The 144179-nt window shown below is 40.1% G+C and overlaps 9 protein-coding genes and 1 long non-coding RNA gene across 17 annotated transcripts in view; 4 read left to right on the top strand and 6 right to left on the bottom strand.

The window, feature by feature from the left end:
* Positions 1 to 5197: 5197 nt before the first annotated feature.
* Positions 5198 to 7266, top strand: LOC134215232 (ficolin-1-like). The gene is made up of 3 exons (XM_062694453.1): positions 5198 to 5213; positions 6267 to 6984; positions 7045 to 7266. The coding sequence occupies exons 2-3, from the start codon at positions 6308 to 6310 to the stop codon at positions 7178 to 7180; spliced, it is 813 nt and encodes a 270-aa protein (XP_062550437.1). The 5' UTR covers positions 5198 to 5213; positions 6267 to 6307; the 3' UTR covers positions 7181 to 7266.
* Positions 7267 to 30751: 23485 nt separating this feature from the next.
* On the bottom strand, positions 30752 to 32056 carry LOC134215229 (ficolin-1-like). Its single transcript, XM_062694451.1, has 2 exons — positions 31270 to 32056; positions 30752 to 31216 (listed from the first exon to the last, which is right to left on the bottom strand). Exons 1-2 carry the CDS (start codon positions 31977 to 31979, stop codon positions 31087 to 31089), a joined length of 840 nt encoding a protein of 279 aa, XP_062550435.1. The 5' UTR covers positions 31980 to 32056; the 3' UTR covers positions 30752 to 31086.
* A 2398-nt stretch (positions 32057 to 34454) lies between these two features.
* Positions 34455 to 64897, bottom strand: LOC134210947 (uncharacterized). Of its 2 annotated transcripts, XM_062687403.1 has the most exons (3): positions 64788 to 64897; positions 63894 to 63908; positions 34455 to 37286 (listed from the first exon to the last, which is right to left on the bottom strand). In XM_062687403.1, the coding sequence occupies exon 3, from the start codon at positions 37256 to 37258 to the stop codon at positions 35051 to 35053; it is 2208 nt and encodes a 735-aa protein (XP_062543387.1). In that variant the 5' UTR covers positions 37259 to 37286; positions 63894 to 63908; positions 64788 to 64897; the 3' UTR covers positions 34455 to 35050. The 2 variants fall into 2 exon arrangements, with proteins under 2 accessions (XP_062543387.1, XP_062543386.1); XM_062687402.1 differs by lacking the exons at positions 63894 to 63908; positions 64788 to 64897 and adding an exon at positions 38881 to 39002.
* Positions 39691 to 113421, top strand: LOC134210946 (uncharacterized). Of its 4 annotated transcripts, none has more exons than XM_062687400.1 (3): positions 39691 to 39781; positions 101538 to 101631; positions 101707 to 113421. In XM_062687400.1, exon 3 carries the CDS (start codon positions 101922 to 101924, stop codon positions 113190 to 113192), a length of 11271 nt encoding a protein of 3756 aa, XP_062543384.1. In that variant the 5' UTR covers positions 39691 to 39781; positions 101538 to 101631; positions 101707 to 101921; the 3' UTR covers positions 113193 to 113421. The 4 variants fall into 4 exon arrangements, with proteins under 4 accessions (XP_062543384.1, XP_062543385.1, XP_062543381.1 ...); XM_062687401.1 differs by lacking the exon at positions 39691 to 39781 and adding an exon at positions 65398 to 65418; XM_062687397.1 differs by lacking the exon at positions 39691 to 39781 and adding an exon at positions 94780 to 94870.
* Positions 61294 to 64994, bottom strand: LOC134210949 (uncharacterized). The gene is made up of 2 exons (XM_062687404.1): positions 64914 to 64994; positions 61294 to 63523 (listed from the first exon to the last, which is right to left on the bottom strand). Exon 2 carries the CDS (start codon positions 63505 to 63507, stop codon positions 61393 to 61395), a length of 2115 nt encoding a protein of 704 aa, XP_062543388.1. The 5' UTR covers positions 63508 to 63523; positions 64914 to 64994; the 3' UTR covers positions 61294 to 61392.
* LOC134210950 (uncharacterized) lies at positions 78663 to 81361 on the bottom strand. The gene is made up of 2 exons (XM_062687405.1): positions 81247 to 81361; positions 78663 to 80978 (listed from the first exon to the last, which is right to left on the bottom strand). Exon 2 carries the CDS (start codon positions 80948 to 80950, stop codon positions 78917 to 78919), a length of 2034 nt encoding a protein of 677 aa, XP_062543389.1. The 5' UTR covers positions 80951 to 80978; positions 81247 to 81361; the 3' UTR covers positions 78663 to 78916.
* On the bottom strand, positions 91162 to 94037 carry LOC134215228 (uncharacterized). Of its 3 annotated transcripts, none has more exons than XR_009980082.1 (3): positions 93930 to 94037; positions 92715 to 92909; positions 91162 to 92656 (listed from the first exon to the last, which is right to left on the bottom strand). It is a non-coding gene; the product is annotated as an uncharacterized LOC134215228 (long non-coding RNA). The 3 variants fall into 3 exon arrangements; XR_009980081.1 differs by lacking the exon at positions 93930 to 94037 and adding an exon at positions 93175 to 93261 and having other exon boundaries at positions 92715 to 92979; XR_009980083.1 differs by lacking the exon at positions 93930 to 94037 and adding an exon at positions 93175 to 93261.
* An 8289-nt stretch (positions 113422 to 121710) lies between the features above and the next one.
* On the top strand, positions 121711 to 122428 carry LOC134210951 (uncharacterized). The gene is made up of 3 exons (XM_062687406.1): positions 121711 to 121945; positions 122003 to 122237; positions 122294 to 122428. The coding sequence occupies exons 1-3, from the start codon at positions 121943 to 121945 to the stop codon at positions 122404 to 122406; spliced, it is 351 nt and encodes a 116-aa protein (XP_062543390.1). The 5' UTR covers positions 121711 to 121942; the 3' UTR covers positions 122407 to 122428.
* Positions 122429 to 136400: 13972 nt separating this feature from the next.
* Positions 136401 to 141203, bottom strand: LOC134210944 (tectonin beta-propeller repeat-containing protein). The gene is made up of 6 exons (XM_062687393.1): positions 138795 to 141203; positions 138379 to 138740; positions 138059 to 138322; positions 137193 to 138000; positions 136678 to 137133; positions 136401 to 136613 (listed from the first exon to the last, which is right to left on the bottom strand). The coding sequence occupies exons 1-6, from the start codon at positions 140838 to 140840 to the stop codon at positions 136578 to 136580; spliced, it is 3972 nt and encodes a 1323-aa protein (XP_062543377.1). The 5' UTR covers positions 140841 to 141203; the 3' UTR covers positions 136401 to 136577.
* A 177-nt stretch (positions 141204 to 141380) lies between these two features.
* Positions 141381 to 144179, top strand: part of LOC134210945 (uncharacterized) — a 2913-nt gene continuing 114 nt past the window's right edge. The window contains exons 1-2 of one of the 2 annotated variants that reach the window (XM_062687396.1): positions 141381 to 142946; positions 143002 to 144179. The exon at positions 143002 to 144179 is cut by the window's right edge and continues 114 nt beyond it. In XM_062687396.1, the coding sequence (XP_062543380.1) occupies positions 141614 to 142946; positions 143002 to 144179 (2511 nt within the window). In that variant the 5' untranslated portion in view covers positions 141381 to 141613. Of the gene's footprint in view, positions 142947 to 142995 lie in introns of both variants that reach the window. The other variant, XM_062687395.1, reaches the window with a different exon arrangement.

Raw genomic sequence — 144179 nt, 5'->3', positions numbered from 1 at the left:
TTGTAGCGCAGCTTATTCCAATAAATTTCGCTAAAATTTTTTTTCTGTAGCTCTTTAGTTGGCTGATTTAGAGCAATTTTACCTAATTGGATTAGGGTGTACCTCAAAAAACAGTATTTTTGATCTACTTTTTTTTGTTTTAGATTTTTCGAAAAAGTCGTGTTCAGGTGACTTTTAGAGCTCAAAAAAATGCAACATTTGATGGGTAAATATGCTCAATATCTTTTTCCGATCAAAAGTTATAATCGTTTTTCTGTCAAAACTACGTTTTTTTCATAAGTTGATATCTCCGGTTAGGGCAGACCAAAAAATATATTTACATGGCATTTGAAAGAGAAATTAATATTCTTTATTATGTCGAAAAATTGGGGATATGTTATTTTTTTATCTCAAGTTTTACCAATTTAACTAAACTCATGTTTTGCCTTTCTCGTATACTAAGTATACGGTAAAGGCTATATGATCGCTCCAAAAACAAACTTTTTATAGAAGGCTCGGAGACCCATAGTGTTATATACCAATCGACTCAGTTCGACGAATTGAGGTGATGTCTGTGTGTGTGTGTGTGTGTGTATATGTGTGTGTGTATGTGTGTGTGTGTGCGCAAAACTACTCAAAAAATTTCACTCATTTTTCGGGCACTTATCCTCAACCGATTTGCTCGCAACAAATTGCATTCGACGCAGAATCCTGTCCCATTGTTTCCTATTTGAAATTGGATAGTTCGGACTATGGGATCAGAAGTTATGGCCAAAATAAAAATTCATACAAAAAAATCGCGTAAAAAATGTCACTCATTTTTCGGGCACTTATCCTTAACCGATTTGCTCGCAACAAGTTGCATTCGACGCAAAATCCTGTCCCATTGTTTCCTATTTGAAATCGGCCAGATCGGACTATGGGATCAGAAGTTATGGCCAAAATAAAAATTCATACAAAAAAATCGCGTAAAAAATGTCACTCATTTTTCGGGCACTTATCCTTAACCGATTTGCTTGCAACAAGTTGCATTCGACGCAGAATCCTGTCCCGTTGTTTCCTATTGAAAATTCGGACATATCGCCATATCGGACTACAAATCGCAAAACTACTCAAAAAATGTCACTCATTTTTCGGGCACTTATCCTCAACCGATTTGCTCGCAACAAATTGCATTCGACGCAGAATCCTGTCCCATTGTTTCCTATTTGAAATTGGATAGTTCGGACTATGGGATCAGAAGTTATGGCCAAAATAAAAATTCATACAAAAAAATCGCGTAAAAAATGTCACTCATTTTTCGGGCACTTATCCTTAACCGATTTGCTCGCAACAAGTTGCATTCGACGCAGAATCCTGTCCCATTGTTTCCTATTTGAAATTGGCTGAATCGGACTATGGGATCAGGAGTTATGGCCAAAATACAAATTCATACAAAAAAATCGCGTAAAAAATGTCACTCATTTTTCGGGCACTTATCCTTAACCGATTTGCTCGCAACAAGTTGCATTCGACGCAGAATCCTGTCCCATTGTTTCCTATTTGAAATTGGCTAGATCGGACTATGGGATCAGGAGTTATGGCCAAAATACAAATTCATACAAAAAAATCGCGTAAAAAATGTCACTCATTTTTCGGGCACTTATCCTCAACCGATTTGCTCGCAACAAGTTGCATTCGACGCAGAATCCTGTCCCGTTGTTTCCTATTGAAAATTCGGACATATCGCCATATCGGACTATGGGATCGAAAATTATACCATTTTTTATGGAAAAATCGCTAAAAAAAACTCACTCATTTTTCAGGCAGTTTTCTCAACCGATTTACTCGCATTAAATTACAATCGACGCGGAGTGTCTCATATTTTCTTAATAAAAATTGGCCAGATCGGACTATGGGCTTAGATGTTATGGTCAAATTACTATTTATTGCGAAAAAGAGTTCAAAAAAGTCTAGCTCACTTTTTTAGCACTTAAACTTCATATATTCCCCAAGCAACACAAGTTTAACAAATCTGGTTGCAGTAACCATATTGTGATTGAATCCGGTCATATATAAGTTACTGTGATTGATGTGCAATATGTGTGCTTATCAGGTAGCTCGCAACAGATTGCATTCAACGCAGAATCTTGTCCCATTGTTTCCTATAGAAACTTGGCCGAATCGTCCATTTGGATCAAAAGTTAAGGCGAAAATACTAATTTTAAAACTACAAAATAAAATGCCATTTTTTGCTCTTATGCTCATCCGATTTGTTTGCAACAAATTGCGTTTGGCGAGAATTTTTTTATGCATATAAACAAATATGAAAAAAACACTCGGCATCGTTTAAAACGGAAGCATTTTTTCTCGCGTGTGACATTTTGTCTTGTTCAAATTTTGAAAATTGTTGGTGTACAAATATTAACTTCCGCGGGTAAGAATGGTCGACTTAACCCGACTTAACCTACACCCCCGAGGGAGACCATACGGCCCTGAAGGCGTCCGTTAGCCGATCGTGTTTTCTTCGGATCAATGAGATAGATCGTAATAGCTGACAATAGTGCTCAAGTGAAAATGGTAGCAGCTCACTGGTCGGTGGGAAACTGGTAACCAGTGCCGCCGGCATCGCTGGAGATCTTTCAGGATTACCACCTCTCGGAAACGAAGAGCTGCCAAGTCTTTAAATTGTGGGTAAAGTAGTCAGCCTGAGAAAATTATGTTGAGCTTTTTAGTGGAATATTTTCACTTGTCATAAGACGATTTTGTACGGTCCCATTTGGTTCCAACACTTGATTGTGCCTTGACAGATGCGTGTTTCGACCTCAGCGGTGGGGTCGTCTTCGGCGTCTCGAAGTCGAGTCAAGTACGAGACACTGAAGACGGCTTTACTGTTGGGGTCGAGGTACGTATCTGTCGGGGTACAGTTGAGTGGTGGAATTGAGTGGGATTGTGCAGACTCGTCTTATGACAAGTGAAGTTTTTATTGTTAATTCATTACCTTATTATAATTAATATTTTCAGAATATTTATTGATTTTATTATTCTTATCATATTCTTTACATTTGTTTCATTCCTATTTTTTTAACACATAATGTCCATCACCTCTAATATACCCTAGTAACACAACTCACGTGGATTTGGTTGCAGCAACTTAAATGTGACCAAATTTGGTCGCATTTGAGTTAGTGTAACTGCTCTACAACATGTGTGTTACTCGGGTAGTCATTTCAATTTTATTAAATTTCTTTTAAGTGTATATGAATTAAACTCTTTGAGCTCAAATAGCAAATTATATGGAATATTTTCATCATATGGCAGTGTATTCAACAGTATTTTCATAAAATAAACTGTATATTGTGTACAACAGCTAAAGGGTTATTTTTTACCAACGGAAATATCCAAACTCATTGTCTCCGTATTGGTTATCATATATTACATACATCGTAACGTTTTATTCAATTATTTTACTTTTTATAATCGTTTTACTCCTTCTAAACATGTTTATAATATTCGTAATACTTATTACGAGACTCCCTATGAATAAATATTCTGTTGTTATAGGAATACATTTAATTTGTGATTATTAAATTACATTTATGAAATAGAATCCTACCATACAAAATAACTTGTTTTCGGGTTTCCGTTTTGACTAATGGAGGTTCGACTACTTTGTCGGGCCGGTTGACACCAATAAAAATATTCAATGATTACGATACCAGAGCCACCATTTTTCAGAACCTACTTTTTTTTCTAGTGATCCCATATATGGGAGAATTAGGAGAATAGAATAGAATTACCTTTTTTCAGAACCAGGTGAACAAAATGTTCGATCAGATGACATCAAGCTTCGGTATCAATCGGTTGTGCTTCATTCATTGTTTTCAATAATTTACTACGTTCATCAAATTTCTTGCAATTATACCCAATAATTATATTATATATCATGATATTAATTTCATTAATCTAAACAACCTAGACCGAACCAAAATCAAATTCATCTTCTTGGTATTTCTGGATTGGTATTTCTGAACCATTTCTCTCAAGGTCGACTAATGCTTAACAAAGCAAACCCTGCCGTACTGAGAAATTGGGCTTACAGGGAACATACATCTTACGGGGTGATAATTACCTCAAGCACACAGCCCAAAATACTAAGCTGTAGCTATTCTATATTACCCCAATCAACTCAAAACGCCTCCTCAGATCCCAGATATATATCCAATTTAACTCCATTGGAAGGTTCTGGACGACAAACTTTTCGTGAAATTCGTGAAAGTCATATTTCGAACAACAACGAATTGAAATTAGTGTTGAAAGAAAAATGGAAGAATATTTCGGCCCCCATTACGGCTAATTTGGTCAGTTCCATGCCACAAGAACTATAGCCCATCATAGATACACAGGGGAATCTAACGAAATATTGAATTCCATTCTACAACTCCTGTTTTCGTTTCAAAAGCGCGCTAAACCTGACTAGACGAATACTTTTTGAGCCCGTATTTAATGAATTGTTATGAATTGGCCACCCTATTTTTTGGTAGAACCATAAAGATGGCTTCACTATTTCGAACAATTTTGTAGAACAACATTTTTTTCTAAAAAATATAGTTTTGGCGTAAAATTCATCTTTCCGCGTAAATCTGTATCCTGGACCATAGTGAACTGACATATTGTGGTTGATATCCATTCATCTAATGTGCGAAAGCAGGTATATCCATTCAGAAAACTCTTTTATTGGGCAAGAGAAAAAACCCTAGCACAGCCTGCCTGCATAAGTCAACGAATCATGACTGCTAAAAAACCAAGCCAAAGTCATTTTAAAGGCAAGAGAATTGCTTTTAATAGTTGAAGAAGTGTATAAATCTAGCGCAATGAAGCAGAAATATGTTTGAAACACTTTTCTAAAGAAACAGTGGTTAATATCTCTCTACAAATCGACGTATTATCGCTGAAATATTGATTAATTTGCGATATGAGCTTATGTTACATACAGGGCCAACATTACCGCCGGTTACCCTATGCAGTTTCTCAAACAAATTATTCAGTTATGCTTATCACGTTTCTTATCACATCTACTTCCTTCTATAACTACTGAAGAGGCTGCATACACATTTTTCATATTTGCTTTCTGATACATTTGGGGACTCACTGTTATGGTGTTGTTCAAAAATGACCACCACGCTTATAAGGGGGAAGGGATTCATGTACTCAATGACAGTACATATTCTAGGTTATTCAAAAACGTGACAGAGGTAGACGGGTGGTGAACAATCTTAAGGACAAGCCTACCGGAATCCAGAACAAAAAGCACCCGCGTTTTCAAGGGCACCCCACTCAATTATGAAGCAACGCACAATTGTCTCTTCATATTATTCCAGATTTTCTGCGTCGTAGCATGCGTGAAATAATAAAAATGACAGTTGTGCGTTGCTTCCGTTTTGAATAGACCAATGCAAACTCTAACTCAACCTCACTTATTTTGACAGTTCACGGAGCTTGTCTACAAGGTGTTAGAAGAAAAATCGGTGAGGGGAAAATTAAAATAAATATTATTAGTTTAAAATTGCAGTGATCCGAATATTTCAGTGATATTCTTTGTATTCAATCGCAATCGACATCTACATGCGAATAAAATGACGAAACAATTTTATCGGAAGCTTCGTACGCCGGTGACTAAGTCCTGGGTGAAAAAGCTCTGTGAACTGTTAACCTACGTCATCATGCTCTGGTCTATAGGATACCCTTGAAAACGCGGTCTATAGGATACCCTTGCTTCTTATTTTGGATTCCGAGAGGCATGCCCTTAAAATGTAGTGGACGTTATACTTGAGTCGCCCCTATTACTATCAAAAGGAACTCTTAAGCATTAGGGAGAGAAGGTCCAATATACCACCCTGGATCTTTTTCTATGTTTTAACCAATATTTCAGCGTGTAGACTCAAAATTTACAAAACTAGCTATATTTCACAATGATTTCATACTTAAAATTAAAAGATTTTCTTTCTAAAACATGTTTGTGGTAAAATATGGCAGGAATAAGCAGGGAATCCATCGTTGTTTGTAAATCTAATTTGATTGAACAAAAATTCTCTGAGTAAAACTTTGTTGATTTTCGGTTAAAGTTTTTCTCAACATTTGCCCTACATGTCGATAAGGAATACAAATAACTATAAGGATAATTTTATGAGTTGGACCATTCTGCCCTGAGCGCGGTTTTGCACCCTTCTTCTCAACTTTCATCTCGTTTATGTTTCTTTCTGTTCTTGCTTCACTTACCTAATGTTTGCAATTTAATGCTTCGAAAGCAACCGAAAACACTCAGTACTGCTTCAAACGTGAATGTGAAATGATTTGTGATGCCAAGATGAGCACAATTAAATTAGTTTTTAAAACTTATCTATTAGTTTTATCAGTAATCACAGTTGCTTCTCAGCAAGAATTTGGCTACGAATTACTGGTGGCAAAACTCGAAGCACTGGAAGACCGTTTTGTCAAACGCGATACCGCATTGCAAATTTACGAATCCTGTGACAATGTTCCGTCAAAGATTTCCGGAGTGTACAACATCCAAATCGGTCCTCAAGAAACGAAACGCATCTTCTGTGATCAGGAATATAACGGAGGTGGATGGGCTGTGATCCAGCGGCGCTTCGATGGATCAGTGAACTTCTTCCGAGGATGGGAAGAATACAAGCGTGGATTTGGTAACATGAATGATGGAGAGTTTTGGCTTGGATTGGACATCATACATCAGCTAACTTACTCGGGACATAATGAGCTAATGGTTTTGCTGGAAGATTTCGAAGGAAACTCAACGAATGCAAAGCTGGACAAATTTGAAATAGCAGCACAGCAGGAAGGGTACAAAGCAACAGTAGCAGGAATGAGTGGCACTGCCGGTGATTCAATATTGTTCATTAATGATCGCAAATTTACTACGTTCGACGTAGATAACGATATGCATTCCTCTAATTGCGCCACAATGTTTCATGGAGCTTGGTGGTATACTAAATGCCATTCCAGGTCGGTTCTCAGTGTGTCACTGAAAACATTTGGCACTAAACTTTCTTTTTCTGTTCACAGCAACTTGAATGGGAAATATCTGAGGGGCGAAACAACCGAATATGCTACGGGTATGGTATGGAAATCTTTTCGTGGACATCATTACGCTCTTAAATCATCGAGAATGATGATCAGAAGAAAGAAGCCAAATAAATAAATTGAATTAAATCAAATTTAGTTAGCATAGCATGACTGTTTTGATATTGTGTGTTTTGTAACGTATGCACAGTCAAGTAGATCACTGATCCCACCCCGCAATTACTCGCACCCACCAAATTTTACTAACAGCGACTCGAACAAACATATTGTTCGACCAACAATATCACATTTCTTCTTATTATTATTTCTGGCATTACATCCCCAACTGTACTGGGACATAGTTGCCTCGCAGCTTAGTGTTCATTCAGCACTTTCACAATTATTAACTGCGAGGTTGCGTTCATAATCACGATGATACTTATATGCCCAGGGAAGTCGAAAAAACAGTCACCATCTGCATGGTCTTGCTTTGTAGCCGCGTATCTTACCGCACAGCTTAGGAAGGTCCCGATATGCCACATACTGAACCCAATCACACCAAAAAGTCATTTGAGAGACAGATTGTGACATCAGTGAAATGAAAATGAAATATTGTAAGTAACTGCAAAGTGGCTTTATTGAGACTTGATGTATTGTCAGAATCTAAGATTCAATAAGCTACCATTTCCTTCCTACCTACCTACCTGGCTCTTCAAGTTTGTACCTACGCACGCATAGTATAAATAGTGTAAGCTGCGATCTGTTTTCTTCAAGTCGAGTCAAGTACGAGACACTGAAGTCGACCTTACTGTTGAGGTCGAAAAACGTATCTGCCAAGGTACAATCAGATGGTGGAATTAAATGGGATGGTACAAACTCGTCTTATGACAAGTAAACACATTCCACTAAAAAGCTCAAAATAATTTTCTTAACAAATACTTTACGTGCTCAGATATTTTGAAACCAAACGAAAAACAAAACTGTTATTCGCTTGATATTTTAATAAGAGAGTTTTTATTGTAGTAGAGATGACTGTAACGTTCAATCATAAATTATGAGTAACACGGCTACGCAGTCTCATGTAATCGTCCTCGTCCATCGCGGTACGTTTCGACACGTATTATTATGCATCCCAAGATAAACACTCAGATCGTGATCATCCCAATCAGCCTCCGTTGAATTGCGCTGGAGCGCGCCCATTTACTTTACACACGGCGGCTATTCAACTATGGCAACCCCATTCGGCGGCTTATTAAATTAAACAGCACAGACTCACACCCTGTGTAAAAGCTTATGGGCGCGCTGCTGCGCAATCTTTGCTTGCGCGTTATCACCGCGAAGAGTTGAGCGTTTAAGAAGAGCGCGACAATATTATGCATCCCAAGATAAACACTCAGATCGTGATCATCCCAATCAGCCTCCGTTGAATTGCGCTGGAGCGCGCCCATTTACTTTACACACGGCGGCTATTCAACTATGGCAACCCCATTCGGCGGCTTATTAAATTAAACAGCACAGACTCACACCCTGTGTAAAAGCTTATGGTCGCGCTGCTGCGCAATCTTTGCTTGCGCGTTATCACCGCGAAGAGTTGAGCGTTTAAGAAGAGCGCGACAATAGTGTCTTCTTCGGGAAAAGAGAAATTTGTTCGTTTTTTGTCTTATGTTTTGTCTAACTATATCTGTCTGTTTTGTGTATTCTAAGTGTATTGTGTATACATGAAAATATTCCCTCCCACAATCGTACGACATTTTGCATCCTGGGTCGGGAAAGCTTCCTTGGCTGAGTTCCTGCTCGTCTTCACAACTCTGATCTTCGCATGCTCTTTTACTATCTCGCTCAGCATTCGGTTCGTTTGTTCCAGTAGACAACCTTCTCTTCAGTTGACAGCCTGGCCTAGAACGAATCAGACGTGTTTCGAGCTTGTTTCTTTTTATCAATACTATACGTGAACAATGGGTGTCAAATGGGAGAACACATTAGTAATAGATTTCAGTGTTCTACCCAAACGCCCGGAACCATCGGCCGTGCATAAGTTTATGTGCAGTGATCTGAAATTGAACAACGATGACATCGTGAGTGCTCAGTTCCAAAATCTTCGAAACTGTGTATAAGTCGAGATGGTGGATATAGACACTGCCCGAGGATACCAAAACACTAATCATCTACAACACCACGTGCGGTGTGGCGAAAATGCATACAAAATCCCAGTGTATGTAGAGGATGGCGCGACTAACGTGCGCGTTCATGATCTTCCACCTAGGACTTCACACTCTGTTATAGCAGAACACTTGCGACAGTACGGCACCGTTCTTTCCATCACTAGAGAAGTGTGGAAATATTATTTCCCTGGACTTTACAATGGAGTTCGTGTAGTGAGAATGCAACTCACAAAACCGATCCCTTCACATGTGACTATTAATGGTGACGTCACTTTGGTCACTTACCAAAACCATCCACGGCCAAAGAAGGTACGTCTGCAGCAAAGCGAAAACGACCAACAACACACATACACCACAAATCCGATGGAAGCTGTGGAACCGAATGGTACATTCATACTGGATGCTGCCAGCTTCCCTTCCCTGGAAGAAATACCTATGAAGACCAATGTATCACAACAAAAGCAAACGGTGGAAGAAGGAAACGATAAATCCAAGCAGTACTCTCCAGGGGGAGAAGGCGGAGCACTGAATCCCTACCCCAACATGTGCGACATCTGGATTTGGTTCTAAACTGTAAACAACAGTGTTAATTCTCTATCACCTTTTTGTTATGGCGAGGCAATTTTTATGCACACTTTTGTTTTCGATATTTTATCAAAATTAAACACTCAATCATGCAGCAATATAACGATATGGTATGCTTGAGATACCTGCTTGATTATAGGGATTCGAAAAATAATTTATTCGCAGTAACTAACCGAATATAAAAATGTTCGCATTAACGATTGCGCCCTAACACCGGTCCTAAGCTTCGATGCATAGTACACGAGCTTTGTTCGCCAGTGACAGGCGTATGAGGCCCTTGGTACTCTCAAGCTGTAGGAAACAATAGCGAACCAGATTCAATAGACGAAAAGACTGTATTGCGAGAAGATAGAAAAATTCGAACGAGGGTCCGACGGTCGACCGTCGGAAAGTTAAACGTCAAATCACTTGATGCACGAAAATAATGTTGTTTGATTTTTTCGGTGTGAATGTTGATTATTGAAATCAAAGAAAATATGTAACTTTAAACGAGTGTTCCATGCCGCTATATATTTTAAATAAGTTTTATTGTACTTTCAAGGCATTTTGGAACGTATGTATGCGACTTTGAAACATTTTAGACTTCTCGAATATTCTTGATATAAAGGAATATCAACACTTTTCGCACAGTGCATGTCATTTGAAGTTTCCGACACTCAGTCTTCTTCTTCTTCTTCTTTGCTCCGCAAAATTAGAAGTTTTCTCTGTTCTCGCAATAACAATTCAGACTGCGAACAAGCGACGGCTGTCATCGGAAAGGAAAGAGAATAGTCCAAAACGAACCACTCAAGAACAGAGTATCCGGAATCCAAGATCGGAGGACACCATGGATGAAAGTGAGAAAGAATCAGATGATCCTGCTTCGTACTCACCAGTATTAACGAGAAGCAAAAGAAAAACCCGGATTAATCCACCTACAGTGAGATTTTGACCCTTCCTTAATTAAAAGGAAATATTTTCAGACTCCAGTATTTAAAACGAGATAAAACTACTCAACCTCCCACGGCGATTGAAAGTGTAAATGACAAATTAATTGCCTACCAAAAGGCGGATTCCATGGGATGAGTGACAACAAAACGAATGATTCCGCATTGTACGTCAGGTTGCCTATCTATCAGGCGCTCGTCGGATTGAATAGCTATTGTAACATGTGGTAATATGGTTGGTTAGAAACTATCGTAACTCTGGCAGCGTATATACTCGTAATTTCCAGAGACCTTGATATTAATTAATCCAGAACTAACTTAATCAGTCATTGATCTGAACGAAACTCAATAGCGTTCAATAATAACATATATTTTGCCTTATGGCTAACTAATTTTGTAAAACTAATGATGTTTAATACCTTAAAAATGAGCGAGATTTATATGGTAGTTAATTTTAGAATTTGCACACATACGCACACATACATGCATATAAGTGGTCTATTAGTATCTCAAAACATGCTCACATTTGTTATCTAGCTTCCATTAAAGAAATTTTTGAAATCCCTTCAAATTTTTACGTTTTTGCTTTTCTGAGAAAGTTTTGTGGTACATGCTTCTATCTGTTCCTCAATTAAAATCAATTGTTTCTTTAAAACAAATCCGAAAATTAAGCATATTTTCGTATCATATCACTTGTTGTAATTATATTTTCAATATTAAAGTGAATTTGTTTCAATTGGCATACATTTTATTTCATAATTCAAGAGATTTATTGATAGATTAATACATAACACGCCTGCGTAACGCATACAAAGTGAAATTATAGATACTTCCGAAGGAAGGGTCAAAAACCAATAAAAAAACAAAATATTTTATTCCAAATTTATAAATTGTAATAAGTTAGTTTTCAGTACGAGACGAGCCAGCCTCGGGCTGAAAGTCTCATTAATAAAGACAAAAAAAACCTTCTCTTAGTTGTTGCAGCTCTAGATTGAAGCTCGTTGTTATTTTCGTTTTTACTATCACTGTCGCCGTTGTCATCGTCGTTGTTTCGATCGTCTTCACTTGAATCGGCTCCTCCTTTTGGCGGGCTTGTTATTTTGTTCTGTTTGTCGTCGTTGTTCTGTTTATCGGCTCTCCGCTATGGGCTCATTCACAAATTACATAACGCAAAAAAACACAGATTTGAACCCCCACCCACCCCTCCGGGACTTGTTTGTAACATTTCCCTCATACCCACCCACCCCCATCCGTGACGCATAACGTCTTACTAAAATCTCACAAAAATGATAAATTGGTATTTTAATGAACTCTTCATTAACTTCCTTCATAGTACATAATAATACTGACAAATTTGAATTTAAATAGAAATTGCGTTTTTTATATTATTTTATTATCATAAATGTTACCCGTAACAGAACTAAACAAACCCACCCACCCCCTAGACAAATCGTAACATTTTGTAACGCAATATTGTGTACCCACCCACCCCTTGATGCGTTATGTAATTTGTGAATGAGCCCTATTCATTCGGAATACCTTTGATTGATGCTGATGCTGCTGCTGCTAGAGATGTCGCAAATTAATCGATTACTTCGATTAATCGATTCATCGTTGTGATAATCGATTAATTTTGAATCGATTATTACCAAACGATTAATCGATTCAATAATCGAGAGGAATCGAGAGTAATCGATTAGTTACTAATCGATTAATCAGGATTTTACGACATCATAAGGATGTCGCAATTGGATTGATTTCCTAGATTAATCGATTAATCGTTGTGATAATCGATTAATTTTGTATCGATTACTATCCAATGATTAATCGATTCAGTAATCGACGAGGATCGAGAGTAATCGATTAGTTACTAATCGATTAATCGGAATTTAACGACATCTCTAGCTGCTGCGCTGATTACTTTCGGATTCGATTTTGCTATTTTATTATCATTTCGAAGTGTAACGAATATGGGCTCATTGTCGACTAAAATATGGGACGGTATTTGCTTTTCCAGTCGCAGTCGTACCACTTTAACTTCGTTCGGAATTCCAGGGAAAAAGTTCTTCCACACCTCGTTGTGTATGGAGACTACTTTACCGTACTGCTCCATGTGTTGAGTGATGATATTGCTGGACATTCGAGGAGGTAAATCGTAAAATAGCAGGATATGGCATTATTGACTTATTTGCTTCAGCTCGGATTGCTAGCCATCATACACGGTTAGAAAAAAGTACCTAATTTAAAGTACGTTTTTTCTCTTGCATCTCCCGTTGTCGAGCCGGCGTCGTTGACGGCCGCTCGACAACGGACCAGATTTTTACTGTACGGCAAATCCTTCATAATCATCTATTCATTGATTTCAAGGCGACATACGACAGTATACACAGTGTAGAGCTATGGAAAATTATGAACGAGAACATCTTCCCTGGGAAGCTTACCAGACTAATCAAAGCAACGGTGGATGGTGTGCAAAACTGTGTGGAGATCTCGGGCAAACACTCCAGTTCGTTCGAATCGCGCCGGAGACTAAGGGCGATGACATACTGACGCGTCGAGCGATGCGGAGCGCGTCTAAGCACTCGTAAAGCAGAATATCAGCAAGAGAAATTCTTTTGTCTTGGACGCGTTCGCGCACGCACACGCGTGAGTATGTCATCGGCCTAAGACATGGCGACGGACTTTCGTGCCTGCTGTTCACCGTTGCGATAGAGTGTGTCATGCGGAGCGCCGGGTGTAACTGATACGATTTTCAACAGATCCAGTCAATTTATTTATTTCGCAGATGACATGGACATTGCTGGACGTTTTTTAAGGTGAAGCGTTGTGACACTCAAATTGCTATGTGTTTGTATCATAAAAATCATCAACCATGGATCTGTAGTGGTGGAAACTTCCAATACCAATTCAGTAAGCATACACGTGGGATTAATTTTTTGTTAACATCCGACAATAGTAAACATTGCACGCATTCGGAAGAATTCAGCCCAACTTAAAAACAGTATTAATCAATACAGTCTAAGTATGGGATTAACTGATGGAATTTGCCAGAAAAGCATCAGTTTTTCTTTGGTTTAGGTGAATATTTATGAATTATGTTTTCACGATGCTGGCTGTTTATGTTTACATCCTCAACCGTTGTTGCCAGCTGCTCAAACGCACCAATAGCAAAATCATTTTTTGCTCCGATTTTTCGATTTTTGAAACGCACCCCAAAACAGAATCAATAAGATATTATTATTGCATCAATACATAATGCGTTAGGAAAAGGTTGATTAATTAAATCGATATTTTACATGTTTCCGCTATGATTTCACAATAGTTCATATCGACATCACTGTCTGCTGCTGATCAATGCACTGAAAATAATCAACACGCTTATCCAATGTTCTTTTGCACGTAGATCGAACGTGTTTCATTACTCAATAGTTTCACTAATTATCCACGTTAGTTTTAATGCTTCTTGTCATGTGCATCTAACGTGTTTCATTATTATTCATTTTGACTAGCGATCCACGTTAAATTCATCGGAAATAATACAGAATCGATACCACTTGCCAATCCTGTTTATTTGAACGTGTTTTGAACATCAATTCCTTTAGGTTCATTATACTGAACTTTTTTGCTCAGCATGGTGAGAAAAACTTCGTGCTTCCATATTTATCACACAGTTTAGCGTGGTTCAAACGATAAGCACGGCAACGCAGATGAATTTTACAAAAGGTAAGTACAAAGAAAAGATATTTTAGTTACTACACAGAGAAAAAAAAAGTTGGGATTTCAACATTTTCTAATCTTATTTTGAAAGTTTGGAAAATTTGGTATTTTTGAGTGCTAAAATATTTAATTCAAAAGCAAAATGTTTGATTTGATATATTTTTTCTCAGTGTTAAATTATTATTTTTACAGTGAGAGTACTCAAAACAAAAATTGAAAAACAATCAAACTAACTTTCATATTCCGTTTTTCTGGCAACACTAGCAACAAAAAATGATGTTACTGGCAACTGACAACGATCTGTCAAATGATAGAAATGAAAAACAGAATATTTAATTTCCACATTACATTGCTTCCGATTATTTGAATTCGCGAATTTAAATCAAATAAACTTAAAAGTGATTGATTTAGGCGAGGATTTAGGCAAGTAATTTGTCCCGAAAACTGATTACCTAGTAAAAAGTGAAATTGGTTTGAAAGATTTTAGTTTAAATGCCTAACTTATATGTTACTTACAGGCACACGAATTGAAAGCAATCACAGTTATGCTAGAAGATGCCAGTTCCGCATTACGCTTCCGGCTCGTGGCAAAATCTGAATGGCCATATGTGGGAGCTCCGGTAAATGTTACCTCGAAGGGAACTGAGAATATCGTGACCGGTAAGTAGACGTTGGGTTAGTTTATTTTTGTACAAACCAAAATCTAAATGAGGACGAGGAAAAATCGTCCACGATTCAATGCTTTTTTGCTAAAATCCTTCTGTTTCCCTGCAGGATGACAACGATGACAGAAAATACAATTAACAAAAATCCGGAGGAAAAGCCTACAAATACGGAAAAAGGGGGAGGATTATTCCCAGCAACAGGCGTTCGTTCCCGTTCTGGAGGTCATGTACTATTGCTCATGAGGCGCGTGGGCATACAGCCGTAAAGCAGGCCACCAAGCGTGTTCGTTTCTGAACCGTCCGGAAGTGCGCGTATGTTGTGCGGGTGTAGTGTTAGAGGGCCCACTCCTAACCCTGCACTTTTCGGACGCTTTCGTGCATAAAAAGAGAACAGCCGCTGAAGCTCGCTTATCCCAGGTTCCGAAGAATACTCTTATAAAAATGAATATCATGCTAATTATTATTTTTATCATCAATCTACAAAACAGAAAAAAAAACTCAGATTGAGTCGCAAGGTGGAAACGATGATGTATATCGCCTACGAGAACGAGCCCATCACAGTGAAGATACCCTGTCGTTTGTCTGGCAGATCATCAAGCGAATGACATCTAAGGATGATGCCTACCTGAAAGAAAACAAGTGTCGTATGCGAAATGCGATATCCGGGCATTCGGAGTCGTGTGTTGTATGCTGGAAATCCATCACCATGGGCGCATCGTCCACAGCAAGGGTATCGAATGGAATTCACAGCAAGGGTATCGCATGGAAAATGGAATATCCGAAACATTATTCGGAAGCAATGTAAGTTAATAATTAATTATATTGGTATATTGGTATTGTGATAACCCAACTGTGCTTTTTTTTAATTTCAGACTCAGCATAAATAGTTCCAGTTGATCGGGAAATCTTTCTTCGACCATCATTTTAATATTTGGCTGGTCATTTCGGTACAATGCAGCAGCTGTGATACTTCCATTTGGTCCTAGCCACTTTACGCTGCGGAATAAAAAACTAGCAGCTGCATCCGCTGGCAATGTTGCCATTGGGGCATCCAAAAACGGCAAATGCTCTTTATCATCTGTATTTCTACTCTGTAGCCGTATCGAAAAGCAAGAAAATAAAAAAAATATTTAATTTTCAATGAATATGTAAACATTTATTATAGCGTACTGAAATTAAAAGCACACAGCACTGGTTGGTTTAAAAGTATTACAGTCAATTCTAGTGTATAAAAAACATTTAGTTTTGATAGGCAAATTTCATTTTGACCAGTTAAATCCGCATTTAGTTTTAAGAGGAAAAAGTTATTTTGACAAGTCAACTTTTGTCAGAGCTTATATGCAAGTGACATTTTTGCAATTGTTAATTTAACAATCTGATACTTTCTACTGAAAATCACTAACTGATTTTCTTAACTTTACCAACGATTCTGTTAATTTCACCAACGATTTTTTTTTGTGTGTAGATAAAGATTGTCGCTTCGGTTCCCTTTGTTCTGCTGTCCGGAACATGTTGGGTACCAAGCTGCAAATCGTATGGATTTTCCTTCTTTGACATTTAGCTCCCCTATCCTCACCAGCAAAAGATGTTCCGGACAGCGACAATCTTTATCTAGTAACTAAAATATCTTTTGTACAAGGCCTACAGTTATTTTTCTTAATACTTTTATAATAAATATGATTGAATTTACAGTGATAGGCGACCATCTGTTCGATATACCAGCAGGATCAAAACGACATTCCACAAATGGTACAATTGGATTACTTTGTGCCATATACGCTAGTTGCATATATTCTTCTTGATACATTGAATAATAAATTATTTTATTTAGCAGATTCTAAATTGCGTTTAATTATTATTTGTAGATAGTTTACATTCAGATGTGAATGCAATAAGGCACGGTACCCATTTTTGACGTCTCACAGAAAAGCAATCCATAACGATTTAACGTGTTTTCCTTGTTAATTTCTTTAGTAGTTCAAATGCATCAATCGTTTAGAATTTTGACATTAGCAACTGGAATTACACGTTAATTTAGTATGGAACTCAACTAGTGAAGATTCACGTGTGGAACCAGTAGTATGAGTGTGTATAATATTTTCAGTGTGATTGCTTGCATACGACGCTACCGACGACGTGCAGATTGTTGAAGTCGGCGACGTCGTTGGCATAGTGCGTTACTGGGGGAATTTTGTTTCACTTTGTTCACTTGCTTATATATCTTCCCTAAATAAGCGCTATGTGGTAATATCATCATATCGCCGCATAGATTGAACTTAGAAGTAAGTCCAGATTTACTTTTTTAGTGAGAATATATATATGTGAGAATATTAGTGAGAATATATGAATTAAATTTGTCTGTGCATATCGGGGTGGGTGGGGTGGTTGATTGTTTGACTGTGTTGGTAAGCCGCAAGGCAGCCATTCTGAATGACATGTCATGAAGCCTTAAAGGTGGCAGAGCTGTGTACACCCGTCTGAAACGTGAGGCAACAAAAGTTGGACTGGTGGTGGATGCATCGAAGACAAAGTAGGGTTTCTTACCCCATTCCCGGCCTAACATGCGTACGACTGCATTATTCAATTGATATTTATGACAGGAAGCAACTTTTCCTGAATTTTGTGGGCTGTATAATACTGCATTGGGGTTCACTTCTGCTTAAAAAATAGCTATTCGTGCTAAATATCGTTCAAGAAAGCTTTTATTTGATTTAAATTAACAAGGTGCAGCACTCATTTCAGTCATAGCGATTTCCATTCGGCATATCACAAAAACCAGTTCCCGGCCTAAGCAAAATTTCACTCAATCTCTCAACATTTCTCTCTCATTCTCTCTCGGGACGGTAGAAAATGCGACGTAAACAAAAATATGCACGTTCCACGACAACAAGATGCCAGATGGTATCATTCATAATCATTTTTATTTGGTTGAGAAGATATATTTACTCATCCAATTTTTTTCCAAATACTTAAAAACAATATTTTGTTCACCTTTTGAAATCGAGAAAATTATAAATAACATGATAGCGTCAACATATTAACCTTTCCGTCCCCAACGTATGTTTTTAAGGGCTTTCAAAAATCTAAACTGCTGTAAAAATCGCATTTCTTGACCGATTCTTTCGCAACAAGTTGCATTCCATCCGGATGGATCCCAATTTTTGATTTATACTAGTTTCGAGGCTATCCACAGTACGGTTCCAGAATTATTCCAGATTCCGTTGTGGTCAGTTGTCCCCGGAATAAGTGGCCATTTACAATTTTAAGTCAAAACAGGTCGTGCGACACCTCAAACAACATGATTTCACAAAGCAATGATGCAAATGATATTTTTGGGGTTCCTGGCCCACTCGGACTCAATCTGGCCACATCGGTCCCAATCCGGGGACCAACGGAATGGCCATTTTCTAAATTGATTCAAAATAGGTCGTGCGACACCTCAAACTTCATGATTTTTAAAAGCAATGATGGGAATGATATTTTTATGGTTCCTGGCTCACTCGGATTTATTCCGGCCACAATCCGGAGGACCTACGGAATGGCCATTTTCTAAATTGATTCAAAATAGGTCGTGCGACACCTCAAACTTCATGATTTTACAAAGCAATGATGGGAATGATATTTTTAGGGTTCCTGGCACACTCGGATCCATTCCGGCCACAATCCGGAGGACCTACGGAATGGCCATTTTCTAAATTGATTCAAAATAGGTCGTGCGACACCTCAAACTTCATGATTTTTCAAAGCAAAGATGCCAATGATATTTTTATGGTTCCTGGCCCACTCGGATCCATTCCGGCCACAATCCGGAGGACCAACGGAATGGCAATTTTCTAAATTGATTGAAAATAGGCCGTGCGACACCTCAAACTACATGATTTCACAAAGCAATGATGAGAATGATATTTTTAGACTTCCGCGCCCACTCGAATCCATTCCGGCCACAATCCGGAGGACCTACGGAATGGCCATTTTCTAAATTGATTCAAAATAGGTCGTGCGACACCTCATACTTCATGATTTCACAAAGCAATGATGGGAATAATATTTTTAGGGTTCCTGGCCCACTCAGATTCAATCCGACCACATCGGTCACAATCCAGGGACCCAGTAATTCCACCGAAAATTTATACAGAAATTATACCGTAAATGAAATCAACAATGGAATTTTTCGAGAAATTCCTAGATTAATTCCCAAAGAAATCCTGAAAGAATTCCGGTGGAAACTTCAAGATTTCTACTGGGACATCCTTCAGGAGTTTTTTTTTCTGAAAATTCCTCCTGGAGTTCCTTCGGGAATTCCACCGGCAGTTCCTCAAAGAGTTCCTGCAGGATTTTCTCCGAGAATTATTCCGGTAGTTCTATCGGCAGATCCTACGGGGGTTCCTCTTTCGGGAATTTCTCCAGAATTTCCTCCGGGAATTCATTCAAGCTTTCTTTCTGGAATTCATTTAGGCTTCTCCAGGAATTTATATAGAAAATCCTCCAGAAGCTCCACCGAGAATTTCTCTGGGAGCTCCTGAAGGTAATCTCCGGGAGGTCCTCCGATGATGATGATGATCCAGCTCAGCTACATACCCCTAGAAAGGTTTCAGCTAGACGAGATTTGTGTATAAGATGAATTATCCGACATTTTTTTCGATCATTCTTCTGGTAGTTTCACTGGCAGTTCCTCCGGGGAGTTTTTTCAGAAATTCCTCCGGAAGTTATTTTAAGAATTCCTCCGGGAGTTCCACCCAGAGCTTAAAATATTCATATTCATGAAGCAACTTCGGTCCGAATTTTGACAAACATCGCATGAATATTCAAAACATAGAATGACATAGTCAGACGACTACTCCACGAACTCATTCATTCGACTGTCACTGAATGTGTTTACTATGTGCAGAAAAAAACATAATTAGCATTGTTTATGTTGATGTTTACCACTGAAAGTGCCTCGCGGATGAAAATCGGATTCAGTCCTGTGTGATAAATCACTTTACTTATTTGAAACGTGTTCAGATTTCAGATAATTTATCAATTTGTAAAATGTGCATAAATATTCAATGACTAATATTCAACTGAATATTGACTGTCCAGAGCTGACTATGAATGTGTCGGAAGTGAACTGACAAATGAAGAAAAATGGTCTTCACTAAAAAATTTCGATTATTTTACACTTTGTCCACCAGTAGCTCTTCCTGGAAATCATTTAGTCCTTCTTCAGAAATTTCGCTGGAAATTCCTCCCAAAGTTCTTCCAATAGTTTCTCTGGGAGTCCCTCTAGGAATTCTGCTAGGAGTTCCTCCTGAAATTCCTCCGGGAGCTCTTACGGGAGCTCTATCGGCAGTTACTACGAGAATTCCTCCGGGAGATCCACCGGCAGTTTCTATGAGCATTCCTCCGGAAGTTTCTACGGCAGTTCCCCCGAGTGTTCCTCTAAGAAGGAACTCGTGGAGTAATTTCCGGAGGAGCTCCTGGAGGAATTTCCAGAGAAATTATCAGAGGATTTTTCGGAGGAACTTCCGGTGGAACTTCTGGAGGAATTTTCTAAAGAACTACAGGAAGAATTTCTAGAGTAACTCTCGTAAAAACTCTTGGATGAACTCCCAAATGAACTTCCGTAAGAATTCCAGGAGGAACTCTTGGAAGAGTTCTCAAAAGATCTCCCAGAGAAATTCTCCGAGGAACTTCTGGAGGATTTTGTAGATAAATTCTAAAAAAAGCCTGATTGGATTGGATTTTCAGAGGAACAGTCGTTGGAATACCCGGAGTTGAATTTCTAGAGGAACTTCCGAAATCCCATTTCCTGTGAAATTCTTGCCATATATTTTCCTGGATTTCCCTGTGAAGATCTTGGAGGGATTCCTGGAGGAACTCTTGGAAAAACTCCTGGAGGAGGTCCCACAAGCACTTCCGGAAGAATTCTCACAAGGAAGTCCTGAACTAATTCTTGGAGAAGTTCATGATGGAATTTCTGGATAAATATCTGAAGGAATTCTCGGAAAAATACCATGAGAAATTATTGCAGAAATTCCCAGATGAAATGCTGAAGAAATTACCGGATGAATTCCCGGAGATCGTTCTGAAGAAAATCTTGGAAGAACTCTTGAAAGATATCTTGGAGGAACTCTCAAATTAATACCCGAATGAAATTCTGGAGTGAATTTCTAGTAAAGTCCGGAAAGCATTTCAGGACAATTCCGCGGACAAATTTCGGGAGAAATTCCTGAAGGAATTCCTGGAGAAGTACCGGAAGCAATTCCCGGGAAAATACCTGGGAGAATTTCCGAGGAATTATATGGACGAATTCCTGGATAAATTTCTAAAGAAATTTTTAGATGAATTCTTGAAGGATATTCTGAAGTAATAGCGGAAAGAATTCCAGAATGAAATCCTAGAGGATTTCACTATTAAATTTATGGAGGTATTACCGGAAAAACTCTTGAAAGTTATCCTGGAGGAATTAAAGCAAGAGTTCCTGGAGGAGTGGTACAATTTTCAATAAGTCCGTCCAGCTATTTGGCTTCGCCGACGACATAGATATTATTTCACGTAACTTTGAGAAGATGGATGAAGCCTACATCAGACTGAAGAGGGAAGCCAAGCGGATCGGACTAGTCATCAACACGTCGAAGACGAAGTACATGACAGGAAGAGGTTCAAGAGAAGACAATGTGAGCCACCCACCGCGAGTTGGCATCGGTGGTGACGAAATCGAGGTGGTAGAAGAATTTGTGTACTTGGGCTCACGGTGACTGCCGAAAATGATACCAGCAGAGAAATTCGGAGACGCATAGTGGCTGGAAATCGTACATACTTTGGACTCCGCAAGACGCTCCGATCGAATAGAGTTCGCCGCCGTACCAAACTGACAATCTACAAAACGCTCATTAGACCGGTAGTCCTCTACGGACACGGTCGAACGGTACGTGGAATGAACCACGAGTTGCATCAGCTGTTGGGAGAACCATCCATCGTTCACACCGCGAAAATCGGACGACTGCGGTGGGCCGGGCACGTAGCCAGAATGTCGGACAATAACCCGGTGAAAATGGTTCTCGACAACGATCCGATGGGCACAAGAAGGCGAGGTGCGCAGCGGGCAAGGTGGTTCGATCAGGTGGAAGATAACTTGCGGACCCTCCGTAGACTGCGTGGGTGGCGACGTGTAGCCATGGACCGAGCCGAATGGAGAAGACTCTTATATACCGCACAGGCCACTTCGGCCTTAGTCTGAATAAATAATAATAATCCTGGAGGAATGCCCGGCGAAGTACCTAGAAGAATTTCCGAAGGAATTTCTTATAGATTTACAAGTGAAATTGTGGAGCGAAATCGGAGGATTTCCGTCATAAATTTCTGAAGAAACTTCTAGCGAAATTTTGGAAGGAAATTTCGTTTGTATTATTGAAGGAACTCCCGAATGTATATAAATGCAGGAGATTTTTCTGGAAGAATAGCCAAAGAAATGTCTAGAAGGAAAAATTGGAGAAGAAAATAAATCTTCAAGGAATTTCCTCATGAACAGTGATGTCATTTCACTGGGGTTTTGCACTAGAGTGTAAGAGATTCTATCGAAATGAGGATAAGAGAATCAAAACGCAGCGCGTAAAATGAACCTTCTGCTGTGAGTGATCTGGTATGCGTGCGTAAGAGAGTGCTTGCGTAGAGAAATCAAGGCAGCGTACACCCACTCACCACTCTAGAGAATTGTATTTTAGGTGCACTCAAGTTCTCTCACTTCAGTGAGATCCTCAGCGTGCTTCACTCCAGTGTACCACTGCAGTGATATCACCACAGAGTTGCGTTCGAACGATTCTGCTGTTCAGTTATTCGTTCCCTGCTCGATGTTGTGATGAAAGACTCGCATGAGTCGCATGCAAACAGTCCGGATTCCGGAATCAAGGTGAAACGGGTACGCTGTATGAAAGTATCAACAGCAGAAATCGACTGTAACATGAAACGTTACTATTTTAAATTACACGTAGCGTTGTTAAATAGATTTTATGAAACTTTTCGGTTGCTATTCTTCGTTTTGATCTATCTTTCGGATTGCTAAAGTATAGCGATAAAAGAAATGCTATTGTAAACAAGTACCACATTTATTGCAAGATTTTAATAATTTAAATTTGTGAATCTGAAGGATGACCAGAGTTGACAGTCATAGCGTTTTAAACAAGGATGTTTTTGATCATTTGGTAACTTGTGCTCGATCACTTAGTAGTTTATCAATAACTCATTCCTAGTCAGTAAATGAGGATTTGTTTTTGGGAAAAATATTTTACTGACTGGACAGTACTTAATTTGACCAGCGTCTGGACAGTCAATATTCTTTTGCATAAAATAAAAGTATGGATAAATAAAGACTTTGGTAGGTTCTGATTTATTACTGTCAGACTGAGATTGAATAAAAAGAAAATCTCTGACTCTTTATCTGCATCACTAACGATATGTAGCATAATATGCCAGATGCTCAATACGATAATTTGGGAAGCTATACTTCATGATAAATTCTTTTTAAAAAGTTGCAGACAGAGAGCACCGGTTCTCATGATGCATTTCAACTTGTTTTACACAGCTGTGCGATCTGTGGCTGTGTGGCGCTGTATAAATTTCTACCGACTTTTTGTGCTGTTCAGCAATCTACGAATTTAATGATTTCTTTAGTAAAGATAAGTAAACGTCAAAATAATCATCCAAACGTTGGTTTACTGAAATACTAGAATTTCAGTAAAAAAGAAATTTTGCAGTTGAAACTCGGGAAACAAAATACCGAAAGTTCAAATGCTGGTTAAGTATGAAGGCATTAATCCCTCTTGATTATTTCATCAATCTCGTTATAGGTTTATAATTAAGCGATCCTAAACGAATTCTATTATTCCAATTAAAAACTGAACGAAAAAAGCTCGTCGAGTTTATGGAATTTAAAGCTTTCCTGTAGTGTTGTTCAAGAAAGGTAGTATATAATATGAATACTAAAATTAAAAATATGAAGAATTAAAAATTGGCAAACATAATGAGTGATATGAAGCAACTATAATTTGCTCAATCTAGGTAGAACTCTTTTTCCATACAATTTTGAAAAACATATGCATTTTGCATTTCATATAATCCCCTCCCTCCCATAGATCGCATCACTCACCAAAGTGAATCCAGATAAAATATCCTCCTCCCAAGACAATCGTGGAGGTGTTCTCGGCCTCTAGTAGCAACGAGAGTCGAACTAACAATGCTTCCTTTCCTATATGACCGTAATGAAGTGGCCAGCGCCGTTATTGATTTAAAATATGTGAGCTTCTGAAACGTGTACATTGAGAATGGCTCTATTCACATGGTTCTCTGTGCAATTTCACACGTTCCAGTCAATTACGGAGTAGTACCTACGAATTGTACGGTCATGATGCTCATGCTCAATTTTTAAAAACATATGCATTTTATCCATGTCCATGTTGGTGTATCGCAAATCCGAAAAGTTTAAGAACCTTTGATCTGTTCTATTTTAATGTCTTCTCAAATGTTTGCCTAATTTGATTGTTATTTGACTATGTATCTACTATTTGCAATTTATGTGAAGACTGAAAAAGCAGCACTTTAAAAAAATATAAAATCCAACATTGAATATAGACAATTCCATAAAAAGTGTTCCTTCCATCGTTCTCAATCCCATCGCATCGTCTTGTGAATCACAAAGCATTTACCTATGCGCTAAACCAGTGATGGCCAAAGAGTGGCCCGCAGGCCGCATGCGGCCCTCAAAACCTTCTTCTGCGGCCCGCGAAGTATTTGAAAATATACACAATATGTGGCCCGTTGATAAACATGAGATGACACGAAAAGCCAGGGAATTTATCATGTTCACAACATTAAGATGTTTAAGCACCCTAAAGCAAAAATTATGTTATCATCATGATTAGCTATATTCATCACTTCATAGATAATACGTAAGCCAACAGCAAACAACTTCGGGCTATGAAAATAGCTAATTCTCCTTTTTTGTTCGCAGATTCAAATGTTGAACTTAAGATCAAAATAATGAAAACATTACCATTACATCGCCCTGAAATAAGAATGCATTCAATATAAGTTAGGCCTTAGCCACATTCAATTGAAAAGTAGCTTGATTTCTATCCCAAGAAATTATTGACTATTAACGACTATTAACGTACAACGAAAAATATTTTACAAAATCAAGATGTATTCGTTGATGAACAAAAGGTTTCAGTATTAAACTTCAATTGTTCGGAAATCTGGAAACACGGTAAATAGTACGGTAGATTTACTCGATTTCGATTCAACACCGCTTTCAAGTTCACCTGGCTTCAAAATCATGTTTCTCGTTATTTCGCGCGACAAGTTATAATCAATGAGGTCTCGTAATCTCACTCAATCACTCATCTCAATGTTAAATGACACAGAATTGGAAGATTCATTATTGTTGTCTCTACTAACGAGTTTTTGGGCCCTAGTCCGGCTTACCTCGGGTAGGAATTGGACGATTTCAATTTTGACCGCTCAAATAAGAAATAAAATTTTCAGAATCAATTATCTAATCAAAATCTCTTTACTTTTGCATTTTCGCGCATGACTTTCGCATATTTGAATTCCTTGAAACGATAAATTAAAGTTGAGGAATCGTTACTGTTTTGTAATGAGCAATAATCTTTCAACAAAAATTCAAAATCCTAAGATCAGACGACATATGCTCATTTGGAAAATAGCTAAAAATATGTTCTGCAAAGTATGCTGAAGAGGTGTTGTTGCGAAAAAATATTTTTCGTCTCATGTCCGCTGCCGCAAAACTATCTGTTAGTATGAACTTAAAATCAGTTGGCTATAAAACCAACTGTAAAAATGTCCTTACAAACATATTATTTGAAGAAAATCCAGGGCGACGAATTTGATTCATTGTGTAATAGGTATAAAATTCATTTTGATTAAACTTAAAATTTCTATGTAAAACACGCTTTAACAGTTCAAAATTGCTGTGCGGCCCTTGGTAGTAAAAATGCTGGGGACAACTGCGCTAGACCTAATATCAATGCAGCATGCAAATAATTGCCTTGTGCGAAGAAAAAACAACATCGGCAGTCATGCCGCTGCGCCGTCCATCCCAACGATCTCAGCAATCAACTGGTCGGGGTTCAGCCAAACCATTTGCAGAAGGTTATCCTCTGTTATGGGGTTGAGGGATATCCGATACGATTTGTGATCAATTAAATCTACTAAAGGAAGGTTTGAGTAGAAAACTCGGTAATTTATCATTGGCGCTTGGTGCGATTTGGCTGAACCCGAACCAACTGTTTCGCTCACTTCAGTTCGCACTGCAGTGCGAAATCTTCAGTGCGCACTGGTATAGTTCACTGAATTAGTTGACACTCAATCACTACAGCGTATCCCAGTGCTCTTTGTTCACGCTACAGTTTGGGATAGTGTGGAGTGCTTTAAATTGTGAGCGCAGCTTAGTTTATCGCTGCGCGCAGGAAAAGAGTGTAGTGATAATCAATGACGAGTGCGATGCTCTCAATTGTAGAAGAGTGTTGAGAGTAATCTGGCACTCGCTCTTTGCTACACAGAGGAGAATGACAACACTGCTCATGAATTTCCTAAAAAACTAATTTAGTTAGGGGTTTCTAGATAAGGAGAAATTACAATTACATGAGAAAGATTTTCGAACGATTTTCAGAGGAACTTGTGGATTACTTTCCGGAGGAATTTAGAAGTTCCCAGGGGAGCTTCTAGAAGGATTTCAAGGAGAATTCTTGCGCCCGAAACTTTTCGAGTTGTTTTGCCCCAACCTGCCCACTCTGGCTAAGCCCTTGTATCATTCTCATCATTGCTTTGTAAAATCATGAAGTTTGAGGTGTCACATGATCATTTTGAATTAATTTAGAAAATGGCCATCCCGTAGATCCCCGGATTGCAACCGATGTGGCCAGATTGAATCCGAGTTGGCCAGGAACCCTAAAAATATCATTCCCATCATTGCTTTGTGAAATCATGAAGTTTGAAGTGTTGCACGGCCTATTTTCAATCAATTTAGAAAATGGCCATTCCGTTGGTCCCCGGATTGTAACCGATGTGGCCGGATTGAATCCGAGTGGGTCAGGAACCCTAAAAATATAATTTCCATCATTGCTTGGAAAAACATGAAGTTTGAGGTGTCGCACGACCTATTTTGAATCAATTTTGAATATGGCCATTCCGTTGGTTTCCGGATTGTGACCCCAAAAACATCATTCCCATCATTGCTTTGTAAAATCATGAAGTTTGAGGTTTCCGGATTGCAACCCCAAAAACATCATTCCCATCATTGCTTTGTAAAATCATGAAGTTTGAGGTGTCGCACGACCTATTTTGAATCAATTTAGAAAATTGGCCATTCCGTAGATCCTCCCGGTTGTGGCCGGAATGGATCCGAGTGGGCCAAGAACCATAAAAATATCATTCTCATCATTGCTTTGTAAAATCAAGAAGTTTGAGGTGTCACACGACCTATTTTGAATCAATTTAGAAAATGGCCATTCCGTTGGTCCCCGGATTAGGATCGATGTGGCCGGATTGAATCCGAGTGGGCCAGGAACCCTAAAAATATCATTCCCATCATTGCTTTGTGAAATCATGAAGTTTGAAGTGTTGCACGGCCTATTTTCAATCAATTTAGAAAATGGCCATTCCGTTGGTCCCCGGATTGTAACCGATGTGGCCGGATTGAATCCGAGTGGGTCAGGAACCCTAAAAATATAATTTCCATCATTGCTTGGAAAAACATGAACTTTCAGGTGTCGCACGACCTATTTTGAATCAATTTTGAATATGGCCATTCCGTTGGTTTCCGGATTGTGACCCCAAAAACATCATTCCCATCATTGCTTTGTAAAATCATGAAGTTTAAGGTTTCCGGATTGCAACCCCAAAAACATCATTCCCATCATTGCTTTGTAAAATCATGAAGTTTGAGGTGTCGCACGACCTATTTTGAATCAATTTAGAAAATTGGCCATTCCGTAGATCCTCCCGGTTGTGGCCGGAATGGATCCGAGTGGGCCAAGAACCATAAAAATATCATTCTCATCATTGCTTTGTAAAATCAAGAAGTTTGAGGTGTCACACGACCTATTTTGAATCAATTTAGAAAATGGCCATTCCGTTGGTCCCCGGATTAGGATCGATGTGGCCGGATTGAATCCGAGTGGGCCAGGAACCCTAAAAATATCATTCCCATCATTGCTTTGTGAAATCATGAAGTTTGAAGTGTTGCACGGCCTATTTTCAATCAATTTAGAAAATGGCCATTCCGTTGGTCCCCGGATTGTAACCGATGTGGCCGGATTGAATCCGAGTGGGTCAGGAACCCTAAAAATATAATTTCCATCATTGCTTGGAAAAACATGAACTTTCAGGTGTCGCACGACCTATTTTGAATCAATTTTGAATATGGCCATTCCGTTGGTTTCCGGATTGTGACCCCAAAAACATCATTCCCATCATTGCTTTGTAAAATCATGAAGTTTAAGGTTTCCGGATTGCAACCCCAAAAACATCATTCCCATCATTGCTTTGTAAAATCATGAAGTTTGAGGTGTCGCACGACCTATTTTGAATCAATTTAGAAAATTGGCCATTCCGTAGATCCTCCCGGTTGTGGCCGGAATGGATCCGAGTGGGCCAAGAACCATAAAAATATCATTCTCATCATTGCTTTGTAAAATCAAGAAGTTTGAGGTGTCGCACGACCTATTTTGAATCAATTTAGAAAATGGCCATTCCGTTGGTCCCCGGATTAGGATCGATGTGGCCGGATTGAATCCGAGTGGGCCAGGAACCCTAAAAATATCATTCCCATCATTGCTTTGTAAAATGATGAAGTTTGAGGTGTCGCACGACCTATTTTGAATCAATTTAGAAAATGGCCGTTCCGTAGGCCCTCCGGATAGTGGCCGGAATAGATCCGAGTGAGCCAGGAACCATAAAAATGTCATTCTCATCATTGCTTTGAAAAATCATGAAGTTTGAGGTGTCGCACGACCTATTTTGAATCAATTTAGAAAATGGCCATTCCGTAGGCCCCCGGATTGTGACCGATGTGGCCAGATTGAGTCCGAGTGGGCCAGGAACCCCAAAAATATCATTCGCATCATTGCTTTGTGGAATCATGAAGTTTGAGGTGTCGCACGACCTGTTTTGACTTAAAATTGTAAATGGCCACTTATTCCGGGGGCAACTGACCCCAACGGAATCTGGAATAATTCTAGAACCGTACTGTGGATAGCCTCGAAACTAGTATAAATCAAAAATTGGGATCCATCCGGATGGAATGCAACTTGTTGCGAAAGAATCGGTCAAGAAATGCGATTTTTACAGCAGTTTAGATTTTTGAAAGCCCTTAAAAACAGACGTTGGGGACGGAAAGGTTAAACAGTTTTCCTATCAACGATGAAGGATCATTTTCATTCTCCTGGCCTTTTGGCAGCACGGTGCGGCTAGAAGTTTTTGGGCCGAGGTGATTTTTTGTTCGGTTTGAAAATACATTTTTAAATGTATTCTAATTATGTTTATATAAGTTCTAGTGATACGTTCTAGTGATTAGATTGAAGTGCGTGTGTGGAGCATTATGGTGTGGTGATTAAAAGCTTGAAGCAATGATTGTAACGAGCACTAGGACGATTTTCAGGTAGGTGTTAATTTGATGATACCGTTTTGTAAAAGTGGAAAGAATCACTCCGGCTCAGTGGTGTGGCATCGGAGAGTGAGATTTTGAAATCTACATTTTTATTTTCTACAATTGGATCAATTAGGAGTAAAACAAGTGATTGAAAGATATTGAATATTGTGAAAAATAAATGGGAGACTTTTTAAAAATTATCAATCATAAACCTACGGCTTCCAAACAGTATAAATCATTAGTTTTCTGTGTAGTGAGCCGGGAACCGGGTCCATAGGCCCAAGTAGTGATTTACCCTACATGCTAGTGGGCGAAACCGAGCACGACAGGGCCCTTCTGGGAAGCAATGTAAGGACAGACGGGGAAACGAAACTTTCGAGGTGGTCAATAAATTCGTCGATGTTGCATCCTTGCTAATGGCTGATAACAATGTTTGGCGTGAAAAGGGAAGGTGCATCATCTACGAAAATCGAGCCTACTACGGGCTTCAGAAGAAACGGTGGTTAAAAAAGATTCACACACACACCAAATGTGTCATGCACAAAACGCTCGTAAGACCGGTAGTCCGGACGGACATGAAACTTGAACCATGCTCGAGAAGGACCTGCTAGAAATTGGAATATTCGGAAGACGGGTGTTTAGGACCATCTTTGGCGGTATGCAAAAAGACGATTTGTGGCGGCGAAGGATGATCCACGAGCTCACCCAGCTCTACAGCGAAGCTAAAGCCGGTAGAGTACGTTGGACAGGGCATGTTGCCGGACAACAACCTTGCAAAGATGACGTTCGCTTCCAATCCGGCAGGAACAAGAAGGCGCGGAGCGCGACGAGTACGGTGTGCTAACTATAGGTATCGAACGACTCAGAGAGCCCGGAGCACATCCGAGGATAGACGGTCTCGAACCGTGTATTGTAGCGTCAAATTGTGAATTCAGTGCTATCTGTTAAGATGTAAGCTAAACAAATTAATGAACGTTTCGGAATGAATTACTAAAAGTATTTCCCTCGGTCCCAACTGTTGTATTTTTGATCAAGAAAATAAGGGGATAAAGAAGTATCGATGCTGTCTTCTTACTTATTTCAGTCTTCTTAAATTGATTTTATTTTTATTATACTTCCTGAACGCTCTAGCGATTTTTCTAACGTTGTCTCATCACTGACACAACAATACCATGCTTTAATCAAAATAGTTGTAGCGCTGTATGTTTTACCTATATAATTTGAAGCACATTCAATTTAAAACAAAATTAACAACGGTTATTCTCAGGCTCTAAATTTGTTATTAGCCAATGAGGACTAAAAATAAAACTAGCGGTACAAAATACATTATTATAGAAATTATTTTACAATTTCTTGCGCCTAATCATCATTTTGGAAGATTTTAGTGCATAATGGTGTCCCCTAAATGAATACCACACCATTCCCGTGGCGTATTCAGTTGTATTGCCTTTCGAGTATTTCCCATTGAGATTACTAGAAGAAATATTGTGTTAAATATCAAATGTTTCAAGTTGAACTTACCCTACCTCGAATGGCATGCGGTATACCACCACGCTCCGTGGTATGTTACTGCGCAGCTACTAGACCATGTGTCATTATCCTTATCGAGTGTACTGAACAACGCGCCCTTGGTACCAGTAAACGAATCTCCAGCTGGTCCACTGAACCCCTCGGCCAGCGTCACTTTGTAGCCGGATTGTTCCCCGGCCACTTCGAACCGATCCAACTTGGCGAACGTTGAGTTTCCTTCGAAGTCCTCAAGCAACACAACCATCTCGTGGGGCGCCGAATAGGTCAATTGATGAATCACGTCCAATCCCAGCCAAAACTCTCCTCCTTCGAAGCTACCAAATCCTCGTTGGTACTCGCTCCATTCACGGTAGAAGTTGACCGATCCATCGAAGCGGTGCTGAATGACGGCCCAGCCTCCGCTATCATATTCTTGGTCGCACAACACGCCCGTAATTTGGTGAAAATTAATTTTAATTTGATAAACACCGGATTTTTTCGATGGCACTTTATCACAGGACTCGTAGGCTTGCTCCGTACATTGCATTGATTTTAACAATTGGCTCACCTTTTCAACAGACCGACCGATACTCGTTACTTCAGCTTCCAGTGCTTCCATTTTCCCTGTTAGTAGTTCATAGCCGAAACCAGAACAGGATGCAGTGCAGTGCGTCGGCAATGACCTCAAAAGCAGGAAACTCAATATTGATAATATCAGACGACCCATAGCGATTTCGATTTGAACAACGATAATGTGCTACTGAACCGTCTTAGAGAGGGACTTGAACTGAAATGTACTTCTCAAGATGTGAAACAAGCCACAACGAAGAGAGGCAATAAAGGGGATTTTTACGAAACACAAAGATGATGACAGCATTTGAGTACATACGGGAGTTCACACAAAGTTGAATCATGAATTCATGATAATGAACATCGGGCATTTTTTATGACGAATTAAATTCTCGGTCCACCTCAGTCACAAAAATCTGTTGATAGTTGATAGGGGTGCCAACAACCGACCACCTTCCCCTATTAAATCATCATCAACGTTTCGATCGGGATGTTTGGATCTAGGGTAAGACGGTATAATGTCATTATAACCATCCTCGCCTTTTAGAAAACCAAGCTTGTTTAAGGTGACACGGGAGGCACAAACAATCATCAAATCGTCATCATTTCATCATTTAATGCTTAATTTTTTTTCTACAACAAATATGACTTTGAAAAAGTATCACAGGCGCGTGCTTACTCGCAATCTACATGCTGATACATTTACAGTTACATCAAACAACTGAAAACCGAAATACGTTGCTCCAAAATTACGAGGTGGCAATGCTAGAAAGAGACAAAAGATAGGAAAAATAACACGGTGTGTAGTGCCTCCCCGAGTCACCTTAAACGAATTCTGGGTGAAAATGAACGAAGCGATCAACGTGGCCGTTGACGTTCTTCGTTTACGTTGAAGTTGATTTGTCAATTAAAATCAACGCAAAATCAATGCATCTTTGAAAAATTAACGTTAACGGCATTCATCGTTGATTAACGTTAACAACCCTGGTACGCAATAATTAAAATCAATCGAAATTGTCACTGTTAGAATAATAATCCAACTTTTCATCATAGACGACCCTTGGGCTGAAAGTCTCCCTAATAAAGATACAAAAAAAAACTTTTCTAGCATGTCCACAGAATTTAAATTCAACAAGAATTACGGATAATAACTAAATACTGGAAAAATCAAAATAAATAAAAGCAATTGGAAGGGGCTTTCTGAATCATATCCTTTTGGTACATCTAGTGTACGAGAAAAGTAAAAAAATCAAGCCCATAGTACAATCGGGCCGAATTTCGATAGGAAACAATGGGACAGGGTTCCCTATCAATTGCATTTGGTCGCAAATTGGTCGAGGTAAAGTGCCCGAAAATGAGTGAGATTTTTGCACATTTTTTACGTATAAAAATGTATTTTGGCCATAACTTTTAAGCCCATATGGTGATCGGGTTGATTTTCAATAGGAAACAACGGGACGGGATTCGCCGTCGAATGCAACTTGTTGAGAACAAGTCGGTTAAGGATAAGTGCATAAAAATGAGTGAGTTTTTTGCGCACATACACACACGCACATACACACATACATCCTAATTTTCTGTGAAAAAAGAAAAATAGGAGTACATGCTTACATTGTAAGGAATTTTCCAATAAGATGCCAGTTTTTGGCAATAGGGGAGGAGAAGACCATTAGCTGTCATCGAGAGAAAAATTAGAATCATTGAAACTTCACACGGTGTGGGGAAGAAAATTAAGTATATTTTTGTTATAAAACAAAAATTGGAGATGTTTTTCAACAAAATCTTGCTTTAAGGGGTTAGAATTTTAAAAGCACACAAAATAGACGTGATATCTCGATGTTTATATTTTTTCCGCTTGTCATTGCTTAAGATTGTTGGATTTTCAACCCCACAAACTAAAAATTGTTTAACACCCATGCTGCATTCTTCTCTTCCACTAACTGCTCACATTCGCCGTCATACCAGTCGTTTCTCTGATCCGGAGCCACCGTGCCAAGTGCAGCGGTTGCGGTGCTACCAATGGCGGATCGAATATCTCTCCAGCCATCTTCAAGAGACGCTGCGCATAGGTGCTTTTCCGTTGGGAGTGCCACTTCCAGCTGCTGCGCGTAGTCTTGGGCTATTCTACCGTCTTGTAGCAGCCCAATGTTAGGCCGCGGCGTCCGACTTCGACGCGTGTTGTACACCGTCGAGAGTTTTGAGCGCAGACATACTGCAACGAGGTAGTGGTCGGATTCAATATTTACACTGCGGTAAGTGCGGACGTTTGTGATGTCGGAGAAGAATTTACCGTCGATTAGAACTTGGTCTATTTGGTTTCCGTTTCTTGGTTAGGTGATCTCCATGTTGCCTTGTGGATATTTTTGCAGTAAAAAACGGTGCTTCGGACTACCATTCCGCGGGAGGCTGCGAAGTTTATGCATCGTTGGCCGTTATCATTCGTGTGCAGACTATCCGATCCGATGACCGGTCTATACCTTTCCTTCCTTCCCACCTGTGCGTTCATATCGCCGATGACGATTTTGACGTCGTATGTCTGCTCCAGTGTTCCTATAGTAGCGAATCCCATTGTTTACTTACGGAACTCGCGACTATAGGAACACTAACACAACTATTGGAACAGAGGCAACAATTTAGTAAGGTATTTTAAGGATATTTACCAGTTTATCAAGATAATCAATGCTGTTTTCACTTGGTTTGTATGTTGACATACCAATTTATTATTGGGCGTACTTGAGGGCGTACTGGGTTGCTGCGTTTGATTCTTAGATATTCCTCATGCTGTACTACCGCAACTATAGGAACACTCATGGCTATCGGATCATTTGCCCTACCGTTATGTCCTAATGTTGATGATAAGCAAGTAGCCTAGCATCGTTCTCCATCAATCAGAGTCTAAAGCCCCAAACGCAATACAACGGAACGGAAACGGAAACGGAAAATTTGACAGTTAGCCTATATATTTTATGTCAAATTTTCCGTTTCCGTCGCCATTCCGTTGTATTGCGTTTAGGGCTTAACAGTCAGTGACCCGATGACTCGAGTAAGGCGACCCCACCGCCGTGAGCAATGACGCGTAATGGGTGATTTTCTGGCGCAGTAGCAGGTTACACATCTCCCGAAGGAAACGCCAAGTGGTGGTCGAAGATTAAAAAAAAATAATGAAGCTCTTTTAGTGTGTTAAAGGTAAAAACATATATTTTCATAACCCTCATTAGTCCTAGGGTCCTATAATCTCTCAACGTTTTTTTCTAAAGACTGATAATAAATTTGTGGAGTACCACTACAATCCGCAATCGACCATAACCCATTACCTACGAACTCTCCGGGAATCCATGTGAACATTTTCTGGTTATACCGATTATGTGTATAGGTATTCGATGTGTATAAATATTCTGACCGTTCAACACTTTTTATTTTAACATAGTTCCCATTTGGTACAATATACCACCTGCAACTATCGAATGAGTTACCCGCAGTCCATGTGAAAACCTTTCGTCGGTCTTTACCTTGTTTAAAATCTTTGTAATCACTAGGAGAGTACATGTACTCCCGATGAGCAACGTTGTGAATATAGAAATAGTCATTCACTCGAATCAATGTCCAATGATCTTCTTGATTGCCAACTTCATTATTGGCAGGCATCGCTGTAAACACGTGACGTCTCGGTCCATCATGTAGGTATTTTCCAGATGCATAGAGATTTTGTGGATACATGACGTTTACTATGCAAACTTTTGATGAAAACGCTGCATTTTTTACAGATACTGGTAAGGAATTTCTTATACTAACTAGAGTAGATTTACTAAAAGCATCAAGTTCAGCATAACTAGTTGAGTCGAATGCACCCTTAATATAGTAGGCAAGACTAAATAACGAATCGTTATTAGAGTATCTTATGTTTCTGAATACAGCATCATATCCCAGAATGGCTTGGTCAAGGAAGGTATGGCTTCTAATACGAGAAAGTAGTGTTTTTATATCTATTCGTCCAAAAACTTCATTAACAACTGACGTGAACAAATCTCTGAATGATTCAGCACTGATACGATATACACTTTTGCATAGCGTAGTAGTTTCGACGTTTGTCTCGTGATCATTCAGTATACTGTTTTTCAACTTTTCTTTTACTAAGGGCTTCAGTGAACCGAATAGTTCATTTTCAAACACTTGTGTCTTGTTTTTCAACTGAGACGAAGTACTTTGTTGATTGATTATTCCCTTTCTTAAACTTTCGATTAATTTGATTATTTTTGGAGCATCTCTATGGCCGTTACTTAAGGTTTCGTAATTCAAAGCTTTGAAAACCAGGAAACTTTTGTACTTGTCGCTAATGCTATCCCCGAATTTGAGTACCAAGTCAAAATTACTCTGTTGATATTCGTACACTTTATTTATTATAAAATTTATCTTGCTATCATCGTTAATCTCGTAAAGCTTCCTCTCAGCAGTTACAAAATCGTGACTTTTTACAGCTACAATGCACTCTAAAGGTAATCCTTCCAGCCTTTTCTTTTCATCCTCCTCAGCAGCACGTTTTTTGAGAACATCGATTTCTTCCATAAGAACTTTTATAGTTTCAACTAATCCCTGTATAATTTTATCCAATTCCTCTATTTTGTCTTTGAATTCCTGCCTTTGATTATCCAGAATTTTTTGTAACGCTTCTATGGATGATTCCAAACTAGTAAGTCGCTGTCTGTCTTCTGCTGCAAGATTTGATGTTTCCAACAATTTCGTTATATCTTCCTTCATCTTCTTTATCTCGTTTTCCAACTCTGTAATTTTGTCACCTTGAGTAGGGGGTGTGAAATTTCCTGTGAGCAATGCGTTTTGCTGTGTGAGACTATTAATGACATGTGGGCTATTATTTCCGTTTAACAATAATATAAGCTGATCAATTCCTTTTTGCACGGCATCTATTTTTAATGTTAAATTGCTGCTAGTATTTCCATTGCTCAGTACTGCAGGGGCTCTATATACACCATTTTTGTTTGTTGAGCTATCTCCACTTAATAGAATAGAAATTTCACTGTACCGGGTAGCATTAACGAAAACCGGTGGCAGAACTAATAGGAAACATAAAATACGAACTGTATTTATAAAACTGTAACTATTGCCACTACGTCCATAGTGAACTCTTCTACAGCTAGGATAAAAATGGTACAACATGCCATGATAAAATATATTTGATTTATGGAGAATCAAATTAGCTAGTTTCTGTAAATTCGTCTTACTCCTGTTATTGTCGATCGGATATTCAGGTTTTTGTAGAGTCATATCATTATTAGTGTACCTAACACATTCAGAACTCAGGGCGATATGATTGCCAAGCGTATTATATTTCTCTTTATCGGAGTCTGATCTGCCGTTCACGCCATCATTTCGATCTTTGGTAATACGAGGCTGCAACCATTCAACGTTAAGTTGTCCCATCGTCCTAGAACCACTCAAGAACAATCACCTGTTAGAATTAAACATTCACATGTAAGAAATTGATTCAAAATAACGAAGAGATTTTCTTGAATTGAAATAACTATATGTCACGTTGTGCAAATAATAAGATATCCAACAATGTCTAGGAACTTTTCTCAAATAGGCGTGATCTTGGAATTTGAAACGATTGATACTCTCTCTATCCAGTACCTATATTTCTCTTTTTTTAACCAAAAAGTTTGTTTGATCGTCGTTCCCAAAATCAATTACACCCAATTGACAAAAGCTCTGGGTTAAGCCTAGTAAGCTGCTCTTACGGATTGAGTTTACGGAAAATTTGATAAAATTACCAAAATAAATTTGACAACTGATTCAGTATGGGAAAAATGTCTCTTTTACCTTACGGATTAATGGTACGGAATATTTTTCCGTAAGGAAAAGTGACAGCTCCATTTACTTCACACAGCAGGCGTTATGAGCGTTACGAAATTATCTGTACTTTTCAGCTCCGTACTGTTCACGGAATTTCAGTAGAGGAACCATTCCGTAACCTTTCCGTGTCCTATCTATTTGCACAGTACTTTTCAGCAGCGTACTAGCCTTTAAGGGGGAATACAGATTAGCATCAAAGCACTATAGTGATCGTTCGCTAATTGGGGCACGACCTCACCCCAACTAGCGAACGCCGTTTGCTAATTGGAGCGTGTTGACAAGCGTCAATATTGTTGCGCCAGAAAATATCGATCCCGCCAAACACGGGAACAAAACGACAACGCGTTTTTGACATCTCATTCTGACGTTTAGCTGCTTTTTAATTGGGTTTCGCCCCAATTAGCGAACCCCCAACTAAAAAGCACCCTAACTAGAAAAAAAAACCCAATTAGCGAACGTTCACTGTACATAAATCCGCATTTTTGGAATGAGTGTTTGTGGTATTTCTCAAAGTTGCCCTACCACAATCACAATTTTCGGAAAAACGAAAAGAGACAGACGACACACCGACCGTCGTAAATCATTCAGAAAGCTCTTCACACGCCCAATGTTTCTTGAGCTTTCCGTGAGCAGTACGGAGCTGCTAAGTAGAAAAAATTTCGTAACGCTAATAACGCCTGCTGGGATAAAGCTGTCACTTTTCCTTACGGAAAAGAGACACTTCTCCCATACTGAATCAGCTGTCAAATTTATCTTGGAAATTTGATCAAATTTTCCATAAACCCATTCCGTAAGAGCAGCGTACTAGGCTTTCGAAAGTAAAGCCGTGCGTAATGATATATATTTTCTATTAGACAGGGACTATTTATAACAAAACAGCCCTTGCATTGTAAAAATAAGTTAAAATAAATATAAGGAAATAAACAAAAATTAAGTCACAAAGTCATTTTTGACATAACAATTAACAATTTTAACTAAGCAGAATAAACTTATAAAAATGCGAAGTGATCCTTGTTGTGTTGAGATGGTAAATAATACTAGACTCATCCAGGAGTGAGATGATAATAAAGTTATTGACAAGTGTCTCATGACCACTAACCACTTGCACTGTTTTAAATTTCTTCACAATGTTTACCACCGGTCATGGTCCCGGAAATGTAAACTCGATTTAAAGAAATGTGGTTGCTTACCAAGATTCGGGACTACTTTACTTGTCGGCAAGAATCAACAAAGTGAAGAATTCATCCGATTTTATAATGAGCCACTTTTCCAAGAATACTGCTCTACGCCAACGTAGGTACGATGTTTTAAAGGCAAATAATTATGACGACGGCCTCGAGAAGATAACGGTATTGCTGTGATAAAACTAGGGGAAGAGGCCCCAAAACGCCCCCCCGATGCAAAACGCCTTTTGTGGTTTCCCTCATATTTACCGTCATTAAGATGTCCGTAACAAAACTAGAACTAAAATTATGTAGGATACGCGAAGGAAGTTTCAAAATAGTGCATGGGAAGGTCGGAAAAACCGAAAATTTCCACATTTTGAAGAAACATCTAACATTTTGGCGAGGCAAAACGCCCTAGTGGCAATAACCTACAAAGTACTTGCGTCTCCACGGACTATCCATACTAGAATGCTGATTCGCCGACGCGTGGTACTTTGTTCCCTAGAAGCTGCCAGCTAAAAGGCGTTTTGCCTCATGAGTTTTCCGGCAACAGAATATCACCACTTTTTTGAAATGTGAATATTATCAATATGATTGAGATTTTTGACAATTTTTGAATGGCATCAACTAGCTATCTTGTTTAACTGATGCATAATGTAAAAATACCCATGAATAGCGTTACAAATAAGACAATAGAGCAGTGTTTGCTTAGCTAGGGCATATTGCCCCCCCTTCCCCTACGAGAGTTGCCACTTGAGTTAATTGCAATCAATATACTTCGGAGTGATATATGATGCTGCTACAGTTGTTTAACCTTTAAAGAAAGAACTTCCGATAACAGTCCTACAGTGTTGAAATTGTGCTGTGCATTGTTGAAAGGATCCGGTAACGTTCTCATTGTCGAGTTTGTGATTCAGAAGCAACGGTAAGTATCCTAGAAAAAAGAAAACACACGAATAACGTTATACAGGGCTTCGGGTGCTGAATCATTTTTTGTGGCATATGTAGGGACACGGCAGGTATTTCCGTCCTTCGTCGTAGGGGCTAAAACCAACGAAAGCAACGTACATTTGCTAGAACTCCGCTATAGTAGAACATTTCTCCTGGGCTTACGATTTGGTGCGTATGAGTTTTACAAAAAGGCGTCTTTTTTATTGGTTTTCGAGACTATGACGAACAGACGAAAATACCTGCCGTGTCTCTAGCAAACATGATAAAACCGGATATAACGTCAGATGTACTGAACAAGAGTACCGCTCGATACCACTTTGTCATTTCTGCTATTTGGATGAAAAGAAATCGAGACTCGACGCGTTCAACGATTTAGCTAATGCAACGTACACACCAGTCAAGCAGTTTGACGAACATTGACTCCGCCCCCAAGAAAACGCTTCGGTTGCTGCTTTGTTTGAACGTGTGTGAAGTTGTTCGACCAACCATTTGACAGTTGGCGGCTCGGTTGGAAAAAATTGATTTTGGTTTGAGTTGTCGTTGAGTTGTTGAGTTGAGCCATTTGGCCGCTCGAGTCATCATTTTTGACATATTACCTATCCAGCTAATAACACAGTGCCTGTTTTTGCCTTTCTCGTATACTAAGTATACGTAAAGGCTATAGCATTGCTCCAAAACAGAACTTTTGATAGAAGGCTCGGAGACCCATAGTGTTATATACCAATCGACTCAGCTCGACGAATTGAAGTGATGTCTGTATGTATGTATGTGTGTGTGTATGTGTGTATGTGTACAAAAATGTGAAACACAATTTTTGGCACTTCGCTTTATCCGATTTACTCACAACAAGTTGCATTCGACGCGGAATCCTTCCTTATTTTTCGCTATTGAAAATTGTCCCACTCGTCCATTGCGTTCCGGAGTTATTAGAAAAATATTGATGTTTTCCACATTTCTCCCAGAGGTCCCGCCTAGAAAAAAAATTCAAATTCGAAAAAAATTTTTTTACAAAAACTGCGGCTATGCATTTAAATAAACGCAAATAAATGTGAATTGATGAAAATAATTTAATCTACCCTTGTTACTCTTATGTGTTTTCTTGTTTTATAATATGTACACGAGAAAGACACCATCACCGCTAGGTAGATTATTCTGAGTTTTTTCATTCATATATTGTTGGTTTAATTTTCACAAATGTACTTGTACAATTATTAGGCATGCAAAATCAATGGATGATATACTACTAGTTTTATTGAACTTTATTATTACATTGGTGAAAAAACACTACGTGGGAATCGGCCCTAAACCAATTGTAGGCGCAGCAGCGCGTTTGGACAGTTAATCCATATGTATTTTTCAAAACGCGCCGCTGCGCTCATCATTGTACTATTTACCCACGATCGCATATTTCTAACATATGCATTTTTTTCGTTTATCGTACACCAAAGTTGTACCGAAAGGCTTATATGATTGCTCAAAAAAACTTTTGATAGAGGGCCCGGAAACCCATAGTGTTATATAACGAACGACTCAGCTCGACAAAATGAGGTGACGTTTGTTTTTTTTTTTTTTTTTTTTTTACAAGGGAGAATGCATTTACACACTAACCCAGTACACGTGCATTGTAGTTGCCAAACTACCACACGGAAGTGTACTGGAGTGTCGGACTCGACCATACCGGTAATACCGACTAAACTCCCTTGGGCTCCACCATCGTTTCCCCCAGGAACTACCTCGCAGTACTACTTCTGGGGGGACGGCAGTACTAAGCATACTCACTCATTATCGCTCACACAGGCACTCGTCCCACGCGAGACTGACTCGCACCCCATTCACTCCATTAGCTTAGCTTAGCTTTGACTGACTACACATATCTATGGTTGCTACTCCGTGATTGACCAGAATCAGTGAAATTGCACAAAGAATCAACTGAATGATTGACTGGGATTGTTCAAGCATTCTCAGTGTGCAAGTTTCAGTGACTCTAAAATTCAAATGATCAATAACGGCGCCGGCCACGTCCTTGTAGTCAGTTAGGAAGAAGGAAGGAATATTAGTAGGTGGTTTTTGCTATTTGAAGACCGTGTTTACCTCTGCGTCTCCACAAAAACCACAGGAAGGATTATCAGTTAATTGGTAGGCATCGTTGGATCTGGATTCACTCTGATAAGCGATACGACCGTGTCATTCTTTATACACAGTGATTTTACCTAGCCATGAATCGGGCGCGAAAAGTAGTACAAACTAACTACCGGCCTACCGGGCGCGCAATGCAGAACACAATATTTCGTCCGATCGCGCCATCGTTCTGCTATCCGAAACAAGAGAAATCTCGCACTGAACTGATTTTTATTACCGGCCGCGCAAAGCAGAACACAATATTTCGTCTTCGTCCGATCGTGCCATCGTTCTGCTGTCCGAAACAAGAGAAATCTCGCACTGAACTGACTTTTATTACCGGCCGCGCAAAGCAGAACACAATATTTCGTCCGATCGCGCCATCGTTCTGCTATCCGAAACAAGAGAAATCTCGCACTGAACTGATTTTTATTACCCGCCGCGCAAAGCAGAACACAATATTTCGTCTTCGTCCGATCGTGCCATCGTTCTGCTATCCGAAACAAGAGAAATCTCGCACTGAACTGATTTTTATTACCGGCCGCGCAAAGCAGAACACAATATTTCGTCTTCGTCCGATCGTGCCATCGTTCTGCTATCCGAAACAAGAGAAATCTCGCACTGAACTGATTTTTATTACCGGCCGCGCAAAGCAGAACACAATATTTCGTCCGATCGCGCCATCGTTCTGCTGTCCGAAACAAGAGAAATCTCGCACTCTCGCACCCCATTCACTCCATTTGAGTCTTACTTGGATGCTCTCCCGGACGCTCCGCTGCCATGCCTCGAGGTGTCAATAGCGGTAACTGCCTGGGCCTACAGATATTGCGCTACGACACTCTGCCTCAGCACGAGCAGATCAATCACACCACTGCCGAAGCAGACCATACGCTACCCTGCCGAAGCAGGGACACTCCCCATGCACCACATGTGCACAACTGTAGGTGTGTGGGTACAACCCACTGCTACCCTGCCGCCGAAGCAGCTTCTCCAAAGACCATTCGCTCCATGTGACCCTTTTCAGGTGCTCACTCTAACACTCCACTGCAATGCCTCGAGGTGTCGATGGGATACCTCGACTCCTGCCTCAGCATGTGCAGTCCATACTCAGACTTCTGCTGCGCTTTGAGGTGACAATAGCGGCGGAGACACGCTATGACACTCCTGCCTCAGCACAACCAGATCACTCACTCCCTGCCGAAGCAGCTCACGCGCTACCCTACCGAAGTAGGTACACTCCACAACTTATTCTAACACTCCACTGCCATGCCTCGAGGTGTCGATAGCGGTAGCAACGCTACGACACTCTTACCTTAGCATGTGCAGTCCATACTCAGACTTCTGCTGCGCTTCGAGGCTGCCATAGCGGCGGCGACTCGCTATGACACTCCTGCCTCAGCACAAACAGATCACTCACTCCCTGCCGAAGCAGCTCACGCACTACCCTACCGAAGTAGGGACACTCCACATGCCAGTTGGCACTCCCTCCCTGGGCTTGTGCTTTTGAAGCGGCACACAGTCGCTTTGATAGAGTCCGCTTACGGGCACTTGTGGTTTTTTGGGAGGGATTTTAGCAGAGCCCACTGCTAAATCCCACCACGCCCTAGGCAGTTCTCCCTGACTCGCAGACAGCTGGGGAGGGGTCGTCAAGCCCTTGGACATCATGCTGTCCCTGATGTCCCTGCTGCCCCCGTGTGTTTGTGTGTGTGTATGTGTGTGTGTGTGCAAATTTTGTAATCACACTTTTTAGAACTTAGAATTATCCGATTTACCTACTAGTTGCTACTAGTTGCATTCGACGGGGAATTGCTTGCTATTGAAAATGGGCCCGTTCATTGCTTTTCGGAATTATTGAGAAATCATTGTTTTTTCCCAAAGGCCCTCCTTGGAAAAAAAAATCAAAACAAAGGCAAAAATATTAAAAATGATCGAAAAAATGTGATCTATTCCCCCAAAGAGCTTTTTTGACCTTTATAATGTGATTTTTTCAATATATTTTATAATGCACGAGAAAGGCATCATCACTGTTAGGTGGATTAATATGGGTTTTTGTGTTTCTATTCAGTAAGCAGACTAATCACACGGTCCGATTTTACATTGTTGTGTTCTGTGTGGTCGAGGTAAAAATCTATCAGTGCTGTATTATCGTTTCTGCTCAATAAGCAGACAGTTCGCACAGTCCGATTTTTTTAAATGTGTTTTGTATAATGACACGAAACATTTGCAAAATTCGGATTACTTAGTTTTGCTTTGGATGGTTCGTATGTAAAGTGTTGAATTTATTTTAGTAACTTTTTAGCATATAGGGGGAGATCCTCCAGCACCGGACACCTCCCAATAGCGGACACTTCTCAAAATGACACTTGCAAAGGTCTCTGCACCTCACCCTCCACCATCTTACTTAGTATAAAAGGAAGCTATTGAAAATTCCTTTACCTGCATGGAATATCAAATCTTCATACTTTAAACTTTATACAAAATCTGAAAATGAACAAAAATGCTACAAATTTTCATGTTTTGCCTTATTTTAGAAACTTTGAATCAACAATATTAAAATCAATTCTGATTATGTGGAGATGATCAGTATTGACCATATTTTAAATAACCATAATGATTTGTTAGATGTATAATGTAACTGTGGTGCAAAATCAATTTCTGTATCCGGTAGCTGTCCCCTCGGGTCCGGACGGTGAGATTTTTCATGTGATCAAATGATCATGTGCCATTACACCTGTTTTATTAAACTTACTTCAATTCAATTGTTTCTTCTTGCTAAGGTATCAGAAAGTAACAGAAATAAGCAGAAACAAAAATTGAAGATGTCATTGAAAAAGTAGTTGAAGTAGGATGTAAGAAATTAGGGGAATTTTCGAAAAAAATCTTATGGAATTTCTTTCTAATGGACAAAGGATTTTCCGTAGAAATCAAAAGACATTCCTTCAAAATTCTACGTAAAAATATATTAAAATAGATCAATTAAACCATTAATGGACGATTTATTAAGACATATTTCAAAAACCGGAAGAGTATTTTTAACTAATCAATTCCCAAACATCTATGATTTATTTATTGCACCAAAATTAAGCAATAGGAAGCAGAAACTCTAAAATACTTGCTTGAAACAAACAGGTTAGAATTTCATAGTAGTTGGGTTGTCGTTTAAATTAGATTAGAAGAACCAGCACTACAAAACCGACGGGAATTAGTCCTCTACCCTACTTCCTTCTGTGCCCATGATTTCGTTAGAGATCAGTAAAACGAAATTCTAGGAATTTGATTCAAATGGGCGTAATTGATTTTGACCTTCGTTTTTGGAACTGCGATTGTGCACTTCATTCAAACTATTTTTGTCTGATGTGCCCAGCAGAAAGAATGGATTCACATCTATCTGGTAGTAATGTCTGCTGAACAAAATATGTTGAATAGAGAGAGCATTAGCCGTTTCAAATTTCAAGGTTAAATTCAAATACGCCTATTTGAAAAAAATCCCTAGAATTGTTTTATTGGTCACACCGCGCTTAAGCGGGGTATGGAATGCACGTGCATGAAGACGCAGGGTTGTTGACTAACAACCCTGCGGCTCCATGCACGTGCAGTCTATACAAACATTAGACAAAAAGTTTTGGACAGGCAAAGTTTGTCGAAATTCTAATTAGCTTTACTTTGCCTTGTATAATCCGATTATGATAAACCTAGAACCATCGGACGCAGGAACTTTTCTTGTATTCTGATTTTATCTCAAATTTGACATGATATGAGACATGATATGGATTTTTATAATTCAGAGGTACAAGACCAAACAACTGTCTCGCAAAATCAATAATTAGCGAGAAATAAAATATTGTAAATTGTGCATGAAAGTATGAATAACATAACCTACAAGAAAGAGCCTCTCAATTTTGATGGTTTGAACGACGCACTGTGGCGGAAAGCCGGGCAAAAACTCTTCTGCCGTATTTGAGCGATTCCAAGCAACAGCATCAAAATTTAAGAAAATTTTTAATTCATGATTTTCTATTGAGTTGAAACTTTGCACAGTTTTTCAATTTCATCTAAATCGTCATTTTTCGATATCAAATCTTCATATTGAGTCACGACTAACTTTTCAAAAGGGTGTATGTGAAAATGGTTTAAAAATATTTAAAAAGCTGCACAGCAAAAACGGAATGTTCGATTGTTATGATTTTTTCAGCAAAGTTAGACAACTAAATGGTGATTCTTAAGAAAATGTGCACAGTAAAAAAAAAAATTTTTTTGCCTTTAAAAATATCATTTTTGTCACAAAAACTCAAATATCTCAAAACCCTATCTTTTTTCGAACGTAATTTTTTTAGAGAAAACGGTCCATTATATTAGCTATCTACCATAAAAATTTGGTGATGGTAAACTAATAAACAAAAAAGTTATGACATTTCAAACATTTCACAATTTTCACATATAGTAAACAAAAAAAAAATTTCCGTTTATTTTTTTTTTTCAAGAATCGCAGTTTGATGCTGATTTTATTGTTAAGGACCTTGCGTGAGTTAAACAAGTTGTTTGTATGATATTCCATATTTATGTATCCATCGATATTATGTATATTATATGTATAAATATTATATGTATAAATAAATAAAAATGAATTAATATTATCCTAAGTATTAAATTAAATGTGGCAGTTACACAATGTTGTTATAGAAACTCTAAGAGTTTTGGGTTTGAATTTTGGTATGGGTTATGATATCATGAAAACAGTTTATTAATACTTATTTTTTATTTATTTTTATTCAAATTTTTTAAAATATCGAACACTTTTGAATTATTATCAGCACAGTTTGAGTATAGTTTTGCTTTAATTTTATTTTCCGACAATGGAATGAAACAGTGAAATTTTTGGGTTCCTTGGATCGTTTTCGCGTTATTAAATTGCTCGCTGAGCTCTGAAGCCTTTATTTCGTACTCTTCAGTAGTAGTAAAACAAAATGATAATTTGGTTAAATCTTTTTCTTTTCTACGATTTGCCCAATCAAAAAGTTCTTTCGCAGTTTTAATTGGATGCTCACGTTCTTTGGCTAAACTTGCTCTTGTGGCCATGCGCTTTATTGTTCCTCCAATAGCATCACAAGGACCTTTGCCATGTGATGTAGTAAAAAAATGCCATTCTGCATCAATTCCGTACATTGATTTAAATTGCCATAGGCTCGAAAAATTCTTACGATTTTTGTACTGCGACGCTGCTCCATCAGACATGAAATATATCTTTTTGACTTCTTTATGCTTATCAACGCGTAAAAAGTTAATCATTTTTTCAATGAACAAGTTTACGGATACTGAATCGTGTCTTAAATCTTCGGAAATTATAATAAAACTTAAGTGTTCAATTTGCGTACTTCCATTAAAATAAATAACGAATGGATGAATTGTAGCTTGTTGTACGTTCCAGTGATGGGACTGCACTTCATCTTGCAATACAAAGCTGTAATTTTCAGAAAATCACAAATGACTAAAAATTCACCATTTTGTAATGTATTTTTCGTATTTTTTAAAAAGCTGGATTGTTCTGTTTTAATGAAATCGTGAGAGATTAAACTTTCTAATTTCAAGCAAAAATATGACACAAACTCATCTACAGGTTTTACAATAGTTTCTATGTCACACCTATCCGTGGTCACCCATTGCTCAAATGATAACTGATCAATATATTTTTCTTCAAACTCAGCGAATAAAGTATTTTCCAATGATGAAGAATCTGGACAATCCGAACAAGATCGTAGATAGCAATTTGATGTTGTATTTTCACACAAAAGAATACCAGTTAACATTTTAATATCCTTTGTTAAATTGATTCTTTTCAAACTATGTAAAATAAGATTAATATTCTCATGGGTTGTGCACACACACACATTATGTGTTCCTGAATTGGAAAGAAGCTTACATTGCCTTGGCCGAAGGCTTGCAAATGAGGAAAAACCTATTTTAATATTATCGTGAATTTCCTTGAAGCGTGTGTACGCTTCTTTCAAAGTCGTCATCATTAATCGTTTTTGGATTGCTTGACGCTTTCCATCTTTTTTTACTGATACATAATCTTTTTGACCAGGCATAGCTCGACTTACTTCATCATCTTCAAAATATTGAACTACTATTTCTTTTGTCTCATCTGTTAATGCAGTACTGGACCTAGTATTTTTGTTTGAAAGATAGTTATTCTTCAATTGTTTTGCCTCTTTTACTGTATTTCTATTGGTTTTGAACTCATCAATGGCATCCTGAATAGACCACGAACTTGGCAGCATCGACAAAATCAATAATTTTTCTTTCCTTGTCGTGGCTGCATTCGAGAACCTTTCCTTCATATTTATAATTACCTCATCGTAGTCTGTATTTTCCACATCATCAGGTCCTAATTTGAAGAGGTTTCTTCGTACAGCTTCGTTTATTTCACGGTATTTTTTCTCCGGGTAATAAACGTAGTCCATCTTACTCCATTTAATCGGAGTCACTTTTATCCCAGCTATGCCCTCGTTAAAGCGTTCGATGTTGACCTTTTGGATACACTCATCTTCCGATTGATTTGTTGAAACAGATTTCGCTGATGGTACGGTGGCAAGGCTCTCAGCACTTAATACTTCTGGTAATTCCTCAGTTGTTGTCGATACATCTGGCAATTCCTCAGTTGCTGTCGTTTTCGAACTTCCTGCGCTCTGCTCAACCGATGATATACAGATTGCTCTTTTGTCAACGTTTAGACGGCAGGACGTGCAAATGCGTAAATTTGTATTCAATGTGGACATTGGAGCATAACCAGTCGCTTTCAGTTTATCTATGGTGCTTTCGGTGAGATTTCGTAACTCTTTTGAACACTTTTTTCCATCAAACGGCCTACAACAGTTGAGAAAGCGGCTACTCATGTTGCTCGTAATATTTCAATAAACAAAATCACTTTTAAGTTTTTACTGACTAGTTTGGTGTCATTTGCTTGACTGAAGAAAAAAATTACTATAAGATCTTTAACAACCTTAGTAGTAGTAATTTTTTTGCTTTTTCGTGAGCATTGTCATGGTATGAACCTATCATGCATTTGTTGTTGTTGAAGATACCCGTTTCCTCCCGATCATAAAGTCTATTCTCTAAGAGGTATATTTTTTGCAGGTAAACTATAGACGTACACGTGCATATAAATCTTTGATTTTGCAGCTTTTGTCTTAAAATAACATTTCTGATATGTTTCTATCAACGTTATTATCAACAGGTTTCAACACTATTAAAAGAATTTTTCGCCAGTCACGTGCAATGAAAATTATGACACTATCAATACTTTTGATCACAACACTGGATCGTGTCTAAGTTTCTTATAGATGCTATGAATAATTAAATCAAAATATCATGAAAACAACTTGTTTAAATCACGTCCTTAACAATAAAATCTGCATCAAACTGCAATTCTCGAAATAACTCACACAGAAAAAAATTTTTTTACTAAATGTGAAAATTGTGAAATGTTTGAAATGTCATAACTTTTTTGTTTATTAGTTTACCATCACCAAATTTTTATGGTAGATAGCTAATATAATGGACCGTTTTCCTAAAAAATTACGTTCGAAAAAGATAGGGTTTTGAGATATTTGAGTTTTGTGACAAAATGATATTTTTAAAGGCAAAAAAAATTTTTTACTGTGCACATTATCTTAAGAATCACCATTTAGTTGTCTAACTTTGCTGAAAAAATCATAACAATCGAACATTCCGTTTTTGCTGTGCAGCTTTTTAAATATTTTTGAACCATTTTCACATACACCCTTTTGAAAAGTTAGTCGTGACTCAATATGAAGATTTGATATCGAAAAATGACGATTTAGATGAAATTGAAAAACTGTGCAGAGTTTCAAATATTTTCGAAATGGTCGCTCAGGATCGACTGACATGCCCCCGTGGAATGCCTCATTTGTACAACATCGTGCTGATGGATGTTAGTACCACATGCACGGCCCGTATGACGCCGACGGGCGGGAGGAGGATTCGATCAACTATTGTATACTTGTTTTACCCGAGACGTGAGTGCGGGGCAACTCGCTGGCTGTGGCGTTCTTTCCCAAAACAGACAACTCGCATGTATTGACCACCAGTGATGTGGTGGCGAAGCCGAATCCCAAATCGATGACCACGCACTCTAGGGGCACTCTTGGCGGCGCGCAGCCACGAAACGAAGAGTACTCTAGGGAAATCGCCCTAGTACGATCGAAATAGCACACCGAGGTTAGCGACTGATGCTATAGGCAGATGGCTGAGCGACGAGGCGTTCACTGGCTCATCGAGTAGTAATTCCTCTCCTATCCTCCACAGCCCAACTCTCCACGCGGTCACAAACGGCGACTAACGTATTCAAATTATTTTGCACAAATCCTTTTTTACTTCTACTAGTATAACTTAGTCTAATTCTCACTCACGTATTATTCAATTTTCATTATTTTCTCTCGTGCACCACTCACGATTTTTGGCGAATTTCTACAACTTATTTCTAAAAATAGTTGTTTCAAATAAGTCTCAATACACTTCGAGAAATTCACTTGGTTATAAAAGTGCTGTCCAATGAGCAGCTCGAAGTAGCTCGAAGTTGTTCCCGTCCTGCTCGTTCTTTTTTGTCAACAAATGGGAATGCGCAGGACAGGGAGAAACTTCGAGCTACTTCGAGCTCTCATTGGACAGCACTAAAACTTTTAATATCTTCACACTTCGGTGGTCTGAATTGGAAAGTCCAAATACAGATATTTTTTCGCCAGCGATATGTTCGATTTCTTCTAAATTCTTTTCATTTTCGTTCACTAAGTTTCTTTATTATTTTTATCTTGAAATAATAATCTTGATCGACGTCTATAGTCTATATATCTTATCCAACACAGATTCGAGCCCTTGATTTTAGATTCCCTGACCAACATTCGAAAATTTAAATAATATATAATTTAGTACTTGTATATAACTCGTACCATATATGACTTTAGTACCATATATAACTCCAGTACTTCTGGAGGCGCAAGCCTTAAGGTCTGAAACATTAACAGCGTCCTCATTCTACATTGAAGCAGTCAATTTCCAGCTTTGGAGCAGCTAGGAGCAAATCACCACACTAGCCACCGGAAAGTAGACCAAAAATAGGTTTCAATACATGATACGTTCCCGAAAAAACTTTAGTCAATTTTTCTTTTTCCATACAAATTTGTTCGGGAGATGCTTTACAGCATTAACTTCAACAACCCACCAAAAATATAATTTTGAAATTAAAAAATACGTGTTTCACGAAACGAACAAAAATTTTTTGAGGTTTTTTCCGGGTTTCCGCCATTGTACGTGGTGGAGTTTGGCAGTGGGCTCTGTTAAACCTCTACAAAAAAGCTACATGTGTCCGCACGCAGGCGCTATCAAAGCGACCGTGTGCCGCTCAAAGCGCACAGAAGCCCAGTGAGTGCCAATTGGCATGGCATGTGTCCTTACTTCGGTAGGATAGTACGTTTGCTGCTTCAGCATTGAGCGAGTGATCTGTTTGTGTTGAGGCAGGAGTGTCATAGTGCATCACCACTATTGTCACCTCGAAGCACGGCAGAAGTTTGAGTCTGGTCTGTGCAGGCCGAAGGAGTGTCGTAGCGTAGTATCGTTGATTGGTCCCTACATACCGCTATTGACACCTCGAGACATGCCAGTGGAGTGTTAGGGTGAGCACCCAAATAAGACTCACATGGGGCGAGTGACATTTGGAGAAGCTGTTTCGGCGGCAGGGTGGTAGTGGGTTGAATCCACACACCCACAGTGAGGCACATGTGGTGCACGGGGAGTGCCCCTACTTCGGTAGGGTAGCGCGTGGTCTGCTTTTTTCCCTTATTGGGTATTTTAATCACTGCGACCATTTGTTAGATCTATTGTGATATATGCTCCATTTGATACAGCTTGTTCAAGTTGACGCATCATTGCTATGTTATTATGGTTCTGATTAATCGTACTACCATATTGGGATTTGATCTCCAAACTTCAGAGGGTTCTATCAGCCCCTTGTTGAAGAACTGTATTATTTTTCTAAAAATTGCCGGAAAATGGCATAACAGATGTTCCGAGTCCTCTACATGTATTCCGCAGAAACGACATATGTCATTTTGAAGTTTTCCTAGCAACTTCAAGTGATATCGGCTCGGGCAATTGCCTGTAATAAGACCTGTACTGCCGCTAACCGCAAGTCAGACTTATTTGTATATGGATGCCATATCCAGATAAGTCTGACTTGTGGTTAGCGGCAGTGTATATGTACTAAGATCTTTTATTGAAAGATCTAAAATTTTGCTTTCAAGACGACTTTGCACAATCGCTCAGTTTTGTCGTCGTATGTGAAGAATTTATACCGCTTCTCAGTTAAATACTGAAGAAGACGTTTGCGATCGCCAAAGGATCCCGTCAAAACGCGGCAGTCATCCCTAAAGCCAGAAAACTTGGCAACAGATACCACAATTGGCGGAATCCTTTGCTTTTTCGCATGAATCGAATCACCTGGGCTAGATGTAGATTAGGGTGTCCCAAAATTAGACCAAGTCTGGGATTTTGGGGGCTCAACCTTCAAATGAAAGCTTAGGGTAAAACAAAAGAAAAATTGTTCTACAACTCTGGGAAATGACGTTTAGGGGTGGCCCCGACGCGTTTTATGAAAAAGTGCATTTTTTATAGGTAACATCGAAAATACCGGTATATCGGAAAGAAATTCGATGAAACCCATCCATTTTATATTTTTACATTTAACTTAGGGTCTATACTTTATGGTAAAACTTTGATACCGCATGTTTTTAGCTCTATATTTTTCACTGATGCTTTAAATGCCCAAAAATGATGAATTTTTCTTAATATTTTTTTATTAATGCATCCAAAACGGGTATCCATCATAATGCTTTCGAAACTAGATATACATAAAAAGGTGGGGAATTTTATAACGAATATTTTGCTAAAAATAGCAACCTCCTATCTCTATCCGTTTAAAAGTTATTCACGATTTACTGCAGCTTGGAAGAAGACTTTTTGAAATTTCGGATCATAATACCTGGATCATGTTTAAGTAAAGAAACGCCTGCTTTTCCATGCCAACCAAATGAGTGCTTTAATAAGTGAATAATAATATGAGTTACATAAAATTGATTTTAATACTTATTTGAGTGTTATAATGGAAACCCAACGATGGGCCAGCAGTAACATGACTGACTACAAATTGTTCAGTTAGTCTGGGTGAGTACTCAAATAGATTGATGAATATGGTTTCAAAACTACCCATAGGTAGGTTCAGCTATCGTTTCATGGTTTGATGAGCTGTGCAATGTTTCACGATAACATGGAAATTAATTGTTTTCTGATCAACTTGATTTTTTAACCAGCACGATCATTTGAAGTAAATCCGGCTGGATCATTTTGGTCCCGATTTATCCCATGTTATCGAGAAACATTGCACAGCTCGACAAACCATGACACGAAAACTGAACCTACCTATGGGTAGTTTTGAAACCATATTCATCAATCTATTTGAGCACTCACCCAGACTAACTGAACAATTTGTAGTCAGTCATGTTACTGCTGGTCCATCGTTGGGTTTCCATTATAAAACTCAAATAAGTATAAAAATCAATTTTATGCATCTCATATGAATACTATATTGGTTATTAAAGCGCTTATTTGGTTGGTATGGAAAAGTAGGCGTTTTTTACTTAAACATGATCCAGGTATTATGATCCGATATTTCAAAAAATCTTTTTCCAAGCTGCAGTAAATCGTGAATAACTTTTAAACGGATAGAGATAGAAGGTTGCTATTTTTAGCAAAATATTCGTTATAAAATTCCCCATCTTTCTATGTATATCTGGTTTCGAAAGCATTATGATGGATACCCGTTTTGGATGCAATAATAAAAAATATTAAGAAAAATTCTTCATTTTTGGGCATTTAAAGCATTAGTGAAAAATATATAGACCTAAAACATGCGGTATCAAAGTTTTACCATAAAGTATAGACCCTAAGTTAAATGTAAAAAATATAAAATGGATGGGTTTCATCGAATTTCTTTCCGATATACCGGTATTTTCGATGTTACCTATAAAAAATGCACTTTTTTCATAAAACGCGTCGGGGCCACCCCTAAACGTCATTTCCCAGAGTTGTCGTAGAACAATTTTTCTTTTGTTTTACCCTAAGCTTTCATTTGAAGGTTGAGCCCCCAAAATCCCAGACTTGGTCCAATTTTGGGACACCCTAATGTAGGTTCGATTTGCTCAAGTTCATCATGAATCAAATCGAACTGATTGCTCAGTTCGATAGGAGAAGAATTATTTCCAATGTTAGAGTTAGAAGGAATATCTGAAGTCTCCAGCTTCCTTCTATTTTTTCCGTGCTTTGGCAGGACGGTCGTGAAACCTTGTTTCTTAGAAGTAAGTGGAGAATTCTTGTTTTTATTAATGCTCATTGCTGAGCGTGGAGACGTGACCTTCTAAGAGGTTTTTTTTCCAGAACGGTGTCCCTGCTGGATTATCACCGCTTGTCGGAATTTTACTTCCGTAAACAGGTCCAACGTAAAACGAAGGCACGGGTCCTTGCAAAGATCGTAACGGGATCAGTGGGTACAAATAGCGCTGAGAAGCACTATTAAAATAAAATAGCTTCGGGTAGTATTAAAAACTTCCTTCAGCAAAGAGAGAAAATAGAACCGCACAGCACGAAAGCACGATGCGGTTTGCATTTGTAGCTTTGCTTAATGCTTCTGGTCTGCTTCGGGCAGAAGCGTGAGTGATCGGCCCGTGCTGAGGAAGGAGTGTCGCGTCGTAACGGGCAACCGCTATGGTCACCCCGTGGTATGCTGAAGTTATGAGGGAGGGGGGGTCTGCCATTTTCTTACGTTCCATATAAATAAAAAATGATTTGTATAGGAAAAATCTTACATGGGGGGAGGGGGTATTGAAACCCCCAGAAAAAATGCTTACGTAATTAGTGTACGGTCCCATAGACTACACATGCAGAGGTAGGAGTGTCTTAGCGTAGTATCTGTTGGCCGCTATTGACTCCGCGAGGCATGTTAGTGGAATGTTAGAATGAGCATCCAAGAAAGTCTCAAATGGTGTGAGTGCCTGTGTGAATGAGTACATTAAGTACCAGCCTACCCTCCAGAAGTAATGCTGGAAAGCTGTCTTCTTCTTGATGGGCTACAGCTCTTCGATGAACCTACGCCGAATGGAGTATTCTTCTCCACTGGACTCGATCCTGGGCCAATCGCTTCCAGTCGCCCTGAACATTGAGCGCCCTCAGGTCATCTTCAACTGCAAAAAGCCATCGTGTACGCGGCCTTCCACGAAGCCTGCGGCCTCTTCCGGGTTCTCTACTAAATATTATCTTCGCTTGACGTTCTTCCGGCATACGAACAACGGGACCAGCCCACTGTAATCTGCCGTGTTGTATAAGCTTAATAATATCCAGCCCTTTATACACCTGGTACAATTCGTGATTCATGCGACGCCGCCAGATGCCGTTCTCCTGTTTACCGCCGAGTATTGTCCGCAGCACCTTACGCTCAAACACTCCGAGAGCTCTCCGATCAGCCTCCTTTAACGTCCATGTCTCATGGCCGTATAAAGCCACCGGAAGAATCAGAGTAGTATACAGCGCGAGTTTTGTTTTCGTTTGCAGACTACGGGACTTAAGCTGGTTACGAAGTCCATAATAAGCCCTATTTGCAGCTGCAATACGCCTTTTCACCTCGCGGGTAACATCATTATCGCACGTCACTAATGTTCCAAGATACACAAATTCTTCTACCACTTCAAATTTTTCACCATCCAGCACTATTTCGCTACCACCACCACTAATGAACCCACGTTGATTGCCAGCGACCATGTACTTCGTTTTGCTGGTATTGATCGTGAGTCCAATCCTCGCTGTCTCCCTCTTAAAAGGCGCAAAAGCCTCTTCCACGGCACGGCGATCAATTCCGATAATATCGATATCGTCCGCAAATCCCAGGAGCATTTGCGATTTTGTAATAATGGTACCGCTTCTTTGCACACCAGCTCTCCTAATCGCTCCCTCGAGCGCTATATTGAACAGTAGATTCGAGAGTGTATCACCCTGCTTTAATCCATCTAAGGTAACAAATGACGTCGATATTTCATCCGCAACCCTTACACTTGATTTCGATCCGTCCAACGTTATACGAATCAGCCGTATCAGTTTCGCCGGAAAACCATGTTCAAGCATAATTTGCCATAATTCATTCCGTTTCACTGAATCGTACGCCGCCTTGAAATCAATAAACAGATGATGTGTCTGCAAGTTGTACTCCCGGAATTTATCAAGGATTGGAAAGCTGTACCGGGGGGAAATTAGGGTAGTCTAAGGAGGGTTTAGTGGGTCCCACACTCCAGTACACTGCCATGTGGTAACTTGGCAACTACTACGCGTGTGCTGGGTCAGCGCATAATGCATTACTCCTTGCATAAGAAAAATAAAAAAAAATAAAAAAGGGGTAAGTGGTACAGGTAAATTTATTTCTATCACTACCAATATGTTTTGCAATTTAATAAATGGCTTCCAACACGTCCACACTTTAACAAAGGAAGCATATAATGATGTATACCCGGTTAATGTTATGGAATACCATTTATTTAGTTAACATCTAAACAGATAACACTGAATCAACAATTTGACGCCACAATGCACGGTTCGAGGCCGCATCTCTCCATCCTCGGATACGCCCCACGCTCGCCAAGTCGTTCTGCACCTGGCCAGCCCATCTCGCTCGCTGCGCTCCACGCCGTCTCGTACCTGCCGGATCGGAAGCGAACACCATCTTTGCAGGGTTGCTGTCCGGCATTCTTGCAACATGTCCTGCCCATCGTACCCTTCCGGCTTTAGCTACCTTCTGGATACTGGGTTCGCCGTAGAGTTGGGCGAGCTCATGGTTCATTCTTCGCCGCCACACACCGTCTTCTTGCACACCGCCAAAGATGGTCATAAGCACCCGTCTCTCGAATACTCCGAGTTCTTGCAAGTCCTCCTCGAGCATTGTCCATGTTTCATGTCCGTAGAGGACAACCGGTCTTATTAACGTCTTGTACATGACACATTTGGTGCGGTGGCGAATCTTTTTCGACCGCAGTTTCTTCTGGAGCCCGTAGTAGGCCCGACTTCCACAGATGATGCGCTTTCGTATTTCACGACTAACGTTGTTGTCAGCCGTTAGCAAGGATCCGAGGTAGACGAATTCCTCGACCACCTCGAAGGTATCCCTGTCTATAGTAACACTGCTTCCATGCGGCCCCTGTCGCGCTCGGTTCCGCCCACAAGCATGTACTTTGTCTTTGACGCATTCACAACCAGTCCAACTTTTGTTGCTTCACGTTTCAGGCGGGTGTACAGTTCTGTCACCTTTGCAAATGTTCGGCCGACAATGTCCATGTCATCCGCGAAGCAAATAAATTGACTGGATCTGTTGAAAATCGTACCCCGGCTGTTACACCCGGCTCTCCGCATGACACCTTCTAGCGCAATGTTGAACAACAGGCACGAAAGTCCATCACCTTGTCTTAGTCCCCGGCGCGATTCGAACGAACTGGAGTGTTCGCCCGAAATCTTCACACAGTTTTGCACACCATCCACCGTTGCTTTGATCAGACTGGTAAGCTTCCCAGGGAAGCTGTTCTCGTCCATAATTTTCCATAGCTCTACGCGGTCTATACTGTCGTATGCCGCCTTGAAATCAACGAACAGATGGTGCGTTGGGACCTGGTATTCACGGCATTTTTGAAGGATTTGCCGTACAGTAAAGATCTGGTCCGTTGTCGAGCGGCCGTCAACGAAGCCGGCTTGATAACTTCCCACGAACTCGTTCACTAATGGTGACAGACGACGGAAGATGATCTGGGATATCACTTTGTAGGCGGCATTAAGGATGGTGAATGCTCGAAAGTTCTCACACTCCAGTTTGTCGCCTTTCTTGTAGATGGGGCATATAACCCCTTCCTTCCACTCCTCCGGTAGCTGTTCGGTTTCCCAGATTCTGACTATCAGTATGTGCAGGCAAGTGGCCAGCTTTTCCGGGCCCATCTTGATGAGCTCAGCTCCGATACCATCCTTACCAGCTGCTTTATTGGTCTTTAGCTGTTGAATGGCATCCTTAACTTCCCTCAAGGTGGGGGCTGGTTGGCTTCCATCGTCCGCTGAACTGACGTAGTCATCTCCTCCGCTGCCTTGACTTTCACTGCCTGTACTCTCAGCGCCATTCAGATGTTCCTCGTAGTGCTGCTTCCACCTTTCGATCACCACACGTTCGTCCGTCAAGATGCTCCCATCCTTATCCCGGCACATTTCGGCTCGCGGCACGAAGCCTTTGCGGGATGCGTTGAGCTTCTGATAGAACTTGCGTGTATCTTGACAACGGCACAGCTGTTCCATCTCCTCGCACTCCGCTTCTTCCAGGCGGCGTTTCTTCTCCTGCAAAAGGCGGGTCTGTTGTCTCCGCTTCCGTCTATAACGTTCCACGTTCTGCCGGGTACCTTGCTGCAGCGCGACCGCCCGCGCTGCGTCCTTCTCCTCTAGAATCTGTCTGCACTCTTCGTCGAACCAATCGTTCCGTCGACTTCGACCCATATACCCGACGTTGTTCTCCGCTGCGTCGTTAATGGCTGCTTTAACTGTACTCCAGCAGTCCTCAAGAGGGGCCCCATCGAGCTAACCCTCTTCCGGCAACGCTGCCTCGAGATGCTGCGCGTATGCAGTGGCGACATCAGGTTGCTTCAGTCGCTCTAGGTCGTACCGCGGCGGTCGTCGGTACCGAACATTGTTGATGACGGATAGTTTTGGGCGCAGTTTAACCATCACCAGATAGTGGTCCGAGTCGATGTTAGCGCCACGATATGTCCTGACGTCGATAATGTCGGAGAAGTGCCGTCCATCAATCAGAACGTGGTCGATTTGTGATTCTGTCTGCAGTGGTGATCTCCAGGTGTACCGATACGGGAGGCTGTGTTGGAAGTAGGTGCTACGAATGGCCATATTCTTGGAGGCAGCGAAATCAATTAGTCGTAGGCCGTTTTCGTTCGTCAGCCGGTGAGCGCTGAACTTTCCAATAGTCGGTCTAAACTCCTCCTCTTGGCCGACCTGAGCGTTCAAATCTCCCATGATGATTTTGACGTCGTGGCTTGGGCAGCTGTCGTACTCACGTTCCAGCTGCGCGTAGAATGCGTCCTTATCATCATCAGTGCCTCCGGAGTGTGGGCTATGGACGTTGATTATGCTGAAGTTGAAGAACCGGCCTTTGATCCTCAACCTGCACATTCTTTCATTGATCGGCCACCACCCGATCACGCGCCTTTGCATATCGCCCATCACTATGAATGCTGTTCCCAGCTCGTGTATGTTGCCGCAGCTCTGGTAGATGGTATGATTACATCTAAACGTTCGCACCATTGATCCCTTCCAACAAACCTCCTGCAGCGCTACGATGCCGAATCCACGGTCCTTGAGCACATCGGCGAGTATGCGTGTGCTCCCGATGAAGTTGAGAGATTTGCAGTTCCACGAACCGAGTTTCCAATCGCTAGTCCTTTTTCGTCGCAGTGGTCAGTGGTCTTGTTGTTCGTTGCTTATATTTTTTAAAGGCTGGCTTGCAAGGCCTGACACCAAACCCCCATAAATTTCCGGAAGACAATGGTACACAGTTTCACTTAGAGTCACTCGCTTACGATTATCAACCGGCCCTAACATGAAGACTAGACGCTGTTGTGAGCCGATCCTGTCATCGAGAACAGACGCTCAGTAAAATTTGCACCTCCTGAGAGGAGCAAACCCCCCCTTCCCTGTCAGCATACGACCATAGTTCCCACCGGGGTTGGTTACCCGATCTTCCCTAAGGTTGCTCGTATCCCGGCCAGCACCGCGGGGAGGTAGGGATAGGAGTTGCTGGGTAAGAGGCTAAGGACCGCGAGATGGGGTCTATTTTATTCCTTCAGGTACGCGAAGTACCAATGGTACGCTTTACCCAGCATTTGCCGTGCCATATGGAATACCCTGGTTTCTAAATAAGCGTTACCATTTTGATGAACTAGCGTTTTTTAGGTCCCACTTGCCCCAGGGTACCTTACACACTTAAAATATTTTACAGTATACGGTAATTTTTTACCGAACTTTCAACAGCTGAACGTTCGGTAATCAGTTCGGTAAACCAAAACGTTTACAGATCGTTCGGTAGTTTGATTTTGTGATGATCTTTCAAAATATACCGTACAGTTCGGTAGTTTCATAACAAAAACTACCGACCGCTTCGGTACTTTGATATTTTGACAAAAAAATATAAATATAAATATTTATTGAATGCTTTCAATGATTGTTATTAAATAAATACATTTGTGGTTTTGAAACATAATATTTCTTTAATTAATTTGCTTTTAATTGAACTTGGCTTACATTTGATCATAATAAACATATTCTCCGAACCAACAAAAATCCCGCAATCGAACGAAATGACTACGGTAATGGCAGGAAGGAACGGAAAATATATAAAGTGTTTGCCAAACTCTGTTTCTGTCGCCGTTCCATTGCATTCAGGGCTACGCGGTGTGAAGATATTTAAAATAAATCCGAATGCATGCATTTCTCAGCAGAAAAATATCACCAAAGAAGAATCTGAAAAGAATATTATAACGTTGAATATTGAACTGCTTCAATCAAGAACGCATGAAATACCTGTTATTATGTCTCCTTTTGATGTCTGATCGTGTTTTTTCATGGCGAATCCGCTGAAAAATTATGACCGTTTCTTGATAAAAAAGTCTTGAGCTAACCGCTGTCTGCAAACAGTTTCTGATTGGACAAGTCAAGCTTTGACAGTTTAACAGCTCAACCTAGTTTACCGAAGTACTGTAATACAGAATCTGTTTTACAGTTTGTTCGGTGTTAATTTTACCGTATACGGTAATAAATAGATTTTACAGTACGTTCTGTAAGTTCAAATACCGAACTCTGTCATATAATTTTTGAATTACAGTTTGATCGGTAACATTTTACAGATATCCGGTAAAATAAATGTTTTTAACCGAACTTACTGTAACTTTTAATGTTTACCGGAGTTTTTCGTCAAACAAATTACCGAACAGAGAATTCTATTTTAAGTGTGTACCGTTATGGCTTGGTGTTGATGATGAGCAAGTTGCCAAGCATCGTTCTCCCTCATACAGAGTCTAACAGTCAGTGATCCGAGTAAAGTGGCCCCTCCACCGTGAGCAATGACGCACAGTAGCAGGTTACACAGTACATACCAGGGCACGGTCATCTCTCGAAGGAAACGCCAAGTGGTGGTCGAAGATAAAAAAATATTTAATGAAACTCTTTTTGTGTGTTGAAAGTAAAAACATATATTTTCATAACTCTCAATAGTCCTAGGGATATAATCTCTCAACTTTTTTCTTTCTTCAGATTGAATATACATCATCCACTACAATCCTCAATCGACCATATCCCATTACTTACGACTGATCCGGGAATCCAGGTAAACATTTTCTGGTTATACCGATTATGTGTATAGGTATTCGATGTATATAAATATTCGGACCGTTCAACACTTTTTATTTTAACATTATTCCCATATGGTACAATATACCACTTGCAACTATCGAATTTGTCACCCGCAGTCCATGTGAAGACCTTTCGTCTGTCTTTATCTTGTTTAAAATCTTTGTAATCACTGGGAGAATACATGTACTCCCGATGAGCCACGTTGTAAATAAAGAAATAGTCATTCCCTCGAATCAATTTCCAATGGTCTTCTTGATAACCAACTTCATTATTGCCAGGCATCGCTGTGAACACGTGACGTCTCGGTCCATCATGTAGGTATTTTCCAGATGCATAGAGATTTTTTGGATACTTGACGTTTACTATGCAAACTTTAGATGCAAACACTGCATTTCTCACAGATACTGGTAGTGAATTTCTAATATTATTTAGGGTAGATTTACTATAAGCGTCAAGTCCGGCATAATTAGACGAAGCGATAGCATCTTTAACATAGTAGGCAAGGCTAAATAAATAATCGTTGTTAGAGTATCTTATCTTTCTGAATACAGCATCATATCCCAAAATCGCTTGCTCAAGGAAGGTATGGCTTTTTATACGAGAAAGTAGTGTTTTAAAATCTATTCGTTCAAAAACTTCATTAACAACTGCGGTGAACAATTCTCTGAATGAATCAGCACTGATACGATATACACTTTTGCATAGCGAAGTAATTTCGACGTTTGTCACGTGATCATTCAGTATACTGTTTTTCAACTTTTCTTTTACTAAGGGCTTCAGTGAACCGAATAGTTCATTTTCAAACACTTGTGTCTCGTTTTTCAATTGCGACGAAGTACTTTGTTGATTGATTATTCCCTTTCTTAAACTTTCGATTAATTTGATTATTTTTGGAGCATCTGTATGACCGTTACTTAAGGTTTCGTAATTCAAAGCTTTGAAAACCAGGAAACTTTTGTACTTGTCGCTAATGCTATCCCCGAATTTGAGGACCAAGTCAAAATTACTCTGTTGATATTCGTACACTCTATTAATTATAAAATTTATCTTGCTATCATCGTTAATCTCGTAAAGCTTCCTCTCAGCGGTTACAAAATCGTGACTCTTTACAGCTACAATGCACTCTAAAGGTAATCCTTCCAGCCTTTTCTTTTCATCCTCCTCAGCAGCACGTTTTTTGAGAATATCGATTTCTTCCATAAGAACTTTTATAGTATCAACTAATCCCTGTATAATTTTATCCAATTCCTCTATTTTGTCATTGAATTGCTGGCTTTGATTATCCAGAAGTTTTTGTAACGCTTCTATGGATGATTCCAAACTAGCAAGTCGCTGTCTGTCTTCTGCTGCAAGATTTGATGTTTCCAACAATTTCCTTATATCTTCCTTCATCTTCTTCATCTCGTTTTCCAACTCTGTAATTTTGTCATCTTGAGTAGGGGGTGTGAAATTTCCTGTGAGCAATGCGTTTTGCTGTGTGAGACTATTAATGACATGTGGGCTATTATTTTCGTTTAATAATAATATAAGCTGATCAATTCCTTCTTGCACGGCATCTATTTTTAATGTTAAATTGCTGCTAGTATTTCCATTGCTCAGTACTGCAGGGGCTCTATATACACCATTTTTGTTTGTTAAGCTATCTTCACTCAATAGAATAGAAATTTCACTGTATTGGGAAGCATTAACGAAAACCGGTGACAGAACTATTAGGAAACATAAAATACGAACTGTATTTATAAAACAGTGACTATTGCCATTACGTCCATAGTGAGCTCTTCTACAGATAGGATAAAAATGATACAACATGCCATGATAAAATATATTTGATTTATGGAGAATCAAATTAGCTAGTTTCTGTAAATTCGTCATATCATTATTAGTGTACCTAACACATTCAGAACTCAGGGCGATATGATTGCTCAGCGTACTATATTTCTCCTTATCGGAGTCTGATCTGCCGTTCACGCCATCATTTCGATCTTTGGTAATACGAGGCGGCAACCATTCACCGTTAAGTTGTCCCATCGTCAAGAACAATCACCTGTTAAAATAAAACATTCACATGTAAACAATTGTTTCAAAATAACGAAGGGATTTTCTTGGATTGAAATAACTATATTTCACGTTGTGCAAATAAATTGATATCCAACAATGTCTAGGAACTTTTCTCAAATAGGCGTGATCTTGGAATTTGAAACGATTGATACTCTCTCTATCCAGTACCTATATTTCTCTTTTTTTAACCAAAAAGTTTGTTTGATCGTCGTTCCCAAAATCAAAATCAATTACGCCTAATTGAGAAAAGCTCCGGGTTAAGCCTCTTACGGATTGAGTTTACGGAAAATTTGATCAAATTACCAAAGTAAATTTGACAACTGATTCAGTACGGGAAAAATGTCCCTTTCATTTACCTTACGGAATATTTATCCGCAAGGAAAAGTGACAGCTCCATTTACTTTACACAATCCAGGGCCGAAAACCTCATTAATAAAGATATTAATAATAATACTTTACACAACAGGCGTTACGAGCGTTACGAAATTATCTGTACTTTTCAACTCCGTACTGTTCACGGAATTTCAGTAGCGGAATCATTCCGTAACCATCTATTTGCACAGTACTTTTCAGCAGCGTACTAGCCTTTAAGGAGAACACAGATTGGCATCAAACCACTACATAAATCCGCATTTTTTGCATGAGTGTTTGTGGTATTTCTCAGTGTTGCACTACCACAATCACAATTTTCGGAAGAACGAAAAGAGACAGACGACACACCGACCGTCGTAAATTATTCACACGCTCAATGTTTCTTGAGCCTTCCGTGAGCAGTATGGAGCTGATAAATAGAGAAAATTGCGTAATTATTAGCGAATAACGCCTGGTCGGTAATGTAAATGGAGCAGTCACTTTTCCTTACGGAAAAATATTCCGTACAGAAAAGTGACACTTCTCCCATACTGAATCAGCTGTCAAATTTATCTTGGTAATTTGATCAAATTTTCCATAAACCCATTCTGTAAGAGCAGCGTACTAGGCTTTAGAAAGTAAAACCGTGCGCAATGAGATATGTATTTCTTATTAGACAGGGACTATTTAGAATAACACAGCCCTTACATTGTAAAAATAAGTTTAAAAAAAATAAGGAAACAAACAAAAATCAAGTCACAAAATCATTTTTGACATAACAATTAACTATTTTAACTAAGCAGAAGAAACTTATAAAAATGCGTATCACATACTACGTAATCCTTATTGTGTTGAGATGGTAAATAATACTAGACTCATCCAGGAGTTAAATGATAATAAAATTATCGACAAGTGTCTCATGACAGGCTATAACCACTTGGATTGTTTTAAATTTCTTCACAATGTTTACCACCGATCATGGTCCCGAAAATTTATTCTCGATTTAAAAAAATGTGGTTGCTTACCAAAATTCGGGACTACTTTACTTGTCGGCAAGAATCAACAAACTGAAGAATTCATCCGATTTTATAATGAGCCACTTTTCCAAGAAGACTGCTCTACGCCAACATAGGTACGATGTTTTAAAGGCAAATAAATATGTCGACGGCCTCGAGGAGATAACAGTATTGCTGTGATAAAATTACGTAAGTTGCCACTTGAGTAAACTGCAATCAATATACTTCGGAGTGATATATGATGCTGCTACAGTTGTTTAACCTTTAAAGAAAGAACTTCCGATAACAGTCCTACAGTGTTGAAATTGTGCTGTGCATTGTTGAAAGCAGGTTTGACAAAACTCCTCAAACTCGTTAGTGTTAAATAAAATCAGTTGTGAGTTTTGATGCAAATATCTGCTCCTCAACAAAACTCTGACTTGCTCATTTTCCACTCGGCGAGGAGTTTATGGCAAGCCTGGTTGAAAGGATTCGGTAACGTTCTCATTGTCGAGTTTTTGATTCAAAAGCAACGGTAAGTTGAAGTATCCTAGAAAAAGAAACACACGAATAAGGTTATACAGGGCTTCATCGGGTGCTGAATCATTTTTTGTGGCATATGTAGCAAACATGATTAAGCCGGATATAACGTCAGATCTACTGAATGAGAGTACCGCTCGATACCACTTTGTCATTTCTTCTGTTTGGATGAAGAGAGATCGAGACTCGACGCGTTCAACGATTTAGCTAATATGGTCAAGCATCACACACTGCTTGCACTGCGTTTGGTGTCCTGAGTTTTCCATTTATGCGTCGCTCCGTTTACTCACTAAGAATTTCAGTCATCTTTACTGTAGATTAAGGCGATTATAAAAAAGCCAATAATAGACCAACTTGGAAACCAAGTTCTTTTTCCAGTAATTTTTCAAGCGCTCGAGTTGACAATTGGTTGACAATTTGCTTACTTAAGCCTACCTTACACCTCGGGAAAATTTTCCGCCGGATTTTGGTCCCCGTGCATTTTAAATGGGGCCGGGATTTTGATTTCCCGTGCCCTAATCCCGAAAACATCGCATATGCAAAAATGCATGGGGAAAAATCCGCGGACCAAATTCCCGAGGTGTGAGGCTACCTTTATACCTGATGTGAGATAAGACATCTCGGAGCTGAATACGCTCAAACAAATTATCCATATTTCACGTAACGGGCACTTCCAGTGTGACAAATCTTTTCAACTAACCGAAAATGGTCGTTTGGCACAAAGAGCCATTTGGTCGTTCGAGTCATCATTTTTGACATATTACCTTTCCAGCTAATAACACAGTGCCTGTTTTTTGCGTTTCTATTCAGTAAGCAGACTAATCACACGGTCCGATTTTATTATATATTGTTTTTTTTTTTTTTTTTTTTTTTTTTTTTTTTTTTAATTTATTGAACGGCTACTCAGTCTTGCACTTATTACAACGAGTTTTTTATTTACCCGACGCCAAGCTAAGGAAAAAAATGAAAATTGATAACAGTGCTTCCGAAGTCATGTACGGACAATTAGACATACCGACGGTGCAAGTTAGACTAAACATACGACGACAAACAACAAACATATTTTCCCCTTGAAAAAGACACAATCCCCGTGTCGAAACGTCGTTAAATAAAAAACTCGTTGTAATAAGTGCAAGACTGAGTAGCCGTTCAATAAATTAAATTAAAACGTACAGTCGATCCATAATCAGTAAATTATATATTGTTGTGTTCTGTGTGGTCGGAGTAAAAATCTATCAGTGCTGAATTATTGTTTCTGCTCAATAAGCAGACAGTTCGCACAGTCCGATTATTTTGTTTTGAATGTGTTTTGCATAATGACACGAAACATTTGCAAAATCCGGATTACTTAGTTCTGCTTTGGATGGTTCGTATGTAAATTGTTGAATTTATTTTAGTAACTTTTTAGCATATAGGGAGAGATCCCCCAGCGCCGGACACCTCCCATTAGCGGACACTTCTTAAAACGACACTTGCAAAGGTCTTACGTAGTATAAAAGAAAGCTATTGAAAAGTCCTTTACCTGCATGAAATATCAAATCCTCATACTGTAAACTTTATACAAAATCTGAAAATGATCAAAAATGCTACAAATTTTCATGTTTTGCCTTATTTTAGAAGCTTTGAATCAACAATATTAAAATCAATCGAATGCATTCTGATTATGTGGAGATGATCAGTATTGGCCATATTTTAAATAATCATAATGATTTGTTAGATGTATAATGTAACTGTGCTATTTATCTTTTTGTTACTATCACTGTTTTCTATGTCCGTACTGGTCAGTTATCGTACACTTCCTGCCCTCTCTAGTCCTTAACTCATCACACCGCCTACTCCTCTGAGGTTGCATCGCATGTCGCCATAGCAACCCTTAATATGAGTAGATAGTGCGATGCTACAATCCCCCTTTAACATTAAAATGAAAGTCATAGCATACATGTTTATTTGTATAGTAAATCAAAGTTGAAAACAGGTTTAGTATGGAATAAAATCTTTAAATTTGATTGGTTGCTGCCTTATCCGAGATGATGGCTTGAACCTATCGGCACCTATCGGCGTTTATGTTTGTTTCAGCATGTACGTCTTCCTTTTGAGATGATTCTTTTGATTCTTTCAGCTCAAATGAGAAGAGTTACGTCGATATTTCTTTGCTGATATTGTAGATTTGACAATAGTATCCGCGCCTATTTTCTTAAGTATCACGAAATCTTCATCAGCATAGTCAGTATCCAGCTTATTGCTCTTCCTCATTCTTTTTGCTACTACACGATCACCAACAACTAGTTCACTATCTTTAGCTCGTCGTTTTGTATCACTATACTCCTTCCCCTTCTCCTTGATGATTTGATCCTGTTCCCGAACACTTTCATCTTCAAAGAACGTTGATATCGCTGGTAATTTGCTTTTGATTTTTCGCCCAAACATAATTTCACCGGGGGATTTTCCAGTAGTCGGGTGCTTCGTAGAATGATAGGTCAATAAATAACTAGAAAGTTCTTTTCTCCAATCGTGTCCTAATTCCTGAGCTATACGCAACCGCTTGAGAATTGACCGATTTTGTCTTTCAACTTCGCCGTTTGATTGTGGCCAATACGGTATTGTATTTCTCAGATTAACTCCATTAGCATCACAGAACTCTTTGAACTCACTGCATTTTGCACTTAGCTGTGGCGCATTATCGGCTTTCAGCACACTTGGAATGCCATATCTACTGAATATTACAGACAGTTCTCTAATAACATCATTTGCCGTAATACTGCTCATCTCACACACTTCCATGAAGCGACTATAACAGTCAATGCACTATGGTCCAGGATACAGATTTACGCGGAAAGATGAATTTTACGCCAAAACTATATTTTTTAGAAAAAAACTGTTGCTCTACAAAATTGTTCGAAATAGTAAGGCCATCATTATGATTCTACTCACGAATGTCATCTTCTGAAGACTTTTGGGGCTTTTAAAAACGCGTGTTTTGCTATAAGAATATCGTAATTATCGGGTTACTTCATTAATGTCCAAACCTCCTTTTAGTACAACAAGCAGTTTAGCCGTTTTATCTCCCATCAAGCATCGCTGACCGCCTCGTACCACGAGAAATAGTTTCCATTCCGCCATAGTTTCCATTCGACCCACTGCTACACTAGCTACGAAAACACCCAACACTTCTAATGGTCTGTCGCTGCCGTAAGCCCGAAGAACACGAGAGCTGCCCTTAGTCGAAGAAACAACAGATACACGCTCCTTCTTCATTTTTTTCCAAGCTGATTCGCTGATGAGATTGGCATCCGCCCCGGAGTCTATCAACATTTCGAGGTGTATCCCTCCAATGGTGCATGGAATCACGTTCGATTCATTTCCCGAGTAGAACGCATAGTATGCTTTTTCTGCCTTGTCATCTTCGACGCCACAGACATCGCCTGATTCATCGACCTTGTCTGGTTTGTCCTCTACAGCTCTTATTTTTGTTTGAACGCGATTGTATGGTTCCTTGCTTTTCATCTTCCGGCACAACTTCTCGAAATGGCCGAACAGTTTACAATGTCTGCATTGCTTCCCGCGGGCAGGGCAGATAGAAGCCGTGCCAATATGCCCAATGCGTCCACAATTGAAGCAAGATTTATCACGAACTGCTTTCGATCGCATTGGTTCAGTTTTCGTGTCATAATTTCTTGGTTTTGCAATACGGTAAATCTTTTCAGGTGGATGGCTTGTTAGAGCCGACAGCTGGTATTCAACCCCTTCTTGAGCAATACCTAGGGCTTCGATTTCGGAAAATGGTAAATCCTTCAACAGCATCCGCTTACGTACATCATTGGAGCTACATCCTTCCACTACAGCGTCCGTCAAATGAATTTCATTCAAGATTTGTTCAATTTCCGTTCCATACTTTCCACACTCCGAGACCTTGAGTCGGATAACGTAATCGGCAAACCGTTCTCCAGACTTCTGCTTCATTGACCGTAATTTTCGGCGCTCAGACGAATTCTGGTGGCGAGGCTCGAAAAATTCATCTAACTTGCCTACCGCAATGTCGTACCAATTTGGGACCAATGAAACAATTGGGATGTGTTCTCGATCTCGCAAATTTTCAAATACTGTCTGCAACGCAGGACCGCCCAGATGCAATAATTTAGCTCGCATCAATTGTTGATCCGTGATGTTATATGCCGCAAAATAACATTCCAGCGATTCTCGCCAAGCTCCTTGGAAAGTTTTCCGGATTTAATTTGGTTACAGCGGAACGGGGGAATCGGACGACCTTCTTCCATCTAAAATCAAATGATTAATCTTCATCAGACCACCGATACATTTTTTTTTACCATGATCGCGGAATGCTGTATGTTTTTCAAATTATATATTATAACCAAATGCAATGTTTCCGTTTCAAGTATCTATCCATTTGTTAGTAACTATAGATGGTAACCAAAACAATCTATGTGTCCATTCAAATTGACATGCGATACGCAACCACACGTTTGGTTACTATGGATACCAGCATATTTTCTTTGCGTCTTTTCTCCCATCGTATGCATGCCAAACGCAGCAATCCAAGATTTTATTCAAATTACAAATAACGCGCTTCCATGCGTTACTATGGAAACGAGCCAACAAGAAGTTTTCACTTTCTTACTCAGCTGTACCCAGGAAGATTAAAAAATCTTCGCTCTAGGAAAATTCTCCAAATTTTCGCCATCATGCATTCAATTTCTGCTTTCCCGAAACGCATATTGAATGGCTTACCCTGGAAGATTCCAAAATCTTCGCAGTATGAGAATCCTATAAATTCTCGTTACATTGCATTCAATGCGAAAAACTGGAAGGCCCCTCTAAGCCTTCGCCAAAATCAGGGAAATTCTAAATAATTTCCGCACAAGCCGTTGAAAACTGATAGTTTCCGCGTAACCCATTAAGAACAGGAGAATTCTGAAAATTCTCGCCAATCATAACGGGTGCACCTGGTTATAACATAACAGCATTCGTGATTTAATCATTGATTTTTTTTTCTTCAATTACCTTCAATCAAAATGCCTTCCAATTTATCCCATCCTCGTCGCCAAATTGTGCTATTTGTCTTCTTGTTACTATCACTGTTTTCTATGTCCGTACTGGTCAGTTATCGTACACTTTCTGCCCTCTCTAGTCCTTAACTCATCACACCGCCTACTCCTCTGAGGTTGCATCGCATGTCGCCATAGCAACCCTTAATATGAGTAGATAGGGGTCGTACACTTATTACGTAAGCAATTTCTCTGGGTTTTTCGACCACCCCTCCCCCATGTAAGATTTTTTCCATACAAATGAATTTTTATTTATATGGACCGTAAGATATTGACCGACCCCCCTCCCCCCATAAGTGCTTACGTAATATGTGTACGGCCCCATAGTGTGATGCTACAGTAACTATGGTGCAAAATCAATTTCTGTATCCGGTAGCTGTCGCCCCAGGTCCGGACAGTGAGATTTTTCATGTGATCAAATGATCATGTGCCATTTTTTACACTTGTTTTATTAAACTTACTTCGATTCAATTGTTTCTTCTTGATAAAGTATCAGAAAGCAACAGAAATAAGCAGAAACAAAAATTGAAGATGTCATTGAAAAAGGGTATTTGACGTAGGATGTAAGAAATTGAGGGAATTTACGAAAAATTTCTTATGAATAATACAAAGGATTTTCCGCAGAAATCAAAAGACATTCCTTCAAAATTCTACGTAAAAATATATTAAAATGGACTAATTAAACCATTAATGGACGATTTATTAAGACATATTTCAAAAGCCGGAAGAGTATTTTTAACTCATCGATTCCCAAACATCTATGATTTATTTATTGCACCAAAAATACGCAATAGGAACCAGAAACTCTAAAATACTTGTGTTGGCGACATTGTGTTGGCGACTTGACGTTACGGTACATTCGGTGATATGCAGCTCATCTGCCGAGATAATGAAGAGATGCAAGCTGAGTCGTGAGAAATAAGTATATGCGTGACCAGTCTACAGCTGCAGGAGAGGTCGTTGATAGTACACGATGTAAACAAAAATATGTAGGAGGTAAAATTGTACAAATCATACAGAACGATCGAATTGAATTGTAGTCAGGGCATAGTTCGATTATTATTATTGGTGTACCAAAAAAGGAGTAATCGTGGTGGAGAAAACTCTTGTGAGTAGTATGATTATTTATATGCGCATGATTATAAGAAAAATATATTCTAGTTTAAGTACGCCGCAAAGCTACTATAAAAATTTAGTGCGCTTCTTCCAATTCCGAACAACTTGTTTGAAACAAATAGGTTAGAATTTCATAGTAGTTAGGTTGTCGTTTAAATTAGATTAGAAGAACCAGCACTACAACACCGACGGGAATTAGTCCTCTACCCTACTTCCTTCTGTGCCCATGATTTCGTTCAAGATATCGATCAGTAAAACGAAATTGTTTTATTGGTCACACCGCGCTTAAGCGGGGTATAGAATGCACGTGCATGGAGACGCAGGGTTGTTAACTAACAACCCTGCGTCTCCATGCACGTGCAGTCTGTACAAACATTAGACAAAAAGTTTTGGACAGGCAAAGTTTGTCGAAATTCAAATTGTAAAGCTAATTTGTTTGTTTGCCTTGTATAATCCGATTATGATAAACCCAGGAATAAATATTTCGATTCACATGGGCAAGGAATCAATTTTTCGTCGATGCGCATACGAAACAAGCGACAAAAGAGAACCAACGACAAAGCTTTGTTTTTGTTGGAGATAATAATGACAAGTATCCAAAAAATTTGTCCACGACAAAAAAGAAGACAATTTTGTTGCTAATTTTTCATTCCGTTATTTTGCATTCTCTCTAGAGCAAATTTCGGTTTTATGCTATCGTAGTTTCTAATTTCATGGAAATATTCGAGAATCTAACGCTGACTACAAAAATAGCCTCGTATTCTCGGAAATATTAGAGCATGCAAGGCAAATGATTCTTGTCATATTGTGTTCAGGTTCTGACAAAGGCTTGTTGCAAGGTGCGTTTGTCAGTAACAAACTCTGTTGGGGCAAAGGGTATATAGTTAGGCGTTGCTCGAATATTGATTCCCTGCCTATGGGCAAATGGCCAACTGTTTTTCAAGTTGAAGTTCAGGCTATTCTTGAATGCTCTAAATTGTGCTTACGCAGAAATTACAGGCATTCAAATATTAGCATAATGTCTGACAGTCAAGCAGCATTGAATGCTTTGAAATCAGCATCATGCAGATCTAAACTCATTTGGGAATGTGTTCAGTCACTCCAAACCTTGAGTAGTCGTAACAAAGTGAACCTGTATTGGGTTCCTGGTCATTGTGGCATTGAATGCAATGATTAAGCTGATATGCTGGCCAGACTTTGGTTCATCTCAACAATTCATAGGTCCCGAACCATTTTGTGTTCTCTTCCATCTGCGTGTTCTCTTCGAATGGAACTTAAATCTTGGGAACCTTCTAAAATAGAGGACATCTGGAAAAACACCTTGATTGCGAGGCAGCCAGGGGGGGTGAAATAATGAGCTAGGCCTTTAACGGAGCCTGTGGGGTACCTGGGCACCCTCCCCAGTAATTGTCCCTTACCGCGTCATTCTGGACTCTGGCGTGGTGGACCTCTTTTCCCGAGCAACTCGTGGGACCAAAATGGAAAACCAAGTCATTTCTTCAATTAGTGGTAGTAGTGTAGGCGACAACCCCTTCGCAAGAGGTGGGTTGTTCAGGTCTCCGCCTAGGAGGCCAGAGGCAATAGTGGGTCACTTAACCATCTCCCAGGCTACGCCGGTAGAGGTTATAGACGGCCCATGGCTTGTGAAGGCGATGAACCGCAAACGCGATGGGCTTTCGGCCTTCGAAGTGGCGACGGAACAGCTGGACGCCATCATCGATTTGGCGTCATCGAAGCATAATATCAGTAAGGACCTCAAGAGGAGCTTACTGAAACATCGAAAGTCGATGTTGGACGCCAAGCTGGAAAGGGCGTTCGGGACGGCCAAGTGTAAACCCGTGAAATCCGTGGAGTCGAGGTCTACCCAGACTGAGGCCCAAGGATTCGCAGACTCGGGCAAGATCGAATCGACCGAGGGCGTGCCAGCGAAGACGGTGGTGCCAAAGTCTACCCAGACTGAGGCTCAAGTATTCGCGGGCACGTCAGGGGTGACTGCTCCAACGGAGCAGACACAAAAACGGGGGAGACACTCTCCGGGGGATGAGCTCCCTGGGGGCCGCTCCAAAACGCGGAGGGTTACTACCCCGAACAAGGGTAGTGGGTCTGGAAAGCTGAACCCCGGCCAGGTACCTCCCAAACCGGGGGAGGAAGGACCTGGAAAGGTCCGTCCACCCAGGAAAGACGATGGTAAGATGTTACGGCAGGCTGAGAGTTCTCTCAGCGCACTAAATTTTTATAGTAGCTTTGCGGCGTACTTAAACTAGAATATATTTTTCTTATAATCATGCGCATATAAATAATCATACTACTCACAAGAGTTTTCTCCACCACGATTACTCCTTTTTTGGTACACCAATAATAATAATCGAACTATGCCCTGACTACAATTCAATTCGATCGTTCTGTATGATTTGTACAATTTTACCTCCTACATATTTTTGTTTACATCGTGTACTATCAACGACCTCTCCTGCAGCTGTAGACTGGTCACGCATATACTTATTTCTCACGACTCAGCTTGCATCTCTTCATTATCTCGGCAGATGAGCTGCATATCACCGAATGTACCGTAACTGTTCGAATGTCGCCAACAATCCCCAGCCCGTAACTCCGGTAGCCGTACAATGGGTACTCCGGATTTACCTCCAATCGTTCCACATCTATATATGTTCCATAGTGAACATTGACAACATTTTAATGTAATGCAGTTGCTCCGCGATTCGGACCGTATACTGACCACCCTAGTGGTGATTTCACTGCAATAGGTTCTCCTGGTCGACCTACTCTCGCATCTGAAGGCGCAATTGTATGTAGATTATTCAATCCTATTAGGATTTGCGGGCGACCCATGCTATATGAAGAAATAGGGATATGCTGAAGATGAACGTACCGTCAACTGGGGGGAAGATGATCATTGAGGCGAAGATGATCATTTGATGTGTCAGTCAAAAGTGCCTAATTTTTTTATGAAACGGTAGTCAACAATATCCTCAGTTCAAGTAATGTTACCGCTAGGTAGAAATCCGAGTTTTTCAATTATAATCATGAAAATGTATTTTGTGGAAGAAAGAGAGAGATAGTCATAAATGACGCTATTTTCGTTTCAAATATTGACTGCGTAGACTTCTTGACGTAGGAAATTCAACATTCATACAAATAACCTAGTGTATTTTGACTACTACGTCATAATGATTTTAGTAGAGCTGTCTTGATCAACTTCACCCCAAACCAGATTACTCAAAAAATGTGTGATAATTTAATTTATTTAAAAAAATGCGAACGCATTTCAGAAAACTAAAGTTGTTGATTATTGCAACGTATAGCAGTACATGTTTTGAAAATATTTGTTTCGATTTAAAATGTAAACACACATTGTTATTGCATGTTTTGTCTCAAAAATGATCATCTTCCCCCCAGTTGACGGTACCGTGCTGCTATTTCTTGTGCATTTAGCTCTTGCTCTGGCAGCGCCAACTTCTGTACAGTGCAAACATCATTCATCAGCAGCTGTTCTGTTCCTCCTAGTGCTGCTATTTTCAAGCTGATTCGCTTGGAATCCTTCTCTACGCGTGCGACGTCTCCAGTCCACCGAATTTCTAAACTACGGCGGACTCCTTCGGCTCTCAGTTGCTCGGCCAATGATTTCTCAACCATGGTAAGAGAGGCTCCTTCATCTAAAAATGCTAACGTAGTAATGGAATTACCACGAAAGCTTAAGGTCACCGGCAGGATACGGAACATCGTGTAGCTGTTTAATCGGATATGAGCGTTCATCACTACTACCCCGGAGCATTCATGCAGCAGCGGATTGTGCCTCCCTAAACACCCATCAATCGGACACCGCATCCTCATTCTACATTTTTCTTCTCTGTGATTATTCAGACATATCTCACACAGTTCCCACTCCCGCACAACTTCGATTCGATCAGCTGGAGTCATATTCCTGAAGCTTTGGCAAAACCGTAGTCGGTGATCAGTACGCTTGCAGAGTATGCACGCTTTTGGTTTTGTTGCCTGCATAGAAACAGACTCTGTCTCACTATAGTCGTAAGCACGTCCTATTTCTATATCTCTTCCTCTACAATTATAACTTTCTAGCTTCGTTTCACTTCTAAAGTTGACTGACACGTTTGCTTCACAGGCCTCTGCGACAATCTCCGACAAAAAGTTCGTGAACGTGCGCAGCGTGACGTTCTTCTTCCTTTTCTTGTATCGGACCCACTCACGCTTATTGCTCGTCGGAAGTTTGTCCAACAAATCCTGCACCAATATCGGATTTACCAGATGCTGCTTCAATCCAGCGGCTTCCAAGTGCTCGCATAGTTGCTCCACTGCTGTTCCAAACGGAATAAAAATTGCCAACTTTTCTGCATTCGGGGGTTCCAATGTTTGCACCTTCTCCAAGTGGCACTGCAATAACTGCTCTGGGCGGCCATATTGCTGCCGCAGTTTGCTAATGACTTTCGGGACCGACTTTGGAAATAAAAGCTGACCTCGAACACTTTTCAACGCTTGGCCTTTCAAGCCGGGGGAGGAAGGACCTGGAAAGGTCCGTCCACCCAGGAAAGACGATGGTAAGATGTTACGGCAGGCTGAGAACTATCAGCCACCCCAGACCAGGGAAAAAGAGGGGGATGACGCCTCCTGGACCCTGGTCAAGAACAAGAGGAAACCGAAGACGTCAAGGGCCGAAACGAAAGCCCAGGCGAATGAGGGTAGCAAGAAGTCTAGGGTAGGCGCCAATCGCTCCAGGGGCGATGCCCTAGTCATCAAGACGGACGAGGCTAAGTACTCGGACGTCTTGAAGGCGATGAGGAGTGACGTCAAACTCGGTGAACTCGGCGCCGACGTACGTCGAATAAGACGTACCCGGATGGGCGCGATGATCCTCGAGCTGAAGCGGGGCGTCTCGCAAAAGGGCGCCGCCTACAAGATGTTGGCGGAGGAAGTCCTAGGCGAGACTGTCAAGGTGAGGGCACTCACGACGGAGGTGAATCTAAGGGTTAAAGACCTGGACGAGATCACCGAAGTCGAAGAGCTCGTCACGGCACTGCGGCGACAGTGTGAAGTGGAGACGCCTACCGCAGCCGTTCGGTTTCGGAAAGGTCCGGCAGGGACGCAGGTAGCATTGGTTCGGCTATCTGCAGCGGACGCCTCCAAGGTAGTCAAGTTAGGGAGCGTCAAGGTGGGATGGTCGGTGTGCCATGTGGGCATATACGAGCAACCCATAGTTTGCTTCAAGTGCCTGGAACCGGGACACAAGCAATGGGACTGCAAAGGCCCTGACAGAAGCAATCTCTGCCGACGCTGCGGATTGGAGTGACATAAGGCACAATGCTGCACGAACCCTACCAATTGATTGATTTGTTCCAGTAAAGCTGTGAACAGCAAGCACCCCATGGGGGGTTCGAAGTGCCCAGCGTTTAAGCGTGCTGCAAAATCACAGTGCAGGTAACGCAGCTGGCTTGCTCGGCCTCGCCCGAGTGTTTGGTGTGCGCAGGTTTAGAGGAAACGGCGGAACACGTGTTGTTTGTGTGCCCACGTTCTTGCGCAATGCGTGACCACATGCTTGCCACATGTGGTCTGGACACTACCCCGGACAACCTAGTTTGGAGGATGTGTGAAGATGAAGTTGGCTGGAACGCCGTTTTATCGGCTATCGCCCAAATCGTCTCGGAGCTACACAGAAGGTGGCGCGTGGACTCAAGGGTGGCTATTTCAGGCGCAAATAAGAGGTAGTCCAAGGGATCGGAGTCGGCTTCATGGGTCATACCTGTGGTCATGCCCTGTGGTCGAACTCGATCCCTTTATCGAACAAGTGGCCGCGCGAAGAACAACATGGTATCGTCGCTTTTGCGGCTTCGGTCAACCGGGCGGGTTCCGAGCCCGAGGACGGAAAGGGGTCCTCGTCAAGGCTGGGGCAGGCGTAGGCACCGCGTCGGCAAGTCTCTCTGTGTGTTGGCAAATAAACCCTATCGCAGAGAGGTCAATTTGGGGTGCACGCGGCATCATCATTCTTGATACCAGTCGTGCAGAGGGAAGCAGGCGCGAAGTCGACCCTTCCCACCTTCCAAGGACATAGGTCGTGGTAAGGACACCTGGAAAGCGGGCAATGCGCTGGCACTATACCATGGTGTTCTGCTAAAAAAGCGAGTCACGATGTTCGATGCTGCAAGGACACGCAGCTAAGCTCGAGGGTGTGTTATGCACTGCCCCCCCTTTGAAGCATTACTTTCTGGTTGTACCGAAGGGACTATGGGCTTGGCGGCAATGGAAACGGTTTAGCGGGTCGGGGATGTAGTCCTGCCTCCCTCGTTTGCTGTTGGAGGTGGTCCCTAACCCCGCACTTCCTGGACAACCCAGGATGTCTGTTGAGCAGAAAAAAGGCCATTGCCCGAGCCGATATCACTTGAAGCTGTTAGGAAAACTTCAAGATGATGTATGTCGTTTCTGCGGCATACATGTAGAAGACTCGGAACATCTGTTATGCCATTGTCCGGCAATTTTTAGAAAGAGATTACAGTTCTTCAACAAGGGGCTGATATAATGGTCGCAGTGATTAAAATACCCAACAAGGGAAAAATGATAAACCCACAACGATCGGACGTAGGAACTTTTCATGTATTCTGTTTTTATCTCAAATTTTTGATCGGTACACGAACACTGGAGACATGATATGGATTTTTATAATCCAGAGGTACAAGACCAAACGACTGTCTCGCAAAATCAATAATTTTGTGGTCCTGCTAGCAATAAAATATTGTAAATTATGCATGAAAGTATGAATAACATAACCTAGAAGAAAGAGCCTCTCAATTTTGATGGTTTCGCCCCTAATGACAGCCCCGAAAAAGAGTTTCTGTTCCGATTCTTCATATCATCGCTCCCAGAATCAACTTGCCAGAACAAAGTTGTCACAAGCAAAGTTGTATATTAATTTTCCAAACAGATAAATGGTATAAAAATGAACTTAGTTCTACCTGCTTAATTAAGGGTACGGTGTGCAGTTTTTTCCTTTCTCGTTTTTCTCTTACTATTGAGGTCCAGATGTTTTTGGGTGGGGCACAGCCTTGACCTCCTGGGCATAAGTGTATCCTTGCCCCACAAGATATGGCAAGCAAAGACAAGCCTTCAATCATAAGCTGTGGAAATGCTTAATGACTCAGCGGGCCATAATCCATTCGAAATATAGAACAAGGCAGAAAGAAAATCTATATATTCCTGAAAGTAGTTTTTCAATAAAAATTAAATAAAAGTCGCTATGTGTTTACATTCTGGAAATATATTTGTATTATTTTCGTGAACTATCAATCTTCAATTACTGCAATCTTCAATTTTCCATAACCCGTTACCTACTGGCGCTTTTGGAATCCATGTAAACATTTTCTGGTTATACCGTTTATGTGTATAGGTATTCGATGTATATAAATATTCTGACCGTTCAACACTTTTTATTTCAACGTTGTCTCCAAACGGTTCAATATACCATCTGCAACTATCGAATGAGTCACCTGCAGTCCACGTGAAGACCTTTCTTCTATCTTTTCCTTGCTTAAAATCTTTATAATCACTGGGAGAATACATGTACTCCCGATGAGCCACGTTGTAAATAAAGAAATAGTCATTCTCTCGCTTCAATGTCCAACGGTCTTCTTGATTACCAACTTCATTATTGCCAGGCATCGCCGTGAACACGTGACGTCTCGGTCTGTCATGCAGGTATTTCCCAGACGCATAGAGATTTTTTGGATACTTGACGTTTACTATGCAAACTTTAGATGAAAACACTGCATTTCTCACAGATACTGGTAGTGAATTTTTAATATTATTTAAGGTAGATTTACTATAAGCGTCAAGTCTGGCATAATTAGTTGAAGCGATAGCATCCTTAACATAGTAGGCAAGACTAAATAAAGAATCGTTGTTAGAATATCTTATCTTTCTGAATACAGCATCATATCCCGAAATGGTTTGCTCGAGGAAGGTATGGCTTCTTACATAAAAAAGTAATCTTTTTGTATCTATTCTCCCATATACTTCGTTGACAACTTCCGTAAGCAAATTTCTGAATAATTCAGCACTGATACGATATACACTGTTGGATAGCGTAGTAATTTCGACGTTTGTCTCGTAATAATTATTTAGCATACCGTTTTTCAACTTTTCTTTTACTACAGGTTTAAGTGAATTGATTAGTTCATTTTCAAACACTTGTGTTTCTTGTTTCAACTGAGACGAAGAACTTGGTTGATTGAGTATTCCCTTTCTTAAACTTTCAATCAATTTTATCATTCGTTGCGCATCTTTGTGGCCGTTACTCAACAGTTCATAATTCAAAGCTTTGAAAATCAGTAGACTCCTGTGCTTATCGCTTATGCTGTCCCCGAATTTGAGCACCAAATCGAAGTTACTCTGTTGATATTCATACACTTTATTAACGATCATATTTATTCTGCTATCATCATTAATCTCTTGAAGCTTCCTTTCAGCAGTTACAAAATCGTGACTCTTCACGGCAGCAATGCATTCTAAAGGTAATCCGTTCAGCTTTTTCTCCTCATCATTCGCTGCAGCTCGATTTTTGAGTTCGTCAATCTCTCTCATAAGTATTTTTATGGTACCAATTAACCCCTGAATCATTTTCTCCAATTCCTCCATTTTTTCTCGTGATTGCAGCCTTTGGGCATCCAAAAGCTTTTGCAATATTTCTACGGACGATTCCAAACGAGCAAGCCGTGATCTATCTTCTTCTGATAAGCTTGACGTTTCCAACAATTTCCGTATATCTTCCTTCATTTTTTTCATCTCGTTTTCCAACTCTTTAACCTTGTCCCCTGTAGGAGGAGGTACGAACGTTCCTGTGGCCGAACTGCCGGGGTTGGCAAGACTGTTACTCACTTGTGGCGTATTAGTTGCATTTAAAACAGATATGAGCTGGTTGACCTCTTTTTGTACTGCATCAATTTTCCCCGAAAAATTGCTGTGACCATTGCCGTTGCTCACAATTGGAGGGTTTTCAGATCCAGCAGGTCTGCTTAAATATGGAACTCTTTCTTGATCTAAGAGGATAGCAATTTCTCTGTAGGGAGTGGCACTTGCCGTTTGCAAAACAAACATCCAAACTGCAATCACAAGACTTATAGCAACTGATTGTATTGCTCGTTTTTGTGAATTCTGCTTATTCCAGTTACCGCCAGTTCTCTGTTTAAGTATCCGAGAAAAGACATCACGATTCGAGCAATCAGTGCAATTCTTGTATTTCGTATTAAAATCCACATCCTGATTAGTATTGCAGCATTCAAAATTTTCTAATGTACTTTTCATCTCACCACTGGTAAGCTGTTCCATCGCGCAATAATTAGCCAAAAACGATTAACTGTTAGAATAGAGAAAAGTGGATTCACATTTTCAATTATTTTGCATAAACTAAATTCGCCTCTAATTCGATCACCAAAATGTACATCTAAGTTAGGAAAATGACATTTCAATGTGTAATGCTTTTACTTCACGCAGAAGTAATACACTTATACAATTCTTCAATTAAAGTGTCATTATTAAGTTTGAGTTGAGACACAGCCTTAGTATCCAACTCAGTATAGTTAAATGCGGTGTAGTGATTGAAATTGTTGATCTTATGTGCTTACCGTTATTTTGGGTAACTGCACTCACTCTAACTTCCTGTATTTTCTAACTTTACAAGCAGACTGAACCAATTCTTAACAACGAACTATCTTTTGAAGCAACTTATATACGATAATTACATTGTTATGTTACGTAAGTAGATTGATAATGAATATTTACTTCTTCAGTTTTATACACTGAAATGGAAATAAGTATCTCTTTTACCATAAGTGCATTTGAAGAATAAATTAACGTAAAGTCAATTTGTTCAATAAACAAATGTTTAATCTTAATATAAGCGACCTGTATTAGGAGTGGAATTTTTGATGGTATTTAAAGCGAGATGAAGTAAAAATTCAGAAAGAATTTCCAGCATAAACAAGCTATTTGTTTAAAATTTAAAAAAATATTATAAGTCGTGACACTAAAAAACTGCTTAAGAAACTGAATAGCGTTCTATGCAGAAAAGTTTACATCTCTCTTTGTTGTTTAGACGCGTTGATCAATTTGGCTCTAGTTCACTATGCATTTATAATTTGTATGAATAATCTTGTAATTCAAATCACCTAACAGCTGAGTAATCATTATCAAACCACTTACGTTTGTTTGCCATCAAGACGCTTTCAACTGATAGATTCTACTCCTACAATTATCGAACTTTAAAAACGAAGCATTAACAGCCTTCCGATCTTCGATGTCGTTCAGTGCATTGTTGGTACAATACGATAACGTTCTCGTCGTGTAGTTTGTTATCCTAGAGCGAAGATAAGCTCTTCAGAATTTATGGATATGATAATATAGGGGTATGTGATCGGCTGTTGGCAAACTATTATTTTTGATTTAGAACCCAAAAAGGAGATATTTGTCTACCAATCTCAATCTAGAAACATAACCTAACAGCTGGTGTAAAGGAGAGATTTGGTTTATAAATTCAACAGAACAATTTAAAAACCCCAGATTGATCAACCTAGCAGTGATTGTGCCTTTCTCGTGCATTATTAAACAACCCAATCAAATGCATTATCGGGAAATTCGTTGAAATGCTGAATAATTTGTGATATTAATTTTAAAATCACTAAGTAAAGTACGTGATGAACTTATTGTAAATTTAAAAAATCACGATAATAGATTTAAAAAAAAAACTAAGTAAAGTATTATTGGCGTGTGCGTTTTATGCGAGCTTTTTTATTATACCAGAAAGCTGAAGAAACGTTATGCGCCGTAACTTGCATGCACTCAAAGCTTGCGTTTCAATTGTTGTACTAAATCAAGTAGAAGAGCTTTCATGGGTTGATACTTCAAGGCATTTTATGGAATGATGTATCTTAATTACTATGTTTCATAACTATTTTAATATTTAGATTTTTTTGGAATGCGCAATCGTTATGAAATTCAATAGTGATCAACTACGCTTTATTCTCAGTCGAATGTAACTTGTTGTGAGAGAATCGATTTTGAATTACTATGTGAAAAATTGGCTAATTATGGCACATGCGCACGCACACACACACATACACACGGACAGACAGACATTTACTCAGTTCGTCGAGCTGAGTCGATTGGTATAAAACACTATGGGTCTCTGAGCCTTCTATAAAAAGTTCGATATTGGAGTAAAGTGATAGCCTTTCGGTACAACTTTGTTGCACGAGAAAGCCAAAAATATGAACTGGGAACGTTTTAGCTGAAAATATAAGGATTTATTAAGTAAATAACAATGAAAATAATAAGTGCATATATATGGGAACTGTTCCTTTATCAAGTTACTTTATCAACAAGAACAACTGGTGGATGCTATTCATGCGCAAACGAACACCAACCACCGCATCGCTGCTGACCTTCAAAAGTTTAGCTTAGTGGCAGAATTATTCGACAACATAGAGCACCAGCTGATCGACGAAAAAGACACGCTGGTAGGAATAACCAAAAACAATGCGAACATATGCAGTGTAATTGACCAGAACGTGAAGTCGAATGACTCACAGGCTCAAATTACTATGACCGGCATCAGAGAATCGCATTTAACTCTGTCGGGTCAAATAACAAAATTATTGGACGAACGGCTATCGAGTATGTATAGCAAATAATATAACAGCTTTGTTAAATATCTTGGCTGTGCATATGCACAGCATATGTTTCGAAATGGACAAATTGATATTGGACAAATTGAACCCTCAACCTCCTACTCTCTAGATAGGCGTGATAACCCCTACACAACAAGACCACTTAAAGGTCACGTTTGCGGAAAAGCCATCAGAATCCGAGTACCAACCTCCACCGAGGTTAGCTCTCTTTTTTGCAAATTGAATATCTTTCGGATGCTTGATTTGTCCAATCTCCACATGCGCTTTACTATTGTATATCCACAGCCAAGCGAGTGCACATTGTTTATTAAACGAGAGGATCGCGATCCATGCCCCCCAGTAGCTGTCTGGGCGGGACGGTATAGAATGCTGGTTTTCGAAAAATGAAAATGGTTTTCGAACGGCCGAGTTGCCGAATAATATAACAGCTTTATCAAATTTGGCCGAAACATCATCATCACCTCCATCTGACTCGAAGCTTTTGGAAATTCTCGAGGAAGTGAAATGTGTTGCCACAACTGTGTCTGACATTAAACAAAATTACGTGAAAGATGCTCATACACCTCTAATGACTCTAGAGGAGGAATTAACCGAGGATCAAACTGTAAAAAGCAACTCGGACCTGCCAGGAAATGACCAATCATTATCTGGTTGGCGATTTTTTGTAAAAAAAATATTGCTGGAGGCCGGACTGGTCTACGTATGATGCCAAACAACGAACTCGTAGGCTTCAGGAAAAGGCTACAGCAAAGGCTAGACGAAACCGAAAACGAAGAAAACAACAATTTCATCATTAAAAAAATAGCATAAATCAAACAAAAAATTCAAATGGGAAACTGTTCACGGACGCGTTTATGATTCGGACAAACAACTGTTGGCCAATGCAAAGAAACAATTTGCAGGTCCTCCATCAACCATCGACCATCCAATAGCCGGCCTCTCGATCCCCAAATTCATCAACTTCAGGAAGGGCGAGACTATAAATCCATACCGGCAAAACAAACAAATTTCAAATGACAACAACCTCGAACAGCTACCAATGGAAATTGCTGATGCAACCACAACAACGACAAATTCAGCGTCAGCATGGTCAATTGACCCAATGCGTCCACTTATAGTTAGCCTGACTCAACAATCAGCTGACGGAGACGGACGTTTCCTGAAGGCTCGACTACGGGACCCAAAAATAATGTATATCGTGCGTGTTTATCTGGCATTTTTGTATGACAAGGAGTCATCATTTTGCCATGAAGGAATGACACCCATCAGCATCAAAATCAACCTGTCATCACAAGGGCTTCCAACCACAGATGAGGAACTTCGGAAAATCTTCTTCGATGTGCATGCGGAGTATGGCGTTTCTAAGAAGGCGACAATTGATGATCTGGAATCTTACCGTCGTCATCTTAGTAACCTGAGAATCCAACATTTGCAACACATAAGGGACAGCGTCAACAAATTTCACAATCCAAATTTTCAAAAGTAACGACTCATTTCGACGAGAAAGAGGTAAATATTTTCACAACCGACGTACTTCCAAAAACTTCTTCACCAAAACAGAATGCGACTGAAATTTTGATATATTGTCAAAATTTTAATCGCATGAAAATCCCAGCCAGAATTAAGGAAATTCATAATAACATTTTAAGCTCGTCCTTTTCGGTTATTTTGGCAACTGAAACCAGCTGGGATGAAAGCGTAAGGAATGAAGAACTTTTTGGAAGAAAAAATCACAAAAATAAGAAAAAAATCAAATTCTTTGTCTTAACTTTGTTTTTCGTGGGAGCGATGAGATAAATTCCAGAGCAGTAGCCCTATAAGTTTTTAAATATTATCATTTTTGCTCGGGTTGTGGCTAAATCAGACGAATAATTTTAATTTTAAGCAATAAACTTTGATTCGTCTTGAAGGATATTACCATACCATTTCCACCGGGGTTCTTACAACCCAAATTTAAAAATTGAAAATAAAAGTTTATTCGTGAACCCATGTGATTCAATATATTGAATCACAAAATAAAATCAATTTACTTCGTAAATACTTAATACACTTTATCTTTCAATCGTTCTATTTCGTTTTATAACACTAAAAACAAAGTTTTCGTGTAAGTTTTTAATTGGTGATAAAGTGCTTTTATGTAAAACCAAATAAAGGCTTTGCGAAACGACAAAACAAGCACGTGCTTACACACGAGTGCTTACACACTTAGCACACGAATGACATATGTCAAAATGAGCTTATCGGTTTTCTGTGAAAAGTTACTTCGGAGTGTCAGCACTTTACCCTATACTTATAACTATATGCGTTCAATTTATGACGTTGGACCACGCCTCACCCAATGGTACTGGGTGTCAAACAGAACCGTCACGAAATCATGTTAGATTTTGAACGTTAATAGCGCCTATATATTTTGGATTTTGAATATTTATTTATCAATCGACTCGAACATCCTCCAGCAATTTGTCAATTTCATTGAAACTTTTGGTGGTTTATGATAAACTATTGGAAATTTCAATTCTTGTCATACCCAATGAAAAATATCAGATTCCGTTACCCATAATGTCACTACCCAGAATTAGTCACTACCCCAAATGGGACACTATCCTGATGAAGCAGCTCGCTCCTAGTACCCCAAAGGCCACTACCCCAAATGTGCCACTACCCCTAAATCCATTAACCCGAAAACATTTCGAAACTGTAGTTTTCTATCAACATTTTCAACACCCACAGGTATCATTAAATCGCAAAGTTACAATCTTTGCAAAGAATAAAAATGTTACTACTTAGAGTTAATTAGTCTTGTTTGTTTTCAACTCTTGTATTTTTGATTTCTTGCGGGACACAGCGGATACGATGATAGGTGACGGCTTAGACTGGCCCAAAATGCATGAAATCCTGAATTTCAAACCTTGCACCCTTAAATGACAGTTTGGGGTTCCCAGAAGCTCCCCTGAAAATTTCAGCTCATTCGGTCCAGTGGTTGGCGTGCGCAAATGGCTCAAAGTTTGTATGGGAAAAGTGATCCAAATGTATAGGGAAACGCAACCGTTTCAGTTTTTTGCTTCTAGGTGGCGCTGTAGTCGACGGATTCCTGTTGTGGACAAAATGTAGAACCTTTTTTTATATAAAGAAGCGACTGGTGAAGACCGGATGTGAATCCCGTTGAAATTGGCCAAGTTATAAGCATCCAAAGTCGAGGGTTTCGAGCGTGTCCCCCAGGGGTGTTTAAAATGAGAACAACGTACCACTAGAGTGGCCCAAGCTTATACAGTCAAACCTCCATGAGTCGATATTGAAGGGACCATCGACTTATGGAAATATCGAGATGAGGAATAGCAAATCTTTGGAAAGCCGTTTGAAGGGACCATCACAGTAACCCAGAAAATATTTTTTAATATGGCATAATTTGCTTCCTTGAGTCGATATCGAGTCATAGAACATCGACTCATGGAGGTTTGACTGTATGGAAAAAGTGAAAAGTCTGGAATTTCAAACCTTGCACCCTTAAATGACAGTTTGGGGGTCCCAGAAGCTCCCCTGAAAATTTCAGCTCATTCGGTCCAGTGGTTGGCGTGCGCAAATGGCTCAAAGTTGTGGGAAAAGTGATCCAAATGTATGGGGAAACGCAACCGTTCCAGTTTTTTGCTTCTAGGTGGCGCTGTAGTCGACGGATTCCTGTTGTGGACAGAATGTAGCACCTTTTTTATATAAGGAAGCGACTGGTGAAGACCGAATGAAAATTCCTTTAAAATTGGCCAAGTTATAAGCATCCAAAATCGAGGGTGTCGAGCGTGTCCTCCAGGGGTGTTCAAAATGAGAGCAACGTACCACCGACCATTGCGACGGCGATGCATGCGTATTCGGTGCCGTGCGAAATGAAATGCATGATTATCACGCAATCTCGCGAATTTTTATCCGATTGGTAAATGCTTTCCGTGCTCTGTACAGTAGTGTAGCTAGAGAGGGAGGGGGTGACTTACCACTGAAGCCAACGAGCTGAAGTTTTTAAGGGGAGACAAAATTCATGAAATATTTGTAACGAGTTGTTTTCGGACATCATGATGCCCGTTGCATCAGTTTTAAAACGATATGATATAATCGTTACAGACAGAGGGACAGAAGGACAGAAAGACAGAGAGACCTGGGATATTATATAAGTTATATATTTTTCAAACAACAGTTTTAATGTTTATAGCATAATTTATTAACTGTATAAAACTACAAAGTTTTCAACAAACAACACTTATACCTATATTAATTATTTATTTCAACTGCTAGGCCTTCCTTTATAACAGAGCGAGTGCAATCTGGAAAATTTTGCCTATGCTGTTGAACAACTTTGAGAAGATATTGAAGCTGCTCTTCATTTTTTGTCAGTTTTCCACAAAAATCTTGAACTAGTTTAACTCCTCTTTCAGCACAGTCATTCACTACCAAAAATGAATTAATTTTATTTTTACTTTCAACAAATTCTTACAATTCATCCCATATACTAGGATCTTCTTTGAGAAAATTTGCAGATATTCCAGAAATTTCAAAAAAAATTCATCATATTTTGAGAAACAAAATCCGAAAGCGTACAAGAAGTCAACTTATCGATCGTAGATACTTTCAATTTTATTTTTCTTACTTCATCACCCTTACAAGATTTTAAATTGTGTGCCATTTCTTTTCTCTCATCAGTAGATTTTTCTGGGTCGAAAAAAGCCAGAGCGACTAGTTCTTCACTCAAGCACCATAGATATTTGCAAATAATCTTGAAGCCGCAGCCATATACACATTTCTTGATTGATCAGGGAAAGCATCTCGTAAAGTTATCAATTTTTTTGCCAGGTTTAGATCATTTCGTGCTGCTGATGAGGGTAAAGGAGCTTTAAACCAAGACCAAATGTAAACTCGTAAAATAAAAGCACACATTACTGGAATTTTTTGCCTTTCATCATCGGTCATGTCAAATTGGCCTCTAAACAGCCATATTTTAAGACAATATATTGCTTTCGCCATCTATCTGGCATTGCTATGTGCTCCTGGTGGCGAAAATTTAATTCTTTTCACACCAAGAAATGCTAAAGATAAATTTAGCAACTCTTTATAGTCTTGTCGTTGCTGTTGAATATTGAGTTGGTTTTTCAAAAATTCAATCAAATGTTGTGTTTCATCACCAAGGATCTCAATAATGTTTTCGTCTACCATATTTTCATCAAAGGATTGATCCATAGTAGGCCATGCCGATTTAAATTTTATAAAAATACTTGAAGAAGGGCTTTTGAAGGAAATAGTTTTTCCCAAGCTGCTGTCATCAAAACTTCGGCAATATGATGCCTACACGCCAGCCATAAAAGATCTCTGCCAATCCGCTTCTCGATTAGGGTACAAGCGCCTTTTTGATTCCTGTATTTGCTGCTGTTGTATCAAATCCCATTGCACAGATGCGCTTAGTTCCCATGCATTCATCAATTTGCAAACTTCATTTGCCTGTCTTTCACCAGTTCCAGAAGACAATTTTGGGACTCCAAGCAGCTGAACATTTGCTCCAGAAGATACCAAAACTAGCAATCTTTCTACTTTGTCTGTACCTGAAAAGAAAAAAAATCAGATAGATTCTTTTAAAAAAAAGTTAAAAATATGTTACAAATAGCTTCTTTAAAAAAAAACAAATATTACCAAATGTAATTTAAAATTGTAGGAAAGAAATTTCAAATAACAAAAAAACCTATCGATTAGGTACTTCAAATCATATTTAGTTAGAAGATATCCAAAAATCATAACACAGAATAACACATTTCAATGCTATAAAAAATACACAAATATATTGCCTGTGAGATCTTGAAGCAGCTTTTCATCCCAATGTACAACAAGTGGTCCATTTAGATCAAAATTGCTTTGGATATTTTGAGCAATCTCTTCGCGATATTCTGCACGGGCCCTTGAGATTGTTTGTCTGCTAACGGTAAAATTGTCTGAAAAATAGATAAAGTTGATAAAGATTTTGATTTAGTTACAAGATACTATCAATATAATAAAATTAAACTCAAGGAGAAAGAACAATACAATAAAAGTACTGTTAAGGAGAACTTACCTAAGTTTTGTCCAGCACTTGTTAAAACCGCAGAAATAACATAGGGGAACTGTTCCGTTTTCAATCTCACTGAACATATATTCATCTCATCGCGAAACAAAGAAATACGACATCAATTTCGTCGCTACTTTTTGTTAACATACGTGCTCACTGCTGAAAAAAATCACAAAAATAATAAACAAATCAAATACCTTTTCATTGGTTTGTTTTTCGTAAGACCAATATCGGAGCTATGAGATGAAGTCCTGGAACGGTTTAGGGTGGCAGCTAGTATAGGAGTCATTATTTTTGATTTACTTCGCTCGGAAAACGCTCTACTAGTGGAGGGTTTCTCATCTGGAAGCAAGACATAAAAATATTGACATATAGTAGAAGTTAGCCTTATTTGATTATATTCTTACCTCCTCCATCAATAGTAAAAACGCTGGTAGCTGATTGAGATTCCAAGGAAGGCTCTGGTTCCGTTGTTGGTTCTTCTTCGATTTTGCCTTTTTTAACTCTTGCAAAGGCAGATCCAGGCCTTCCAACTTCCCTTTGCAGAATAAGGAACTGTTTATCCTTATCGTTTCTAATCAAATTTAATACATTTCGTCGAGCAATGTCAAACAATCGATCCAAATTATTAATGAAACTAGACTCTTGCTCTTTCTGTTTATCTCCCGCGTGAGAAGATTTTTTGATAATTGCTCGCATTTTGTTAAATAATTTTAGGAGCTTAACAACAGCATTGTAGTGTTGCATTAGAGGAATTCTATATTCCTCCCAAAAAAATTGAAGTTCAGTTACTACAGTTTTAGCAGCTGGTTTTATACTCAAGTGTTGATTTTTCATTATAAAACGCATCCGACCAAGCACATCACCGTTTGAAGGCAACTTTACACCTTTAAAACTTTCAATTGGGACAACAAGTTCCATACTTAATTCTTCCTTAGATTTTGAATCCATTTTATGTATTCCACTTGCACGATCAAATATCACTTCACAAAAGCAAGAAGCACATTTTTCTTGCAGGACCAGTGCAGTGGTTTGAACGAACGATTTGAAGAGTGAAAATTTAGTTACGTTATATCGAGGTATACCTGTAGAAATAAAGAGCTTTTATTTGATTTGTTAATACAACAAATAGGCCTAATGATTTGGGAGTTACAATTTTATGAAAAATTAAATTCCTGAAATGATCGATTTTTCTGAATACCCTATATTGAAATTGGTCACCATAAAGGGGGAATAATAAAATGGGACCAATATTGTTCTATAAGGAACGATCCTACCAAATATAAGGTAATTTTGAGGGATCATATCAATAATGTTGGAACTGGATGGCTGTATATTTTTATTTGAGGCTTACAAAATAATAGGAAGAAGTACTTAATTTCCTTCGTGTATTTACATTCACGCTTCGAAAATTGAACTCTAAACTAGAGCATAAACCAAACTTGACCAAATTTTGAGTTCTTCAATTTATGTCAATTTTGAGTTCCAGAAAATTGCGTGATAAAACATCGAATAATATCCCGGATGTGTTTTTCTACTCAAAAAAAAAAAAAGATCCCCCTCCCCTTGCCCCCCCTTATTCACCCCCTCCCTCTCTAGCTACACTACTGTACAGAGTACGGAAAGTATTTACCAATCGGATAAAAAATTGCGAGATTGCTTGATAATCATGCATTTAATTTCGCACGGCACCGAATACATCTGCATCGCCGCCGCAATGGTCGGTGGTACGTTGCTCTTATTTTAAACACCCCTGGGGGACACGCTCGAAACCCTCGACTTTGGATGCTTATAATTTGGCCAATTTCAAAGGGATTTACATCCGGTCTTCACCAGTCGCTTCCTTATATAAAAAAGGTTCTACATTTTGTCCACAACAGGAATCCATCGACTACAGCGCCACCTAGAAGCAAAAAACTGGAACGGTTGCGTTTCCCCGTACATTTGGATCTGAGACGAGACCTGCAAAGACGGCTTTCTTTTTCCTTGTTTTGACACTTGTTCTTCTTTTCATCACAGTTGATCATCAATTCTCAACTGTTTCCTTGAGTGTTTCACCTAAATCCCGGGTAGAATCTTCTGAGCACAATAAACGTGTTTGCAATTTACGAATTTGTAAACTTTTTTTTATAAAGATTTTCCTATCGGAAATAAAACATGTATTTTTAACTGTTCAATAATAATCTGTCCGGCTATTGTAGAATACTTTTCAAAGTGAAAAAGTACTCGTAAAATAAAATCATTCGGAATACTTTTCGAGGGATACCAATACTTTCACACAAAAAGGTGCTGGTTGCATCTGACAATTCATGACAGCGCTTGCTGGTTGCAGATGAAGTTACATTTTTTCCTCTTTGCAAGTCCCGTCCCAGATTTGGATCACTTTTCCCATACAAACTTTGAGCCATTTGCGCACGCCAACCGCTGGACCGAATGAGTTGAAATTTTCAGGGGAGCTTCTGGGACCCACAAACTGTCATTTAAGGGTGCAAGGTTTGAAATTCAGGATTTCATGCATTTTGGGCCAGTCTACTATCACACGCACACTCTCTCTTTAACACGCATAATCTTTACATTATTCAAACAGATCGGCTCCGTCGTTCTTCTTCTGTATAATCATCATCTCTACAATATATATAATCGTCAAACTCGTTCGAATATAATTGAAACAGAGTTTCATTTGAACTCAAATGTTCTGGTTAATAATGGACAATATCTCTATTTTGCTACAACCTACTATATTCACTACATTCGCCTCATTCTCTAATCTAAGCCAAAACAACATAGAAGAAATTTATTATCTAACAAAACGTGAATTGAAAAGTCAATGAAACATTTGATAAATGATTCAAATCCAATCTAAATCCAATTTAAATCCATTCAATGCCTAATCCTAATCCGTTTCTTATTTTTAATTATTCAAAACCAAATTTTAGTCCTATCCTAATCAAATCAAAATCCAATCCAAATCTAACACAAATTCAATTCTTATCTAAACGGAATTCAAATCCAATCACAATTGTCTAGTGTATCACCTCTTGGACCGAGTACCGTCTCGTGCATATAGCCACCATCCTAGACCCGCCCACTACCCATTTGCCTTATCGGCAGGGCGATATCGGTCCTCGACTCCTAGACCGACGTCGTGGTTTGATCTGTTGTTCTCCGATACGGCGAAAGGTGGTTTACCTTAATTAGGAAGTATTCACTTGGCAAGATAGCGACGGAATGGAGAAACTACCGGGTCCTTTTCAATTTAATGACACACGTTATCATCTGAAACCCAAAAACTGTTTTTATCGAGTTCTCCAGGAAACATTTGATTTCAACTCACCATTGTTTTCCGCTTCGCAATTCTTTGCCGTTCTCGTTTGTTCGAATTAACCAACCACGTAGTCTTTGTTTTTCAATTGCTGCCGGAACAATATTCAAATTGTTCGTTTTATCTTGCAATCTGCATCCGCTTCAACCAATGCTTGTTCCAAACGATTCTTGCACCCCATTTCCAGGATCAGAAATACTCTGCAAACTGGAACAAACACATAGAAGGGCAATAATGCCAAGCGAGGAATCACACCGCCAAAATCTTCAACAGACTACTAGTCCATCGAGATTTGAAAGTTTCGTTAGGATACGGCAGTCATGAAAATTTTATATAGAAGTGGATTTGGATATGAATCTCACGACCTTCTTTATACCAAGCTTCCGTATGAAGAGGAAGGAAAGAGTATTAGTATGGAAACTAATATTTTCTTCACTGGCAAAAAGGTGGTCTGATATGCTCAAATACTTACCATCGCATGCGGAGAGGGTTTCTAACGACGAGTACTTGTTCTAAATTTTTTTTATGACATCAACATGAAGTCAAATTGTATTTTTAGGCTGCAGTTCTGTGTTCTCTATGCATTCGTCTCGCCATATCCAATCTAGTAATTTCGGAGCGAACAAAGCAGAGTAAAGGCACTGCTGCAGTACCGTTGACCAAAACCAGCATGGCTATATGGCTCAAACTTTAGCCTATTACGCTGTGGTTAAGCACATTAAATGTGGATAAATTTTATCCTTGTAAATCTTCATACCTTGAGGCTGTTACCAAAATTATACCACCAGACGACTTGCTTCATTTTGGGTATTAAGCCAAATATATAGTCAAAAATAACAATAATTGTGCACAATCTATTAGGGCAATTTAAGCCATAAAAAGTCTCGAGCGAAATGAGTATTATTATAATGTGTTGCTTCAAATGAAAATTGTATGCTGTATTTTGGCAACAAAGTGCTTCAAATATTGTCCAAAAAAGTTTTGAATTACTGTGTCGTTATACTAATCAAAATTGTGAATTGCACGGGGAAAGTAAACATTTTAAAAAGGTTATTGTTTGATAAATAATTTTGGACCACGCCGATCCGAACCACCACTGCCGTTGTCGAGAGCAACCGATGGCTGAACCGCCGTTGCAGAATGCATTCACGACGCCGCCAGATCAAAGAATTTAGGTCGACCCACAGGACTACTTTTTAAAAGTGTTGATGTTATTTATGTTCTTACCGATATTTTGGGTCACTTCACTCACTCAATTCTGTAGTGTCTAACTTCACAAGCAGACTGAATCAATTTTTAACAACGAACTATCTGTTAAAGCAAGTGATATACGACAATTACTACGTTATGAAATGTAAGTAGATTGATAAAACGGAAATAAATACTTGGAATGAGTATAAGAATGAATTAACATAAAGACAATTTGTTTAATAAACAAATGTTGACATAAGAGCGACCAGTATTGAGAGTGGTATAATTTTTAATAGCATTTATTTTCAAGTTATTAGGTACAGAAGTCTTCTTCTTCTTCATTGGCATTACATCCCCCACTGGGACATTGGCGCCTCACATCTTTGTTCATTAAGCACTTCCACAGTTATTATTTGCGAGATTTCTAAGCCAAGTTACCATTTCTGCAATCGTATATCATGAGGCTAACACGATGGTACTTGTATGTCTAAACAATTTCCACTCCGAAAATTGTCTAGTCCGGCACCGGGAATCGAACCCAGCCATCCTCAGCATGGTCTTGCTTTGTTGCCGCGCATCTTACCGCACGGCTAAGGAGGGTCCGTGACCTTCTAAATAGAACATAATTGCATAAGAAACTGCATTGCGTGCTATACAGAAAAGTTTTCAACTCTTTTTTTTAACGCTTAGATCAATTTTGCTCTGTAGCTCACTGTACATTTGCAATTGGTATGAATTTATCTTGTAATTTAGATCACCTAACAGCTGAGTAATCATTATCAAACCACTCACGGTTGTTTGTCATCAAGACGCTTTCAACTGATAGATTCTTCTTGTACAATTATTTAACTTTAAAAGGAAGTCCGTCAGATAGCAGCCTTCCAGTCTTCGATGTGGTGCAGTGCATTGTTGATACAATACGATAACGTTCTCGTCGTGAAGCTTGTAGGCCAAAACATTGTTATCCAAGAGCGAAGGTAAACTCATTAGAAAATTTATGAATATGATAATAGATGAAGGGGGTCGGTTGTCGTCACACTTTTTTTTTACTTTAAATAAAACTTTTTATCAACTGCGCAAAATGAAAATATTTGCATACCAATCTTAGGCTGAAAGTATAGACTTATAAATAGTGGAGAGAAGTGCTGATTAGGGATCCTACATTCAGAGATATGCAAAAGCGGCCATCTTGAGCCAATCAAGCATTGAGAGATGTCAGAATCTGAGCCAAATGAACATTGTTATCGTTGCGGATTGAGAGGTATTGCGATTGTAATGAACAAAATTGTACAAAAAGTTTTGTCGAATAAACAATTTGTTTACAATGGCAAGTAGAAGTAGTCTAGTTTATGAATGGTATTATGTTCATTTGTATTGCACTTTTATTTTAGTGGTAATGCTTTGTTGGACGTTGTTACGCCAGAGTGAGTGTTCGGTTTTCCGCACCCTGTGAAAATCTACTAAAATGAAAAGAATGCGTTATGACCAGAGTGTAAAATAATAAAAAATATTTGGTGGTGTTCAACTTTCTTCACATTGAATATTTACATTCAACATACAGTATGTACATTCAACAAATTGATAAATTATTCCAAATCTAAACACTTTTTAAATTATTAGAGCAGCGGTTCTCAACCTTTTTCTTGAGAGGTACCCCTTTGAACTATTGCATTAATTGAGGTACCCCCTCCTAAAAGTAGTCTTACAGGTCTCTTGAAATAACAATTCCAAGGCCCTGAATCCCTTAAAAATAGGCTGCCGCACCTTGATAAGAGGTTTCTGAGCCTCTTGCATAGCTTTCGAGCCTCTTGCATGGCGGCTTTCGAGCGACTTAAAAGGAGGCTTCCTTTGCATCTCGAAAGGATGCGTCTTCTTCTTCTTTATTGGCATTACATCCCCACACTGGGACAGAGCCGCCTCGCAGCTTAGTGTTCATTAAGCACTTCCACAGTTTTTAACTGCGAGGTTTCTAAGCCAAGTTACCATTTTTGCATTCGTATATCATGAGGCTAGCACGATGATACTTTTATGCCCAGGGAAGTCGAGACAATTTCCAATCCGAAAATTGCCTAGACCGGCACCGGGAATCGAACCCAGCCACCCTCAGCATGGTCTTGCTTTGTAGCCGAGCGTCTTACCGCACGGCTAAGGAGGGCCCGAAAGGATGCGTCTGAACCTCTTGAAAGTATGCTTCCAAGCCTATTGGAGGGAGTCTTCTGAGCCTATTGAAAGGAGGCTTCCGAGCCACTTGAAAGTAGGCTTTAAACCCTATTGAAAATAAGCTTCCGAGCCTCTTGAAATTAAGCTTTCGAGCCTCTTGAAAATAGGCTTCCGAGCCTGATAAAAGGAGGCTTCCGAGCCTATTAAAAGGAGGCTTCCGAGCCTATTAAAAGGAGGCTTCCGAGCCTATTAAAAGGAGGCTTACGAGCCTGTTAAAAGAGGCTTACAAGCCTCTTGAAAGGAGGCTTTCAAGCCTCTTGAAAAGAGCTTCCCGAGCCGCTTGAAAGGAGCCATCCGAGATTTTTGAAAGAAAGCTTCTGACCCTTTTAAAAGGCGGCTTCCGAGCCTCTTGAAAGTAGACTTCCGGGCACCTTAAAACAAGGCTTCCGGTCTCTTGAAAAGAGGCTTCCCAGCCTGTTGAAAAGAAGCTTTCCAGCCTTTTGAAAGCAGGACTTCCGGGCTTCTTGGAAGATAAGCCGCTTGAAAGGAGGCTTTCAAGCCACTTGAAAGTAGGCTTCCGAGCCTATTGAGAATAAGCTTCCGAGCCTCTTGAAAGGAGGCTTTTGAGCCACTTGAAAGTAGACTTTCGAGCCTATTGAAAATAAGCTTCCGAGCCTCTTGAAAATAGGCTTCCGAGCCACTTGAAAGTAGGCTTTCGAGCCTCTTGAAAATAGGCTTCCGAACCTCTTGAAAATAGGCTTGCGAGCCTCTTGAAAAGGCTTCCTAACCTGTTAAAAGGAGGCTTCCGAGCCTGTTAAAAGGAGGCATACAAGCCTCTTGAAAGGAGCCATCCGAGCTTTCTGATAGAAGGCTTCCGACCTTTTTAAGGTCACTCCTGACGGAATCCAAGATTAAAAGTGCTCGTGTTTTCGGGGACACACCACTTGATTCATAGGCAGCGCACAACTGTCATTTTTGTTGATTTAGCTTTGCTGCGTCGCAGCATGCGTGAAATAATAAAAATGACAGTTGTGCGTTGCTCCCGTATCGAGTGGTGTGCCCCCGAAAACGAGAGCACTTTTAATCTTGGATTCCGTCAGGAGTGACCTTAAAAGGCTGCTTCCGAGCCTCTTGAAAGTAGACTTCCGGACGTCTTAAAACAAGGCTTCCAGCCTCTTGAAAAGAGACTTCCCAGTTTGTTGAAAAGAAGTTTCTCAGCCTCTTGAAGGCAGGCTTCCGGGCTTCTTGGAAGACGGCTTCCTGGCCTCTTGAAAGGAGGCTTCCGAGCCTACTGGAGAGAGGCTTCTGAGCCTATCGTAAAGAGTTTCCCGAGCCTTTTGAAAGGAACCTTTTGAGTCTCTTGAAAGGAGTCTTCTGAGCTTTTTGAAAGAAGGCTTCCGACATTCTTGAAAGGAGGCTTCTGAGCCTCTTGAAAGTAGCTTCCCGAGCCTTTTGAAAGGAGCCATCCGATCTTTTTGAAAGAAGTCTTCCGACTCTTTTAAAAGGCGACTTCCGAGCCTCTTGAACGTAGTTATCCAAGCCTTTTGAAAAGAACCTTTCGAGCCTTTTGAAAGGAGTCTTCCGAGCTTTTTGAAAGAAGGCTTCCGATCTTCTTGAAAAGAGGCTTGCAGGCCTCTTGACGTACAAGACAAAGTTTTGAAATGAAAAATACACAATTGCCAAAACTTTATCAATAAGTTTCGCTTGTAATTGTAATACGTCCGCCATTACGCATTTTTGTCCGAGGTACCCCCTAGGACCAGCGAAGGTACCCCCAGGGGTACATGTACCCCAGGTTGAGAACCGCTGTATTAGAGTAATGTATTTCATAGGTAATCGTCAACATAAACAGCCCAAGTAACCGTTAGCACTATATTATGCCAAACCGCCATTTAGGGCCACCATACGGAAATTTAAAAACTTATAAAGTAAAGTAGCCATATATGGCTGATTTTGGCGGAATATAGTGCTTATTGGTTTCTTGAGAAGGCTTTTTATGTTCTTTCTGCACAAAGAATTTTAAACACACCGTTCAATGTATATGCATCCCTTCGGTTTTTTTCGATACACCTGGAACCCCTTAAAGGACATAGTTGGAAGAGTACCACGATGGCGGTCAATATGGCACCGGACCTTCCACGGGTCATATGACAGTTGCTATGGCGAGGTTGAATTTTACATTATTCTGATTGTGACACTCCGTCATTGGGCGCTGGCGAGGGGGGAGACCATATAACTGGATGAAATATTCAAGAGCTTTAACTCAATAGACAATACATATTGAATGGTCGTTCCAATAGTTGGGAGTCGATTTAAATAGAGGTTGTGAATCTTTAGCATAATTTAGGCTTCTCAGAAGGCATCAGTGAAACGGCGTCTTGTACATAACACATTTGGTGCGGTGGTGAATCTTTTTTGAACGCAGTTTCTTCTGGATCCCGTAGTAGGCCCGACTTCCACAGATGATGCGCCTTCGTATTTCTCAACTAACATTGTTATCAGCCGTTAGCAAGGATCCAAGGTAGACGAATTCCTCGACCACCTCGAAGGTATCCCCGTCTATCGTAACACTGCTTCCCAGGCGGGCCCTGTCGCGCTCGGTTCCACCCACAAGCATGTACTTTGTCTTTGACGCATTCACCACCAGCCCAACTTTTATTGCTTCACGTTTCATACGGGTGTACAGTTCTGCTACCTTTGCAAATGTTCGGCCGACAATGTCCATGTCATCCGCGAAACGAATAAGTTGATTGGATCTGTTGAAAATCGTACCCCGGCAGTTACACCCAGCTCTCCGCATGACACCTTCTAGCGTAATGTTGAATAACAGGCACGAAAGTCCATCACCTTGTCTTAGTCCCCGCCGCGATTCTAAGGAACTGGAGTGTTCGCCCGAAGTCTTCACACAGTTTTGCACACCATCCACTGTTGCTTTGATCAATCTGGTAAGCTTCCCACGGAAGCTGTTCTCGTCCATAATTTTCCATAGCTCTACTCGGTCTATACTGTCGTATGCCGCCTTGAAATCAACGAACAGATGGTGCGTTGGAACCTGATGGTATTCACGGCATTTTTGAAGGATTTGCCCTACCGTAAAGATCTGGTCCGTTGTCGAGCGGCCGTCAATGAAGCCGGCTTGATAACTTCCCACGAACTCATTCACTAATGGTGACAGACGTCGGAAGATGATCTGGGATATCACTTTGTAGGCGGCATTAAGGATGGTGATCGCTCGAAAGTTCTCACATTCCAGCTTGTCGCCTTTCTTGTAGATGGGGCATATAACCCCTTCCTTTCACTCCTCCGGTAGCTGTTCAGTTTCCCAGATTCTGACTATCAATTTGTGCAGTCAAGTGGCTAGCTTTTCCGGGCCCATCTTGATGAGCTCAGATCCGATACCATCCTTACCAGCTGCTTTATTGGTCTTTAGCTGTTGGATGGCATCCATAACTTCCCTCAAGGTGGGGCTAGTTGGCTCCCATCGTCCGCTGAACTTACGTAGTCATCTCCTCCGCTGCCTTGACCTTCACTGCCTGTACTCTCAGTGCCATTCAAATGTCCCTCGTAGTGCCGCTTCCACCTTTCGATCACCACACGTTCGTCCATCAAGATGCTCCCATCCTTATCCCTGCACATTTCGACTCGCGGCACTTTGCGAGATGCGTTAAGCTTTTGATAGAACTAGCGTACACAGCTGTTCCATCTCCTTGCACTCCGCTTCTTCCAGGCGGCGTTTCTTCTCCTGAAAAAGGCGGGTCTGCTGCCTTCGCTTCCGTCTATAACATTCCACGTTCTGCTGGATACCTTGCTGCAGCGCGACCGCCCGCGCTGCGTCCTTCTCCTTCAGAATCTGTATGCACTCTTCGTCGAACCAATCGTTCCGTCGACTTCGTCCCACATAGCCGACGTTGTTCTCCGCTGCGTCGTAAATTGTTGCTTCAACTGTATTCCAGCAGTCCTCAAGAGGAGCTCCATCGAGCCTACCCTCTCCCGGCAACGCTGCCTCAAAATGCTGCGCGTATACAGTGGCGACATCATGTTGCTTCAGTCGCTCTAGGTCGTACCGCGGCGGTCGTCGGTACCGAACATTGTTGATGACGGATAGTTTTTGGCGCAGTTTAACCATCACCAGATAGTGGTCAGAGTCGATGTTAGAGCCACGATATGTCCTGACTTCGATAATGTCGGAGAAGTCGTCCATCAATCAGAACGTGGTCGATTTTTGATTCTGTCTGCAGTGGTGATCTCCAGGTGTACCGATACGGAAGGCTGTGTTTGCAGTAGGTGCTGCGAATGGCCATATTCTTGGAGGCGGTGAAATCAATTAGTCGTAGGCCGTTTTCGTTCGTCAGCCGGTGTGCGCTGAACTTCCCAATAGTCGGTCTAAACTCCTCCTCTTGGCCAACCTGAGCGTTCAAATCTCCTATGATGATTTTGACGTCATGGGGCAGCTGTCATACTCACGTTCCAGCTGCGCTTAGAATGCGTCCTTATCATCATCAGTCCTTCCGGAGTGTGGGCTATAGACGTTGATTATGCTGAAGTTGAAGAACCGGCCTTTGATCCTCAACCTGCTCATTCTCTCATTGATTGGCCACCATCCGATCACATGCCTTTGCATATCGCCCATCACTATGAAAGCTGTTCACAGCTCGTGTGTGTTGCCGCAGCTCTGGTAGATGGTATGATTACCTCTAAACATTCGCACCATTGATCCCTTCCAACAAACCTCCTGCAGTACTACGATGCCGAATCCATGATACTTGAGCACATCGGCGAGTATGCCTGTGCTCCCGATGAAGTTGAGAGACTTGCAATTCCACGAGCCGAGTTTCCAATCCCTAGTCCCTTTTCGTCGCGGTGGTCTTCACCGATGGTTCCGGTCCGTACTCTCTTGTTGATTGTTCGTTGCGTATGGTTTTTAAAAGGCTGGCTTGCAGGGCCTGACACCAAACCCCCTAAATTTCCGGAGGACCATTACAGTTTCACTTTGAGTTCCTTGCTAGCACTCGGACGATGATCAGCTGCCCTAACTTGGAGAACAGTCGCTGTTGTGAGCCGATCCTGACATGGAGAACAGACGCTTAGTATGATTTGCACCTCCGGATAGAAGCAAACCCCCCCCCCCTTCCTTGTCAGCATACGGCCATAGTTCCCACCGGTTACCCGATCTTCCCTGAGGTTGCTCGAATCTCGGCCAGCACCACGGGGAGGTAGGGATAGGAGTTGCTGGATAAGAGGCTAAGGACCGCAAGATAGTGTCTATTTTATTCCTTCAGGTACGCGAAGTACCAATGGTACGCTTTACCCAGCATTTGCCGTGCCTTTACCCAGCTGATTGCCCATAGTGCACTCTAATACCAAAAGGGACATGACATTGACCTTGACCTTGATATCAATTGCAACGGTTCATTCAACACTTGATTAAGTTGGAGACATCATTTTCCGAAAATGATCTTATCATCGATGTTTTACTCATTCCAGAATAATCAATCTATGTACAACACATCCTAAGGCTACAGAAAATGGTATCATACTAAATTTACATCGCAGCATTGTAAAACCGACTGCGCTTAAGGTAAGTAGCTTTCATTTTCTTTGATACCCGATATTGATCTGATACTTAGGTATTCCAATGCAAATAAAATTACAGGCAGAAGTTCCTGGTGCATCACAGAGGCAGCATCTTCTAACGTCTTTAGATTTATTCAATAATATAATCAGGAGTATAGGTTTGAAACTTAAATAATTTTACGATCTTCCACAGACTACTAACGATATGTATTATAACGATAATAGTTAGAAACTCTGATTAAACATAGGTAGTATGTATATGACAAATGTCCGGAGTAGAATAACGAAATAATAATGTCCAGTCTCTTTAATTTTAATTCCTCGACGCAGATTTTTTCTGTTGGAAGTACTGTGAAACTCTATCATAGCAAAACAGACACCAATGCCAACAGGCAACTGTCTGCGTTTTTCGAAGGAAAATTGTTCAACTATCAGTACGACAGGGAATCAAAAATATGGTTGAATTATGGGAACTCCACCTTGGTCGCAGATGATCAATCCAGGAGCCAAATTTTATTCACTCCTGATCCGTTGGGGAGCCCTCTGATGCTGAAAACCACCCAAGGCATCAATTTCTATCGACGTTCGGGGGACAGTTTCGATCTGTTGACGAAAAGTGATGATTTTTTCCAAAATGAATTTCATGACTTGTACGGCTGGGACGAGCCTGGAAGCATTCTGAAGGTTGGGCGCTTTTATCGCGATAGGAGCTATGTTGGTATCTTGACTAATCGTCTCAGGTACGGAGTGAAATTTTATGCCGTCATCGAGAGTGAACTCCTGGCGGGACGATATCCAATATGGGCGTTAGTAACGGATTTGAGTTTGATTGGGGATTGCTCAAAAGCAGACATTTTCCTATCCGATTTGTGGGGGAAAGGTCAAGAAAGCATCATTGTGCGGAGACGGGAAGGATTGGACATTTATGAGTTCAATGAAAACAACGGGCTTGAACGCTTACTAGAAGTTCCCGATGCGGCCAAGTTCGACGACTCTGAGCAAAAGTTATTTTTCCCTTATCTAACAGGCCAAGAATTCAGAGATATCGTAGCGCTTAATTCTAGTGGATTATTTCTTTTCAAATATGCCCACGAGGAGAACAACTACCAGTTTACGCATTATAATTCATTGTTTTCCAAAGTAAACGGGTGGAGTACCAATCACGTGGAATCAATTCACTTTGCAGATTTGGACCTTAATGGCAGACAGGATATGGTTTTCACTGGACCAGCTGGGATCGACATCGTTTCGTTTGACAATAGAACAAACGAGTGTAGATCTTTGCTGAATAATGTCCCGTTCACCGGCCCGTGGTACCATAGCGAAATCAAAGCGGTACTTCCTGAGGACCAATCGCAGATGTACAATCCAATGGTGTTTATGCAATACAGAAATGAACTCCGCTGGGCAAATTTATTGGAAGGTGACTATTTCATTCAAGAAGAATTTGAAGAACAGAATGAAACCTCTTCTCGCATAGAAACACCTGTTATACCATCATTAGTTCAGTTACCACCCAGGGAAGAGAAACCGTTGCAATTGCTAAGGGACAAGCTGGACTGGTCCTGGATTACCGATTCAGTGGATAGGGATACGGGAAAACCGAGATTTCAGCTGCCTCTAATAGATCTATCCGAAGAAGTGAGCCTCTTGAAACTAGCGCTTCGGTACGACGGAAACAGCAAAGCGTCGGATATCCTGGGTGTTGGTTGGTCTTTGCCACCTAACTTCATAGCTTTGGATCACCAAAACAGTGTTTTTCCCGAGGACGAGAAGCACTACGTTGTGATCCAGGGTGTACCGCAGCAGTTGGTATCAGATTCAGGTCATTCCATCGAGGGTCTTTATTGGTTTAACGGGATGAAAAATGAATCGGACATCCATATTCGTCATTCGACGGATCATGAAAGATGGGAAATTAAAAGCAAAGGAATTAAGCAAGTTTTTGGACGAACGGAAAAATCCGGAACTGGTGCCATAAACTTGGATTTGATTTGGGAGAATTGGCGAGGTAAGGGAAATAGTTCGACGGGGTTAAGAAACCTTGTTACTGGCTGGTACTTAGCAGAAGTTAGTGACGATGATGGTAATTCAATTTATTATAGATATGATTCAGTTGACGATACCGTTCCCACGGGCAACAAATACACTCAGGAAGTATACTTGAAAGCCATCTCTGATAATAATGGGAATGAACTCATTTTAAATTATTCCAACAAAGATCGAAGCGAATATAAAGTACTTCCTGCTGTAGATAATGATGGATTTTTCAATATTAACCGATTACAGACACGATATCTGAGTGGTTGTACGATAATGACCCAACGTTATCAACAAGATATCGACTTTGTTTACAAAGTGTCAAATGGTAAACGCTTTCTCACGAAGATTATTCAAGAAGGTGACATCACTGGTGAACCAATTGTAGAGTTCATCTACAAGAAGATGTCTAGTTCGGACTTGCTAACGAATGTAATATTGCCTACGGGTGCCATGGTTGAGTTCGATTACCAATTCCTTGGATCAACATCTGCCATCACCGAAGAATTAGGAGCAAGGTTCGACCTACCGACAAACTATAGAGTTGACTATGGAGAGGAAGATATTTTGATTAGCTTTCGGAATGAGCAAGGACAGGTTGTGCTTCGATTGTTCAACCAAGACATGACTCAAGAATTAGGATCTTCGGTATCCAGTTCTGCTTTAACAAGATTTCCCTTATTAGGGAGAGGGTTAGCAAAATCGCATGAAATAGGTCGCGCTGAAGAATTCTTTGCGGTTGTTTTGCATTATAGTACTGATAGAGAGCTATGCCTGCTTCGTAAAGAACTTGGTGAGTGGAAATCGGCCGCAAAATGCTATGACTTCAGTGAGAATGCGGTCATCAGATTCGGAAAAGATTTCGTAGTGGTGGCTGATGTTGACTCTGCTGCGCAGTTGATTGAATGGCACGCTGCAACTGAGACGTGGATCGTGCGAACATTTTGTGGACAGACTTCAATACATGGAATACCTGTGCTTATTGCAGCATTTGATAGAATGTTTGTTGTTTATGACAACAGACGTTTGTGTATGGGATATAGAAAAGAGAAAAATGAGTGGAGCTCCAAAGTTATTGCAGACGTTCCCGGAGTTATACAGAACATTAAAGAAACGTTGAATAAATTCGACTTGGAAAGAGAGACACACAATCAACTATTGAATTACTTCACCAGCAATGCGCTTTACCTTGAGAGGAACCTTATTCTGTTGAATGGATGGAAACTAGAAGGAACGCAGCTTTATTCCATGATGAACTTGTTTGCAATGGGTAGCAGCTATGACGTCGCTCATCGACAACAGTTCAAGGTAGTCCAAGATGACCTGAGCCAATTTTCCCAAGAAATGGATGGCCATGACGGCAATTTTTTTACCATCGCGTATAAACAAGTTGAAGGCATATTTAAGCTTATGGTTAAAGGTTTTCGGGGTCCAATGCTGGATGAAATATATCAACATTACAACAAAACGCTGGAGCAGTTCTTCGAAGACACATGTAGAAATAAGAATGGCTGCGGTAAACGTTACGAATATGTGAGGGAAGATATAAAGAAAGAAGTGGACAAAACGATACAAGAAATTCACGAAAAAGTAATCGAATCTTTGGGTAAAGATTTCCTTCTGAATCCCGGCAATTACACTGGGATTCTAAGTTCGCAAACGGCAACTTGCGGAAACAGAAAGTTCACTTACATCGGAGATACGTGGAAAGAAGGGACATTTATAAGGAACGAATTGAACTCGGTTCATTTATCGATTCCACTAGGTGACAAGTTGATTCTTAGTAAGCAAGGAACGAAATCACCACTGGAGTTATATAAACAGGGCATCGATGGACATAAGGAAGGTAATGCTTTGCTGAACCTCGATATTAGAGAATTGAATCAAACTTCGTCTCGTAATATGTATCCCATTTACTTGGCGTACCAAGAAAAAGACAAACAAATGAGCGTTGTTGAATTTACAGTCGACGGCAGTTTAGGAAACGTCTATAAGCTACCTCTGGAGGAGAAATTGAGCCCTTGGGGTAGTTATCAAACGCTCGTTACGACCATCGAGCATTCCGATACCAACACGAGCTGTACTGGCGTTTTCCGCCAACAGCTTGGTATCAGACGACTGCTGCCCAATCCCGTTGTTACCAAGATTGAGATCAAGTTCGGTAACGGAAATAAACGGGTTTCAGGTTTTGACTACCATTCTCCAAAAGCCTCTGGAGATTCAGTTTATTATGAGAGCATTACAACGATTCCTGGCAATGATAAGTCGTCCTTCGGTTGGGTTGAAGAAATTAGGGGAGCTGCTGTGGGAAATAAGGTGTTCAACTCGCAAGGAATTCTAATAGCAACCAGAAAGCAAGAGGAAGAAGAGCCGAACGACTACGACGAAGCAAATGAAGGCGAAAAGTTATATGCGAATACTACCTTATATGATACAACCGGAAGATTGGAGGTAGCTCAATTTTTCCCTGATGAATTGTCGGATGACGAGGTTGGCTTCTATGGTTTTGAGGATTACGAAATCAATAGAATCGAGGTACAAAATTCTACCAGTGAGAAGAGATGGAAGTTCAACGAAACGTGTGTGGTGAAACAGGGATTTTCGTTTACCGGGGAGAACTTTTTGAGGTTGTCCAAAGGTATTTTGGTTGGAACGTTTCAACCTAAAAATCAGTATCAGGAATATGTTGCGTCAAGTTGGCTTCGATCCCCTAGGAATTCTCTAGAGATTGATGCTGTAGTACCCTACTTAAAGGCAATTATTCAAGCTGAAAATGGGGATGAAGCGTCGGTATTATTAAGTGAGATTAAATACCAGACTAGAGATTGGTTTTATTTGGAGGTAATAATTAATCTACCTTATGTGAAGCAGATATATGCAGATACACAGCAGAATTCAACTGCATTGTCAACCAATGACGGGGACATGAAAATAATTGTTGTTTTAGGACCGACTAATAATACTACAGTAGAGATCGACCATGTTCGCTTTTCTCCACTAAGAAGCGATTTTCAAGCAAACGTGTACGATTCGAAGGTAGTAAAAATCAAAGAAGTGATAAGGGCTAACGGTTCAGTCCGCAGACATATTTACAACAGTCATCAAGAATTGATGGCCAGCTTCAACGAGTATGGACAACTCGTCGAGTTGAACACACATACTAAGGCCTCCAGCATAGACAGAGTAGTGAAACTTAGAAGCAAAGTGAAAGTTCAACCAGAATCGGGATTCCACGAAGATTTTTCTCCGTATTCGTTCCAAAAACGCTGGACCATAGACGAACCTAATGCCTGGCAGATATCTCCTGGACAGCTGCACCATTCCACTGGCAACTCTCATGCTTTGCGCCTTGATCCATACGAAATGAGCTCAGCTTCGTTTGGCATAAGCCTCTGCTTTTCCTTACAATCTGCGAACGCGGCAATAAAACTCAACGACGAGTTAAAGCTTGAGCGCAATGGTGGAAGAGTTGAGCTCTCATTTTTGGACAAGAAGCTTGTTGTTCCTCTTAGTGCAGAAATGTTGATTCTCTCTGAACACGGTCGATTGTTCATTTGGATAGACGGAGGCTTATATTTCGACACCTTTTCGTATACCTCTTTGTTCGAGTGGAACGTGGTTGGAGAAGTGCAAATAGGTAACGTATTGGTGTTTAGTGAACCTCGTGTTCTAGTGACGTATCTCAACGAACTGGGTGAGAAATTGCAAGAAGCGATGTTGGAAGACCAAAACTCCGTGGTAGTGAAGCAGTACCTTTATGACAAACTCGGAAGACAATCCATCACGACGCAATCAATACGTATAGATAGAAGCAATAACCAATCAATGTTAGCTTTCTACCCTAGTTTTGTTACGAATGGTAACCCATTCGTTGATAACTCTGTATGGGATAGCGGAATACTTCAAGGGGACATAATCTCGACAGTTGGAGAATACGCTTTCAGCCAAACCAAGTACTTTGATAACCCCCTAGACCAAAAATCTGTAGAAGGATTTCCCGGAAAAAACTTCTCTATTTCAGGACCCTACGCAAAACACTTCTCCCATGTTTCCGAAAACGTTTCATTGAAAACTTTGTTTCCTGTTATCCAAAACTACAGCCATTTGGTGGAGTACAAGCCAGGAAATGTGGAAGATATCCAAGTTTTTGACAGCAAGAAAAATAGGGTCGCTTGGTACGTCCATGTTCCAAAAAGCAAGGATCTACTGAGCACGTACGAGTTCAACGACCAGGGTAAAGTAGTAAAAAGTCTACCCCCGTTGTACCACGAAAAAGTTCAAACCTTGTTAAAATTCAACTCACATCATAACACTACATCCGAAGAAGAAGCGGCTCTACAAAAAATCTTAGGCACACATATTACTTACGACATCAACGGTTCTGAAATAGCAAAGACGACACCGGATTCCGCCAAGATAGAAAACCTTTATGATGAAACAGGCTTTCTACGGTACACTGTTTATCATTCTAATAACGTAACCCAAGACATTGAAAACATAATCTACTTCGATTATGACGGTCTCGGTAGACTGAATGACACAGGAAGGTTAACAACATTGGCCCCCAAAGAGCAACTTCTGACGCTAAGACTTTCAAGTAACAACACAGAAAAATTTCAACAATTCTACCAGAGTGATTTTGAGCGGGTACCGATATGGCGTGGTCAGATGAGAAGAACTATCACCTATAATGAAGGCGAACCGCTGATTGAAGAGTCAGCTTTAAATGCGGACCAGGAAACCTTAAGCAAACGAATCCTTATTCCAATCGATGACTACAAACCACTGTCGATTGAAATCAACAAGCGTTATACAGGGGGTCAACTAAGGGAAATCGAATACCCCGCAGATATTAAAGGCATCAACTTACGCCTTGCCTATAGCTACAATAAGCTCGGTAAGGTTACGGGTATTGGCCTCTCGGAGTCGAAAACAAACTTCATCAGTTATACCTACAACTCTGCCGGACATATTGCCAGTGAACGACACTCGCCGAATCTGGCAGTTAATTTTACACGACACTATAGCTATGAAGGACCTGGTTTCCTAACCAAGTTGGAGGATAAATATTTGACGGAAAGAGTTCATTACACTTCCGGGGGTTACGGCGGACATGGCTACGGTGACGGAACTATCACACAAACAGATTTCAAAGCAACGTGGCACGCAAACTGTGACGACAGAGAACTCGGCCTGAACGAACTGTCTTTCGTAAATAAACATATCTCCGCGGATGAGTCCGCACTTTGCTTCCATGAGCTCAAGAAAGCAGGCTACTTGAATGAAAACAATCACCAAACTAAGGCTTTCTATCCGAACTTGGAGCCGAAATTCCCAATTGTCTGCAGCTATGGAATAACCGGGCGACACATTCAAGCGACTTTAGGAGAGAAAGGGTTCCCTGCAGCTTACGGGCACAGCTACGACTATGGAAATCATCAAGAACTAACAAAGGCAAAATATACAGTGGGGCTTGACATGCTGTCACCACTGCAACCTGACACCTTGGTCAGAGAAATCCGTGAGCTGAACAGTACGGCATCCCGCGATATATGGCAATCTCTGACAGATGCGGGATATCTGATTGCTAGCAATGCAAAAGATGACGTCTCACTATCCCATTCCAAGCAGGGAAAATCGTTTATTCGCTCAGATTTGTGGAGCGATTTGATAAGCGTCAATCCCAATTATGGGAGCTACAAAGAACCTTTGGAGAAAATTCTGATAAATGCTTTTTCGCAGAGGCAAAGCTTGCCTTCGCTGAAGTTGAGTTTACTGGAGACTTTCGCGCAGTGGATCAATACTGGCAATCGTCAACAAGCTGCGAATAAAATTTTAGAAATGCTGGAAACGAAACAGTATTTCCACAATCCTTTGGACAATAACTTCATTAACATTTTGGAGAAATACAAGTCGCTTATTCCAGATGTTGTGCGCGTGTTGTCGGAGCACATTGCCAAGCAGCTTGGTGAGTCGGAATTTGACGTAGAATCGTATGGTATTGATGCAAACGGAAACCACAAACACTTCTACACTGGATTTGATCGCTATGAGCTGAGTTACCGCAACAACACTAATCAAGTAACTGCTGTCAAGTTCAAATCATTTGCTTCGGCGCAACCTGAGCAGGAGTTTTCGATGGAACACGATAGCAGAGGCAACGTGATACGAGCGATGCACCGAGGTATCAAGAGAATCTTTTACAACCCTGTTTCGAATCGTGCTACCATGATGACGCTGACTGATGGAAAAAATTTAACCTTCTACTATGACGCCCAAGGCGAAAGAATTATGAAGCGAGTAAGCGATTCTCTTGGAAACACCTTGAAAGAAGTCCATTACATACGTGATGAGTTCGGTCGAACCTTGGTAGAGCGCCAAATCTCGTACTTTTCGACAGATCTTTTGCAAGATGTTCTTGTAACAGCGTACGTCTATGGACCGAAGGGATTGGTAGGATTCTTCCGGCGAGATGAGTTCTACAGTGTGATCACCGACCACGAAGGCTCGACAAGGCTGGTGATCAAGGGCGACGAAGTAGTGGCTGCCTACGATTATCTACCGTATGGCCATTTGATGCGCGAATATGGCAATAATCCCCTGGGTCACATTTCCTACAGGTATACGGGCCAAGAGTACGATGAAGAAACTGGTTTATATAACTATCATGCCAGATTCTACGATCCATCCATTGGCCGTTTCTATCAAATCGATCCGAAAGGACAGTACTTCAGCCCGTACAAGTATGCTGGAAACTCTCCGATATCGATGATAGATCCGGACGGCCAGTTTGCCTGGTTTCTTATACCGCTTATCATAGTATTAGGCATTACAGGAGCATACCTTGGAGGGGCAGCGGCGAATCGCAACTGGAATCCAGCTAAATGGAACTGGAAGAGCGGACATACATGGTTGGGTATTATAGGCGGTGGAATTGGCGGAGCTTTGCTGCCTGTGGGATTCGGGGCATCTGTGAGTGTGTTCGCGGCTGCGGGTTTGTCAACCATAACAGCCACCATTGCCACTTCGGCCTTAGGAGTAGCGGGGGCATACATCAGCATGGCCGCATCAAACAATGAGTGGGATATAACTAAATGGGACTTTGCCTCACCGGAAACATGGAACGCAGCATTTCAGGGATTTGCTATAGGTTCTGGGGCAGTGGGCGGATTCAAAATGGCACACAATTTCTATTTGAAACTCACACCGAACGGTAAAAAACTATTCATAGTTGGAAGTATGTTGTATGGTAGCGGGACATTCGTCATGAATGGTTTCGTTAGTGGCTGGGATTTTAAGAAACCTGGAGTTTACTCCGGACTTTTTGATGCCCTTGCTGCTGCTCCTGATATGAGCATGTTTCTTGGTGGCACTGGTAAAGGCTTGAAAATGTTCACCAAAGATATTTCTAAAGTCATGAAATTTTTGGCCAAGAATAGAAAATCTATTTCACAGGCATTGGAAATCGTTAAATCCATGGAAGAATTTTGGAGAATGATGCAACTGGTTGGAGCTGTTCCGGTTGTAGCCATGTCCATATACGCAATGGGTTCTGCAGTTAACGACAATAAAATATGGGATATGACATCTATTGGAACATATCAAGCGATGATCAATGGTCTTCTAACAGGAAGTCAACTTTTTTCGTTTGGCAAAGCATCGATCAAAAAGTTGGGTATTAACAGAAAGATTGAGCTCGCTAATCGCCCAGCGAAAATTTCAAACAAAGTTGCACGAGATGCTATAGAGATCTACAACAACGTAATGGATGCAAAAATATTTGTTAATGACAAGTCTTTTTCTAGAGCATCAATAGATCGCATTTCAGTCGGTAATATTCCAAATGCTGCAATGACCATTGCAACCACGGATCGTTTTATGGTCGTTTCGTTTTCAACTAATAAGGCCCCTGGATTGATACTGATTTATTCCCACGATAAACTTAGTAGCCCTATCTTGAAAGGAGTTTCCATTCAATACAATAATGAAGTCGTTGCAAACAGACCAGTCACCTTGAACGATAACGAAATACGCAGCAGTGAAATATTAGCTGCTATAAAAGCAAAACAAGCAGAAATAAAAACATTGAATATCAACAATTACAGCCAGGAAAAATTGAGGGAAATTTTCAATCATGACCGTGTAATCAATGAAATTGAAACCCAATTTATGAGTAAAGGTTATATTGATAAATCTGTTCTAATAAGCATACTCCAGAGTACTGTAGAATTCAAAGGGACAACGCACAAAGAACTATTAAAAGATATGCAAACATTAACGAAAGAAAGGAATAATGTTTTGCATGGCGATAATAATGTAGAGGAGCTTGCAAATATAGATAGAAAAATTAGTAAGAAACGAAATAAATTGGCCGAGTCGAAGAAAAATGTTAACGATAATACGGAATTAATTTGGGGATATATGGGACCGTTCATTGAAAAAATGACTTTATGGGAGCCCACTAACTGTGCAGAGCCTCACGCTGTTACAGCACTATCCAGAATAGCCGAAATATTTCCCGATCCAGCATTGAGGTACACTTCCAAGGATATCCAATATCTTGCCTCCTACAAGCTCGCCCATCTTCCTGAGCTCGTACCATTCCAACGGTGTGACAACTGTCTCATAACAACCAAAAACGTGAAAAATGTTGTAACTGACGATTACTGGCTCAAAGCGATCAACGATTTGAAAATCATTTATGAACGTTCTGAGCTTGAGTTCAATCCCCTTAAAAATCAACTTTTCTTCCTTTTGCCCCGTCTGCATATGTCAGAGAGGATTGCTCAAGCTAAAAACGCATCCACCACTACAGTACTACCAGATACGAGCAAGCAGAGCCGTAGGAATCGTAGAGCAGTGGAATATTCACCGGATGGTCCAATCTCAAACATGGCGAGCTCATCAAACAGGATGTCTTCGTGGATAAGCAGCGTTGCTAACTGGTTCAAACGTTCCGTAAATGGTTTAGGCTTCAAAGATTCATTACCTGAGGCGTCAACCAACACGATTTCACAAGTCACCGCTTCGATCGATGGGAAAGGAACGTTGATGCTGCTGGATCTGATAGTTCGTAAAATTTCTGGTCAACATTATACTTCCACCGAAAGTTCGGCCATACAGCCACTTGCAGCACAGGCACTCGCAGTTGAAATCACGGAAACATTTGAGAAGACAATACAGCAAGCTGCTTCGCAATGCGAAACCTTGGAGCAACATTTGGGCATCGATTATAGTGAATTACAGAGTAAAATATTAGGCAAAGTTTTAAGTGGAAATTTCGACAGCATATCGGACATATTGAGATCTTACGCAAGGAACGGTCAACATGGTATTCAAACGAAAGATCATAAACTTGTTTTCACTGGTATTGATGAGTCGCTAAATGAAATTATAAATCGCACAATGCAAACGGTTTTTCATAACGAACATAGCAGAGATAATGGTATCCAAGACAGAAAATGTTGGAAGCAACACACACCGTTGACCGATAATTTTTCTAATGGAAAACAATTAATTCAGTAATGGTGAAGGTTAAAATATTCGAAAACAAAGAATTTTAAAACTGTTTTCTTTTGTTTAACAATATATTTGCTTAAAAGATTTTTTAGGAAACCGCTTTTTTCTTATACTATAATAGATAATATTGTAAGCAAGATGTTGAGCAAGATGTAATTGTGAAGGTTATTTTAGCTTGAATTGATCATAAAATGTGTTAATATGACTAATGTATTATAAATATACTTTCGCTGAAATAGTAAAATATGGTTATTTAGAGTGATGACATGTCCAGGCCTGGTAGCGATGAATGACATTCAAAATAGTGACTTAGTGACCAACGATGACTAAAAAAGTGACCAAATAGTGACTTTTAGTTTCAGGAAAAGTGACAACATAGTGACTTTTGTATAAAGTTCATAACCAGATAGTGAGCTACAAGTTGCATTAGCATTGTTACGGTGTAATTCGTAGACTAAAAACTATGTAGCGATACTCACTTTTATCATTAATCCTTATCTAGAATGCTATCATAAATCAAGAAAAGACAAAAACTAAAACAATTTAAAAGCATGAAGATTACTACTACGCCTATCTTCACGTTAACCATGAAAAGGATGGAACTTAGCAAGAGGTCATCGCCTAAGCGACACCCTCATAAGTACCACGGAGTTGAATATTGGGGAAGGTATTCGTTCGTTAAGCCAGAAGCTTGCAGTTTGACCATGATAAATCATATTTAGTCACACCACAAAAAAGTATATATATATATATATATATATCAGCCGTCACGGAAACAGGTAGTGAGTTACAAGTTTTTTTTTTTATTGTCTTTATTAATGAGGTTTTCGGCCCTTGACCGGTTCACCTCATAGGAGTTACAAGTTTATAATTTCAGCAACGATTTTGAAGCAATTACAGCACTGTGGTAATAATGTTTAATATAATAAAACGAGCGATGGGTAATGTTTTTTACATAACCGCGAGTAGACGTAGGACTTTTATAAACGTAACGTATTTACATTTACAACTTTTGAATCTATGGAGTTTGATGAATTATGAAACCAATTACTTTCCGTGGATGAGCAGACCAAATCTCTCTGGGCTAATTTTATTCTTCTTCATCCACCACCGCTGCCTTCGCTACCTCAGCCTTCATCGGCCTCTAGCCGTGAACTCCGAGCGATACGATGGGCGATTGGATCCATCGCAACCGACACCACGGCATCCGACCATCATCAAGCACAGAATGACAAAAACATGCGCCCACTTCTTTCATGCATATTGGCAGACCCAGCGGCAGTTCTACCCTTGGCGACTGTATGCTGTGTAGGTAAACACAGCGAATGAACGAACGAAACGTAAAATGCTCGAGCAAAAAGCACGTCAGTACGCGCTGCTGTCACAAATTGTAATGACTCGCACACGGCAGGCACTGCTTCTTTTATACACAAAGAAAATCTTCCGGTAGACCCGAAGGTCCGTGACATACCGAATTCTGATGTCCGTGTTAGGAATGCACGGGATTGGTTACATATGAAATTTTTACTGACTTTGACAAGAATAGAAATTTTCAATAACTTATCGTTAATAATCTTAAGTTGCAATGAAATAGGCAAAATGGTGGAGAGTGTCCGAGTCGATTGATATATAAATCTTAAAAATCCACCGAAAGATAAAGGCGCTAGTAACGTTCAAAATCTTCCCTTCCAGCGTAACGCTCTCGATTTCCAAAAATCTAAATGACACCCAGTATAGTAAAGAAAGACGTAAGTCCTACGTCAATAAGAGCTCGAAGTTTTCCGTGAAACTGCAAAAACAATGATCTAATTGATTCCTTAGACAGAGAATTATTTGAACTCACAAAGCTTATAAATCTTTAGTAGTTAAAAACTTAAAGAAATTAAAATAATGAAGAAATTTTTAAAATACGATTTTTCCAGCAACAGGTAGATTTTTCCAATAACAGTAGGAGCTTAAAGTGGGTGAAGGAGTTGACAATGCAATACGCGTCTCCATGCACGGCTCATACCAAAATGCTGATTCGCCGATGCGTGTTGCGTTGTTCCCTAAGAGCTGCCAACTAAAAGGCGGTTTGCCTCATGAGTTTTCCGGCAACGTAACATAGCCCATTTTTTTAAATGTTATTATCAATATAATTGAGATTTTATAAAATTTTAAGATGGAATCAGCTAGCTATATTGTTTAACTGTTGTATGAGGTAAAAGTACCCATGAAGAACGGTATTGCTAAGACATCAAAACAGTATTTGCTTAGGTAGGGTCGGCCAATCATTTCGATTGATTTTTATGGGTATTTGTATGAACTTCGTGTGAAAAGTAACTCGGTCTCTGTAAGAATTGTTAATAGGAAGTTGATTTAATGCAACTTCAACCGATTGAAACTCACAAAGTTGCGGATAGTTGCAGCTGCAATGCACATGATTTCATAGGATACACCGAAAACAACGATTCTGTTGATGTTTTAGGGCGGAGCTCGTTGGAACTATTTTCTGAGCTCCAAGTTACTTCAAGTTTAAGAATCTTTATCGAATAATATTTCAACGAATTTAACATTTCTGTTTCTCGCATACAAGGCCTAACTTAACTGATATTTGGTTGCAATACAATAATTTTTGCTTAATATTAGATATTTTATTTACGAGTTGTGGCTTCGTGCAGTAAAAATCTGTAAGAACGTTTTTATGGACCATGTTATTTGAGGAAATTTCTGATTCATTTATGCCTACCCATTCATATAAGTTTGTGTGCATATCACATGTGACCGTTCTCTATGCTTCCAACATACGTTTACAAAACAGGAACTATAGACAAATACCTTTATGTGCACAATATGCTAGAAAACGAATTTTTAAAATTTAATTTTGTCTATGAGTATATGGCCTTTTGTGGTTTGTCCGCAACTCGATTTTGGAAAACCTGTTTTTACTTACGGTAAAAACACTGTCTAGCAGGGTCTGTGCCAGAATTACGTTTGACAACAATCATAAACAATTTTAAAGTACTTTATGTCATATTAACGCTCATTATTTTCCCTGACATGCAGCTAAAACTGTGTTCACTATCTTAGTTACAGGAATAAATTTATGTTTATCTGTAGCAGTTTTTAACAAAAAAACTGGATTCTACACTACTCAATTCTGTACTCTGTACTCTAAGTCTAAAATTCGTATTTTAACAAATTCCATTCGTGAAGAGCAAGACCATAGTTAACCTGAATCGAAAGTAACCTGGCGATTCTTACAATACACCTCCGGAAACAATTATAAAGCATTCGCTGAAGTTCATTCAAAATGGTCACGTTTGTGGATCAAAGTCTTAATTTCTAGCGATTCAATTGAGGACATTTTTGGTATCCCATTTTGGGTGTACACTTGAGCTTTTAGCATAATACTTCAAATTTATACATTGCTACCTGGGTGATGCGGATAGAATCGATTTGGTTGTCAAACTGAAGCCAAAATTTTCTATTGTGCCGGAGCCAAACATTGAAGATTGTGGTTATGTTCGTTTCTGATCTAATATAGACTAACGCAAAATGAACTCCCCCAAGAAATTATGACGTTTGAGCGGGTCGCATAATGAACGCAAAATGAACTTTTGTTCGAGAAGACGACCCGCTCAAATGTCAAAATCCATCGGGTGAGTGAATTTCATGAACTCCTGCACAGGTCTATTGAGAAGTATTGTTATTATTTTGGGAAAAAATAAAAATAAACTTTATTTGAGTTTTGTATTCTTTGTAACAAATATTCTCACATTATATTTCGAGTGGAAAATTAGTGGGAATGCAACTAAAAAGCACTCGTTACGAAATTTCACGAGATTCAGCAGCTGATTAGAGCATGAATGTATGTAAACAATTGTAAAGTCATGTAGAGTCTAGCGCATTTGTGTGCCCTCATGCAGCGGGGAAAGAAAAATTCGAAGAGCGGGAAATTTTTGACAGCCGAGTATCTGCAAAATAATTTTGTTTATGGGAGTGATTTCAAAATATCCCTCTGCTAGCTTGAGCGCAGAAAAACGGCTCTATCCGCAGCACCCAGGTGGAGAGTGTCCGAGTCGATTGATATATAAATCTTAAAAATCCACTGAAAGATAAAGGCGCTAGTAACGTTCAAAATCTTCCCTTCCAGCGTAACGCTCTCGATTTCCAAAAATCTAAATGACACCCAGTATAGTAAAGAAAGACGTAAGTCCTACGTCAATAAGAGCTCGAAGTTTTCCGTGAAACTGCAAAAACAATGATCTAATTGATTCCTTAGACAGAGAATTATTTGAACTCACAAAGCTTATAAATCTTTAGTAGTTAAAAACTTAAAGAAATTAAAATAATGAAGAAATTTTTAAAATACGATTTTTCCAGCAACAGGTAGATTTTTCCAATAACAGTAGGAGCTTAAAGTGGGTGAAGGAGTTGACAATGCAATATGCGTCTCCATGCACGGCTCATACCAAAATGCTGATTCGCCGATGCGTGTTGCGTTGTTCCCTAAGAGCTGCCAACTAAAAGGCGGTTTGCCTCATGAGTTTTCCGGCAACGTAACATAGCCCATTTTTTTTAAATGTTATTATCAATATAATTGAGATTTTATAAAATTTTAAGATGGCATCAGTTAGCTATGTATATTGTTTAACTGTTGTATGAGGTAAAAGTACCCATGAAGAACGGTATTGCTAAGACATCAAAACAGTATTTGCTTAGGTATGGTCGGCCAATCCTTTCGATTGATTTTTATGGGTATTTGTATGAACTTCGTGTGAAAAGTAACTCGGTCTCTGTAAGAATTGTTAATAGGAAGTTGATTTAATGCAACTTCAACCGATTGAAACTCACAAAGTTGCGGATAGTTGCAGCTGCAATGCACATGATTTCATAGGATACACCGAAAACAACGATTCTGTTGATGTTTTAGGGCGGAACTCGTTGGAACTATTTTCTGACCTCCAAGTTACTTCAAGTTTAAGAATCTTTATCGAATAATATTTCAACGAATTTAACATTTCTGTTTCTCGCATACAAGGCCTAACTTAACTGATATTTGGTTGCAATACAATAATTTTTGCTTAATATTAGATATTTTATTTACGAGTTGTGGCTTCGTGCAGTAAAAATCTGTAAGAACGTTTTTATGGACCATGTTATTTGAGGAAATTTCTGATTCATTTATGCCTACCCATTCATATAAGTTTGTGTGCATATCACATGTGACCGTTCTCTATGCTTCCAACATACGTTTACAAAACAGGAACTATAGACAAATACCTTTATGTGCACAATATGCTAGAAAACGAATTTTTAAAATTTAATTTTTGTCTATGAGTATATGGCCTTTTGTGGTTTGTCCGCAACTCGATTTTGGAAAACCTGTTTTTTACTTACGGTAAAAACACTGTCTAGCAGGGTCTGTGCCAGAATTACGTTTGACAACAATCATAAACAATTTTAAAGTACTTTATGTCATATTAACGCTCATTATTTTCCCTGACATGCAGCTAAAACTGTGTTCACTATCTTAGTTACAGGAATAAATTTATGTTTATCTGTAGCAGTTTTTTTAACAAAAAAAAACTGGATTCTACACTACTCAATTCTGTACTCTGTACTCTAAGTCTAAAATTCGTATTTTAACAAATTCCATTCGTGAAGAGCAAGACCATAGTTAACCTGAATCGAAAGTAACCTGGCGATTCTTACAATACACCTCCGGAAACAATTATAAAGCATTCGCTGAAGTTCATTCAAAATGGTCACGTTTGTGGATCAAAGTCTTAATTTCTAGCGATTCAATTGAGGACATTTTTGGTATCCCATTTTGGGTGTACACTTGAGCTTTTAGCATAATACTTCAAATTTATACATTACTACCTGGGTGGTGCGGATAGAATCGATTTGGTTGTCAAACTGAAGCCAAAATTTTCTATTGTGCCGGAGCCAAACATTGAAGATTGTGGTTATGTTCGTTTCTGATCTAATATAGACTAACGCAAAATGAACTCCCCCAAGAAATTATGACGTTTGAGCGGGTCGCATAATGAACGCGAAATGAACTTTTGTTCGAGAAGACGACCCGCTCAAATGTCAAAATCCATCGGGTGAGTGAATTTCATGAACTCCTGCACAGGTCTATTGAGAAGTATTGTTATTATTTTGGGAAAAAATAAAAATAAACTTTATTTGAGTTTTGTATTCTTTGTAACAAATATTCTCACATTATATTTCGAGTGGAAAATTAGTGGGAATGCAACTAAAAAGCACTCGTTACGAAATTTCACGAGATTCAGCAGCTGATTAGAACATGAATGTATGTAAACAATTGTAAAGTCATGTAGAGTCTAGCGCATTTGTGTGCCCTCATGCAGCGGGGAAAGAAAAATTCGAAGAGCGGAAATTTTTGACAGCCGAGTATCTGCAAAATAATTTTGTTTATGGGAGTGATTTCAAAATATCCTCTGCTAGCTTGAGCGCAGAAAAACGGCTCTATCCGCAGCACCCAGGTGGAGAGTGTCCGAGTCGATTGATATATGAATCTTAAAAATCCATCGAAAGATAAAGGCGCTAGTAACGTTCAAAATCTTCCCAGCGTAACGCTCTCGATTTCCAAAAATCTAAATGACACCCAGTATAGTAAAGAAAGACGTAAGTCCTACGTCAATAAGAGCTCGAAGTTTTCCGTGAAACTGTAAATGTAACAATGATCTAATTGATTCCTAGACAGAGAATTATTTGAACTCACAAAGCTTAAAAACTTAAATAAATTAAAATAATGAAGAAATTTATAAAATACGATTTTCCAGCAACAGGTAGATTTTTCCAATAACAGTAGGAGCTTAAAGTGGGTGAAGAAGTTGACAATGCAATACGCGTCTCCATGCACGGCTCATACCAAAATGCTGATTCGCCGATGCGTGTTGCGTTGTTCCCTAAGAGCTGCCAACTAAAAGGCGGTTTGCCTCATGAGTTTTCCGGCAACGTAACATAGCCCATTTTTTTTAAATGTTATTATCAATATAATTGAGATTTTATAAAATTTTAAGATGGAATCGGCTAGCTATATTGTTTAACTGTTGTATGAGGTAAAAGTACCCATGAAGAACGGTATTGCTAAGACATCAAAACAGTCTTTGCTTAGGTAGGGTCGGCCAATCCTTTCGATTGATTTTTATGGGTATTTGTATGAACTTCGTGTGAAAAGTAACTCGGTCTCTGTAAGAATTATTGTTAATAGGAAGTTGATTTAATGCAACTTCAACCGATTGAAACTCACAAAGTTGCGGATAGTTGCAGCTGCAATGCACATGATTTCATAGGATACACCGAAAACAACGATTCTGTTGATGTTTTAGGGCGGAACTCGTTGGAACTATTTTCTGACCTCCAAGTTACTTCAAGTTTAAGAATCTTTATCGAATAATATTTCAACGAATTTAACATTTCTGTTTCTCGCATACAAGGCCTAACTTAACTGATATTTGGTTGCAATACAATAATTTTTGCTTAATATTAGATATTTTATTTACGAGTTGTGGCTTCGTGCAGTAAAAAATCTGTAAGAACGTTTTTATGGACCATGTTATTTGAGGGAAATTTCTGATTCATTTATGCCTACCCATTCATATAAGTTTGTGTGCATATCACATGTGACTGTTCTCTATGCTTCCAACATACGTTTACAAAACAGGAACTATAGACAAATACCTTTATGTGCACAATATGCTAGAAAACGAATTTTTAAAATTTAATTTTTGTCTATGAGTATATGGCCTTTTGTGGTTTGTCCGCAACTCGATTTTGGAAAACCTGTTTTTACTTACGGTAAAAACACTGTCTAGCAGGGTTCTGTGCCAGAATTACGTTTGACAACAATCATAAACAATTTTAAAGTACTTTATGTCATATTAACGCTCATTATTTTCCCTGACATGCAGCTAAAACTGTGTTCACTATCTTAGTTACAGTAATAAATTTATGTTTATCTGTAGCAGTTTTTAACAAAAAACTGGATTCTACACTACTCAATTCTGTACTCTGTACTCTAGGTCTGAAATTCGTATTTTAACAAATTCCATTCGTGAAGAGCAAGACCATAGTTAACCTGAATCGAAAGTAACCTGGCGATTCTTACAATACACCTCCGGAAACAATTATAAAGCATTCGCTGAAGTTCATTCAAAATGGTCACGTTTGTGGATCAAAGTCTTAATTTCTAGCGATTCAATTGAGGACATTTTTGGTATCCCATTTTGGGTGTACACTTGAGCTTTTAGCATAATACTTCAAATTTATACATTGCTACAGATTGCTACCAGATTTACATTTGATTCGGTTGATGATAAAAGTAGGTACAAAAGATTTTTATTTTGATCTTTTTCCTATAGGCGGTGCAAAAATAGTGACTTTAGTGACCATTTTCCAAAAAATAGTGACTTTAGTGACTTTTGGATGCAAATACACAGAGAAAAAAAAAGTTGGGATTCCAACATTTTTCAATTTTATTTTGAAAGCATGAGAAGTTTGGTATTTTTAAGAGCTAAAACTTTCAAATCAAATGCTAAATTGATTGATTTGAAAGTTTTTTTCCAGTTCAAAGTTCTGATTTTCACAGTCAAACCTCTCAGAACAAAATTTGTAAAATAATCAAATCAACCTCAACATTTACATTTTTGGCAACACTGACAGAAAGAAACAATGTAACTGGCAGCCCAAGACCATCTGCCAGTGACAGTTGCAAAAAAAGGAAAGAAAATTTCGCAATCATGGTAAGTTGAAATATGTTCATTAATTTTTTGATATATTTTTTAAAAACTATTTTGCAGGTCACGGAAGGAAGTCACGGGCAGAACCTTTCACGAGCAGAACCTGTGTCGAAGATGTGTTTCCCGATTACTACAGCCGGATGCTTGTGGCCTGAGAAATTGGGCCAACTGCCTGCTTCGCTTGGGGTGCAAATTTTCCCGCTCACATTGTCATCGAAGCAAGTTAAATGTATAACCCCATTGGTCTCGTTCACACGCTGGAATCGTTTGAGTTGTCCACAAAGTAACACCGAAGGTAATAAAATTCTGATTATTATCTCAAACGAGCTTCAGTACCATCTTTCATTACAGAACCAACATCGCTGAACTGCACTTCATCGCTGAACTGCGCTGCAATAATCGGAAACGACAAGCTACAAACATCCGCGCTCCGACGAGCCCAATTAAATAATGAAAAGAAATAATATTGAATTTCAATAAAATGGAAATTATTGAATATATAAATCTGCGGCACTTTATTTTGACATATCTGAAATAACATTGCATAAGTAAAATTGAGAATGGATACAACTTGTAATTTTAAAAGCATTACTAGTTGATTCTAATGTAAAATGGACATGTCGATTTGAGAGGAAAATGTTATTTTGAAAAGTTATCTCTTGTAAAAGCTCTTGCTGAGGTGACATGGACTCAACTGTGGATTTAACAATCCTAAACTTTCTACTGAAAATCACTAACTAATTTTCTTAACTTTACCAACGTTTCTTTTAGTTTTACCAACGATTTTTTTTTGTGTGTAGTGACTTTTTAGTGACTAGCCTCAAAATAGTGACCAAGTCACTAAACAGTGACTCGCTACCAGGCCTGCATGTCTTTTTGCCTTTCTCATACACTAAGGTGTATCCCGGTACGCTGGGATATGAATACTTTTAAGTAGTGCGTAACGGTGTAAATCCGGTCATATCGCTCGGTACAACACTGAAACTGACAATATGACGTTCCTAACCCCGAGTCCCAAGGTGTCAGCTAATCCGTGCCGAGGGTATGAATGGCCTGGGGGGTGAAACAATTAGCCAGGCAGTTTACGGAGCCTCTGGAGGTTCCACATAGTGTGGGGTGCATTGTTGGCAATTGGGTGGCAGTGGGTGGTACCCGCACACACCCAAGTGGTACACATGTGGTGCAAGCGAAAGGGAGTGGGGGTATTATACGTAATAACCCCACAGAAGGAGGGACCGAATGTATGAGTGAGCATACAAGTAAGCCTTGCATGGTACGCATGGTCGGTAGTGGTAGAATGAGTGGACTATCTGGGCTACGAAATGTCAACAGGTGGCTACCTCCTGCAAAGTACCTGGGAGAGAACCTGTTGGCAGTATCCAAGCCCGGGTAGGTGAACGTTGAACTAGTGATGTGACAGGTGTTCCACGTCCAAACGGATGCACAGGAGTTGCACAAAGTGGTGACATAAGGAAGGTGGGGGTGTTACAAGTAATACCCCCACGGATCGAGTGACTTAATGTCAGGAGTTTGGTGCACAAGTAGTGAAAGCGATTGGATGCTGAGGGTATTACAAGTAATACCCCCACAGAGTGAGGGACTAAATGTATGGGCGAGCACACAAGTAAGCCTCGCATGGTACGTGTGGTCAGTGTGACTGCTTAGGTAGTAGTATGATCCGACTGTCAGTGATGGAATTGATGGAATGAGTGAAGTCTCGCTAGGCCTGGCAGGAGTGTGGGAGGGGGGGGGGGTGTGATACTTCTACGGCACCTCAGAAATAGGAAACGTGAAATGGTCTGCCTCTTAGTAGACAAGTGGTATCAGCCCGGTGAATGATTATCACACCGATTGAGGACCAACTGGGTCGTGAGATGTCAACTCGGGGTAGTCCTGCAATGTACCTGGCCGTTGACTTGTTGGTGGTATCGCGTCTCAGGTGGATGAGTGTTCGGGGTTGGGGCACATGTGGTGCCAGTGTGTCTTTGTGCACAGGTGGTACATGGGAAGTACATGGAGAATTAAGGCGCATACGTGCACTTGTGTACGTCATGTGTCGTTTTGGGAGAAGTATGTTTGTAGACCTGTTTACCATTTTCAAAAGTATTCCAGATTCAAAGTGCCACCCCTGTATTTCAATGAGTATCTTAAATGGAGTCTCCAGACCAATTTTCAGCCAAATCCATGGAAATTTAGAGGTGCATCAAACGAGATTTGTTATTTTTCAGACTTTCCCATAGAAATGTCGTCTGAATGCATCAATTTTACTCCACACAATAGAAGCATTAGTCCTTAATAGCTTCTTTAGACTATTATCTACCACTTTGTCATTGATACTAGGATGTTTAGAGTGCTTATTCTATGACTTTTTAGTAGGTTTAGCTGAAAAATTTGCCTAAAAACTAAAAAAAAAAAAATTGGATTGCTTCTGGGGGTAGTATAAATTTTCAATATAGGCCCAATTCGAGTGTTGCGGAAGTTTCGTCCATACATAACTTTATTCTGAAAAATAATCTTCGGCATGTAAAAATGCAGTTTTCATAAAATACTCAACATTTGAATAGGGTAGTCAAGCAAGACCATTCCCCCCATGCTAGATCAAAGTTGACTATGATTTATGAGCAATGTCATCCAGTATGTTCAACCCACTGGTATAGATCTAGAGTGGGCTATGTGGTAGTGTCAGGGCCTACAGATCAAGAGGTCTACGGTTCGAGGCGCAGAGTAGATGAATATATTTTTTTACCAAGGCAGGTTGAAATTCCATGTTGCCGATGATCTGTCGCTGTCGGAAACTTACTTTAAATTGAACGTGATAAAAAAAATCTTAACAAAGTTTAAAAAATCACCCTGATTTATTTATTATCCTCTAACTAGTTATTGTACCACTCTCATGGCACACATAAAACCGGATCGATGCCACCAATAACAAACTATAACTTCACAGTTGGTGTCTGCAATGAAGGACATAAACTTATTATATTCTCAATAACTGAAGGTTGTTTGAAATTAGTATATAGCATGAGTGATGCAATAACTAGGACGGTACAGACGTAATCACATTCAAATGTAGTTAACGACCGTGAAAGGATATTGAAATTGAAAACATGCCATTTTCCAAATGATTAGTCAAGAAAAAATTGTATCTACTCTGCGCTTCGAACCGTAGACCTCTTGATCTGTAGGCCCTGACACTACCACATAGCCCACTCTAGATCTATACTAGTGGGTTGAGCATACTGGATGACATTGCTCATAAATCATAGTCAACTTTGATCTAGCATGGGGGGAATGGTCTTGCTTGACTACCCTATTCAAATGTTGAGTATTTAATGAAAACTGCATTTTTACATGCCACAGATTATTTTTCAGAATAAAGTCATGTATGGACGAAACTTCCGCAACACTCGAAGGAAATAAACGGGAAAATTTAATTGGGCATATATTGAAAATTTATACTACCCCCAGAAGCAGCCAATTTTTTTTTAGTTTTTAGGCAAATTTTTCAGCTAAACCTACTAAAAAGTCATAGAATAAGCACTCTAAACATCCTAGTATCAATGACAAAGTGGTAGACAATAGTCTAAAGAAGCTATTAAGGACTAATGCTTCTATTATGTGGAGTAAAATTGATGCATTCAGACGACATTTGTATGGGAAAGTCTGAAAAATAACAAATCTCGTTTGATGCACCTCTAAATTTCCAAGGATTTGGCTGAAAATTGGTCAAAAGACTCCATTTGAGATACTTATTGAAATAGAGGGGTGGTACTTTGAATCTGGATCACTTTTGAAATTAATGAACAGGTCTAAATTGTCTAGTACTGCCTATCCTGCAGAAGTAATTCTGTAAGGTAGTCCCGGGGGATCAGGATATTAGCAGAGAGGGTAACTCTAGTAACCTTCCGCTACTTGGGTGGGTTTACCCGAGCAAAGTCTGAAAACATAACGAGAGCATATAGAAAACACATTTTGAATTCGACATCAAATTGAAATCATAATTTGTTTTCAAATATGAATCATCATGATTGATTACATATTTTGATCTCATTTTGCTGTAGATTTCTAAATTGTATGATCTGACATCAACCTGTGTACTTATTTTGTTATCGGATCCAATATCAAATTTAGTTTTCCATTTGCTCTCATCGATAGCAGGAATAGTTTTCGCTTTGATGTCACAGTACGATTTTTCTGCTATACATTTTGTTATTTTAACCGTTAAAACGACCAAAAAGATATCAAATTAAGTAATCATATTCGGCGATTTTACAACATCAAAACGAGTTATTGTTTTGCTCTCAAGCTTTGCTCGGGTAGTGGGTCGGCCTACTGCCAAACCCATTCCCTGAGTGATAATTTCAGGTGTCCGCAGATTTGCCTTCATCACTCTAAAAAATTCACTGAGGTGTAACAAAAAGTAAAGGTTCATCCATTTTTATTCATCAATTTGACGCCACCATCGGTTTGCGGCCATCCGCTGCCTCGGCTGCGCCTGGTCAGCTCACTATGGGCCGGTTCCATACAAGTAGGAGGCAGAAAATATTTTCACGGCATTTCTGCAATATTTTACAGTTATTTTGAAGATTAATGTGTAAAATATGTCATTATTACTTCTAAGGTCCCTAAACACTCTGGAATCTCCTTGAAATATATTCCTTTTATCTATGAACGTAACATGTACATAGGAGTCTATTGATGACTATTTTGTTATGGCACAGACCTATAGAATTCAAACTAGAAAATTGTCTATTGTTCTGAGTTGTACAGATGTTCAAAGTCGCCCAAGGTCTCCATGGAATACAGGCCTTTGGATCTACAAGCGTAACTGGTTGTCTTTGAAGGATGTTTTAAATTACCCCAGACTCTTGGCTCATAAAACAAGTGAAGGGAATTGAATATAAAGCTCCATGAAAGCTACATTAACTCCATGTAATAAAGGCTTCAAGATGTACAAGTATACTGCTTCACATTTATTTATTAACTAGCTATAGTATCGAAATATAATTGAAAATCAACAAATTGAAAGCCGTTCGCTAGGGCGCAAGTATGAAACAAGTATGAAACGATAGAGTGTGAAAGGTAGGAAGGAAGACCATCTATTTAACAGCACACAATCAAAGCGTGAATCTTCTTGCCTAACGTCCTGGTTGTGGCTTGTGGCTTGCTTAGTGGTATGGAAACCACCGTGCCAAGACAGGCAAAACAATCCAGGCAACGATCTCCCCATGTCTAGTTCTGCTTTACATTCAATTCTATCGATCGGCATGTTCTACTAACTGTATGTACCCGGCCTTGCTCGGAGTTGCCAGTTTGATTCGCAATTTTTTCACAATCGGAAAATGGATAAACCAATTGGTCAACAGAATAATTGTGTTTTCTTATTGATACTTAATCATTTGATCAAAAGAAAGCAGATTTCATTTGAAAACATTGACTGGTTTTGTAGAAGGGATCAAACCCATAATCGCCTTATTCCGGGCAAACGTCTATTTCTAAAGAATGTATTTTTAAAGAAGGGATCACATTTACCATCCAGAAGGAAACACATTTTTTTTTCTTTATTATTGAGGAAACACAATAATTATTGCTTTTCATTGGGCAAACCATTATTTCGATCAAGGGTTGAGTTGATCGTTAACTAAACAATACCTCTTCCCACACCCTCCCTTTTTCCATACCTAACCCACTATCCTCATCTCCTTAATATAAAGAATGTGTGTTCCAAATTGGGCTGGAATCGGCTAAGGGGAGATCAGAAGTTACACTGAGGTGATTGATAGCTGAACAATACCAGTCCCTCCAAAACCTTTTTTCAAATATTATTCCCAACCGGCGTTTTCTTAAGAAAAAGAATGTGTGTTCTAAATTTTGTTGAAATCGGACAAGGGGTTCATAAGTTACACTGATTTAAACGATAACTAAACAATACCTCTCCCCCATACCCTCCCCCTTTTACGAAGAGCATCCCTAACCCCCTGTCGTCATCTCCTTAAGATAAAGAATGTGTGCCCCCCCACACCCTTCAGGGGAGGGAGCGGGGATTCACTGGTGGATGAGGAGCCGCTGATATTTGCTTATGCGGTTGTACTGGTGGGAGGATTGGAATCGCCGACGGAAAGCTGGGATGGCCAAATAGTTCACCTCGTTGAGTGCAGCAACAAGGCTCTTCGGCAGGATCCTGATGGAAGCCTTTTTCCAGATTTCTCCAAACTCTGTTCGCTATTGAAAGCCCTTGGTGGTAAATCGATGTTTGTCACCGCAATTGGCGCACTTGGGATCGGTAACTTCAATCTTGTCACTTTTATCCGTTGGTGCTGGTCGCCACACTTGTTGCTGCCCAACTTCATGCAGCAGTTCCATTTTCATATATTTAATTTACATCTAAACAGATAACACTGAATCAACAATTTAACGCCACAATACACGGTTCGAGGCCGCATCTCTCCATCCTCGAGTGCGCCCCACGCTCGCCAAGTCGTTTTGCACCTGGTCTGCCCATCTCGCTCGTTGTGCTCCACGCCGCCTCATACCTGCAGGATCGGAAGCGAGCACCATCTTTGCAGGGTTGCTGTCCGGCATTCTTGCAACATTCCCTGCCCATCGTACCCTTCCGGCTTTAGCTACCTTCTGGATACTGGGTTCGCCGTAGTGATGGGCAAGCTCGTGGTTCATTCTTCGCCCGTTCATTCGAGCACCCGTCGCTCAAATACTCCGAGTGCTTGCAAGTCCTCCTCGAGCATTGTCCATGTTTCGTGTCCATAGAGGACAACCGGTCTTACCAGCGTCTTGTACATGACACATTTGGTGCGGTGGTGAATCTTTTTTGACCGCAGCTTCTTTTGGAGCCCGCAGTAGGCCCGACTTCCACACATGATGCGCTTTCGTATTTCACGACCAACATTATTATCAGCCGTTAGCAAGGATCCAAGGTAGACGAATCCTCAACCACCTCGAAGATATCCGCGTCTATCGTAACACTGCTTCCCAGGCGGGCCCTGTCGCGCTCGGTGACCCCACAAGCATGTACTTTGTCTTCAATGCATTTAACACCAGCCCAACTTTTGTTGCTTCACGTTTCAGGCGGATGTGCAGTTCAGCAACCTTGCATATGTTCGGCCTACAATGTCCATGTCATCCGCGAAACAAATAAATTGACTGAATGTGTTAAAAAATCGTACCCGGTTGTTACACCCGGCTCTCCGCATGACACCTTCTAGCGCGATTCGAACGAACTGGAGTGTTCGCCCGAAATCTTCACACAGTTTTGTACACCATCCACCGTTGCTTTGATCAGTCTGGTAAGCTTCCCAGGAAAGCTGTTCTCGTCCATTATTTTCCATAGCTCTACACGGTCTATACTGTCGTATGCCGCCTTGAAATCGATGAACAGATGGTGCGTTGCGACCTGGTATTCACGGCCTTTTTGAAGGATTTGACGTACAGTAAAGATGCAGATACAGTAACGTAGCTCCACGAAGCCGGCTTAATAACTTCCTACAAACTCATTCACTAATGATGACAGTCGACGGAAGATGATCTGGGGTACCACTTTGTAGGCGGCATTAAGGATGGTGATCGCTCGAAAGTTCTCACATTCCGTCGCCTTTCTTGTAGATGGGGCATATAACCCTTTCCTTCCACTCCTCCGGTAGCTATTCAGTTTCCCAGATCCTGACTATCAGTTTGTACAGGCAAGTGGCTAGCTTTCAATCACCACACGTTCGTCCGTCGAGATGCTCCCATCCTTATACCTGCACATTTCGGCTCGCGGCACAAAGCCTTTGCGGGATGCGTTGAGCTTCTGATAGAACTTGTGTGTTTCTTGAGAACGGCAAAGCTGTTCTGTCTCCTCGCACTCTGCTTGTTCCAGGCGGCCTTTCTTCTCCTGAAAAAGGCGGATCTGCTGTCTCCGCTTCCGTCTATAACGTTCCACGTTCTTCCGGGTACCTTGCTGCAGCGCGACCGCCCGCGCTGCGTCCTTCTCCTCCAGAATCTGTCTGCACTCTTCGTCGAACTAATCGTTCCGTCGACTTCGTCCCACATTACCGACGTTGTTTCCGCTGCGTAGTAAATGGCTGATTTAACTGTATTTCAGCAGTCCTCAAGAGGGGCCCCATCAAGCTCACCCTCTTCCGGCAACGCTGCCTCGAGATGCTGCGCGTATGCAGTGGCGACATCAGGTTCCAGGTACCGTGCACAAATTTGAAGCATTTAGTGCACTGCGTGACGTCGTGGAGCACAGTTCGTGATCGCCCCCAGTCAACGACGGTGTATTTTATACCGTCAACCAGCTTCAGGCCATCCCAAGTGATGCGGTTGTAATCTAGATGGAGCAGGTAGAGTAGAGTGGGGCAAGAGTGCGCGTGGGGTAAGAGTACGTTTTCGATTTTTTGAAGTAATAAAAAAAGATAAACTAGCAACACTGCATCAGTTTGACAGGTATTCTGGCCAACTATTATCATGTGTAATTGTAAACGATTTGAATAAACAACAAGGGAGATATGGAGTTAGATAACTTTTTGGTAATTTTGCTAAAAATAATTGGGTTTCCGCAACTAGTATTTCATTACCATATATACGTTCAATCAGATGAACATTATACCATTTCGATAACCTATTGTATAGAGTACTCTATGGTACAGAACACCAATCCGGTTGGTTTTCCAAGAAGTCAAAACCATTACTTGAATAATTTTTGGGACTGTGGGGTAAAAGTACGCAGGAACCGGTGGGGCAAGAGTACGCATATGAATTTTCAAGTTATGATGTCAAACCCGTATCTCCGGCCGAAATAAGACTTCTTCCAAAGCGTAAAGATCAACAACTAAGAAAAAAGGGACAGAATTCGAAATTATCACAAGTTTTTAGAACAAGTTGAAGTAATTCGGTGTTAGAAAGGACTTAGCGAACAAAGCACTGAAGCGAAATAATGAAATTGTATTAGGACTTGTTGTACACCTAAACATAGTACGAAAACACAATTTCATCTAAATTATAATTTCTTTTAATCAAAAGAAACATTCATAAATTACGCAACGTTCAGCTGGGAGGAGATGCGAGATGGGTGATGATCCATAAAATTTTTAGAAGATTCATACAAATAGTGTAGGATAGGGGGGAGGGGTGATGAAATTGCCAAATTTTACGTTACGTGATTGGTGAACTTTTTTTAAGGAAAATGCCTTTGTATACGCCACGCGAAACCTGATATATATTTTTACCTCTGTAGTTTTTGTATATATAAAAAAACAATGGTTTTCGTATGAAAGTGCACATTTTTAGGACCCCTCCCCCTTTAAGAGTTACGTAATCTTTAAACATTCCTTAATATATGCTCATTAAACATCAATTAAATGTTATTAACTCTTATTTGTGTTAATATATACTTAAAGCACATGACTAGATTAATGCGTACTCTTACCCCACCCGATGCGCACTTTTACCCCACCGGTGGGGTAAGAGTGTGTTTTTCACTTGTCTTGCAATAAGGGTTCTACTAAAACGAATCTCAATAATTTCAATATTTTTTCCACTGGGTAACATAAAGGAAGAGTATATGAATCATCGACACTGATTTGATATGCAGAAGCTTGCTTCATAAGGTCCACATGATCGATTGAAAACTAAGTGCGTACTCTTGCCCCACTCTACTCTAAAGCCGGTTGCGATATTTGTCCGTACCCGTGCGTCGGGAGGAACGTCTAGCGCATCTTGTCGCAGCCATAGATGAACAACTGCTTTGTGTCCGCCTTGATGTAATGTTCGTCGTCGGGGAGATCGTAGTGTGCCGCGCGCGAATGAAGACGTTCAAAATTTTCTGCGTCCGTGTTTTTTTTTTCTCCGCTCATCCGTGGTTTCGGAACATTCGGCTGTCTCAGAATCCTACATTTTTCCTTTATTTGTGTTTTGCAAATATTTTGTCGTTTCTGATTGTGATTATTCCGATAAACCATATAGTGTTCAAGTGTCGTGCGTTTTGACGATTAGATTTAGATTAGAAGAAATGTATGTGCTGCTACTGTGAAGTGTATACTACTATAAGTTTCCTGGATCTTGGTGGTCGAACCATAAAATGACTGGTTTTGGAAAGGAATCAAATTTGGTGAGATCAACCCAATAATGTGTTTTTTGCAGTTGTTATTTCAAATACACCTATATAAGAATAGAGTTATTTTTTTTTTTCAAATCAATGTCTTTTCAAAGTCTTTCGGGGTCCCGAACAGCCCTAACCTCCAAGAGCAAAAATTCAGAAATGCATAGTTTTCCACACTAATTTCCATACATAATGGGCTGGGCCAGTTCCGCATGGTCGGGATCCCAGAATCTTGATTTTACTTGATTAGATGAATTGAATGTTTTTTTCAGTTGCGCCATGCTCTAATGTAGGTCCACCGTAAATTAATTGTACAGAGTAACATGACTCATACAAGTAGCATTTCGTATTCTTTTCCTCCTGTAGGAGAGGATCCATTAATAACCTAACGCGAAAATTGGCTATTTTCAATCCCCCTACCCCTCTATGTCACATTCGTGTGAACTATCCGCAGGGTTTGTGTGGGTCGTTACACTTGAGGCAACCCCCCTTTGAGCGACTATAGCTATTGCGCTTCGGCATACATTTTTAAAGCAGCAATTGCATCTTTGAGTTCAATTTCAACTAGCTGCATCGTAAGTTTTTAATTACGGGGGAGTTTGGGCAAACATTTTCTATATTTGGTTTTGAGCCTTTTGGGTCGTTTTCTTCGTCAAATACTTCAAATAAAACTTTGTAAAATGTTTAGTATAATTATCTTTAAAATGCATGGTTGATTTTTGTATTTGATGAACCTAGAGGAATCGTTTTGCTCACTGAGCAGAAAGTACAAATTTGGTAAATTTAGATTTGTTCAAGGGATAGTTGTTGATAGATTGAGGTTAAGAAATCGCCTGTAAATTATTTAAAGAATAAACTGTAAATAAAATCGATATTAGCATACTCTTTCGACAGCCGGCTGGCAAGAGTTTAAATAACAGTAAACAGTAAACAGGTAAACAACATAGTCTGTGGGTCGAATTGCCAGCTTGAAGCAAACCTCCATGACCTACCTTACCCTACCCAACCACCATCTCCGTAGAACTTATGAGGGTGTCGCCAAGTCGGGGGCCTCTCGTTAAGTAAGTTCTACATCAACATTTCCTTTCCTATCCCTAGTTACGGTAAAGATGGGCGTGGCCGGGAGTAGTAATCCTCATGCTTATGCAATTTTTATATTAGATTGGAATCAAGGGTAACTCCCCACCTTGATTTCCGATAGCAATCTGGATAAGGGTTCCATAAGAAACATGAGTATCACTAGTGTCCAATCTACGAAGTATACCGTAACAACGCTAACGCCTTGATGTAATGTTCGTCGTCCATCGAGACACTCCTTGGCTTCATCAGATTCTTCCTGCTTTGTGACGCGGGTTTTGGCTCGGTGACTTCTAAACGCTGTGATCATGAAGGCAGACATGTTTCATAGTTTTTCGTACGCATTCCGTCGACCTCTAACAGATTCAAATTTTACTCAGTGGTGCACATCATTTTTGTGGATTTTTTCTTGCTCCAATGGCATCCCGATAATGGTTCGACACAATTTTGCATATGCATTATATTCTCAAATACCGTCCTGGCTACGAACTGAATAAGAATTAAACAGAATACGTTACAGGCGTCTTTACTGCCGTCCCAAGCATATCTGTCCCATGTCAATTTTTATCATTTTTGAGTTTTATGCACCAAACGTTCTAAATTAATGTATATTTTATTGTGAACAAATAAATACATATAGTTTGTTCGAAAACTTGGCGAAAAAATATCGGGTCATTTTGTCCCATTGTAGAATTTCCAAGCATAACTGTCCCATTGAAACAAATTTCATATAACATGTATTAAATTACTTCGAAGAGGCCAATTTTCATTATCAAATCATTCAGAGAAAGAATATGGGTTGTGGTATAGTTTCAATGGGTAAAAAGGTTAATCCACCTAACATCGTTGATGCCTTTCTTGTGCATTATGAAAATTGAAAAGTAATAATTGAAGCATATTAAGATGATTTATATTAAAATTTGAGTGAGAATAGTCTCTCATTTTCATTCGCATTCTTTGTATTCATTTAGACTTTTTCTTCTTTTCTTGTTGGCATTACCATTTTTGCATTCGTATATGATGAGGCTAACACGATAATACTTTTATGCCTGATTGCACCCGAAAATTCCTTTGACCGTGAGTCCAACCAAGCCACCTAAGCATCATCGCTTTGTAGTCGTGCTTCTAATCGCATGGCTATAAGGTAGGCCCAATTAATTTACATATATACAAAATTTTCCAATAGCTTCGAAAGTGACTAATCGATTTTCAATAGCAAACAATGGGGCCGAATTTCCCGTCGAGTACAACTTATTACGAATAAATGGTCCTTAACATGTGTTTACAAATGTTCACACACGCACCACACACAGGTGGAAGTTTCCACTCGACACATCAGATGCTAATCTGAAATAAATTTTATAGGAATCATCAAACACCTTCGCAGTATTGCGGTATTGAGTTACCACGTAATCTGATTTTGATGCTTCTTCCAAAAATCCATCTGCGCTGAAACATAATTCACCTGAACCAGTGGCGTTGCCAGAAAATGGGGAGGGAGGGGAGTTTTCCGAACTTTTTTTCTTCGAAAAAAAAAATTCTTCTAAAAATTTTGTCTCTGAGAGGGGGGGGTTCATGTCCAAAACCACCCCCATGGCTACGCCACTGACCAGAACTTATTTCAGGATTAAATTATGTATAGGAACCAATTCTCACTGTCCTTATACTTATGTAAGATATAATATCTCTGGGGTTTTCAGACACACTCGTCCCCATGTCAGCTTTTTAATACATATTTTTTTCTATGGAGCGTAAGCCTCCTCCACCAAAAGCTTACGTTATTAGTGTACGGCCCTTTACTACAATACGCTTTGAAAAGATTTAATGCATCTAATTTGAAACAGGTTGTTATCCAGACCCAACTAAACTTTTGCTAAGCGCAAAGTAATCTGATGATACTTTACTTAATTTTGTCTTCAATTTCGCAGCATAAATGTCCCACTGAATAAATTCCACTAAAAACAGTGTTTATCTTTTGAAACATACTAAGTCATTAGAAATACACTATTTTCATCAGCCCCGTGGCAAGAGATGCTTCTCAGCGTAGCGAACATCTTCATGAATATGTCCAGCATACATTTTGAAAAGTACTTCTCCCGAATCGTGCCTTTACAAGCAACTGGATTTTATCCAAAATATTGTTGGCTACACTTTTTCAATTTGGTCAAAAATAATACCAGTTATTATTGGGCATGTCAATATAATCCTAAAACATCTTTCAGCACACCATTTATTTCATTTCATTTTCACTAATGAATGTTGTTCGATTTGCATCCCCGGACCATTTCAACTGTGATGCTCGTCACAGTATAAACAATAATAATATCTTTTGTTTGATTCGGAGCGGGAGAACAAGTTACGAAATATGATTTCGTGTAGCGTTTGATTTCACCAGTAGATTCCCTCCAATTCGTAAGTTTATTATATTTTATCATCAAATAACATAATTCCCATGGTCAATGATGTAAATCTTGCAAATTATTTTGAAAACAATTTTCAGATTTAACCAAAACAAATAGTAAACAAAACACATGATGTTTATTTTCGTACAATAACAACGGACGGTAATGAGCTACCGTCCGTGGACATGGTGGCTATTGTCAAACCCCTTGTGATAGTATAGGAAGCCAGGGGGGTGATTTTCATCGATATACGTTTATTAATCAAAATTTCATGGGGCAATTTAGCTACAAACTTAAAAATATCGATAAGAAAATTATTTTGAGCTTTTTAGTGGAATGTTTTCACCTGTCATAAGACGAGTTTTAAACAATCCCATTGAATTCCACCACTTAATTGTATCCTGACAGATACGTATTTCGACCTCAACAGTAAGGCCGTCTTCAGTGTCTTGTACTTGACTCGACTCGAAGTCGAGTCAAGTACAAGACACTGAAGACGGCCTTACTGTTGAGGTCGAAATACGTATCTGTCAGGATACAATTAAGTGGTGGAATTCAATGGGATTGTTTAAAACTCGTCTTATGACAGGTAAAAAATATCTTTCCAACTTCAATCGCATTTTTCTCAGTTGCATATTTTTTGACATGGGACAGATATGCTTGACACGGCAGTTTAGGGCTCATAAAATAGTTTCAGTCAAAGTATCACACTAAAAAGTTACAATCAATATGTCGCACTTTTCCGCAATAAAAATGTATGATGTAAGTTGGAATCTGAACGAATGGCCATACATTTTCCCTAGAATCATTTAGAAAAAACACAACGCCAGCTTTGCAGAAAAGTAAGAAGTGAGATCGATGCATGATAATAAACGCAAACAGGTATGCGCGCATGAGCCTCGTGGTTTTATTCAAGCTTAGATTTCCTAGACATACAGAACTTTTACAATCAAGTGTTTAAAATATGAATAAGGTTATGAATTTATTGTAAAGTTGCAGCTTATTGTAGTTAGATGAATATGTCGGATGGCCACTTCCGAGTGATAGGTGGTAATGCAATTTAGAACCCATTTACACTGACGTAGTGCCAGTTACCCTGAAAATAAATCGAAACCCTTAATTAGCTGTCAAGTTCCAAACAGTTTTGGCAATTCACATACTTGTATGCCGAGGGTCCATCCAGTACCGGCAGGATTCTCTGGACTGATACCGCTGCGCTTGCAGATGTATCCCGACTGGGATACAGCCATTACATGTTCTCCTGCGGAAACATTTTTGAACCCACAATTTCCTTCATAATGCGGAGGATCGTTTTGTATATTACTCAACAACTGCCAGTGACTACCTTCCGGGAACGTTGTCGTGACTTCCTTCCTCACCGATAAACGACCCGTTGTATCTACGGTCCAGATTCCTGATTTTCCAACGGAGATTTGCTTGAAAGTTACCCCTCCGGGAGGTTCCACCGGTTGCCACTTTGATCCTAACGGATTTTCAACTGAGATTCCACATCGCCAATAGGCGGATCCATTCTTCCCGATGGCCCAGACTTTGTTCTCATAACAACTAATACTGACTAACGGTTGATCACATGCCACGTGCTCCCAACCAGATCCCTGTTAAAGAATATTATTACAAAATCATCATTACCGAAAGATAATACATGTGATCTTACTGCTGGCTGTGAAAGGCTAACGCCTCTTCTATAAAGAACATCTCCATTTGCGGCCACCGCCCAAACGGCGACGCTACAGTCAACTTCTTCGCTGTTAGCCTGCAGCGAAACATCAACGATTTTCGAGTTACCGACTTCTAACCATGGACCCGTAGTGGTCAATCTACATTTGCGATACCAACGCCGTCGACGAACATAATCAGTGAACTGTTTCTTAGCATGGTATGTTGCTGGAAAATCCACTGCGTACTGCCATCCATCCCGGTCCACTCCTCCGGGATTGTGGAAGTCCACTAACCAGTCACTTATCCACTGCCAGTGCATCGAAAGCAATTTGGTGTGCTCCTTGCTGCGTTTGTGCTTTCCTGTAACATCGCTCCACATGTGACGATCGGTGGGAAGACCCGTCGTAGAGAAACCGGATAGCGGGTTCCAGCGTTGGTTCTCATAGATGTGGTAGTTATGTGTATCAGTCATTGTGTTAATACCCTGATTGCTTGTCTCCAGTCCTTTGAGGAAGGCTCCTCCCCAACCACCTGTATATACCCACGCAGTGTTATCGTAACCAAGGCCCCATACAACCCCTGCTTTGCAAGACTGCACACGACGAAGATGTCCACCGATCTGACGCCAGAATATGTCTCTGAGAGGAATTATCAACTTTGGACTCTCATAAACAACAGTGAAAATTTTTACTCGGCCACTACTGTACAAACTGTAGATGGTATCTGGCGCTAGCCCTCTCTGATATTTAAACTTGGGATAATTCTTTCCATTGACAGAGATGTGGAATCCATCGCGCTCACTCCTGGAATTGAAAACCATACTTATAGGCTCGAACAAGAAATTGTTACAGTGCAACGTACCTTATTTCAAGTTTGAACTCTCCGCCTGGTGTGAACAACATCTGATTGTCTCGCTTTTCATCCTCATTCCAGTGAGAAGCCTCCATCGAATTAAATACTGTGATCTTTTCGTTGAAGCGTGGATTGATGTGCAACGGGATATTCCGCTGGGACTCCATCTTATGACGAACCCTAACCGTTGGATAGCTCTGCAGGTCGAATCGAATATGATCGGCGTCATCGTACACAAATCCAGATATCTCCAGTCGAGAACCAATGATCATGCTATGAAAAATATATTCCTAATGAATATTATATCACAAATGAGAAGTACGTCTTACCCATTATATAACGAAGTCAAGTACGGAGTTTCGGCAGCTGAAACATCGATTTTCTGTTGAAAAACTTTATCCTCCGGGCGCCATTGTAAAGCTTCCAGATTTGTCGGATCAAACACAAAGACATCACCCATATTGGAAGTTATCCACATTGATCGCGTCGAAGGTTTCCCGTGAACTTCATTGATTTGGCAGCAAACCGAAGTCAAGTGGGAGATCCAATCTTCCAGATCGGTATCTCCACAGAACTGGATTTTGATCAATGAGGACCCGGGTGGAAGCCGTGGCGCGTGAATGGCAAGTCTAGGAGATCCAGGCTCACTGCAACACATCACACATGTGATTTCCGACAGTGAGAATTGCATCTACAATACAAATGATAATAAAACCGTTGCAAATAAGAGTTTAACAATTAGTACCTTGGTAGTTATTCCATCAGAGTTGAGCACTGTCAAAGTTCCGGAGTCCGGTCCCGTGCCTTGATTGTTAACCCACTCCAACTCAATCAGGCAATCCTCGAAGGCATAACCGGCTTTGGCAACACGAGCTTCCCCTGATTTCACCCAGGAAGACATTTCGATAGCCTTTTCATACAAGGCAAAATCACTATCATGAAGTGGGCCTGGCGGTCGTTGCTTTAGGTCGTCCAATATCTTGATACGCCAGGGCTGGGTCAGTTCTTCTTGGTTCGCAGCCCCACTGCTATCGTTAAACCAATTCGGCAGTTGGTTAGGATCCACACTGACTGCTCCGGCAGCGCATCCAATCCAAAGAACTTCGTAGTCTGCCCAGTTTTGCGACCCACCGTGATCCTCGTATTCGCCAAAGACTCCAGAATCTCGAGAGCTCTCCCCTTCGAAAACACTGGAATCCGTCTCCGGATGTGCTTCTGTACCAACAACAGAGCCGACGCTGCGTACCGGACTCCATGCTCTCGAATTCTTAAGCTGTTTGCCGGAGATTTCATAAATTTCATTCAGTGGAGCGCTCGATGCAACTACGGTTTCATTTGACAAATTTCGAGTGACTTTCTTCTCAACAAGACTTCCTGGCTGCGCAACCTCTAACTTGGTATTGAGGGCATCCGGCGAAATCTCCGGCTTATGCCACAGTTCTGGCCGCTGCTTTGGATTGGCGGTTGGAGCTGATCGAGAGGTTTCTTCGTTGTTCCCGTTCAGTGAAGCATTCTCTTGCTGCAGTCTTTCTTTGTAGAGACTGTTCAGGCTTCTATGTTTAGTGGAAGGTGACTCGCTTCCACTACGTCTGCTTGACAGTGAAAAATTACTGGAAGTTCGACTCATTTGAAGTGGCAACTGAATCAATCGCCATTTTTTACCCGTTGGATCTGAACTGGAAACACCAGATCTGAAATACAGTGCACGGTCTTCCGATCCTACGGCGAACACTTGGTCATTTGGAGCAACTGAGATGTAGGAAATATTTCCTACCATTTCTACCCATCCACTACCTATGGCCGCATCTTCGCTGATCCCGGATGCCTCTCCGTGAACACCTCTACGGAACCAAACGTGATTATCGTTGGTAACACACCACACTGAGTTGGTTCCAACGGAAACCTGGGTTATTTTGAGATTGGGTCCAGGTGGTTTCACTTCCAACCAAGTGGTACCCATCAGCGTATCTCTAGTTACTCCAGTACGGACAATGGCTCTTCCGTTGTAGAGACAGGCCCAAACTAACCCTGTGGGGCCAACTGCGATTTGCGACACCTCACATCCTGATGGAGTGGTTACTGAAGTCCACCTAAGACCTTCCGGTGAAGTGGTACTCACTCCTGACCGAAACATTATTCGACCATGAGCAGTCACTGCCCATACAAGCAATATACCTGGAGGGGCTCCAGGAACGTTACTTCCATTTATGGCTACGTCAATAAAAGGTTCCTGCGTGGGATCCTTGTGTAGAGGGGCCACTGCACACCAAGAATTCAGTGCGCAATATCTACGAAAACGAACCCATTTCCGCCGTCGAACACAAGACTTCCAGTTTTTCTGGGGATGATAGGTTGCTGGGAAGTCTACTGCGTAAGTCCAGCCATCGTGGTCAAGGGGTTGTCCGTCCAGGGTGAGATCTAGCTGCCATTCGCCCTCCCATTGCCATGCCATGGAAGGCAATCGTATCTTGTCGATATTCCTATCGACTGTCCCATCAACACTGGAAAAATGATACCGATCTGTCGGTAGCAAGCGACTGGAGAATCCCTCGATGGGTAGCCATCGTTCATTTTCATAGGCTTCCTCCTTAATCCGGATCGGAATGTCCAGACCGTGAACGTGGACGTATACTTGTCTATCGCCACCAATAGCCCACATAAAGTGCGGAACCACAGAAATGCGCTTAAATTCCAATCCGAGATAGAGGAATTCTCGCCACGCAGACCCTGCAGTAGACAGGGCATACACCCGACCTTCATTACTGTTTGCAAAAAGTAGCGTACTTGGCATTGCTCGTTAGGTGACTATCGTCCAGTGGAATACTAATGAGGCTTACTATTCAGATATTCAACGCACATAAATAAATAAACTAGTTTAATGCATTTTTCTCACTGTATTTGACAACATGCCACATAGCACCATGGAACAAAATATCCCACAACAAATCGATAATTCTGATTCACTATTAGCCAACACCTTCTGCACAAACACTATTAATTATGTTACTTTTAGCTGCAATTCCACTTAGATAATCACTCTGAATAATATGTCCCACACTTTTAAGCACAACGTTACTAGCTCGAATGTCGTTCAATTACAAATGAGTAATTAGAATTATGTTTTAACTCATCATCAACTACCGTCCAAGTCGAGTCACAGATCGATTCATTGTTTGTGTTTGACTGGCAAAAAATTGACGTTTCGTTTCAGTTATTCGTACGAACGGGCCTGTCGGAAAGCGAGCTTGACGAAGGTAAACAGAAGACGGAGAGGTAAGAAAACCGATCAAAATAAACCGGCGTTTTACGACTTTGTTTTGAGTATTTGTGTTCATAAATACTGAATCGGAAGATGTTCAACAGGTAGTCGTCATCGGTACGAAAAGGAAGAATAATAAAAGCTGTGACAAAACTAAACGATAACAAAAATCAGTTTGCTGAATATTGCTGCGACGAATGGTTAGAGTCTAGACAATTTGCGTGATTTACGATATAGCAGGAGAAGGATATACAAGCAAAAAAACGGCGGGGCGAAAAGTCTATTACAGTCAAGCTATATAAAGAATGCCGCACGATAACGTTTATCAATTGATGTCTGATGGCACAACAAGGCTGCACACGATTTTACAAAAAGGATCTTCAACAGAATTGGAAGAAGCATTAAGAACATATGAAACGGATATCAATAAAATAAAACTGTACTTGGAGCAAAAGTTCGCTTGGGACCCATGTGATGAAATCTGGCTCAGGAAAACAATCTTGGTGGCAGTCACTCAGCAACAATGCAGGAAAGCAAAGCAGTTTGAAAACGATTCAGCGTTGCGAAAAAATATGGAGCAAAATATATTCGTCTTACTGCTAAGCCCTGTGTGTGAAGACTTTGTAGCTGTAATTCATCCGGGCGATACTAATCTTATATCTGCATTCAACTTTATCAGAAGTCTAATGCCGAACGGATTTCTTTCGTTAAACTATACCGGTATATATGGAAGTCATCAATCGTACATCGAAACAGCTGTTTCTAATGGAAACATTGGAGCCATATCAAAACTTATCAACCTTGGTGCATCCCTCAGTCTGCCAGAACACAACCCATTATTGCCTGCTTGCAAGAATCTCCAAAAAGAAACAATTCGATGGCTGCTAACTGAACATTTTGAAAATTTCGATTGCACTTCAAGGAATGCGTCTCAAATAAATGCCATAATGATTTTGATGAAAACAAATGACGTTGAAATTCTGGATTACGTGTTATTAAAAATGATAGCTTACCGACAAAAGAACTTTAATGAATCGCAAGCACAAGCTTTCAATCACATATTTCGCTATGAACACGAAGTCTACACTAGATCCTCCATACTATCTCCAAACCTTTCAGAACCAATTCGTGCAATTATCTCAAAATATATCGTTGAGTATGAACTAGATTTGACATACCAGTGGAAAGGAATCACTATTCTAGCAGAACTCCTATACATGAAACTAGCTCTAGATTATTGCTGGGATTGTATACGAAAACGCCCAGAACTGTTAGGACTGGTTGTTCGTCAGGATGCAACCATCGTGCATGAATGTATACGATTGCAAATACTAGGCATACTGAAGGAAACTTATCAAATCCAACCAAATGTTAAACGATACTTTGAAACTAATCAAGCGTTTGAAACGCTTCAGCAAACGCTGTGGAACGAAGAGTACGATTCAGTGGAATTCATTTTAGAACATCATCGGCAATTTTTCTTGAACAATATCGATAGACTAAAGAATGAGGTAATATTTTGCAAATATCATAGACGGTCATTTTATATTAAGAACTGTACTCGGCTGATAAAGCATTTTCCATCACTGAAGACCGAAATACAACAAATTGCGTTGAATGTCAAAGATCAAGATAAAGGTAAGTATCTTTTACACTGAATAGCTCCACTTACTAAAAGTAGCATTAGTTTCAGATCTTGAAATGGCATTGGCCGGTATTGATATCAATCATAGCCAATCAGTTATCAAACTAAGCAGTATTAAAGGTACTAATGGAATCACGCTTGTACACCATGCTGTGGATAAAGACAACCTTGATTTACTCTCAAGGCTACTAAGCGCAGATTTCGATTTCGATGCTGTAGACAATGAAGGAAACCATCCAATCCATTACGTGCAATCCTTAAACATGTTCAACACACTCGTTGAGAAACATCCAGAAGGGCAATCACTTGTGAACCGCACGAACTTCGCCGGATACTCAGTATTGCACAAAATTTGCCAGCTCCGTGGAAATCCAGAGTTATCTGTCGACCTGATCGACAAAGCCATAGCATGTGGTGCCGATGTAAATCAACTCACCAACGACGGAAATTCATCACTCTTCATGATTTCCAACACCACCATTTTGGAAACATTAGTACGTCACGGCATTCACCTCGACAGCGTCAACAGCCGCGGTCAAACCGCCCTGGAATGTAATCTGATGAATCGCAACCGAAAGATGGCAAACGCTCTTTTTCGGTTAACACATCGAATGCCATCGTTCAAAGATCACGCCCACAAGTACTTTGCACCGATGATTTTCAGTAATAGGCCTTTCTTCACCCAAAGCTACAGACCATTTTTGGAGGCCAACCCGGACACGCTTAAGGACCTGTTTGATTCGGTCTACGAGCATTCACCCGAGCGCGCAGCAGAGCTGTTCAACAAAGCCTGCTGTAGTGGAGCGATCTTTGTGGTTGACAATTTTCTGAAGTTTGATTACAATTTGAACTATAACTTTCGGGGTGAAAACGGTTGTACATCTATAGTGGGATTATTAAATTGTGTACATGGACAGCACGAAGGTATAGTGAGGAGGCTTCTGTCCAAAGGTGTCGATCTGGAGATCCGCAACAATGTTGGCAGAAATGCTCTTCTCACCTTTGTGGGTAGATTCTCTTCAAAGGAAGACTATGAACATAGTACAAGTATGGTACAACTTCTCCTGGACAATGGAGCGCAATTGGATTCAAGAGATGCTGAAGAAAATAATTCTCTTCATTTGGCGTTCCGTAGAAGTGAGCTAGAATTGGTGGAATTATTGCTGCAGAATGGTGCAGACTTCAGAGCAATCAATTGCGCCGGGAAAACCCCTATTCAAATGGGG

Source organism: Armigeres subalbatus, chromosome 2 (genome assembly GCF_024139115.2).
Source record: "Armigeres subalbatus isolate Guangzhou_Male chromosome 2, GZ_Asu_2, whole genome shotgun sequence".
Lineage (NCBI taxonomy): Eukaryota > Metazoa > Arthropoda > Insecta > Diptera > Culicidae > Armigeres > Armigeres subalbatus.
Note: the sequence above shows the minus strand (reverse complement) of the source record. Positions and strands in the feature narration are given on the sequence as shown.

What these genes read in the sequence shown, in the direction of transcription:
- LOC134215232 (XM_062694453.1), top strand. Translation starts at nt 6,308, where the DNA reads ATGATTTGTGATGCCAAGATGAGCACAATTAAATTAGTTTTTAAAACT. An exon ending in TATACTAAATGCCATTCCAG is followed by an intron (nt 6,985 to 7,044) that starts GTCGGTTCTCAG and finishes TTCTGTTCACAG; the next exon opens with CAACTTGAATGGGAAATATC.
- LOC134215229 (XM_062694451.1), bottom strand. Translation starts at nt 31,979, where the DNA reads ATGGGTCGTCTGATATTATCAATATTGAGTTTCCTGCTTTTGAGGTCA. An exon ending in TATACCGCATGCCATTCGAG is followed by an intron (nt 31,217 to 31,269) that starts GTAGGGTAAGTT and finishes TATTTCTTCTAG; the next exon opens with TAATCTCAATGGGAAATACT.
- LOC134210947 (XM_062687403.1), bottom strand. Translation starts at nt 37,258, where the DNA reads ATGGGACAACTTAACGTTGAATGGTTGCAGCCTCGTATTACCAAAGAT.
- LOC134210949 (XM_062687404.1), bottom strand. Translation starts at nt 63,507, where the DNA reads ATGGGACAACTTAACGGTGAATGGTTGCCGCCTCGTATTACCAAAGAT.
- LOC134210950 (XM_062687405.1), bottom strand. Translation starts at nt 80,950, where the DNA reads ATGGAACAGCTTACCAGTGGTGAGATGAAAAGTACATTAGAAAATTTT.
- LOC134210946 (XM_062687400.1), top strand. Translation starts at nt 101,922, where the DNA reads ATGTCCAGTCTCTTTAATTTTAATTCCTCGACGCAGATTTTTTCTGTT.
- LOC134210951 (XM_062687406.1), top strand. An exon ending in TCCACAAAGTAACACCGAAG is followed by an intron (nt 122,238 to 122,293) that starts GTAATAAAATTC and finishes CTTTCATTACAG; the next exon opens with AACCAACATCGCTGAACTGC.
- LOC134210944 (XM_062687393.1), bottom strand. Translation starts at nt 140,840, where the DNA reads ATGCCAAGTACGCTACTTTTTGCAAACAGTAATGAAGGTCGGGTGTAT. An exon ending in TTAGCCTTTCACAGCCAGCA is followed by an intron (nt 137,134 to 137,192) that starts GTAAGATCACAT and finishes ATTCTTTAACAG; the next exon opens with GGATCTGGTTGGGAGCACGT. An exon ending in GATGGACCCTCGGCATACAA is followed by an intron (nt 136,614 to 136,677) that starts GTATGTGAATTG and finishes ATTTATTTTCAG; the next exon opens with GGTAACTGGCACTACGTCAG.